At 59.6% G+C, this 139,871-nt stretch overlaps 2 protein-coding genes and 1 long non-coding RNA gene across 6 annotated transcripts; all 3 read right to left on the bottom strand.

Moving 5' to 3' along the window:
* Positions 1-6,394: 6,394 nt before the first annotated feature.
* Positions 6,395-23,290, bottom strand: GPR4 (G protein-coupled receptor 4). Its single transcript, XM_050928262.1, has 2 exons — positions 23,137-23,290; positions 6,395-8,194 (listed from the first exon to the last, which is right to left on the bottom strand). The coding sequence occupies exon 2, from the start codon at positions 7,888-7,890 to the stop codon at positions 6,787-6,789; it is 1,104 nt and encodes a 367-aa protein (XP_050784219.1). The 5' UTR covers positions 7,891-8,194; positions 23,137-23,290; the 3' UTR covers positions 6,395-6,786.
* Positions 23,291-40,530: 17,240 nt separating this feature from the next.
* Positions 40,531-85,566, bottom strand: EML2 (EMAP like 2). 4 transcript variants are annotated; one of them, XM_050928098.1, is made up of 22 exons: positions 85,487-85,566; positions 75,009-75,191; positions 73,956-74,088; positions 71,869-71,982; positions 64,043-64,071; positions 63,657-63,786; positions 62,803-62,952; positions 62,305-62,374; positions 61,889-61,999; positions 61,067-61,162; positions 60,845-60,979; positions 53,210-53,309; positions 52,104-52,258; positions 51,582-51,707; positions 45,469-45,600; positions 45,291-45,358; positions 44,666-44,754; positions 44,170-44,267; positions 43,750-43,837; positions 42,627-42,722; positions 41,863-41,993; positions 40,531-41,177 (listed from the first exon to the last, which is right to left on the bottom strand). In XM_050928098.1, exons 1-22 carry the CDS (start codon positions 85,551-85,553, stop codon positions 41,052-41,054), a joined length of 2,427 nt encoding a protein of 808 aa, XP_050784055.1. In that variant the 5' UTR covers positions 85,554-85,566; the 3' UTR covers positions 40,531-41,051. The 4 variants fall into 4 exon arrangements, with proteins under 4 accessions (XP_050784055.1, XP_050784050.1, XP_050784051.1 ...); XM_050928093.1 differs by lacking the exons at positions 71,869-71,982; positions 73,956-74,088; positions 75,009-75,191; positions 85,487-85,566 and adding an exon at positions 67,131-67,231; XM_050928094.1 differs by lacking the exons at positions 71,869-71,982; positions 73,956-74,088; positions 75,009-75,191; positions 85,487-85,566 and adding an exon at positions 64,302-64,492.
* Positions 64,742-65,595, bottom strand: LOC127036845 (uncharacterized). Its single transcript, XR_007770245.1, has 3 exons — positions 65,327-65,595; positions 64,989-65,035; positions 64,742-64,796 (listed from the first exon to the last, which is right to left on the bottom strand). It is a non-coding gene; the product is annotated as an uncharacterized LOC127036845 (long non-coding RNA).
* Positions 85,567-139,871: the final 54,305 nt, after the last annotated feature.

The raw sequence follows: 139,871 nt of genomic DNA on the forward strand, positions 1-139,871 counted from the left end.
CTATGGCTGGGGTCTCTTCCCCGGTGAGCTGCAACAGACCCCCCGGTGCTTCCCTGATCTGGGGCCCCAGGGCGACAAAAGGAAAAGGAGGGTCCCTGGTGAATTCTTCCTCTTAAGCCCCTGCCCAAAACTGACTACTCTCCCCTTTGCCAAGTCCTGACTCCTCCTCACACCCCCACTTGTGGGCCCCCTCCTGGCCCAAGTTGTGCCCCAGCCTCCCTGGGGTATGTTACTCCCATCACTCACCCCCATCGCAGGGTCCTCTGCTGCCCCTGCCTGCTGGGGCTGATCAGAACTGAGCTGGCCCCTCCCCCACACTGAACCCCCAGCACAGGACGGGGGGGCTTGGCTAGCCATGGGGCTGAGCTGTGTTTGGCTCCGCACAGTCTCACCCCAGGATCCCCGCCAGAGGGGGCTGGCGAGCCCCCTCAGCTGCTCACCCCCTGCCTGGGGTCACGAGTTCGTGTGAGGACAAGGGCTCAGCCAGTCCAGGTGGCTTCTAGCCGGGGGCTGCTCAGAGCCCCATGCAGGCGATTCTCTGCCCGCCCCATGTCACCAGGGCCGTGTGAACAGCTGGTGAGAGCTGCAGGGCTGGGCGGAAGCAGGGTTGGAGTGAAGGACAACAGGGCTCCCCGCCCCCAGCCATCGGCCCAGCTCCAGGCTTCCCCCCCGGGGATCTCCAAGCACTGAATGAACTCCCCAGCCCCAGTGCATGAAGGGAAACAGGCAGGGTAAGTGGGAATAGAACCCAGGTGTCGTGGCTCCCAGCCCTGTCTCCCTCCTTGCTCTAACTACTAGACCCCCCATCACCTCACCTCGCTGGGGTAGAACCCAGGTGTCCTGCCTCCCAGTCCTGTTTCCCCTCCTTGTTCTAACCACTAGACCTCCCCTCTGTGAGCCAGGTGTAGAACCCAGGAATCCTGGCTCCCAGCCCCCGCTCTGACCACTAGACCCTACTCCCCTCCTAGAGCCAGGGATAGAACCCAGGTATCCTAGCTCCCAGGCCCATCCCCCACCCTCCTGCTCTAACCACTAGACCCCCGTCCCCTTGCTGGGGTAGAACCCAGGAATCCTGGCTCCGAGCTCCCCGCTCTTACCACTAGACCACCCCCCCGGTCCCAGAGCTGGGACTAGAATCCTTGGAGCGGTTGGGGAGCTCAGGCTCTATGGCCCGTTGGCTGCTTGGGCTCTTTGCTGTGGCTGCAGGAAGTGGTCAGGGCCTGTGTGGGGTCCCCTGCCCTCCTGCGTGGGGTGCAGAGCTCTGAGGGGAGCAGCTGGGGGAGGGGGACGATGGGGTCACCATTGCCCCGAACCGGATCTGGGCAGCACCAACAGAAGCGAGAGAGCCGGCAGTGTGTCTGCCATACAAGGCAGTCCGACTGGGGGGGGGCGGCTGGGAGCCAGGACTCCTGGGTTCTCTGGGGGCGGGAGAGGGCCCTGCCCTTGGGGAAGCTGGGTGGGTGGCGGGATCAAGTGGAATTAGGCAAGAGAGAAAACTAAACAAACAGGCGATGGGAAAATCTCTCCCTTTAGTTTGGCAGCCCAGAGCCCTGGGCCACGCTAAGACGCCGAGATCAGCGACGTCCCAGCCACGCTCCCCCCAACCCAGGATCCTACAGGGAGAAACCTCTGCTGCGAAAGGGTCATGGGGGGCAGGCAGGGGGGTGGGAGAACTCCCCTCACCAGGCAGCAGGGGGCGCCTCACCCGGCCTGGGGAGCGTGGGAGATTCCTGGGCCTGGGCGCTTCCTGTTTATTCCCGGGAATGTTCCCATTGCGGCGCCCCCTGCCTGGTGACGTGGGGAGCAGCGCCGGCGTCGGGCAGCCGCTGCTCGTGCAGTCACTGACCAGCACCCTCCCGCCCCGGAGAGTCAGCAGGGGGGAATGGGGGACACGTTTAACAGTCAGCTTAACGACAAGGAGGATTTATTAAGATTAGACAAAAGAACGGCTTGTTACGCAGTGATGAGATGCAGCCACCTCTGGGGTGGGGCGTGGGGGCTGTTTATACAGGGGCCCCTTGCCCAGCACTGAGATGCAGCCACCTCTGGGGAGGAGCAGTGGGGCTGTTTATACAGGGGCTCCGTGCCTGGTGCTGAGATGCAGCTGCCAGTCTAGTGCTGGCACCAGGGTCGCACCTTTGTGGGCAGCGTAGGATTCCCAGCACAGGGCAAGGAAACATTTGGGACACGCTTGGGACCAAAGCCCTGGCCCAACCCAGCCATTGCCCCCCACTTCTGTGCAGGATCCTGGTTCTTCTGCCCCCCCTCCTCCCCACCGCCCTGACAAAGAGGGGCCTGGCCTGGCCCCTGTGCATAGCTGGGGCTGGGTGGCTCATGTGGGGTGAACAGCCCATGACAATGGCTGGGTCACTCTGTATCTGAGCCTCCATCCACTGGTAGGGTAGGGAGCAGCGTCATGTGGGGCCCATCACTGCGCCTCCTGCACCAGCCGGCTCTGCTGGCACCTGGAGCCAGGCACTGGAGCTGGGTGTGGGCAGGGATGACTCTGCCCTTCCCTGCTGGGACTCCAGGATCCCTCTGCCCCCACCAGGGCAGCCCTGTGCTCCTGAGAGACCCTACAATAACAAACCAATGTCCAGCCTAGCACTCCTGAAAGACCCTACAATAACAACCCAGCAGAGAGCTCTCTCAGGGGAGGGCTGAGCAGGTGTGCTGAGGTAGTGGCCAACACTGGGGCCTGTGGCACGCTCCACTCTGGGGGACATGTGTGGGCACAGCTGCCTCCCCCCACCTAGCCCTTCCCACTCCCAAACCCCTTCCCACCCCAATGCCGGGGATGCTGCCAACTGTGGTGCATTCTGGGAGCTCAGGCCCAGCTCTGCTAAGCTCTTTACGCTCCCAGTTCCCACTGGGCCTCGCCAGGCGGACGCCCCCGGCTGGCATCCGGAGAGCAGAGTGTGGGACCCACACAACCAGCCCCACGCCCATTCGCCAGACTGCCTCTGAAATCAAAAGTGTCACAAACGGTTCTGTGGGGGGAAGGGGGTTCTTTATTCTCCCTGCGGGGCCTAGGCCCCCCAACCTTTCCCAGCTTTTCTCCCCAGCCGGGAGAGCTGGAAACAGCTTGGTGCCTCGCTGGGCCTTGACGAAAGCGCCCGCCCGGTGCCAGCGCGAGGTTCCCACGTCTGCTGCCCACGCAGGCTTGGCGCTGGCGGGGCCATGGGGAGACGCCAGCGTCAGGCACTGAGAGACTCCTGTGGCAGACCATGGGCTGCATTCTCCCATGTGGGTAGAGAACGGGGTGGGGGGAACTAAAGACCCCTCCTCAGCTTTGTCTGTGATTGCCCCCAGGCCATGGGGACTGCAGTAGCACCAACCCCAAATGGGGCCCGATGGGCCGAGGGAGACAGCTTGGTTCAGGAGAGCTCCCAGGCTGGATGGACATGGGGCAGACTCACAGAAGGGAAGGGTCTTGCCAAAGGTCAGCCAGCACATTGGGCAGAGCCAGGCATGGAACCCAGGTGTCCTGGATCCCCAGTGCAGCTAGGAGCCCGGTTCAGGTAGGTTGGAGAAGTGCCTGGGTCTGTCCTGCCTCTGCCCAGGGAGATTCTGTGCCCAGTGAATGCCAAGGGATGTAGGGCAGCAAGGGCAGCTGTTCCTGGCCACATGCTGACCATTAGCTGTGCGGGTTTAGTGCCAGAAGTGGGATCCCTGGGACAGACTGGGGAACCTTAATGACCCACCTTCGCTCCCAGCTCGCCAAACCTGCAGGGGATTCTGGGAGGTTTGGGGCTTGTGCCCTTTGCTTTGGTTTCTTTATGTGGGAGGAAGAGTCTGAAAGAGTTTCATTAAAACACTGCTTTGTTCATCCCGCCCCCCATCGGCCAGCACTGCCTGCCCCTGGCACGGCCAGATCTAGCAGCACAATTTCTCCCTTTGGGGCAGGGACTATTGGCTCCAGAAACATACAGCACCTGGCACATCTGGGCCCTGATCCCCCCACGGAGGCCCCCTATCCTTCAGTGGTGCCTCTCCAGCCTCCTCCCAGGAAATAAATAACCCTCATTAACCATCAGGTCGGCAGGATTGCCTGGCACAGGACAGCCCCATCGGCATGGATGGGCAACCTCTGCTACCCATGCTGCAGCCTGCGGCTTTGTCCTGCCATCAGTGGCACCTGGCCTGCACGCCTGCTCAGGATGGGGCTCCCTGCTAAGCCACGGCCTGCCACTAGGCGCACCTTCAGCCGGTTGCAGTAGTAGGCTCTTTTCTTCTGTGGACCAACCACAGCATTGGGTCTCATACCCTGCCCCTCACTGAAGAGCCCCCTTGGCAGCAGGGAAGCAGGACCCAGTTCCTGTAACTGAGGACAACGTCCAGCCACGCCAGGGTAGTCTCTGGGCTCGTCAGCAGCCCTGCCCTACAGCCTGGCCCTGGGGGGGAGTCAGTGCATCGCTGGGCTCTTCACGGTACTCTTGGCGGGTTCCCTGCTGTGCGTGTTTGGGAGCTCGTCCTGCCGCGCAGCAGCGCCCTCACCTGGCTGGGGCAAAGGTGCACTGTGGGGATTTGCAGCAGTGTGGGTGACTGGCCACAGAGGGCGCTGCCTGTACCAGCCGGGCGGGCAGCCCCAAGGCCCACCTCCATAGCTGGGGTAGGAGATATCGGCTCAGGGTGGGACGCAGCTGGGCAGGAACACTAGGAAAAGCCACAGCAGAGCCAGGCACTGCCCAGATGCTTCTGCTCTGCACTGCCCCATCCCATCCCAGCCTGGCACGGGGGCAGGGGAGGGGCTGAACATGCGGTTATTAATGGGCAGGGGCCAGGAGCTTTGCCCTGATATATGGAGGGACGGTGCCTCTCTATCCCTCCCCATCCCCAGTCACACCCTCCACCCAATCACAACCTCCATCCCCAGTCACACCCTCCATCCATCCATCCCGTCACACCCTCCATCCATCCATCCCGTCACAACCTCCATCCCCAGTCACACCCTCCATCCATCCATCTCGTCACACCCTCCATATCCAGTCACACCCTCCATCCATCCATCCTGTCACACCCTCCATCCCCAGTCACACCCTCCATCCATCCATCCCGTCATACCCTCCATCCATCCATCCCGTCACAACCTCCATCCCCAGTCACACCGTCCATCCATCCATCCCGTCACACCCTCCATCCATCCATCCTATCACAACCTCCATCCCCAGTCACACCCTCCATCCATCCATCCTGTCACACCCTCCATCCCCAGTCACACCCTCCATCCATCCATCCCCAGTCACACCCTCCATCCATCCATCCTGTCACACCCTCCATCCCCAGTCACACCCTCCATCCATCCATCCCCAGTCACACCCTCCATCCATCCATCCTGTCACAACCTCCATCCCCAGTCACACCCTCCATCCATCCATCCTGTCACACCCTCCATCCATCCATCCCGTCACAACCTCCATTCCCAGTCACTGCCTCCATCCATCCATCCTGTCACAACCTCCATCCATCTATCCCCAGTCACACCCTCCATCAGTCCATCCTGTCACACCCTCCATCCATCCATCCATCCTGTCACAACCTCCATCCATCCCATCACACCCTCCATCCCCAGTCACACTCTCCATCCATCCATCCTGTCACAACCTCCATCCATCCATCCCATCACACCCTCCATCCCCAGTCACACCCTCCATCCATCCATCCCGTCACAACCTCCATCCATCCATCCCGTCACACCCTCCATCCCCAGTCACACCCTCCATCCATCCATCCTGTCACACCCTCCATCCATCCATCCCCAGTCACACCCTCCATCCCCAGTCACACCCTCCATCCATCCATCCTGTCACACCCTCCATCCCCAGTCACACCCTCCATCCATCCATCCCCAGTCACACCCTCCATCCATCCATCCCCAGTCACACCCTCCATCCATCCATCCCGTCACAACCTCCATCCCCAGTCACACCCTCCATCCATCCATCCTGTCACAACCTCCATCCCCAGTCACACCCTCCCTCCATCCATCCATCCTGTCACAACCTCCATCCATCCATCCATCTCCAGTCACACCCTCCATCCGTTATACCCTCCCTCCATCCCCAGTCACCCCCTCCATCCATCCATCCGTCCTGTCACAACCTCCATCCATCCATCCCCAGTCACACCCTCCATCTATCCATCTCCAGTTACACCCTCCCTCCATCCCCTTCCCCAGGCACACCCTCCTTCCCTCCATCCCGTCACAACCTCCATCCATCCATGCCATCACACCTTCCATCCATCCATCCATCCATCCTATCACACCCTCCATCCATTCAGTGGCTCTGTCCACCCATCCTTCATAGCCTCTGGGTAAATCCAGCCCTATACATACCCCTCCATCCATTGCTCCAGCCCCATCCATATCCCTCCAGCCCCCGCCACCCCTCCATCCATTGCCATATACATCCATCATCATCCATCCCTATATACACCCCTCTATCAATCTGTCTGTCCCCATAGCCATCCATCTCCAAACATCTGTATCATCCCTCCACCCCCCACCCGTCTGTCTGTCTGTCTACCCTGACACTCCGCTAGCCAGCCCTGCCCAGGACCTAGCTGTATTTCAGCCATTTCCCCTTTCTTACATGGCTGCAGAACCCAGGTGTCCGGCAGTCCTGGCACAGCCCCCGTCTGGCCAGGCAGTCCCCTCCCACGCTGCCCCCCAGGGGCCTCACTGGGCATGGCTGTACCACGCTGGGCCCCTGCATTATCATCATTAAGAACAATAATGTATTTACATCTCGTTTGCATCTGGGCCATGGTGCTGACAGGGAGAGCTCATGGGTTGAAAGTCAAGATCTTCATCTGCAGCTCCTCATCGGGTGGGCCTAGGGGGGGCAGGGGCGGGGGCGGGGGCTGGGGGGGCGCAGGAAGCCGGCAGAAGCTGCTCTTCTTGGAGGAGAGCGGGGTGTCCAGGGTGAGCGAGGCGGTGGCCATCTCCTGGGGCTTGGAGCTGGTGAGGAAGCGCAGCAGGGTGGACAGGGCCTTGGCCACGTCGCCGCGGGCCCCCTCGTTGACGAAGCAGTACAGGATGGGGTCAGCCACGCAGTTGAGGCTGGTGAAAGCCAGCGAGCTGTGGTAGGCCACGAAGACCTTCTCCTCGAAGCTGCAGTCGCAAGGCTTGCTGAGGTAGACGGCGCTGCGGGACAGCAGGATGACGTGGTAGGGGGCGAAGCAGAAGAGGAGGATGGCGATGAGGCTGAGGGCCAGCCGCTTGATCTTGGCTTTCTCCTGCTGCTCGGTGGAGACGTTGCCACGCACGGCCCGCAGGATGCCCTGGTAGGAGAAGAGCATGAGCACCCAGGGGAAGAGGAAGCCAATAAAGACCCGGTAGAGGTTCATCCAGGCCACCCACTCCTCCATGGGGTACTTCTCGAAGCAGAAGGTGTGGTTGTAGCGGTCGTGGAAGAGCTCGTTGTGGAAGAGCGGGGCCGAGTTGGCCCCGATCTCGATGGCCCAGACCACGACGCTCACGGCCACGGCCGTCTTGATCCGGCGCACCTTGACGAAGCGCAGCGGGTGGGCCACGGCCAGGTAGCGGTCCACGGAGATGCAGCACAGGAAGGCAATGCTGATGTAGATATTGGTGTAGAAGATGAAGCCGAAGATCTTGCAGGACTCCTGCCCGTGGATCCAGTTGTCGTAGTGCAGGAAGTAGTCGATCCACAGGGGCAGGGTGGCGATGTAAAGCAGGTCGGCCACAGACAGGTTGAGCAGGTAGACGCCCAGCTCGTTGTGCTGCCGGACCTGCAGGTAGGCGGCCCACAGGGCCATGCAATTGGTGGGCAGCCCCAGGGTGATGACCATGATGTACAGCGTTGGGGGGAAGAGGTGGTCAATCTTGGACTCCACGTTGCAGCTGACCAGGGTGGTGTTGCACATTCTCAGCGCCAGCGGGTCCCCGGCGTGGAGGGTCCAACGGGGGTGGGGTGGGGTGGGGGGGCTCCACTCAGAGCAGGGCGTGCAATTCCCACAGGACCAAGCGGATCGTCCTGCAAGGGCGGCACCGGGGCAGGGGCTCCATAGCCCCAGGCTGGGCCCTGCCGTGGGGCCCCCTCACCCCAGCCCCATCCGCCCTCCCCAGAGAAGCAGCCCTGGGTGCTCACAGGAGGTCTGGCCAGCAGAGATGATCAAGGGGGTCAGAGGAGCCACCTGCCACACAGGGGGGGAGCCTGGGACACGGCTCCTGGGAAAGGAGAGGAGAAAGTTAGGGGGGTGCCCCAGCCTCCTGAGCCAGCTCCCCATGGCCCCTCACCCAGCACTCCCTTCCAAGTCCCCCAGGGAATCTGTCTGCAGCCCCCCACATCTTCCCCTTGCAGCCCCCCACACGGCCCCCCAGTCAGCTTCCTGGCCCCCCACGACTCCCTGCCCCCAGCCAGCCCCCCCAGGACCCCCTGTCCATCACCAGCTGCCCACATCTTCCCCTCACAGGGTCTTACTCCAGCCCCCCATCCCCTGCCAGTGACCCCCGATAGCCCCCTGACCAGCTGTCCCCAGCAGGATCCAGACCCTGACCAGCCACAGGAGAGAATGAAGGTCAGGCTGCACCATGCTCCATGCCTTAGGGTCCCCACCCCTACCAGCCCCCCACGCATGGGAGAGCTCACCCTGCCCCTGCTCTGGGAAATGCCTCACCCACACCCTGGCAACCCTGAGCCCCCTACGTGACTCTGTGTGGTAATGGGTATGTGCCCTGCACTAGTCACTGCCTGCCCACACACGCCATCCACCCCCCAATCTCCCTGGGAGCCTCTGAGCAGGCCCCTACCCCCATCCCACAGGAAGCCCCCAGCGTCGACCCCTGTACTGCACCGGCACAGCTACTCCACAGCCACACACGAAACTGAGAGCTCAGCCTCTCCTGGCAAGAAATGGTCAGAGCCTCTTTAAGACCCTGCAATAACAGACCAGCACCGCGACCAGCACTCCTGAGAGACCCTATAATAATAGACCTGTGCAGAGCCCAGCAGTCCCAAGAGACCCTACAATAACAGACCAGTGCAGAGCCCAGTGCTCCCGAGAGACCCTACAATAACAGACCAGCAGGGAGCTCAGCGCTCCCAAGAGACCCTACAATAACAGACCAGCAGGGAGCTCAGTGCTCCCAAGAGACCCTACAATAACAGACCAGCAGGGAGCTCAGCACTCCCGAGAGACCCTACAATAACAGACCAGTGCAGAGCCCAGTGCTCCTGAGAGACCCTACAATAACAAAGCCAAGCCCTGCCTAGCGCTGCGGTGCCCCAGCCTCGGAGCCGCTCTCCATTCGGAAGCAGATCCGTGGCGCAAGGCCTGCCGGGTTTATTCACACAAACAGGCCGGGGCAGGAATGCAGCGACGTCCCGGGCTCAGGCTGCAACTGGCCCCCTTGGCCCACGGCCCAGTCAGTCACACACAGCCCCTCCCCTCCCCAGCCTGGTTCCATGGGTCAGCGTGACCTGGCTTCCAGGGCGGGAGGCCATCCTGCCGCCAGCCCCATGGCTGCACTGGGAGCACCCACCCACAGGCCGAGCATGGTACCAGCTCACCAGGCCCGCAGGACGTGCTGCTGCCACATGGCACTATTGTCCCAGCTGTGGTCGGGGCCAGGCCAGAGGCCGGTCACTGTCAGGGGGCTGGTGGAGTCCCGTGAGCCATGAAGGGGAAACTGAGGCACAGAAGAGGACGAGGGCACTGCGAAGTGGGGCAGAGCTGGGAGCACTGGGGCAAGTGACGGCAAGTCCACGCTGGGGTGGGATGGAGAGGCAGGGTTGGGAACAACACAAACGTCTGCTCCCGCTGGCTGTGGCACCTTCCCACTCCGCCTTTCTCCTTGGTGGCCTGGCGGCTAATGACCTGATCACTGCACTGGATCCCAGAGCATGGCTGGCACCAGGGATCCGAGCCAGACCCTCACTCACCAGCCAACCTCCTCTGCCCCCCAGCCAGCCCCCCCCTCTGCCCCGCCAGCCCCCCTAAACCCCCAGCCAGCCCTCCTCTGCCCCACCAGCCTCCCCCAAACTCCCAGCCAGGTCCCCTGCCCCTCCAGCCAGGCCCCCTGCCAGACCCCCTAAACCCCCAGCTAGATCCCCTGACCCCCCCAGCCATCCCCCCTCTGCCCCACGAGCCCCCCCAAACTCCCAGCCATATCCCCTGCCCTGCCAGCCAGGCCCCGCTGCCAGACCCTCTAACCTCCCAGGCAGATACCCTGACCCCCCCAGCCAGCCCCCTCTCTGCCCTGTGAGCCCCCCAAAACTCCCAGCTAGATCCTCTGCCCCCCAGCCAGCCCGCCTGCCCTACAAGACCTCCTAACGCCCCAGCCAGATCCCCTGACCTCCCCCAGCCAGGCCCCCCAGCCAGCCCCTTCCACACTACCAGACCCCTAAACCCCCAGCCATCCCCCCTCTGCCATGCCAGCCCCCCTAAACCCCCAGACAGATCCACTGACCCCCACAGGCAGCCCCCCTAAACTCCCAGCAAGCCCCCCTCTGCCCCACCAACCACCCTAAACCCCTAGCCAGGCCCCTCTGCCCCCTTAAACCCTGAGCCAGCTGCCCCTGCCCCCCACCAGGCCCCCCTAAACCCCCAGCCAGATCCCCTGTACCTCCAGCCAGCCTCCCTGCTCTGTCAGGCCCCAGCCAGCCCCTTCCTAAATCCCCAGTCTGATCCCCTGCCTCCCCAGCCAGCCCCCTCTCTGGCCCTGCCATACCCCCTAAACCCAAGACCCCCTGACCCACACAAGACCCCTCTAAATCCTCAGCCTGATGCTCCTGCCCCCATCAGCCTGATCCCCCCACCTCCATAGTTTGCCTCCAGCCAGCCCCTCTCTGCCCTCAGATCCCCCTCTGCCCCACCAAACCCCCCAGACAGCCCCCTGCCACTCACCAGAACCCCTTGCCCCTGTCAACCCCCCATCCCACCCCCCCAAACTCTTAGCCAGCCTCCCACCCCCCAGCCTGCCTACAGCCAGAGCCCCCTAGCCACCTTCCAGACAGACCCCCAGGGTGACTCCCCCCCTGCCAGATCCCCCTGCCCCCAAGCCAGCACCACCTCTCACCTGACAACTCAGCTTCCCCCCCAGCCAGCCCTCCCCCTCTAGCAGCCAGCTTCTCCCCCCCACCCAGCCTGGCTCTCCCTGCCCCCAGGGGGAAGTCACGGAGGCGATCAGGTGCAGTTTGTGTGGCTGCTGGAGGAAAACAGGAACCACGGGCCATGGGCACGAGTGACTTTAGCAGGGATTAGCCGGGCGCAGCGCAGGGCTGCCCTCTGCACGGCTTCCTGCCTCTCCGGGGCCCTGTCATGCCCTGGGCACCCTGACACCCCCCACCCTGCCTCAGCACCCCCGACTGCTCCTTGGGTGGAGGCACCCTGCGAGGCAGCAGCGCCAGCCAGAAACCAGGAGCCATGTCACTACAGGGCATCCGACTGATGGGCCAGTGCTGGGGCAGAGTCGGGGAGGGGGGCGTGAAGGGGCAGAGTCAAGGGGTGAGAGGGAGGGGAGTGAAGGGGACAGCATTAAGGGTGGGATGGAGAGGGTCAGTTGAGGAAGGTGCCCACTGCCAGGGGGCAGAGTTAAGGGTGGAGTGGGACGGGCAAAGTTAAGGTCAGCTGGGGATGGTGCCCAGGACAGAGTTAAGGCTGCAAGAGCTCGGCTGAGAGGCTTCGGTCGCACCTCCCTGCCCCTGATCTGTTCAGAAGCAAGGCAGGAGGAGTTAATGGAAGAGAAGTGACTCTCACCCAGGGGTGGGGCCAGGGGCAATGGCTGGGAGCTGAGCTGGGCAATGTATGGAAGCCAGCGGGGGAGGAGGGGAGGCTGGAGGCCAGGCATCAGGAGGGGCAAGTGATGGGAGCTGGCAGGGGGAGGGGCTTCAGGCTGAGGACTGGGCCAGGGAGGTGGGGGGTGATGGCTGCAGGCAAGGGGTGTTGATGGGGGCCAGGAGGCCAGGGCCAGAGTTGGCTGGAAGTGGGGGGTGGGGGCTGGGAGTGGTGGGTGGAGGCTGGGAGCCAGGGGGCCAGGGTGGGGGGCTGGCTGGAGGCTGGGGGTGATGGCTGGGGACTGGCTGGAGGCTGGAGGGAGGTGGCTGGAGGCCAAGAGTCTGGGGGCTGGGGGGTGATGGCCAGGGGCCAGGAGGCCGGGGCTGGCTGGAGGCTGGGGGCAGGCTGGAGGGTGATGGCTGGGGGTGGTGGCCAGGGGCCAGGAGGCCAGGGCTGGCAGAGGCCAAGCACCAGGGGTCCAATGGCGCTGGCTGGACTGGCAGCCACAGGCAGGTGAGTGCAGCCTTTCCAGGCCCCTAATCCCCTAATCCTCCTGGCCCGGCCCTGGAACTCCCCTGCCGGGCACCAAAGGACAAAGGCAACAGAGCCAGCAGCTGAGAGACAAGATGCCAGGGCCCAGCGCAGCCCCAACAGGCCCCCTGGCCGCAGAGCGCCAGTGCCGGGCCCGATCCTGCCAGAGCCCCACACCCCCAACCCCATCTCAACAACAGCCCTGACAGGTTCTGCCCTTGCTTCTCTCCAAGGGCCCGGCAGCCCTGGGCCAGCTCCACTGGCTGAGGACAGCTCCCTAGGATGGGTAACAGCCCACTACTGCTGCCGGCTGGCGGCTCCTCGGTGCTAGGTTGTAGCCCCCCCCCCCCGGTTTGGTAGAATTAAAATTAGTGGCATGACCTGGCTCCTCTGACTGGGGCTAAGGACAGAGAGTTCATGTCCTGGGGCATCTGTGCTGGATGGGGCACAAGCCAATGGAGCTGGCTTGGCTGGGAGTGAGAAATTCCCCTCCCCATAGCACGGAGTGACCGGGGGGCAAAGACTGGGGAGGAGTCAGGGGTCAGCAGCACCAGGGTGAGGGGAGAGGGTGGCTCCATCTGTCCCTGCCCCCCTCTCTGTGCCAACGAAGGCTGGGCCCCATTCCCTGGCAATGGGCAATTTATTTGCATCGCAATTCATACCCGATTAGATAGTGCCATCCTCACACACCCTGTGCCTTTGATCCTGGTTAATGGCTGTGGGGCTGAGCTGCGGGGCTGGGTTGCGGGGCCTTTGCTCCCATGGTTTGGGGCCCTGCAGGAGGGTGGGCTGGGGTCTTGGCCAGGCTGGGTCCCTCCAGCGGGTATCTTAGAGCACCCAAATTCAGATAGCGGGGGCAGCATCCTTCTCCCCACATCACAGACAGGGAAACTGAGGCACTGATTGGCAGGAAGGGATCCGCATAAAGTGAGTGGGTGACAGAGCTGGGATAGAACCCAGGAGTCGTGGCTCCCAAACTCCCGCAGCGTAAAGCAAGCAAGGGGTTTAAAGTGAGTGGTTAGAGCAAGGGGGTCTGGGAGTCTGGACTTCTGGGGTCTATTCCCAGCTCTGGGAGGAGAGGGGGGCCCCACTGGGTTGGGGGGATCTCTAAAGATACCTGCTGATTGGCCCCAGCAAAGCTGCTGGTTGGATCCCAATAAAAACACTGGATTTTTACCGAAACAAAGGAAAATACTTCAACTCTCAACCACTGGCCGGAGTGGCGCCCCAACCCACGGTCCCTGTCCTCTGCCACGGCTGGGACTGGGACCCGCTCCCAGTCCCGCTCGGGCTGGGGCCGAGGCGCGTATGGAAATCAGGTGCTTTGCATGGGACCAGGCTGCCATGGGCGGGAATAGCTAGAGCCCAGCGTGAATGTGGCTACGTTTGTATCCACATCCGATCCCCAGGCAGGGTCTGGGGATAGAAAGTGGATCTCCAGATCTGGAAGGCTCCAGGAATGGCCCCTTGGGAGGCCTGGGGGCAATGAAGGGAATATCCCACAATGCACCTGGCCTGCCCCCACATAAGGGGATGAGGGAATGGCCCACAATGCACCTGGCCTGCCCCAGGCAGACAGCTCCCGAGGGATGAATTGTCCGTAGGGCCAGTGAGGCCCATGGCTTGGCTCTGGGTTGACTGGAGGAGATGGGGAGCCCTGACCCATTTCTGAGGAGGGGCCCCATCTTCGGGCTAGGATGCCTGGGTCCTGATGCCCCCACCTGGGCATGGTGGCAGGGCAGGGATAGCCCAGTGGTATTGGCCTGCTAAACCCAGGGTTGTGGGCTCAGTCCTGGAGGGGGCCATTGGGGGATTTAGTTGGGGTTAGGGTTGGTCCTGCTTTGAGCAGGGGGTTGAACTAGTTGGTTTCCTGAGATCCCTGGCAACATAGCCTGGGGCAAGGGCAGGGGGTGCCCTTGGGTTGAGCTAGGTGCCAACATGTACCTTCGGCCTGGCCAGTGGGGCAGGTACAGGGCTGGGGGCTCTGGGCTGGCTGTGCCCTTATCCAGAGCTTGGGGGAGGGAGTAATTTAGCTGCTACTGCCAGAATTCTGGTTCTCCCCCCACTGCCATGTTTCTTGGAGATTTTGAGACTTTCCAGCATTGGGAGGAAACTGGCCACTTTTCTGCTTCCTCCCTAGACAGACCCGTCCCTCCACCCCACTATACAACACCCCACACACACTCCTGATGCTCCCCACCCCCAACATCCCCCCACCCCCCAGCTGCCTGATCCCCCCCTTCACTGCTGATGGTAACAGGCGGGTGGCTGAGCCCTGGAGGGCACTGAGGGGAGCCCTGGCTGGCTCTGCCTATTCCCAGTTCACCCAGAGGAAGCCGGGAACTGGCAGCCCTGGGCTGGGCTAGCCAGGAAGCTGCCCGAGTGTGGACTCTGGGCTCCCAGGACGAGCCAGCACCTGCCCCACCACCCCCAGGCCTGCTCTCCAGTTGGGGACCACGTGCCCCATTGCTCTCGCAAAAGCACTAGCCCAGGCCCGTCCCACACAGAGAAGCCCAGGAATTTGTCCCTCCAGTGGCTCGGTTGGATGGACTCTGCCCAGCCCAGCGGGGCTGGAGCACAGAGCGTGGAAGGGACTTAACCAAACTCGATGGGGAGTCGTTCGGAGCCACTGGAATGGAACCCAGGAGTCCTGGCTCCCAGCCCTGAGCAATACCCACTACACCCCACTCTCTTCTCAGAACTGGGGGCAGCACTGAAAAGTCCTGGCTCCCAGCCCCCCTGCTCTGACCACTACATCCCACTGCCCACTCAGAGCTCAGGCTAGAACCCAGGAGTCCCGGCTCCCAGCAAGTCCTGAGCCGTGCCAGGTGAGGCTGGAGCTGTGATGTGTTAGGGATGCTGTGGCAGAGCCTTGTTACTGTGTAACCAGCCAGCGGCTGGGCAAGGGGGACTGGGCCCACCCAACACCTGGGGCCATATCATGGTGACCGCGGGCCCCTCCCCATCACACGGCATGTTGGGCCCCGTCACCCCACCCTTCCATGAGATCCAGCAGGCAGCACACTGGCATGGCAAGAGAGGGCCTGGTGCCAGGCCCCGGAGCCGGGCCCAGGGACCTGCCCCACAACTTTCGGGGGCCCTTTCCTTTGGATGAACCCAGGAGCAGGTCACTGGGGCACAACGGCTCAGCCGGGAGCTGTGGCTGGGCCAGTGCGACTCTACGACGCCCCTCACTCCCAACCCACAGCCCCCTGCGGGCCCAGCCCTGGGCTCCCCACAACTCAGCCAGTGCCCCTCACTCCCAACCCGCAGCCCCCGGCCCAGCCCTGGGCTCCCCACAACTCAGCCAGTGCCCCTCACTCCCAACCCACAGCCCCCTGCGGGCCCAGCCCTGGGCTCCCCCCAACACAGCTGGTGCCCCTCAGTCCCGAACTGCAGTCCCACCGGTATTTGTGCCAGAACCATTGAGCAGAGCGAATATTACCCTGTCCCGAGTGCAGCGTCCCAGAGCCCAAAGTGTGTGTTTGGGGGGTAGAACGGGGGGCCCCTGCCCCATGGGCTCACCCAGAGGGTCCTGCCATCTGGCCTGTCAGTGGGGCCACAAGGTCCCGAGGGAGGCAGGGTAATGAGAGGACGAGGGACGCTGCTTGTCACACACACAGAGAGCCTGGATGAGATCCTGGGGGGCATCACCAGGGTCGGGGGCTCCTGTCCCCACCCCCCACCCAGCCCCGCCCAGCGGGGCCCCAATGCCATCCCCGGTAGGTCTCAGTGCCCTGAGGGTGGGGGCCCAGAGGGAGGCAGCGTGTCCAGCCCCAGCCCCCCTTCCTCTCCCTGTCTGCCCATTACCAGCTGCAATGACATTAGCCCAGTCCAGCCCTCGCTGCCCACCTGCTGCCCACGCAGATGGGCCCGAGGGAGAGACGCTCCCTGCCCGGGAAGCGCCCGCCACCTCCCTCCCCAGCCCCTTCATCTCCCCACAACAGCCCCCCCTCCCCATGCCAACCCACCTTCCCAGCCCCCTTCCCAGCCTCATGCCCCCACAACCACCCCCTCCCCATGCTAATCCACCTTTCCAACCTCCTGCCCAGCCCCAATCACCCCCCAGCCCCTCACCTCCCCAGCTACCTCCTCCTCATGCCAACTCACCCTCCCAGCCCCATCCCCAGCCCCTCATGCCCCCAACAGCCACCCCTCCCCATGCCAACCCATCTTACCAGTCCCCTCCCCAGCCCCTCTTCCCCCCCACAGCCCCTCATGCCCCCTGACAGCCACCTCCTCATGCCAACCCACCTTCTCAGCCCCATATCTCCCCCCAGCCACCTCCTCCCCATGCCAACTCACCCTCCCAGCTCCCTCCCCAGCCCCATATCCCTCCCACCGCCATCCCCTCCCTAGCCCCCTCATCTCCACCACAGCCACCCGCAATCTTACCCCCCAGCCAATCAGACCCACCCTGTCACCCACCACAGGCCTGAACTAGGCCTCCGCTGGCATCCCCAGCACCTGAGCCCCCCTCCTGTCCTCTGGCGGTGAGGACTGGGGTCCCGTGCCCCTCTCCTCTTGGCATGCAAGCAGCCCCAGGTGTGAAAGGGTTAAAGTGTCCCCCTAGCCAGGACCAGCCCCCCAGCTGGTGCACTTCTGGCAGCCTGTGCTCACAGCCCAATTCGATTACCCCGGTGCGGGGCTATTTATAACCTGCTCGCCCGTCTGTGCGGCCGGATGTGCCAGGGCCTCGCGCTGCAGCCCAGCTGGGCCCCGGCAGGCACGCACCAGGACAGAGCCGCACCAGCCTGTCCTTGGAGTCTGGGCAGGAGAGCTAACAGCTATGCCAGGCCTGGCCTCTCCCAGCAGGGGGCGCTGTGGGGAGCGGGGCAGGAGCCGGCTGTGTGGGGAGCTCCTGGCTACTCCAGTCCCAGCCTCTCCCAGCAGGGGGCGCTGTGGGGAGTGGGGCAGGACCTGGCTGCGAGGAAGCTCCCGGCTACTCCAGCCCCTGCCTCTCCCAGCAGGGGGCGCTGTGGGGAGTGGGGCAGGACCTGGCTGCGAGGAAGCTCCCGGCTACTCCAGTCCCAGCCTCTCCCAGCAGGGGGCGCTGTGGGGAGTGGGGCAGGATCTGGCTGCGGGGGCACTCCTGGCTATGCCATCCCCAGCCTCTCCCAACAGGGGGTGCTGTGGGGAGCAGGGCAGGACCTGGCTGCGGGGGCACTCCTGGCTATGCCAGCCCCAGCCTCTCCCAACAGGGGGCACTGTGGGGAGCAGGGCAGGAGCTGGCTTGGGGGAGCCCCAGTACCCCAGTCCCTGCATGAGGCCATCACAGGGGACACTCAGGAATCACTTTCTGGAAGCTGAGAGGCAAGAGACAGGGGTAGGCAGATCAGCCCCAACTGCTGTGACTCCTCCCCCCATGGGTGCCCCTCAATCCCGACCCGCAGTCCCCTGCCATCCCAGCTGACCCACCCAGCTCTGCTCCAGGCAGAGGGCAGCAGGGCTGGGTGCTGCCCGCACGATAGGCCTCATTGCCACGGGCCAACCACTGCCCTGCTGTAACCATGCAAGGGTCTCGGCGCGCCAGTCCGAGCCCAATGGGCAGCCCACAGTGCTAGCCTCGGCTCTCAGCCCTGCCCCAGCTCCGCCGGGTGTGTGTGTGTGTGGGGGGGGAGCCAGGGAGACTGGCATTGGGGGTGCTTTAGGACTGACTCTAGTGGTCCTTCCACAGCTATCCCACAATGCTGGGGGGCCAAGGCTGCTCCCCACTGCTATCCCACAATGCCCTGTGGCCCATGCCGCTCCCCACTGCTCTCCCACAGTGTCCTGGGGCCTGTGCCACACCCCACAATGCTCTGGGGCCCTTGCCACATCCTACAGCTATCCCACAATGCCCTGGGGCCTGTGCCGCTCCCCACTAGTATCCTACAATGCTCTGGGGCCCGTGCCGCTCCCCACAGCTATCCCACAATGCCCTGGGACCTGTACCGCTCCCCACTAGTATCCTACAATGCTCTGGGGCCCGTGCCGCTCCCCACAGCTATCCCACAATGCCCTGGGGCCTGTACCGCTCCCCACTAGTATCCTACAATGCTCTGGGGCCCGTGCCGCTCCCCACAGCTATCCCACAATGCCCTGGGGCCTGTGCCGCTCCCCACTAGTATCCTACAATGCTCTGGGGTCCGTGCCGCTCCCCACAGCTATCCCACAATGCCCTGGGGCCTGTGCCGCTCCCCACTAGTATCCTACAATGCTCTGGGGCCCGTGCCGCTCCCCACAGCTATCCCACAATGCCCTGGGGCCTATGCCGCTCCCTACAGCTATCCCATAATGCCCTGGGGCCTGTGCGAAATCACCTGCACCCCACTGCTGTTGAGAGCGAAGCTGGGAATTGTGGGCTAGCTTCCCAGAGTCATTGCCGCCAACCTGGCCCTGTGCCCCAGGAGCGCCCTGGCCCCTCCCCTGCCCACCGGGAGGGGGAGCCGTGGGGCTGGCAGCAGGGCCCTGGCCAGGGATAGGACAGCCCCCTTGGGGGGATTCCAGCCCCCGCCCAGGGCGCTGGCAGAGCCTGGGCTCCGAGCCCTGGCCGCTCAGCTGCGGCTGGCACGATAGGGGTTAATAGTCCCCAGGGGGCAGCTGGCTCAGGGCAGCCGGTTCAGAGCTATTGGGAACAAGCTGGCAAATGAGTGTGTCTCCGGCGACGTCACCGCGGGCAGTTGTGCTGTGGGGGGGAGGGGGAGACACAGCCCCCCCCGTGGGGCAGCACTGACCATGCCCCGCAATGGGGATAAAGGGCCGAGACCAGCCAGGCTCCCGACAGACCCCAACAACCCAGGTCCTGCGCCTAGCTGTCATCCCAGCCCCTTGGGCGACCAACCGCTGCTCTGACTGCCCCTGGCATCGGGATTATGGGGAGAAGTGGGGGCTACGGGTGCTGTCTCTGAACAGCCACCAGACAGGCAGCGCCCAGGGGCTGGGTCTTGGGCAGGCTGGCAGAGCTCCCTGTACGGGGGGGTGAGGAGTCAGAGACCAGGGCCTGAAGCTGTGGGGAGGGGCTGGCAGAGCTCCCTCCAGGGGCTGGGGGTCAGAGCCCAGAGGCTGGGTGGGAGGGGGGCTGACATCTCCCTGCAGCAGCTGGGGGTCAGAGCCCAGAGGTTGGGTAGGAGGGGGGCTGGCAGATCTCCCTGAAGGGGCTGGGGGTCAGAGACCAGAGGCTGAGGGGATGGGGGCTGCCAGATCTCCCTGAAGGGGCTGGGGGTCAGAGCCCAGAGGCTGGGTGGGAGGGGGGCTGGCAGATCTCCCTGAAGGGGCTGGGGGTCAGAGCCCAGAGGCTCGGTGGGAAGGGGGGCGGAGACTGGCAGAGATCCCTGCAGAGGCTGGGGATCAGGGCTGGCTCCAGGGGTTTTGCTGCCCCAAGCAGCCAATAAAAATAAATAAATAAAAGCCGTGATCGCGATTCCGAGCGGGAGTGAGGGACCCTCCGCCGAATTGCCACCGAACACCTGAAAGTGCTGCCCCACTCCGGAGTTGACGACCCAAGCACCTGCTTGATAAGCTGGTGCCTGGAGCCGACCCTGCTTGGGGTCAGAGCCTAGAGGCTGGGTGGGAAGAGGGGGGGACTGGCAGAGCTCCCTGCAGGGGCTGGGGGTCAGAGCCTGAGGTGGGGGTTGGGGGCAGCTAGCTTCTCCCAATCCCCCCAGGTGATGGGTCACTGCCCCCTGGCACCAGTGTTGGTGGAGACAAGCCTTGGGGTCTGCGCTGTAGGGGAGGGGAGCCCTGGCAGTGGGGCCTTAGCCCAGGGTCCCTCCTGGGTCCTGTTCCCAGCCGTGTCCCTGGCTCTGTGTGCTGGGGCCAGCCCCTGCCCCGTGGCTTGGTGCCTCAGTTTCCCTCAATGATCCTGCTACTCCTCCCTGCTGGGAACATGCTGAAAGAGCGGCTGGATGGGTGGGATCTGGCGCCAGGATTCCTGTGGGCTGCAGAGCTGGCCTGGGGCCTGGGAAATAGGGCAGGGCCCCTCCCCAGGGGGCCAGGGGCCTAAAGCGAGGGGTCATGCCCTGCCAGCCTCTATGCCCTTCGCCCCTCCACAGGGCTGGATACAGCCATCACAGCTCCTGCCATCCTGAGGGCCGAGTTTGGGCTACTCTCATCCCCTGCCAGGCAGGGCCCATCTCTGCTGAGGCCCCTGGTGCACAGAGAACTAGCAGCTCAAGCCCAGGCACCCCCCTCGACTGCCCCTCCAAAGTCTCCTCTCTGGCCTGTCACACAGACATGGCACCCGCCCGTCCCACCTGCAGCCCTGGACGACATCCCCCGACCCTCAGCGGGACCCCCCACCCCAAACCTGGCCAGGCCCCCCCCCCAATGCTAAATCAGCTGTGGGGCTGAGCCAAGAGCAGCCCGGGAATGGCCACGTTTTCTCTCACTTTGCACCCATATTTGGGGGCAGATTTCTTCAGCATCCGCCATGCCCTCATGCCCCTCAAACCCCTTGGGAAAATTCAGCCCCAGGTGAAAGCAGCCTAGCTCCGATTTACCCCAGTCATTGGTCCGGCACCATCTGCGCCCAGCTCTGGGGTGAGCTCCCAAATTCACTGTTTATTTCCAGTGTCCAAGGCGACCCGGCTTTGGCCACATGCTGGAAGCCCCAGCCCAGGTCTCCGTGTGGGGGGTGCTGGGCTCCTGCACTGCTTCGTGCTGTGACACCGTCCGCCAGCATCACTGCCCACAGGCTACGCTGCCCTTGGGGCCTGGCACATGTACCAGAGGCTGTCGGTGCCTCCTTGGTTCCTGCCCCGGGCACCCCTCCGGGCCCCTTGTCTCCCCTGCGGAGCTGAATCAAGTTACAACCCACGTCCCCAGGCTCCTGCCCTGTCCGCACCCGACCCCCCTCGCTCCAGGCTAGTACCCGGCGGGGGCCAGGCCAGTGCCAGAGGGAGCCCAGCCACTGACGCCTGCTCTGAGTGCCAGCGTTACAGTGTGGCATGGCCACCGGCATTGGGTGAGCTCCAGAGAACCCCACAGGGAGAACTCCGGGCCCCACACATCAGGGCTTCGGCGCCAGGACTCCGGTGCCAGGCCCTGGCAGAGCTGGTCATTTGTCATGGCATGCGGGCCAGATCCAGCGTTGTTCCCTGTCTGGGGCTCAACACAAAACCCAGTCTCGTTTCCCTGCGGCGCCTCAGGCCAGCGCCCGCTGGCGAGATCTGGGGTGTGGGATCCTGGACACCCAGCGCTGGGCGCTCCCTCTGCAGGGGGCAACACTCTCACTCGGTGCCATTGGTCCTCCCCGCCCGGCCTTACAGCCTGTAACCTCCCCCAGTGAGACCCCAACTCCACCTGCTGGCTGCCCCCCAACCCCTCCCCTCCCACTGTTCTGAACGGCTCCCCCCGAACTCAGATCAGCTACATGGGATGAGACAGTTCCCACCCCATCACTGCCAGTGCCCCTCACTTCCAACCCACAGCCCCTGCTCCCCCAGCCCTTGGCTCCCCCTCATCACTGCCAGTGCCCCTCACTTCTGACCCACAGCCCCTGCTCCCCCAGCCCTCGACTCCCCCTCATCACTGCCAGTGCCCCTCACTTCCGACCCACAGCCCCTGCTCCCCCAGCCCTTGGCTCCCCCTCATCACTGCCAGTGCCCCTCACTTCCGACCCACAGCACCTACTCCCCCAGCCCTCGGCTCCCCCTCATCACTGCCAGTGCCCCTCACTTCCGACCCACAGCCCCTACTCCCCCAGCCCTCAACTCCCCCTCATCACTGCCAGAGCCCCTCACTTCCGACCCACAGCCCCTGCTACCCCAGCCCTCGACTCCCCCTCATCACTGCCAGAGCCCCTCACTTCTGACCCACAGCCCCTGCTCCCTCAGCCCTTGGCTCCCCCTCATCACTGCCAGAGCCCCTCACTTCCGACCCACAGCCCCTGCTCCCCCAGCCCTCAACTCCCCCTCATCACTGCCAGAGCCCCTCACTTCTGACCCACAGCCCCTGCACCCCCAGCCCTCGGCTCCCCCTCATCACTGCCAGTGCCCCTCACTTCTGACCCACTGCCCCTGCTCCCCCAGCCCTCGGCTCCCCCTCATCACTGCCAGTGCCCCTCACTCCTGACCCACAGCCCCTGCTCCCCCAGCCCTCGACTCCCCCTCATCACTGCCAGTGCCCCTCACTTCCGACCCACAGCCCCTGCTCCCCCAGCCCTTGGCTCCCCCTCATCACTGCCAGTGCCCCTCACTTCCGATCCACAGCCCCTGCTCCCCGAGCCCTGGGCTCCCCCTCATCACTGCCAGTGCCCCGCACTGCCAACCCGCAGCCCCCTGCCAGCCCAGCCCTGGGCTCCCCCATCACTGCCAGTGCCCCTCACTTCCAGGGAGAAGTGGCCCAGGCATCGGGGTCACCTGACCAGCAGGGGGTGATGCTGCCCCAAACCTGACTCCTAGACTTTAGCCCGACAGGTCCTGGGAGGGGTTAACCTGGCAGAGGACTGAGCCATGGGGCAACCCCCAGAGCCCAGAAGGGGACACCTGGACCAGCCTCACCCCCACCCTGTCCTGTTCTGGAGCCCAGAAGGACAGTGGCTCCAGGGGAGATGGACTGATGGGGTGGGGGGAGGCATGAGAGAGCAGATGAGAGCATGGGGGTATCATGAGGGGCAGGGGGTACCCTGAGGAGGAGTGCCCCACCCACCAGCACCCCACACCTGGGCACCCCCAGTCTCACATGCCAGCACCCCACCCTGTGTCCCATGCCTGGGCAGCCCCAGCCCCACACACCAGCACCCCACTCTGTGACCCACGCCTGAGCACCCCATCCTGTGCCCCATGCCTGGGCACCCCCAGCCCCACACACCAGCACCCCACCCTGTGCCCCACACCTGGGCACCCCCAGCCCCACATGTGAGCGCCCCCATCGTGATCTCACCGTGCAGTGCTCCCGGGACAGAGGGTCACCGGGGGGCGGGGGGCAGCATACAGGGTCCGTAGCCCGCCTCCGGGCCGTGTCTGCCGGGTGCCATGAGGCCCCTGGTGCCAGCCCAGCCCCTCGCCCTCCGCGGGTCAATCCTGGGGCAGCAGCGGGTCCGGGCGGTGTCCAGAGGCGCCGGCTCCGAGCGACTGAACAACTCAGGGAAGGAGCCGCAGCCACAGAGCGGCCCCGCCGGCGGGTTAACCCCTGCGCTGCCGGATACCCCCCGCCGCCGGCGGGTTAACCCCCGCGCTGCCGGATACCCCCCCGCCGCCGGCGGGTTAACCCCCGCGCTGCCGGATACCCCCCCGCCGCCGGCGGGTTAACCCCTGCGCTGCCGGATACCCCCCCGCCGCCGGCGGGTTAACCCCTGCGCTGCCGCAACCCGCCCCGCCCTCCCGCCGCCGGCGAGTTAACCCCCGCGCTGCCGGATACCCCCCCGCCGCCGGCGGGTTAACCCCTGCGCTGCCGGATACCCCCCCGCCGCAGGCGGGTTAACCCCTGCGCTGCCGCAACCCGCCCCGCCCCCCCCCCGACACCGGCGAGTTAACCCCGAGTTAACCCCTGCGCTGCCGGATCCCGCTGTCAGGTTAACCACATAGCTACCAGATTTCCCCACCCCGGGCCGGCGAGTTAACCCCTGCGCTGCCTCAACCCGCCCCGCCCCCCCGACGCCGGCGAGTTAACCCCTGCGCTGCCGCAACTCGCCCCGCCCCCCCGACGCCGGCGAGTTAATCCCTCCGCTGCCGGAACCACCCCCGCCGCCGGCGGGTTAACCCCTGCGCTGCCTCAACCCGCTCCGCCCCCCACCGCCGGCGGGTTAACCCCTGCGCTGCCTCAACCCGCTCCGCCCCCCACCGCCGGCGGGTTAACCCCTGCGCTGCCGCAACCCGCCCCGCCCCGCCCCCCCGACGCCGGCGAGTTAACCCCCGCGCTGCCGGATACCCTCCCGCCGCCGGCGGGTTAACCCCTGCGCCGCCAGGTCCCCTCTCGACGGCGGGTTAATCCCCGCGCTACTGGCCTGACAAACAGGTTAACCCTTGGATTGCCGACCCCTCGCCAGCTGGTTAACCCTTTAACTGCCAGGAAGCCTCCTTCGAGCGGGTTAGACCCTTCGCTGCTGCCCCCAGCACGTGGGTTAACCCCTTCAGGGCCAGGTCCTGCCAGCGGGTTAATCACTTCGGCGCCAAGCCCCCATGAGCAGATTAACCCCTTCAGTACCAGGCCCCACCGGCAGCGAGTTAACCTCTTCAGCGCTGGGCTCCCTGCTAGAAGGTTAACCCCTTCACTGCTGGACTCCCCGTGAGAAGGGTTAACCCCTGGGTTGCCGGGCTCCCAAACAAGTAGATTAACTCCTTCAGCGTCAGCCCTCAGTGAGCAGTGTTTAACCCTTTCAGCCCAAGCATGGCTGGGAACCGTGGTTAACCCCTTCAGCACCAGACTCCCAACAAGCTGGGTTAACCATTTCACTGCCAGCCTCCCCGAGTAAGCAAGTGGGTTTAACTCCTGGAATGCCAGCCTGCCCGGCGAGCCAGCTTAACCACTTCCATGCCGCTTCCCTGCTCTGGATCAGGGTTACCCCTTTCTGTGCCAGCCTTCCCAATTTGAAGTGACCTAACCCATGCGGGGCCAACTTCCTGTGCCAATGTGTAATTTAAATAGCAGTTACTAAAGTTAGAAATTTTTACATCAGCAAGTCTGGAAAACATCCCAGGGTTTTAGAAGAGCTGGCTGAGGAGCCCGCTGGACCCTTAATGTGGATTTTCAATAAGTCTTGGAGCACTGGGGAAGTTCCAGAAGATTGAAAGAAAGTGACTCTTGTGCCAATATTTAAAAAGGGCAAATAGGATGACCTGGGTAATTATGGGTTTGTCAGCCTGACACTGATCTAAGGCAAGATAATGGAGCAGCTGATCAGGGGCGGCTCCAGGCCCCAGCACGCCAAGCGTGTGCTTGGGGCGGCATGCCGCGGGGGGCGCTCTGGTGGTCACCGGGAGGGCGACAGGTGGCTCCAGTGGATCTCCTGCAGGCATGGCTGTGGATGTTCCACCGGAGCCGCGGGACCAGCGGACCCTCCGCAGGCATGTCTGCAGGAGGTCCACTGGAGCCACGGGACCGGCGACCGCCAGAGCGCCCCCCCGTGGCATGCCACCGTGTTTGGGGTGGCAAAATGGCTAGAGCCGCCCTTGCAGCTGATCCAGGACCTTATTAAATAATAAAAGGAGGGAAAATACCAATTAACATGGAAAATGAATCCTGTCAAGCTAACTTGCTATCTTTTCTTACAACAAGATCACAACTTTGACTGACAAAGGCAACAGTGTTGATGTCATATCCTTAGACGTCAGCAGGGCATTTGGCAGCTTGATTAAAAAAAACTAGAACAATATAAAATGAACATGGGAACCATTAAATGGCTTAAACCCAGGCAAACCGACAGGTCTCAAAATGTAACTGTAGATGGGGAATTGTCACTTAGCAGGTGAGTATCTAGTGGGGGTCCTGTTCTTGGCCCTACGCTGTTTAGCATTTTTAGCAGAGCCCTTGAAAAAAAACATAAAGTCATCACTGATCAGGTTGGCCGATGGCGCAAGGATCGGGGAAATAGGGTTGGTCTGTCAGCCACTGATAAGGAGCGGTCTGGATCGCTTGGTAAATGGGGCACAAGCAATGAATATGGCTAAATATAAATGGGTACATCCAGGGACAGCAGAGTTAGGCCATGCTGTGGGATTCTAGCCTGGGAAGTGGCGACTGACAAAGATTTGGGAATCGTGGTGGACAATCAGCTGAGCCAGGAGCTCCCAGTGTGATGCTGGGGCCACAAGCGTTAACAGGCTCCTGGGATGCATATGGAGCAGAGAGGTGAATTTGGGGCTGCCGGGATCCTGTGCCCACAGTTCAAGAAGGACTTTGATAAAGAGAGAGAAGCGAAGCGCCCCGGGAATGATCAAAGGCTTAGAAAACCTGCCTTGCAGGGAGAGACACCAGGAGCCCCAGCTGTTCAGGCTAACAGCGAGAAGATGAAGGAGCAACTTGTTCGCAGTGTCTAAGTACCCACAGGGAGGGACAAATATTTAGCCGTGGCCTCTTCAGTCTAACCACGCCAGGCGGAACACGAGCTGATGCCTGGAAGCTGCAGCTGGACCACATGCCAACTGGAAAGACGGGGTATGTCGGTCTCAAGGAGGGGAAGGGGAATTACCATGGGATGGGGGAGCTTGGCCCTGGTTCATACAGGGATGAACTCAGGGCCTCTGTCCTGCGGGAGCTCAGAGTAGCCCATCCTAGGCAGCAGTTCAGCAGAAAAGGACCCAGAGGTTACAGCGAATGAGAAGTTGGATACGAGTCAGCAGTGTGCCCTTGTTGCCAAGAAAGCTAACGACATTTTGGGCTGTATAAGTAGGGCACTGGCAGCAGATTGAGGGACTTGATCATTCCCCTCTATTCGGCACTGGTGAGGCCTCATCTGGAGAACTGTGTCCAGTTTTGGGCCCCATTCTACAAGAAGGATGTGGAAGAATTGGAAAGAGTCCAGCAGAGGGCAACAAAAAAGATTAGGGGGCTGGAGCACATGACTTCTGAGGAGAGGCTGAGGGAACTGGGATTGTTCAGTCTGGAGAAGAGAAAAATGAAGGGCGATTTGATAGCAGCCTTCAACTACCTGAAGGAGGGTTCCAAAGAAGATGGTGCTCGGCTGTTCCCAGTGGTGGCAGATGACAGAACAAGGAGCAATGGTCTCAAGTGGCAGTGGGGGAGGTCTAGGTTGGAAATTAGGAAAATTTTTTCACTAGGAGGGTGGTGAGGCACTGGAATGGGTTCCCTGAGGGTGGGTGGAATCTCCTTCCTTAGAGGTTTTTAAGGTCAGGCTTGACAAAGCCCTGGCTGCAGGGCCGGCGCTTCCATTTAGGTGGCCTAGGCAATCGCCCTAGGGCGCCAGGATTATTGGTGGGTGGCATTTTGCCGGAGGGGGCGGCAGGCGGCTCTGGTGGAGCTGCCGCAGTCGTGGCTGTGGAAGGTTGCCTGCTTGCGCGGCTGTGGTGGCCCTCCAGCAGGCACGACTGCAGCAGCTCCACCAGAGGCGCGGAGCAGCTGACCGTCCGCAGCCTCGACTGTGGTGGCTCCACTGGAGCCGCGGGACCAGCGCGTGGGGCAGCGAAATTGACGTGTGCCTAGGGTGCTAAAACCCCTAGCACTGGTCCTGCCTGGCTGGGATGATTTAGTTGGAGATTGGTCCTGCTTGGAATCATAAAATATTTGGGTTGGAAGGGACCTCAGGAGATCATCTAGTCCAGGGGGCCCCACTGTGGTGCCCGCAGGTGCCATGGCACACACTGAGGCATCTAAGTGTGCCTGCGTACCGGCTGGCAGCCAAGCATCCACTGAAAAGCTGCTGACAAGCTGCCTCGTTGCTGAAATGCCATCGATTTTCAGCAGCATTGCTGCTTGTCAGCGGAATTTCAGCAGGTGCTCGTCCACCACCCACAGTCCTCCGTGGCACCAGACAAAAGCAGGACCAATCCCCAGACAGAGTTTTGCCCCAGATCCCTAAGTGGTCCCCTCAAGGATTGAACTCACAACCTAGGCTTTATTAAGGGAATGCTTAAACGGCTGAGCTATCCCTCCCCCTTGCTGAGTGGTGGGTTGGACTAGATGACCTCATGAGATCCCTTCCAAACCTGAGTGTCTATGATCCTTGGGGAGTTAACCTTCCTGCACCAGGGCAGGGTTAACCCCTTCAGCACCAGGCATGGGGTTTGAACTTTGAGGAGAAGGGATTAAACTCCTATCTGCCAAACACCGCTGTCCTGGGATGAACCCTCCCCCTGCAGGGCTCCAGGAATTAACCCTCTCCATGCCGGGCTGTTCCTCCAAACCCTGCACTAACCCATCTCAGCCTCTGGGGACAGCCTTGGCCTCGTGCTGCCGCCAGAGCCCTGTGGGGAGGGAACCGAGTCGTTTGCCCCAGCCCTAGAGGAGGTGGGGCCTCGCCCCCGCCACTCAACTGATGGATTTACCTGCCCTGGCCCCGCCCACTGATTGAAGGGGCGGGGCTATGTAATTTAGGGGACTGAGTCAGTCTGCGACAGGCAGGCGTTCTATCGCCTTAGTAACCCCGAGCCCACCCCCATGGGAGGTAGTGTCTGGGAAAAGCAGCTGCCACGGGGGCGGGGGGGGGAATATGTTCCGCTTCTCAGAGAAGTATCCCCAGAGCTGTGGGGACATGAAGGAAACCAGCTTCACCCCCTCCCCCCGTACTAGGCTCAGCCCCTGCACAGGAAAGGGTCCCGAGGGAGTCAGTGACAGCCCGGGAAAGAACCCAGGAGTCCTGGCTCCCAGCCCCCCTCGTCCAACCACTACAGTACACTTCCGTCCGGAGTCAGGCATAGAACCCAGGTGTCCTGGCCCGCTTCTCTGGCCCCTAGACCGCATTCTTCTCTCAGAGCTGGAGATAGAACCCAGGCGTCCTGGTGCCCAGCCCCCCTCGTCCAACCACTACAGTACACTTCCGTCCAGAGTCAGGTATAGAACCCAAGTGTCCTGACCCGCTTCTCTGGTCCCTGGACCGCATTCTTCTCTCAGAGCTGGAGATAGAACCCAGGCGTCCTGGTGCCCAGCCCCCCTCGTCCAACCACTACAGTACACTTCCGTCCAGAGTCAGGTATAAAACCCAGGCATCCTGGTGCCCAGACCCCCCTTCTCTAACCCCTGGACCCCATTCTTCTCTGAGAGCTGGAGATAGAACCCAGGTGTCCTTGTGCCCAGACCCCCTTCTCTAGCCCCTAGACCCCATTCTTCTCTCAGAGCTGAAGATAGAACCCAGGCATCCTGGTGCCCAGACCCCCCTTCTCTAACCCCTGGACCCCATTCTTCTCTGAGAGCTGGAGACAGAACTCAGGTGTCCTGGAGCCCAGACCCCCCTTCTCTAGCCCCTAGACCCCATTCTTCTCTCAGAGCTGGAGATAGAACCCAAGTGTCCTGGTGTCCAGACCCCCTTCTCTAGCCCCTAGACCCCATTCTTCTCTCAGAGCTGAAGATAGAACCCAGGCGTCCTGGCGCCCAGACCCCCTCCTCTTGCCACTAGACCCCCTACCCACTGCCAGGAGTCATGGTTAACCGCACATACATCATTTCCCAATGATCAGCAAGACAAAAATGTACCCGCCTGCAGCCGCCTTCCCTCTCCACCATCCCCCCGTGCCATGGGCCGGGCAGTGCTCAGCTGCACAGCGGGAACCTTGATGGTGGGTGAGAGGGGCTTGGGCCAGAGGCTGGGAATGAGCCTTCGGGTCATGGAGGATTCATTTCCTCCAGCTCATAAAGGATCTATAAACAAAATTTCTGCAACAATGAGTAGATTGTTCCCGGCCTGGAAGTGACAAGGGGGCAAAGGACGCACCTTCCTGGAAACCACAGAGTGCTGCAGAGCTGGGCAAGTGACGTAGCCAGGGGTGCGCAGCCCACATAGTCACTGCTGACTCAGTGACCCAGTGCAGTGCAGGGGCCTGTGCTGCAGGGAGTGGGGTGGAGGCTCAGTAGGGGGTGCTGGGCTGCAGGGAGCGGGGCGGGGGCTCAGCAGGGTGCTGGGTTGCAGGGAGCTAGGGAGGCTCAGCAGGGGGCGCTGGGCTGCAGGGAGCCGGGTGGGGGCTCATGGTCTGCAGGGAGCGGGGCGGGGGATCATCAGGGGGCACTGGGCTGCATGGAGCTAGGTGGGGTCAGTAGGGGTGCTGTGCTGCAGGGAGGGGGTGGGGGCTCAGCTGGGGGCACTGTGCTGCAGGGAGGGGGCGGAGGCCTCAGCAGGAGGCGCTGGGCTGCAGGGAGCCGTGTGGAGTCAGTAGGGGGTGCTGTGCTGCAGAGAGCAGGGCGGGGGCTCAGCAGGGGGTGCTGGGCTGCAGGGAGCCGGGTGGGGTCAGTAGGGGGTGCTGTGCTGCAGAGAGCAGGGCGGGGGCTCAGCAGGGGGTGCTGGGCTGCAGGGAGCCGGCTGGAGTCAGTAGGGGGCGCTGTGCTGCAGGGAGCTGGGTAGGGTCAGTAGGGGGCGCTGTGCTGCAGGGAGTCGGGTGGGGTCAGTAGGGGGCACTGTGCTGCAGGGAGCCAGGTAGGGTCAGCAGGGGGTGCTGGGCTGCAGAGAGCTGGGTGGGGTCAATAGGGGGCGCTGTGCTGCAGGGAGTCGGGTGGGGTCAGTAGGGGGTGCTGTGCTGCAGGGAGCCAGGTAGGGTCAGCAGGGGGTGCTGGGCTGCAGAGAGCTGGGCAGGGCCCTTCCCAGTCCCCAGGGGCTGTGCTGAGCCCGTCTCTGCTCCATGCGTGGGCTGCAGGCTGCGCAGTAGCTGGAGCGACGCGGGCCCAGTAAGGACACAGTGCGTCGGTGTGACTGCCACTCGGCCCTGCTCGCTGTGTGCACCGGTGCAGGGTGTTGGCACTGGGCTGGCTCCAGCAGCATGGCTGGACCCTGTGCAGACCAGGCTGGGGGGACTGACCCATCCTCCCCTTACGCTGCTGGTGGGACTGTGCCTGGCTGGGAGAAGCACCTGCTCCAGGTCTGCTCCATTCCCCAGCCGCTCCGGGGGCTGGAATCCCAGCCCCTGCCTGTCCAGCCCATCCAGAGAGAGGGGTTCCCCGGGGCTGGGTCAGGGGAACCCGTCTCCTTCCTCCCCCTCTCTCATTCACATGCCCAGCCAGTGACCACAGCATGTGTTTCCTGCCCATTGACAAAGCTGTAAAATTCCCCTTGCAGACTTCCTTCTAGCCCGACAATATCCCTCCGGGTGGGAGTGTGAATGTGCTATTCTGCCACGGTATGTGTGTGTGGATAGGTGTGTGTGTGCTATTCTGCCAGGGTGTGTGTGTGTGTGTGTGTGTGTGGACAGCTATGAGTGTGTTATCTTGCCAGTATGTGTGTGTGTGTGTGTGTGTGGACAGGTGTGAGTGTGTTATCTTGCCAGCATGTGTGTGTGGGGGGGGGGGTGGATAGGTGTGAGTGTGTTATCCTGTCAGGGTTTGTGTGTGTGTGTGTGTGTGTGTGTAGTGGATAGGTATATATATATGTGTTATTCTGCCAGAGTGTGTGTGTGTGTGTGTAGGGGGGTGAATAGGTGTGAGTGTATTATCCTGCCAGGGTGTGTATGTGGATAGATGTGTGTGTATTATCTTGCCTGTGTGTATGTGTGGATAGGTATGTGTGGGGAGTGAGTGTGTTATCCCACCAAGTGTGTGGGTGTGTATGTCTGTGTTTGTGTAGGTATATTAGCCCACCGTGGTGTGTATGTGTGTGGGGTGGATAGGGGTGTGTGAGTATTATCCTGCTAGGTGTGTGTGGGGGAGTGTGGAGGTGTGTGTGGGGGGGCATGGATAGGGGGATGTGTGTGTTATCCTGCCAGGTGTGTGTGTGGGGGGGGAGTGTGGAGGGGTGTATGTGTGTTGTCCCACCAGGGTGTGTGTGTGTGTGTCAGGGTGTGTGTGTCAGGGGATGTGTGTGGTATGGTTACCACCTGGCTGATATTTGACCAACCTGGCTGTTTTTTTAATGGATTCGCCAGTTGCCAGAAAAATAATTGAATATGCCGGGTTTTTTACGTGGGTCTAAGATTTACATAATTCTCCTCAGACCTGGGGCCAGCTCACATCAAACGTGTCTGTGTCCAGCTACAGGTGCCGCCACTTCCGCAGGCTACGCGCTCACAGAGCAAACCTGCTGAAAACACAGCAGCCCTCTGCCCCCAGTGCCACACGCGGGTGTGAGAGAGTGTGAGTCACGCGCGCAAGCGAGATGTGCACTTTATCACTCTTGTCTCTACGTGTGCTCTCTAGATATGATTAGTGGCTGTTGGGGTGTGTGTGTGTGGATTGGCCCCTTCACCTGCCCGCCAGCCTCAGCCACGCAGCAGCCAGAGATCGCAGCCCAATCGGAGTAGAACCCGGGACTCCTGGCCTGCCCCCCACCCTCTCAGGCACACAACGAGTCGGGGGGCCTGGCTGGTTCAAGGAGTGTGGAGTGGGACGTGGGGCCTTTCCCCTCTAGGGGGCGCCTGCTCCGATCCAGCCCCAGGGCAGGGGGCTGGCTGGCTCAGGTGGGCAGGAAATGGGGCCTGGGGCCTTTCCCCTCTAGGGGCGCCTGCTCTGGTACAGCCCCAGGGCAGGGGGCTGGCTGGCTCAGGTGGGCAGGGAATGGGCCTGGGGCCTTTCCCCTCTAGGGGGCGCCTGCTCCGATCCAGCCCCAGGGCAGGGGTCTGGCTGCCTCCTCTGGGTTGCAGAATCCACCTGGTGGAAAGTGGGGGAACTGCACCCTGGGGCCCTAGCGAAGCGTGATCTTGGGTTGCACCAAGGATTGGCCCCTCCGTGCCCCATGGAGTGGGTGGCAGGGGGCAGTTCAGCGTAACCTGCCCCCCTACACACACACTGGGGCAGGGGACCAGCTTCCATGTGCTGCAAACAGCAGGGATGGAGGTAAGGAGGGGCTGGATCAGGACCCTTTGCCTCCCAACACACAAGCCTTAGGCATGCGAGCTCCGGACACTGGCCAGAGTGGGAGGCATGGGTGGCAGCAGGATCCTTATTGGCTCTGCAGTCCCAGCCACTAGGGGGTGACATTGCACATGACCACGTGTCAAACTCAGCCCCAGTCCCCTGAGCCATGCGTCCCCCAGCCCCAGCCTGGGAGGGCTCCTCTAACCCCTCCCGCAGGAGCCTGGGGATTTTTTGCTGAGCACCAGAAAAATGCCCAGTGGGTGTACGTGTGAAGGGGGCAGAAAGTGCGGAAAGGGTTTGCCAAAGACTCCACTGCACAGAGGGGAAACTGAGGCATGGCCTAGGGAAAGGACTCACCCAAAGTTGCCCATGCTCGGGGAACAGGACCCAGGAGTTCTGACTCCCTGCTCAGAGCCCCATCCCCCGGTCAGGCTGGGGCTCATTACTAGTCACTGTCATTATTAGCGTGCAGATCCTGACCGGCAGCGCCTGGGGGCCCTGGGTGAGATTGGGCCCCCAAGCTGGGTGTGGTGCAGACAAAGCAGGTGGCCCAAGACTTTTCCACCCCCCAGGTGCCAGCCCCAGGCCCCCTACCATATCCCACCCCTCTGTCCACCCCAGCCATGTCCCAGTCCCCCCATTTCCCACAGTCAGCACCATATCTCAGTCTCAGCCCATATGCCCCAACTCTCACGCCCCATCTGTGTTACCTGCTCCAGCCCCTCAAGTGACTCCGAGGCTCGGCTGAGGCTCATGGGACTGGGGGATGCAGGGCAATGGCAGCTTGTGGTGCTGACCCCGGGGGCTGGGGGGAGCAATGGGAATGCAGAGCCAAGGGGCTCAGCGTGAGGGCGGCGGTGTCAGGGGCCTAGTGGGGAGCCCCCTCCTGACCCCCCCTCCCCACATCTGGGGGGGGTAAAGACAGAGCTGCCCCCTCCCCTCCCATGGAACCGTGCCAGGACCCTGCCACCCAGCCAACACCCACAGGCCTGGCAGTGGAGGCTGGGGCCAGGCCCCGGGTGTGGGGCAGGGTCTGCCTCAGAGCCAAGCTGCACTGTGGAGCCTGGACTCGGGTGCCAGCCACGTCCAACCCGGCGCTCCCTCTGGCCTGGGGCTAGCCCAGGTTCCACTGGGGGGTCAGCATCCAGGGCTGTGCCTGCCCCCGGGGGCCTGGCAAGGGACCAGCTGGGGCAGAGCCTGGGGCAGGGGGACCCTGTGGGGGTGGAGCCTGGGGCAGGGGGGACCTTGTGGGGGTGGACCCTGCGGTGGGGGGACCCTAGGGGCAGTGCCTGGGGCAGTCGGGTGTTGCAGGAGGCAGAGCATGGGACAGGGGGACCCTGCAGGGCAAAGCCTGGGACAAGGGGGGCCATGTGGGGGTGGAGCCTGGGGCAGGTGGACCCTGCAGGGGCAGAGCCTGGGGCAGGGGACCCTGCAGGGGCAGAGCCTGGGGTAGGAGGAACCCTGGGAGGGTGGAGCCTGGGGCAGGGGGCACCCTGGGGGCGGTGCCTGGGGCAGCCGGGTGTTGCAGGAGGCAGAGCATGGGACAGGGAGGAGCCAGGAGGCAGCCAAAAGCCAGGTCAGCTTCCTGCTCCAGGCCGCGCCCAGCCCCTCTGAGCCAGAACCCGCCTGAAGCATGGAAGCTGTCCGGAGTCACATCCTGGTGGGAACAATGGGCCATGAATCACTGGTATCCCTGGGAGGATGCTCTGCCGGGAACCTCCTGCTGCCTCGTGGGACCCACTGCGGGTGAATACGGGCTCGTCCTTTCCGGTTCTGCTGCATCTTGGTGCTGGACGAGGGTCCCTGTATAAACAGCCCACATGCCCCACCCCAGAGGTGGCTGCATCGGGGCGCAGAGTCCCTACATAAACAGCACCACCCCAGATGGCGGCATCTCAGCACCATGCCAGTGGCTGTATATCAGATATCAAAGCCCTTTGATGGAACGGGGACATCCTGAGAGGAAATGTCTGAGACCTTCTGCCATGGCCCTTCCAGGGGGGTGGAAGAGGCCAGGGAACAGGCCTCACCCCAAGGACTCCCCTTCCCAATGTGGCCAGGCCTAGAGAAATGCTGTTTAATAATTAGCAGTGAAGCTGACGGTGGTGGGAGAGACCCTGACAAGGCCTTGGCACCTGCTGGTCTAGAGCCAAATTTGTGGTGCCCAGACCTTGCCGTGGTCTCTGGCTCAGAGGTCACCATCAGGGGGCTGCCCTGGCTGCTTGGCACCGGGATCAGCATGCGGCAGCATGGCCTGGCCCCGGCCTGGCGTTCCCTCAGCCAGCTGTGCCTGCGTGGGCATGGGGAGCAGGTGGGCGAGAGCTGGGCGCAGGTGCCACTGATTGGCTCCAGTGGGTCTAACAGCCCTTAAAGCCATGTGGCACTGGGAAAGTGGGTGCGGGCTGAGGGCGGGTGGGAATCGTCAAAGCTCCGGGTGGCTGCTCCTGCTCTGGGATCCACTTGGGCTTTCCTGGGTAGTTTTCATGCAGGGAGCTGGGCCGCGGCTGGGGGTGATGGTGGGGTGGTGCTGGCTGGGATTGTGTTCAGTGAAAGGGGTCTGGGGTTGGTTTGTTCGCTCAGCAAATGACGTGACACTTTTCACACGCACGCAAGCTGCACTTTGGGTCAAATTTGTCAGGTTCGGAACCAGTTTCTACATGAGAATTTCTGGGGGACTTTTTTTCTAACTTTTGTTTCAAAATAGTAAGGCAATTTCCACACTCGCTTGCTCCTTTTTGCTTCCTGGCTGAGATGGAAGGGGCAGGCCTGGTTTTTACTGTCCAAAGGGGAAAAGGGATGGGGGGGTGGATTTTTGTTTGGGGGGAGAGAGCCACAAGTTTGAAATGAGTGTTTTATGCAGCACTTCTTTGGCCTGCGTCCTTGTTTGCGTGGGATGACCAGTTTCACCAGGACTCACGCACTTTGGAGGGTCTGTGCCGCAAACAGAGCTGAAGAACTGGTCGCTACGGGCACTGGGCTGGGAGCCAGGACCCAGCTCTGGGAGGCACGTCCTGGTGCAAGTAACCGGCCCGTAGCCCTTGCACACAAATGCCATCCCGGGGCTGCGAGTTCGGGTTCCGCCCTGCGCCGGTGACTGTCAGCAGTGGCTGGGTGATGAGGGGCTGAGCGCAGAGGGGGTCTGTGGCAGTGACAATCTCCGAACGTTGCTCTAAACGCCACACACAGTTGTGACAATGGGTGGGTCTTGTCAGGGCAGGGGGGTGGGGGATGGATTTGGTGAGAAGCTTCCTCACGCACAGACTGTCCTGGCCACTTCAACCTATGGCGCACTCAGAAATTGCCATGCTGCGGGGGATTGGCTTGGAAACTGGTTTGTGGCCCCAAGGCCAGGGCGCGACTCCGTGGAGCAGACGTCGTGGCATTTACTCAAGAAGCTCCTGAGAACCAGCCCCCTCCGATGAGCGGTCCCCGTGCTCTCAAAGCCAGTTGCCTAGTAGCCGGGCTTGCAAAGGGGCAGGTTGCTCCCCGCAGCTGGTGCCATAGAGGTCACTTGGGGCCAGGCTTCCCCAGACACAGCCCAGCCCCATGTCCTGTGCAAAGTGCTTGAAACAGCCACATGCTTCGGGAGATGGACCAGGAAACCCGGGGCCGGGGGGTCAGAGCACAGGCTGGGCGAGTGTTCGGGGTGCACATTTGACACTCTTTGGTCAAGGCGCTGCTGAAAGGCCCCCCCCCCCCACTGATTTGAAAATATTCAGTCTTTTGATGCAGAAGGAGGAGAAAACGCAGCCCCCCACCCCCAATTGCTATCCCCGAGCTCGTCACTAGCCCAACGGGGCATGTTAGAAATATTGCCTAAGTCACGGCCCCTCTGCCAGCCACAGCCCACCTCTGCCAGCTGTCCGTCCGGGGCACAGCCCAGCCCAGGGTTATGTGGTGACTGAGGGGGGACTAGAGCTGCCCTCTCCCACAGGGGCCGTCGAGAGGAAGCTGCCCGAGTCCCAGCCGTGGGCCGTGCTGCCCCGCGGTATCCTGCTGGGGGTTACCCCACCCGAGCCTTGGGGCAAGCGGTGATTCATGCCATGGCGCTGCCAGCGGGTGGGAACAGGGAGCCCAGAATGGCTGGGAAGGACGGACTGCAGCCAAGCGCCGATGTTCCCTTCGTGAATCCCTGGCGGGGACTGGATGTGGCTACACGGCGCCCCTTGCACCCTTCCGCATGCCCAATGCCCATGGCACTGCCAAGGGTGGGGGCAGCTGGTGCAGATGTTCCCTGGGGGGCAGAGGGGTACACGGCACCTGATCTGTGCTCTGAACAGCCCTGGCAGGGCGGGCTGGAAGCCGGCCGGCAGCGCAGACAGTAAATCGCCACCGTCCTGAGATCTTCTGCCTCAAAACCATTTGGCTCGTTTCATCTGCAGTGCTCGGAGCCGGGCTGTTCTGTGGGTCCCTGGGGTTCATACCAGGGCCCATCAATAGGGTTTCTGGGCAGCACCGGCCAGGAGCTGTTTGCCACCACCCTGCCGGTTTGTGTCTCACAGGCCTGGCAGGCCCGGGGGCTGCGATACCGTAACCCCCTGCAGGGGGGGTGGCACCACTCAGCTGCCCTTGCCCCCCAGAATCACCATACAGCCCTGGTCACGCTCCAGAGGGGCCCGGTCCCTGCTCTTGGATGGGACCCAGCCCCCTCTTGGTTTTGGCTGTGTGGGGTGGTACGGCAGGAGTGCCAAGCACCCAGGTGGCTGGGCTGCGGGTACCACCTTGTGCCCCCCCCAGCACTGAGCCCCAGAGGGGCTGGCCCTGTAGGTCTGGGCCATGGGGGTGCCGGAGGCTTTGTCCCCCTCTAGGGACTGCAGGCTCAGCTCCTGCTGGTTATTTGGCCCCAGCCTGGTGTCCAGCCCCAGGAGACTCGAGCCCATCGGGGAGCCCCAGGGCCTCCAGTTGGCTCCATCCACCTCCTGCAGATCATGATCCTGGCCCCTTCCTTTCCCAGCCCTCTGCCCCCCGCGTCGTCTCTGGGCCCAGCAGTAGGGTTGCCGGGTGGCCGGTTTCCGAGCGGGACGCCCAGTGGAAAGGGACCCTGGTGGCTCTGGTCAGCCGTTAAAAGTCCGGTGGGCAGTGCAGCAGGGCTAAGGCAGGCTCCCTGACCGGCTCCGTGCAGCTCCCAGAAGTGGGGGCCTGTCCAGATCCTAGCGGGAGGGGCAGCCACAGGGGCTCCGTGCACTGCCCCTGCCCCAAGCGCCAGCTCCGCAGCTCCCATTGGCCGGGAACTGCAGCCAATGAAAGCTGCGGGGAAGGTGCCTCCAGATGGGGGCAACACGCAGAGCCACCCGGCCACCAAGAGACCTGCTGGACGCTTCCCAGGAGCCACCTGAGGTAAGCGCCACCCGAAGCCACACCCAGAAATGTATCTGGGGTACGGCAAATTGGGGCGACCGTCCCGGGCCCCAACCCCCTGCCCCAGCCCTGAGCCCCCACCCGTGCCCCAACCCCCTGCCCCAGCCCAGAGCCCCCTCCCGCAGCCCAATGCCCTGCCCCAGCCCAGAGCCCCCTCCCGCAGCCTAACCCCCTGCCCCAGCCCTGAGCCCCCTCCCGTGCCCCAACCCCCTGTCCCAACCCTGAGCACTCCCGTGCCCCAACCCCCTGCCCCAGCCCAGAGCCCCCTCCCGCAGCCCAACCCCCTGCCCCAGCCCAGAGCCCCCTCCCGCAGCCCAATGCCCTGCCCCAGCCCTGAGCCCCCTCCCACGCCCCAACTCCCGCCCCCTCCCACGCCCCAACCCCCTGCCCCAGCCCTGAGCCCCCTCCCGTGCCCCAACCCCGTCCCAACCCTGAGCACTCCCGTGCCCCAACCCCCTGCCCCAGCCCAGAGCCCCCTCCTGCAGCCCAACCCCCTGCCCCAGTCCTGAGCCCCCTCCCATGCCCCACCCCCCGCCGAGCCCCCTCCCGCGCTCCAGCCCAGTGAAAATGAGTGTGAGTGGGGTGGGGGAGAGCAAGCCATGGAGGGGAGAGGGGGGATGGAGCAAGCAGGGGCAGGGCAGGGGTGTTCGCTTTTCTGCAATCAGGAAGTTGGCAGCCCTACCCACCAGGACAGATGCTCCCCACCCGAGTTGCCCCGCTGGGTTCTCAGGGTCTCCCTGGTAACAAGGGGCCTGGATTCAAGTACAGGATGTGTGCGGGGGGGGGGGGGAATCACCCCTCTCCCCCCAGGCCTGGAGGCCTCCACGGGTGCAGGCCCTGGGCCCCTGCCAGCGAGGGCATCACCCACTGCCACTCCAGCTCTGTTCCCCCAATCTCGCTGCTGTGGGGCCTCACCCCATTTCCTCTCACCAGGGCACCCCCTATGTGAGGGGCCGGCAGCCCCCAGGGGCTTGTGAGCGGGGGAGGGGCGACTGACCCCCCCCCCAGCGTGGGGACTGTGGGCAGAGCCCCCATGGCAGCCCCCTGGCTGACAGGTCGTGTCCCTTCCCAAGGGGGTGCAGGCCAGTGCTCTGCTGCCAGCCCTGCCCAGCCCCTCACCCCATAGCCGGGGGGGGCGGGGGGGTGAAACCTGCCCCGGGGTTTTCTCTTTTCTCGGAGGGGAGTCGTGCAGCTCAATGGCACCACCTGGGGGCTGCGCTGGGACGTCGCTGCTCGGCTCCGGCTACAATGGGAGATGTACCAGCAATTCCACCTCCCCTGCCCTCCCGCGGTGCATGGACCCGAGTGTGTCCCCCCAACACACACGCGCACACACACACACAGCTGGCCCCTGAGTGCATCCCCCCCAACACACACACACACACACAGCCAGCTCCTGAGTGCGTCCCCCCAACACACACACAGAGCCGGCCCCTGAGTGCGTCCCCCCCAACACACACACACACACAGCCAGCTCCTGAGTGCGTCCCACCCAACACGCGCGCACACACACACACACACACACAGCTGACCCCTGAGTGCATCCCCCCCAACACACACACACACAGCCAGCTCCTGAGTGCGTCCCCCCCAACACACGCGCACACACACACACACACAGAGCTGGCCCCTGAGTGCATCCCCCCCAACACACACACACACAGCCAGGTCCTGAGTGCGTCCCCCCAACACACACGCAGAGCCGGCCCCTAAGTGCGTCCCCCCCAACACAAACATACACACACACACAGCTGGCCCCTGAGTGCGTCCCCCCTAACACACGCACGTGCGCACACACACAGAGCCGGCGCCTGAGTGCATCTCCCCCAACACACATATCCGGCCCGAGTGCATCCCCCACAACACACACACACATACAGCCAGCTCCTGAGTGCATCCCCCCAACACACACGCGCGCACACACACACACAGCTGGCCCCTGAGTGCGTCCCCCAACACACACACACAGCCGGTACCAGAGTGCATCCCCCCCAACACACACACACAGAGCCAGCCCGAGAGTGTCCCCCACAACACACATACACACACACAGCCGGCCCCTGAGTGCGTCCCCCCCAACACACACACACACACACACACACACAGAGCCGGCCCCTGAGTGCATCCCCCCCAACACACACACACACACACAGAGCTGGCCCCTGAGTGCGTCCCCCCAACACACACACAGCCGGTACCAGAGTGCATCCCCCCCCAACACACACACACAGAGCCAGCCCCTGAGAGTGTCCCCCACAACACACATACACACACACAGCCGGCCCCTGAGTGCGTCCCCCCCAACACACACACACACACACAGAGCCGGCCCCTGAGTGCGTCCCCCTCCCCCCCACACACACACACAGCTGGCCCCTGAGTGCGTCCCCCCAACACACACGCAGCCGGTACCAGAGTGCATCCCCCCCAACACACACACACAGAGCCAGCCCCTGAGAGTGTCCCTCACAACACACACACACACACACAGCCGGCCCCTGAGTGCGTCCTCCCCAACACACACACACCCGGTTCAATCACTTGACCTTTATTGGCTGGGCCGGGGTAGAGGAGCCTGCAGCCCCACCCCTGCTCTTTGGAAATACAGGTTCATGCTTTGGCCCCTGCCCTTCTCCCTGTGCCAGGGACACCAGGACCATCCCCAGGTCCATCCCCACCTCCGCTGGCTGGGGAGGGGGGTGCGACCCACATGCCCAGCAGCCTGGTGTGGGTGGGGAAGGGCAGAGCCAGCCCCAAGCCTGGTTGGGGAGTAGATTCTGTGTCCCTCTCCCATCCCCCGCAAGAAGGGGCATGTGTGACCCTTGATCCCCACCCCATTCCCCAGGCAGCCTCCTCCCCAGTCCTTGGGGGCCAGAGGAGCCTGGGCCCCCTAAGAAAGGGCAGCGCCAGGCACCCTCCCCCACAAAGTGCTCCCCTAGGCCCTGTCCTGCCCCAGCCTTTCAATATAGCTCTGGATATAGACTCAATACATATATAGATCTCTGGAAAATACAGCCCCTGCCCCTCTCCCCCCGCCACCCCCCGCCGGCCCCCTAGACGAGGCGCCACTGCAGGACACTGGTGTCGGTGCCGCCGGTGGAGAGCAGCCGGCTGTCGTCAGGCAGGAAGGCAACGTTGGTCACATGGCTGCTGTGCCCGCCGGCCGCGTGGCTCGGGGCCTGCCAAGGAGATGGGTGGGGTCAGGGCTGGGAACCTGCGGCAGCCGGGGCCATGGCTGGGGGGGCCCATGGGTGCCGGAGGGGCTGGGTTGTGGGGGAGGGCAGGGAATGACCCAGAGGAGCCTCAGCCTGGAGAAGGGGCCCCCCACAGCTGGGGCAGTGAGAGATGGGGGGGGCACTGCTGCGGCACAGGGGACAGGGCTGGCACTGGGGGGCCAAGGGCACTAGGGATGTGGATGCCACCCACCACAGCTGGCATGGGGCACCAGGGGGTGGGGCACAGGCTGACATTCACCCACAGCTGGCATGGGGCACCAGGGGGTGGGGCATGGGCTGGCACGGGGCACTGGGGGTGGGGCACGGGCTGGCACATACACCCAGCTGGCGTGGGGAACCAGGGAGTGGGGCACAGGGCTGGCACTTACCCATAGCTGGTGTGGGGCACCAGGGAGTGGGGCACAGGGTTGGCATTTATTCACAGCTGGTGTGGGGCACCAGGGAATGGGGCACAGGGCTGGCACACTCCCCCAGCTGGCACGGAGCACAAGGGGGTGGACATGGGGCAGGCACTCACCCAGAGCTGGTGTGGGGCACCAGGGGGTGGGACACCGGGGGGTGGGCACAGGGCTGGCACACATCTCCAGCTGGCACGGGGCACTGGGGTGGACACGGGGCTGGCACTCACCCGCGGCTGGCAGCAGGGGTAGGAGAACAAGTGCACTTTGCCGAAGTCGTCGGCGGAGGCCAGCAGTTTGCCGTCGTGGGAGCGGCACACGGCGTTGATGTCTGTCCCGTCCGCGCCCTCCGGCCAGATCCCTGTCAGGGCAGGTCAGGCCAGGCCTGAGCATGGGGCTACCCCAGAGCCCCCACTTCCGCTCCGCCTGAGCCCCATCCATCCCCAGCCCTACTCCCCACCCAATCCTGCTCCCTGACCAGGCTCCCCAGCCTCACGCACACCCCAGCCCCACTCCCCGAGCAGCCCCCTGAGCCCCACTCCCCAACCTTCTGCCCCACATCCCCAGCCCTCTGCACTGCTCTCTAACCTGCCCCCCGAGCCCCACTCCCCGAACTCCCCCAGCACAATCCACCCCAACCCCAATCCCCAACCAGCCCCCTAAGCCCTGCTCCCCAACCTTCCGCCCCACACCCCGAGCCCCCTGCACGGCTCCCCAACCTGCCCCCTAAGCCCCGCTCCCCAACCAGTGACTCCAGCCCCATCCCCAGCCCCCTCCCTGACCAGCACCCCCAGCCCCACCCCCTGCCTCCTGACCAGACCTCCAATCTGCTCCCCAACCTTTTACTCACCTGCCACCCCCAGCCCCTACAGCCACCCCCAGCCCTGTTCCCCAAACAGCCCCCCAGCACAGCAGGACCAGCCACGCCCCACAGGCAGGGTGTGTGTCCCCTGAGTGGGACTGGACCCCAGCTCCCTGCTGCCCCGGCACTCACCAAAGACCCCAAAGCCCAGCACACAGCTGGCCGTGGCCCACTCCAGGTTGCGCACGGCCCCAGTGTTGGGGATCTGACGGCAGGTGGTGGGGTCCCCTGGAGACAAGGAGGCTGGATGAGCAGGGGACCCTGCCCCTCAGAGCAGCCCCAGAGCCCTCAACCCCAACAGCCCAGGATACTCTCCTGGCCGCGGGGGTCTCCCTGTGACGCCCCGGGGGACAGTCCCATAATCCCCCCATTATGAGGGGGACACCAGGGTGCAGCCCTGTCACCAGCCAGTGCCAAGAATGGAACCCAGGAGTCCTGGCTTCCTGCCCCCTCCAGGTCAGCCCTGAGCTGGCTGCACCTTGGGCCCCCCCAAGTACCTTCCTGTATGAACTGTTTACTCCCCAGGCTGAGGATGTGGGTTTCTCTGGGCCCCGCAGGGAAATGGGGGGCCCTGGGCTACCCACTGGAGAGATGCCCCACTGGGGACATGGGACTATTTTTCTCTTCCCAGGGGGGAAGAACACGCCTGCCCCTGGTTTGATTGGTCACTGCCACCTTGGGGCCAAAGCATCCCAGCCTTGAAAAGGGTGGTGCCCAGCAGGACCCAGCTCCTGGCATGGTGCCCAGTTGGGCCAGGCTCCTGGTACAGCCCCCAGCGGGCCTGGCTCCCTGGCCCGATGCCCAGAGCCCGGCCCGGTGCCCAGCGGGGCCAGGCTCCCCGGCCCGATGCCCAGAGCCTGTCCCCTCAGCCCAATGCCCAGAGCCCGGCGCGGTGCCCAGCGGGGCCCGGCTCCCCGGCCCGATGCCCAGAGCCCGTCCCCCCAGCCCAATGCCCAGAGCCCGGCGCGGTGCCCAGCCGGGCCCGGCTCCCCAGCCCAATGCCCAGAGCCCGGCACGGTGCCCAGTGGGGCCTGGCTCCCCGGCCCGATGCCCAGAGCCCATCCCCCCAGCCCAATGCCCAGAGCCCAGCGTGATGCCCAGTGGAGCCTGGCTCCCCGGCCCGATGCCCAGAGCCCGTCCCCCCAGCCCAATGCCCAGAGCCCGACGCGGTGCCCGGCTCCCCGGCCCGATGCCCAGAGCTCGTCCCAGCGCCCAGCGGGGCCCATCTCCCTGGCACACCCCAGGCCACACTCACAGTACAGGATCTCGTAGTCCCCAGAGTTGGTGACGAAACAGCTGCTGTCGGCTGCCCAGTCTAGGTGAGTGATGAAACTGGAATGACCCTGTTGGGGGGGGGGGGGGCGCAGAGGGGGTTAACGGGGGGAGGGTGACTGACCCTGGGGGGCAGGGCAGGGGGCTAGCGCAGGGTGTGACCGACCCCAGTGGGAGATCGACCTGGGGCTCTGGCGGTGCCCGTGCTACAGAGAGGCCCCCGGCTCGCTCCCCGCCCCCGGCCTATGGTGAGCCTCGTGGGGCACACGCTCAGCAGTGCCCCCCGCTGGCCGCCCCCTGCGTTGCAGGGTGAGTGGCTCTGCCAGCCCCATGGGCGCCCCTCCAGCACAGCCCCGGCGAGGGTCCCTCCTTCTCGGCCCAGCCCCGCCCGGCCCCCACCTACCGAGCACTTGCCAATGCGGCTGTACTTCCTGCCGCCCTCGGAGACGCTGTACACGTAGACGAAGTTATCGTGGGAGCCCACGGCCAGAAAGCTGCCATCTGGGGGCACAGAGAGGGGGAGCTGGGCAGAGCCACATGGGCTGCGGAGCAGGGCCCGGGCCAGAGACGGACGGCGGGACATCCCTCACGGGAGCCGAGGGGCTACCAGAATCGGGGACGGGAAGGGCTGAGGATGTGGGGTTAAGGCAGGCACGACAGGGTCACCTCCCCTCCCCCAGCTCTGCTGGTGCCCCCGCTCCCGACCCGCAGCCCTTGCTAGCCCAGCCCTGGACTCCCCAGCCCCAGCTCTGCCGGTGCCCCTCACTCCCGACCCTCAGCCCCTGCTGGCCCAGCCCTGGATTCCCCAGCCCCAGCTCTGCCAGTGCCCCTCACTCCCGACCGGCAGCCCCTGCTAGCCCAGCTGTAGCTGCCCCCTCAGCATGCCGGGGGTCCGCTACCTGGCGAGAAGCTGACGACGGAGATGGGCTCGCTGCCGTCTGTGTGAATTGTGACCAGGTCCCGTGTCTCCGTGTCCAGCACCAGCCACCTGGCGGGGAGAACGTGACTGTGGCCCAGGGACCCTGCACCTGCCCAGCATCTATCCAATGGGTCATAGATACTCGGGGGTGGGGGGAACGGCCTGGCACCCCCTCCACCAATAATCCTTCATCTTGGGGTCTGGCCCTCTGTGGGGCTGGGATCTCGGGAGGGTGGGCGCTCTAGGGTGCAGGTCCCCAAGTTGGAGCAGCGGCAGCGTGTCCTGCCCACAGGCAGCACGGCCAGAGCCGGCTGGCGAACCCCACCCTGGGGGTGCCCAGGGACGGGGGGGTCACTAGAACGTCGGCTCCCAGGCCAGGCCTGAGCCCCGCCATCCACACCCAGCTCTGCCAGGCACTGGGGCTATGCGGGGCGCTGCCACCACCAAGAGGCTGCCAGCTCGGAGGCAGCGGCACAGACCCTGTGCCCTCCCGCACCCCACAGGAACAAGGCTCTGTGCCCCACTCCCCACCTTAGCCTGGGCTCCCCGTAGGGCTGCAGTGCCCCCGCCCCCGAGTCAGCCCCTTCCACGCCCCATCCCCATACCTTCCCGTCACCGTCCCCACGGCCAGCACGGAGCCGCTGGGATGGAAGCCAGCTGAGCGGGCCGCGTCCTGGGGGGCAGAGAGAGACAGGTTTACTCCAGGCCTAGGACAGCTGTAGCCAATGCCCACCTCCACCCTGTGGGACCCTCCCAGCCCGTGGGGCCCCCCAATCCGCTCACCTCGATGGCTTTGCTCCACAGCGGCCGGTGGGTGGCCACGCTCCACAGATGAACCTGCCTGTCCTGGCCGCAGGTCAGGAACTGGTCCAGGCTGGGGTGGGTGGCCAGGCCCCAGAGCTCCTCCGTGTGACCCTGGGGAGAGACAGGCCTGCTGAATGCCCAGCCCTTCCCACCCAGGGCCTCCCGTGCCTCAGCAAGGTGGGCATGATCCCCGCAGAGATGGGGAGAGAACCCAGGAGTCCTGGCTGCCTCCCCTCCCAGAGTTGGAGAGAACCCAGGAGTCCTGACTCCTGACCCACCAACCAGGTTGCAACTGTTTTCTATCTGTCCTGTGTATGTCATTATGGCTAAGACCCCCACTTTGCCCTGCTCCCAAGCACTCACCCCCACACCCAAGGCCCTCACGAGCCCTCCCCTCCCCCCAGGTGACCACAGAATCACAGAAGGGTAGGACAGGAAGGGACCTCGAGAGGGCACCTAGTTCAGCCCCCTGCACTCCCGGCATGACAAAGTAATAACTTGCCCGCCCCTGCCAGTTGCTCATCCAACCTGCTCTTAAAAACCTCCAGGGACAGAGATTCCAGCCCTCCCTGGGCAATCTGTTCCAGGGCTTAGCTACCCGGACAGGAACCTGTTCCTAATGTCTGACCTAAACTGCCCTGGCTGCAATTTAAGCCCATTGCTTCTTGTCCTGTCCTGAGAGGTTAACGAGAACAATTTTCACCCTCCTCCTTGTAACCACCTGTTATGTACCTGAAACTGTTATCATGTCCCTGCTCAGTCTTCTCTTCTCCAGACTTAACAAACTCAATTCATCCAGTCATCCCTCAAGCTCATGTTTTCTAGCCCTTTCATCGGGTTTGTGGCTCTCCTCTGGACTCTCCAATTTGTCCACATCTTTCCTGAAATGTGGTGCCCAGAACTGGCCACAATCCTCAGGCTGAGGCCTAATCAGCGCGGAGCAGAGTGGAAGAATGACTTCTCGTGTCTGCCTTACAACACTCCTGCTAATACAGCCCAGAAGGATGTTTGATTTTTTTTTGCAACTGCTTTTGTTGACTCATATTTAGCTTGTGATCCACTGTGACCCCCAGATCCCTTTACACAGTCTCCTACCTAGGCAGCTATTTCCCGTTTTGTACGTGTGCAACTGACTGTTCCATCCCAAGTGGAGCACTTTGCATTTGTCCTTATTGAATTTCACCCTATTTCCTTCAGACCATTTCTCCAGTTTGTCCAGATCATTTTGAATTGTAATCCTCTCCTCCAAAGCCCTTGCAACCCCTCCCAGCTTGGTATCATCCGCAAACTTTAGAAGTGGACTCTCTATGCCGTTATCTAAATCATTGATGAAGATATTGAACAGAACCGGACCTAGAACCGATCTCTGCGGGACCCCACTCGTTGTGCCCTTCCAGCCTAACTGTGAACCACTGATAACTACTCTCTGGGAACAATTTCCCAATCAGTTATGCATCCACCTTATAGTAGCTCCACCTAGGTTGTATCAAAAGCCTCACTAAAGTCAAGATATACCATAGTTACCGCTCTCCCCACCTCATCCACAAGGCTTGTTACCCCGTCAAAGAAAGCTGTTAGGTTGGTTTGACATGATTTGTTCTTGACAAATCCATGCTGTTACTTTCTTGTCTTCTAGGTGTTTGCAAATTGATGGATTATTTGCTCCAGTCTCTTTTTGGGTACAGAAGTTGAACTGACTGGTCTGTAATCCTCTGGGTTGTCTTCATTCCCCTTTCTATCGATGGACACCATATTTGCCCTTTTCCAGTTCTCTGGAATCTCTCCTGTTTTCCATGAGGCTTTGATGATAATTGCTAATCTCCTCAGTCAGATCATGGAGTATTCTAGGCACCCCCTGCCTGTGCTCACTCCTCACAGCCTGATACCCCCAAGAACCAGGCTCAGGATGTGGCATGTGATTCCCCAGGATCCAGACCCCAAAGCGCAGAAAGCCTCAACCAGGAAGGCAAAAGGATGGGCTGAGCCAGCACAGAGCTCTTCTATTGGCTGTCAGGGAAGTCTCAGCACCATTTGTCCTGCCCCAGACTCCTACTCCAGGCCATGGCAGGGCATCCTGCATAGAGGGTGGATATGGATACCTGTGGGGTGGTGGATACCTGCTTGGGTGGGGATGAGTACCTGCAGGGAGGGTGGGGTGGGGATGGGTACCTGCAAGGACGAGAGAGGGAGAGGGGATGGATACTCATGGGGATGCAGGGTAGGGATGGGTACCTGGGGAACGGGGGGGGAGAGGCAGAGATGGGTACCTGCAAGGGGGAGATGGGGAAGGAATAGGTGTGTTGAAGTGGGAATTTTCTGTAAAGATTTAAGTATGAGTATTGTGTGTGCCTCGGTTTCCCCCTATGCTGCATTGTCACCAAGGGGTCGGGAACGGGCTGATTTCTCTCAGTGGCAGCCTAGAGATGCAGGTGTGAATGGCGCCGGGCTGTCTTGGGTTTGGGGGCCCAGGTCAATGGAGAGTCCCCGAAGACAACGGTCAATCCAATCAGCGGGACACTTGGTACCTAGCAACTAACGACCATGGAGGGCTCCCCTATGCAGAAAGTCGGCCAGGTTTGAGCAGCTGGGAACGGGAGGGGCCAGGTGGCACGGGCCTGGTAACCTGAACAAAGCTGACACGGAGGGACAGGCTAGGAGCGAAGGGGGTCGCAGCGCTCAGCTGGGCTCTGGGCTGATGACAATGGGCCAGGCTGTAACTTTTTTCTTCCGGCTGACCAGACACTTTCTATGCTGGGGTCTAGTTGACTAACACAGCCGACTGTTTAGACAGCGCCGGCTGAGCATCCCTGCAGATGCTGAGTGAGGTGCATTGCTCCCTAGGACTGTACAACTATCCCTCAGAGTCTGCCTCAGTGGGTCTCGCTGAGTGGAGCTCACAGTGGAAATACAGGGGCTGGTGGCCCAGGGTCCAGCAGGGAGGTGATGACGCTGTGGAGCCTGCTCTGGAGGAAGAGTGAGACCCCCAGGGGCTCTGGTGCACTGACGGGGGCCTCTCCAAAGCTGGGGCCAGAGCACCAACCCTATTGATCCATGACTGGTGGGGGCAGAAGTGGGATGCTGAATACACAAGAACCCACTTGCAGTAAATGATGTGCAGCAGTAAACAAGGGCAGTCAAAGGAAATAGTGTAGAACCATCTCCCTAAGGACATCGCAACCCGGGCAGGGAGACAGGGTTAAGGCGCTGGGATGCTCAACAAGGATCAGCTGACTGCATGGCTGGAGAAGGACGATGGGCCCACGAAGCAGGTTCTAGACCCCAAGTGGGTCCGAGAGTGGCCGAGGCAGCAGCCAGGCAGTGACACACACAGCGGCTGAGGCAGCAGCAGGACGTCCTCAAGACCCAGTTCCCTGTCCAGATCTTCATGACCTGGCTTCCCACTGACAGATGTGAAGTGGTGGGAGCTGGAGCTGAGAGGGAAGGAGCTGTAGGACCCGGAAGAGCAGGGACTGGAGATGGAGGAGCAAGGGGCGAGGGGACCCTCTGAGGGGCAAGTGGGAAAGGCCCTGGGATGCCAACTCCACAAGGAGCCTAGACACCACGGTTTAGTGGTGGGGGGAACGCGATGTAGATGCCGACCTCCCTGCCTTTGCCTGGGCCTGTGATCTGAACCTGGCTGGCCCTGCAGCTCGGCTGTCTCACCCCTCCCTCAGCCCTGGAGTCATATGGGGGGGTGGGGTGGAGACTGGGGACTGTTCATACAGGCTCCACTGAAATGGACCCTGCAGCCTGGAGGAGGTGGTTTTGGGACATGCAAAGACACCTACAGAGAAGCTGGGAGAATCTCTCCGCAGCTCGGGTCAGGGTGCAGGGGCCCCCCGGGCTGGAGGAGCCGGATAACCTGGCTGGGTTGGAGCTATGCAGTAAGATCTGTCCCCATGAGCTTAAATCCGTGGCTCGCAGACAGGGAGGCGAAGGATCTGCCCAGTGCTGGCTGGCAGAGAGCGAGGTGAGCAGCAGGGCTAGGTATGGAAAGAGACCCCAAGGGGACTGGCCTCAGCATGGGTCTGGGGAAGGGGAACCAATGGCAGCATTCCAGGAGGGGGACTCAGGGAAGCCACAGTTGAGGGAGTGTCGGGCGGGGGCTCAGACCTCCTCCAAGGGACCTCACTGACCTGAGGGTAATACCTGCAGGCGGACAGGGTGTAAATAGTTTGGCCAGGACAGAGGCTGGGTCACACTCCGGCAGCCCAGGCAGGCAGCCTGCAGCTCAGGTCCCCAGAGTGACGACCTGTGACTGAGCAGGGGAGGAAGCAGTGACCCAGCCAGCCCCTGGGGGCACAGACAGGCTCCCACTCCACGTGTCTGGTTGTACTCCCCGCGGGCTCACACACACCGGGGTGGGCGCGGTGGTCAGGGGAAAGACATTCACGGGATGGAGAGATGCTGGGACAGAGAGAACCCTGCTCAAGCCCTGCGTGGTGCAACCCCACCCGATGCTGAAGGGCTGAGACCTAGGGCAAAGGATCCAAACGGGACCCCATTCGCCCTGCCGATGGCTCAGATCCCTGCAGCTCAGGAAGGGAGGAGGGGGGGCTGGTCCTTGGGGCTCTCCAGGATATCAGGTTTGAGGCCCTCGAGCGAATGACTGTGTTGCTTTAAGACAGGATCCAGGCCCAGCTTCTGTAACCGCCAGAGCTCTGAGTCATGCCAGCCAGGTGAGATGCAGCTATTCGAGAACAGCAAACAGCTGGGCTGGCAGGGAGGGTGGGGTTTCCCCCTGGCTCAGGACACCTGCTGGTCTGTAACCAGATACCTGGATCCAGTCCCCGCCCAGCTCCACACAGGCTCTGAGGCCAGTTCCCAGCAGACCCCAGCTGAGCCTGGGCGCACACACAGGCAGGGCAGGGGGCAGCCAAACCAGTTTGCCTTGTCCAGGGGTGAGAGAAGTCCCAGGGAAGGGCGAAGCAGCTGGAAGGCTCTGGCTGTGGCTGTGGTTGTGAAATCCCAGCCCTCCAGAAGCGAGGGACGGGGGGGGGGGGCGGGGTGATGAGAGGACTCTGCCCTGGGGGCAATGGCAGCAGGTTACCCCAAGAGGGGAGATGGGCATCTTGCATATGAGCAGCCCTGGGGTTGGGACCCAGCTCCAAAGGGGGAGCCCCCTGAAATCTGGCCTCACCAGCCCCTGGGACACCAGAGCCCCTGAGATATGGCTGGGGCAAGGAGTCCCATCCCAGCTGCCCCGGACACGGCTGGCACATGGTGGAACAGGGGTCACTGCCCTCCTTGCTCGCTGGCAGATGAGGGGGGCAGGGAGCGGCAGGACCCCAGGCCAGTTTCAAACCCGAAAGGTCCTGGCAGGACAGCTGCCCGGGGCGGAGAAGGTGGGGCTGAACTTCCCCAGGTCACTGGCTGAAGCGATCCTGATCAGTTCGGTCTCGAAGCGGGAAGAGATGCGACCAAGTGGGAATTTTCTGCAAACATTTGGTATGAATACTATGCCTGCCTCAGTTTCCCCCCTACGCTGCACTGTCACCGAGGGGGTGGGAACAGGCTGGTTACTCTCAGTGGAGGCCTAGAGACGCAGGTGTGAATGGTGCCGAGCTGTCTGGGGGCCCTGGTCAATGGAGAGTCCCCGAAGACAACGGCCAATCCAATCAGCGGGACATTTGCTACCTAGCACCTAACGACCATGGAGGCCCCGCTCTGCAAGACCCCAGCCTGCTTTGAGCAGCTGGGAACAAAGGACTGAGGAGAGGCTGGCTGGGATGTCTGGAAACGTGAACAAAGATGACACACAAAGCGGGTCGCACGGCTGGGGCTGTAACTTGCTCCTCTGCTGACCAAGGACTTTCTACGCTGGGGCTGGTTGCCTAATAACCCTGCCTGTGCCCGCGCTGTACGAGTCTCACCAAGGGTCTGCCTCAGCGGGTCTCGCTGAACGGAGCTCACAGTGGGGCTGGCAGCCCAGGGGTCCAGCCTAGAGAGGCGGTGAAGCTGCAGGGCTTACCCCAGAGGAACAGTGAGACTCCCAGGGGTCCGGCGCACTCATGGGGCCTCCCAGAGACTCTTCCAAAGCTGGGGCCTTGCACTGGGGGGTGGAACCTGCACAGGAGAGGTGGGAGGGGTACCTGCACCAGGGAGGAGAAGCCGGTGGCCAGAGAGCCCTGCAGCACGGAGTTGCGGGTTGTCCCCACGAAGAGGGTGTCGTCTTTGCCTTCTGCGATGGTGCGTACAGGCCCAAAGCTCTCTGGGACCTGGGGAAGTGAGAGCACTGAGCCATGGGCATAGCTGGGGATAGAACCCAGGTGTCCGGCTCCCAGCCCCCACCTGCTCTAACCCACTAGCCCCCCACTCCCCTCTCAGAGCTGGGGAGAGAACCCAGGTGTCCTGGCTCCCAGTCCTGCCCCCCCTCAATGCTCTAACCCACTAGCCCCTCACCCCAGTCCCAAAGCTGGGGAGAGAACCCAGGAGTCCTGGCTCAAAGCCTCCCCCTGTCCAAGCTGGGAAGAGAATCCAGGAGTCCTGGCTCCTGGGATTCTGCCCATCCTCCCTCCTGCCCCATGGTGCCTGCGTGGCGGCAGGAACACTGCACCCTAATGGGGACCCTTGGGGGAGAGGCAGTAGCTGCTCCCCCCACTGACCGCCCTCACCTCGTTCTCCTGCAGCTTCTGGTAGTCGCGCCCCCAGAGCACGACCCGGCGGTCCTTGCCGCCACCCGAGACGATGGTGCCGTTGCGCAGCACACACAGCCCGAAGACGCCACCCTCGTGGGCCCCCAGCACCGCCTGGGTGATCCGGTTCCCCCCTGCCGGCAAGGGCAGAGTCAGCAGGGAGACCCCCCGCTGGGACCCCCCAAGCCCCACAGAAACACCTCCCCCCACTAAGACCCACCACGCTCCTGCCCCTGCAGACCCTCTCTCCCCCCCACTGGAACACACCAAGCCCCCGCCCCTTCAGAACCCACCCAAGCTGGGACCCACGCCCCTCCCCCAACAGTGACCCAACGCCCTTCCTCCCCTACCCTTGCAGGGGAAGAGGCAGCTGTAATTTAGGGTCCCCAGGGGGTGGTTACAGGGTCACTTGTGCTACTATGACTCCAGCCCCCTGTGATGAAGTGGGAATGTTCTTAATGTTTTCTCTGAGTGCTGTGTGTGTGCCTCAGTTTCCCCTATGCATTTCTCCAGTGTCCAGGGGTGTGTGATTGTTGCAGAGCCCAGTGTGATGCTGTCTGCACAGAGAATGGCCGACACCCTGTCTCCTGGCAACTGATGGCCTGGGCCCCTCCTCTGCAAAGGTGCCAACTGAAGGTGTTGGAGAACAAAGAGATCAGGTGACCTCCTGGCCTAGGGAAAGAGACAAAGGCGGGAGGAGGGGCTGGAGTTTTCTCAGTTTGGGGAGAGATGGGAAAATGGAGGGGGGGCCAGGCAGGGCTCTGTCCTCCCTACCCCCCCCCCGCCTCCCCCAAGATGGACCTAACTGAGGGGGTCCTGTTGTCTGTACCTGAAAGACCTGTTTTGGACTCTGTTCCTGTCATCTAAATAAGCCACCTGTTTTACTGGCTGGCTGAGAGTCAAGGTGAATCGCAGAAAGCTGGGGGTGCAGGGCCTTGTCTCCCCCACACTCTGTGACACCCCAAACCCCCCATCCAAATCCAGATGCTCTTTCTGGTAGCTCCTCCCACCTGGAATTCTCCCTCCTCCAGCCAGTCCTCTCCCCTGGACAGCTCCCACTGCCCCCCACCCCTCCAGGCGCTGACCTTTGCCCCAGATGTAGAGGTTGCCCCCGGAGTCCCCGGTGACCACGTCCCCATTCTCGGTGAAGGCCACGCACAGCACGTACTTGGGCTTCTCGTGTTTCTGGGGGAGGAGGAAAACGCAGGTGACCCACCTGTTACCGACCTCTGCGGGCTCGGGACCGAGTCGGAACTGACCAGGAATTGGGTGGGGCCCTCTGCCAAACCCAGCCCTGACGCACAACGTCTTGTTTAGTGGGAACTGTACCCCACGGAGCAGCCTGGCTAAGCTCAATAAAGGGCCTGTGCTGCCGGTGTAGCTATCCCTTTAACCAGCGAGCTCGGAGAGGAGCGGGAGCGGAGAGCCAAGCTGCCCAAGAACACTCATAGACTCATAGACCTTAAGGTCAGAAGAGACCACTATGATCATCTAGTCTGACCTGCTGCACAATGCAGGACACAGAATCTCATCCACCCACTCCTGTAACAAACCCCTTACCTATGTCTGAGTTATTTGAAGCCTCAAATTGTGGTTTGAAGAGCTCAAGCTGCAGAGAATCCTCCAGCAAGTGACCTGTGCCCAAGCTGCAGAGGAAGGCAGGGTCTCTACCAAACTGCCCTGGAGGAAAATTCCTTCCCGACCCCAAATATGGCGATGAGTTAAACCCTGAGCATGTGGGCAAGACTCACCAGCCAGCACCCAGGAAAGAATTCTCTGCAGTAACTCAGATCCCACCCCATCTAACATCCCATCACAGACCACTGGGCATACTTACCTGCTGATAATCAAAGATCGATTGCCAAATTAATTGCTAAAAGTAGGCTATCCCATCACACCAAAGCCCAACCCTTCTAGCTAGGAAACAGCCTGACCCTTCAAAGCACCTGTCATAAACATACAGCTAAGGGTAGCATAAAATACCTTCCTTTACCTGTAAAGGGTTAAGAAGCTCAAGTAACCTGGTTGGCACCTGACCAAAAGGACCAACGAGGGGAGAAGATACTTTCAAATCTGTGGGGGAAGGTTTTTGTTTTGTGCTCTCTGTGTGTGTTCTCGAGGAACCAGGGCAGGGAAAATACATCTCCCAAAGCCGTACCTGAACTAAAGGCCTCTAAGATTACAAATTGTAAGTAATAGGAAGGAAATGCGTTAGATTATCTTCGGTTTTAGCTTGTGCATTTCCCCTGTGCTAAGAGGGAGGTCTATCCCTGTTTTTGTAACTTTAAAGTTTTGCCTAGAGGGGAAATCCTCTGTGTTTCGAATCTTTTTGTTATCCTGTAAAGTTATCTTCCATCCTGATTTTAGAAGTGATTCTTTTATCTTTTTTTAAATAAACTTCTTTTAAGAACCTGATTGTTTTTTAGTGTCCTAAAGGCCCAGGGGGGGTTGATCTGTGCTCACTTTGTAACCAATTGGTTAGGATATTATTCTCAAGCCTCCCCAGGAAAGGGGGTGTAGGGGCTTGGGGGGATATTTTGGGGGAGGTAGGGCTCTAAGTGGCCCTCCCTGAATCTTTGTTTAAATCACTTGGTGGTTGCAGCCGCACTCATCCAAGGACAAGGAAGGATTTGTGCCTTGGGGAAGTTTTTAACCTAAGCTGGTAGAAATAAGCTTAGAGGGTCTTTCATGCAGGTCCCCACATCTGTACCCCAGAGTTCAGAGTGGGGAGGGAACCCTGACAGCACCCATATATGAAATGACCTGAATTCTACCTAGAGAATATGAAGAGCGCTCTTTCCGCATCCACAGAGCGTGATCTAAAATCCCCTTCACTGGTACGAGGTCTAGGAGAAAACCCAGGTAAGGTTACACTTTGATTAACCCAGAAATCCGAAGCTGCCTTCAGAAGGGATGTAGGATGTGGCCTAAGAACTTCTTTGTCTGGGGAGTGCACCATCAATGCATGCAAAACAAGGAGCAATGGTCTCAAGTTGCAGTGGGGGAGGTTTAGGTTGGATATTAGGAAAAATTTTTCACCAGGAGGGTGGTGAAGCACTGGAATGGGTTCCCTAGGAAGGTGGTGGAATCTCCATCTTTAGAGGTTTTTAAGGCCCAGCTTGACAAAGCCCTGGCTGGGATGATTTAGTTGGTGTTGGTCCTGATTTGAGGAGGAGGTTGGACTAGATGATCTCCTGAGGTCTCTTCCTACCCTAATCTTCTATGATTCTGTGCAGCTCACTGATTCTCCTGGTGGAAGCGATTGCTCGTATAAAGGCTGTCTTGGCAGAAAGACGAAACAGGGAACAACCGTAACAGCTCACATGGGGGAGACGTGAGCCGAGTTAATACCCAATTCAGCTTCCACGTAGGGACAGGAGGATAAAGATTCAATAAACCTTCTATAACGCCCCTCACCAGCTTGTGTGAGAACATGGATTTACCCTGAAGAGGAATATGGACTGATGCAAAAACTGCTAGATGTACTTTCACAGGAGAAAGATAAAAGAGGGAGTCTAAGCGCCACAGGTATTCTAAGATCAACTGAACATGGATTGAAACTGGGTCCGCACTTCTATTAGCTGCTTGTATAACGAATCTTTCCCATTTAAAGTCATAACTTCTCCCAGTAGCGGGTTTTCCACCACTAATGAGAATTCACTGGCCGTCAATGGAACGTAACTTTTCTAGGTCCCTCAAATTCCTATCGCCCTGGCCGTTAGATGTCCGATTTGAGATCTAGAGATAGGACTCTCCTCTCCTGCTGTCGGAGCAGGTCTGCTGAGAACTGCAGCGTTGTGTATTTGCTGTTGGCTAAGTGGAGTAGCTCGGAGTACCACTGTTGTCCCCATCACGCTGCAGCAATCAAGATCATTCAGGCAGAATCCTGCGTCCTTCTCTCTAGAACTTTGGGAACTGGGGGGGAGATGCAGACATAAGACCTTTCTCCCAATCTAAGAGGAACTGATTTGCCAATGACTATCTGTCCAGACCCGCTCTTGAGCAAAAACAGGGTCATTTCTTATTGAGTCTGGTGGCAAACACAGCAATGTCCAGAAATCTCCAATCATTGAAGATACACCAAAATACTGAATCCTTTAGAGATTAGAGTACTTAGAGAGGTGATACTCTTGTGGGAAGGATCTGGAAAAGGCACGGGATGCAAGAGGAAGGCTGCAGGGAGGAAGAGATTTGAACGCGATGGTATAGCCTTCCCTCACTGTATCTAATGCCATCTGTCCGAGGTGACAGCTGTCCATGTGTTGTCAAATTTGGACTGATGGCCTCCAAAACCATAGGTGGGACCTTCCGACTTTGCTTCGAAGCTCTCGACTAACACGTCGAACCTGTGTCCTGTTGTTCAATAGGGAAGATGTGACTGAGGAAATCTTTGCTGGGTTTCTTTCTGTCTTGGTTCTGAAAAGACATTTGCTGTTGACAGTAAGACTGTCTACTCTGATTTAGGCAAGAGCAAGATGGTGAGATATGTTGCCTGAGATACATGCAATTGAGTGTAGACATTCTCCTTCTATAAGGAGGTAGAAGTTCTTATCTTCCTGTGCATCAAGGCTCTCTCAGTCTTGCCACTGTCTCATCTGTTTTTGCACCAAATATGCCATCCCCTGCAAAGGGAAAGTCCTCTATTTTATATCAAATGGAACAGAATATGAACATAACCAAGGATGTCTTCATAGAGCTACTGCAGACGCCACCAAAGTGGAAGTGGTATCGGAGACATGAAATGATCATGCCCTAAGAGCATCTTTGGCCTCGTTTTGGCCCTCCTTAATAGGGGCTGATGTTAATTTCCTCTGCCATTCTGGTAAATGTTCAATAGACATCTGCTCCCATAACTGAAACTGACGCTGAGCCATCACGGCTTGGTAGCTAACTATGCGCATGTTTAAGGATGCAGGAAGAAAATGATTTTTCGCCCAGCGTCTCCAATTTCCCCTCGTCTTTATCCATGGAGGTGGAAAGTTGAAAACTTCAATCTAGATGTTCAAGAGCTGCTGCTATAACCAAAGAGTCGGGCTGAGGGTGCCCATGCAAACAAGAAAATCCCTCATGGGGGATAGAACATAATTTGTCGGCCTTTCCAGAAACTGGTTGGCACGAAGATGGTCTGGGCCAAAGGGAGTTTGCCAGTTGCCAGAGCCCTTCTACTATATGCAAGGAGGCTGTAGCCTTGGCAGTAGGTGTGGGACTCAGTTTCCCTGAGTGTTACTGGTTTAGCGAGGTGAGAGTTTAGAGAGGGAGTTTGTTATTACAGAGGGCCGACAAATGGCCTGGAGAATGGATACCCCAGCGACTGGTGACCTGCTGACCAGGAGGCCCAGCTCCAGCCGGTTCTGGTCAATGGGAGGACAATGAGCCACGAAGAGAGGACCCCAGTTACCTGACAAGCTGGTTCCAGCCAGAGGGGAAACAAAGGATGGATGAGAGAAGAGGCTGGGAGGAGCAGAGGCCCAGGCAGTCTGTTTACCTGGGATTGAAGACAGGACAGACGTGGGACATGGGGGACAGTGATATTGGCTGCCCAGCTGGAAGGAGGGGGTCCTGGGCTGGGAGGAGGGAGCAGCCAGAGCCCACCCAGAGGCTGGACAGACCTAGATGATCTGTGCTGAGGGAGGCCAGGCCTGAGGCCTGGAGAGTTTCCTATGCTGGTTTCAGATGCTCAATAAACCCTCCTGTGTTACGCTGGCTGAGAGTAGCTCCAGGCTAGAGAATGAGGTGGCATTATTCCCTCTGGGAGTGGAGGCCCTGGGGGTCCAGAGTGAATGGACTCCCTGAGGGGACTCACGACGAGAGACAGGCGCGCTAAGGCTCAGAGAGGTGTGGTTCCAGGAGGCGGAGAGGCTTAACCCCCGAGAGAGAGTGGACCCCTGAGAAGGGCTGTCACACTGAAGGGGGTTCTTCCCAGGGACTGTACGGAGCCAAGAAAGAGCACGAATCCTGTGAGTCCGTGACAATAGGACCCAGAATATTAAACTCAATGGGAGGTCTCCTCGAATGCTACTGATGCCATCCTACCAACCAAAACTGAATTGCATCCTCAGAGGGAGACAATGCTGTCGCTACTCCAACGTTGTCATCAGCTGAGCCCCTCTGAGTCTGCAGTATGATGTCACGGTCAAAGGTCACCCCATGGAGATCCCTCCCGGAAACCCTCTTCCGAGAATACCTCCTGGTCTGGGGTGGGGGATTTTCTCAAGTGTTTTGCATGAATACTGTGTGTGCTGTGTGTTTAACGAGGTGGTGGGAGAGGGTTTGTTGTTGCAAGGGACCAGGTGTGACCTTACCTAGCATTCGAGACCTCGGAAAATGGCCTGGAGATTGAGGACCCCAGCAACTGGTGACTGGGAAGCCCACCCCAGCTTGGGAGTCAGCTGGTTCTGACCAGTGGGACGACGATGGGCTGAGGAGAGAGGACCCCGGTGGCCAGTTTCAGCCAATGGGGGAACAAAAAATGGAAGAGGAGGCTCAGACGGCCTGTTTACCTGGGACCGAAGACAAAGGCTGTTGCAGGAGGTGATATAGGATGCTCGGCTGGAAGAAGGGGGCTTCTGGACTGGGAACAGAGAGAGCAGCTGGAGCCCACGGGGATGGAGACAGACCCAGTTGGACTGGGCTGGGCTGCTAGGCCCCAGGGCCCTGAGAATTTCTTGTGCTGGTTCAGTCATTCAATAAATCCTTCTGTTTTACACTGGCTGAGAGTCACTGCAGGCAGAGAACAGGGTGGCGTGGAGGCCCTGGGGGTCCAGAGTGCGTGGACTCCCAGAGGGGCCCACGGAAGAGACAGGAATGCTGAGGGCTGTTCCAGGAGGCAGTGGAACCCAGGGCTTAACCCCTGAGATTGGGCCTCCAAGAAGTGCTGTCACACTGAAGGGGGTTCCTCTCATACGGAGCTGAGAGAGCCCAGGCCTGCGAGTCCGTGACAAATGTTCTGTGACTCTGATTCAAATGGCCTAGATCCACAGACTGCTTTCCGGCACCGGAAAGTCTGACCTTCTAGTCTGGTAAGGGGAGAGAGGAGTTGGCCAGTGTGGTCAGGCCATCCAAGGAGGCACAGGCCAGTCCTGCCAACTTGCCCAGTATGACATACTGGCAATCCAGTATTACCTCATGCATGAAAACTTTGCTTGGGGAAAGACCGTCTCTTCGGCATAGGCACGCAACCTCATTCCCCATCTGACAGCTGATCCAATCCTGAAGCCGATAGTGTTGGCGAGTGCTGCGATGTAGGGATCCTACAGAACAGTGGAGGAAAGGTCTCTCCTGGCAGCCCAGGAAGGATTCAAGGCAGTGGCGGCAATAACCCTGGAGACATCTCTCTTGACACCTCTCCTCTCGGTCTTTTGCCCGGCAGGAAATACAATCCGATTGGATCTGAAGAGGGGTGAGGAGCCAGATGAATTTAAGCCATAACCTTTATCGTTGGCTTTGTCCAACCAGATCTGAAAATCTCTCCTGAGTCTTCAGACTTCGGATCTATGAAATGTGAGTGATCCAAGGAGCTGCTGGAGACAGGCTGCAGACTGGCCTCTCTCCTCTGGGGAACGGAGGGAGAAGTTCCGAGGATCCATCAGTCGCTTGTCCAGACCCGGGTCAGTGGGGAATGTACCGAGGTTAAAGCCAGATTTGAGGATGTGAAAGTAGAATGAATTAGATTTTAAAAGTAGAATGGATTAAAGAAATGCTCTATGTTCCTTTAAGCAGGAATGAGGAATGCTGAGATAAATTTGTCAGGAAGAGAAACATTAAGGTATGGAACAATGAGTCCACTTAAGCCAATGGTGGGACATTAACAGGAGAGCCATAAGAGTTAATAAGGTATGTGTGTCTAGCCCCAGGTAAACTTATCGCTTCTGTTCCCTCTGTTATCTTGTTAAGTTCGGCCTTTTTTATCTGTATAAATAAAGCAGTTTAAGCCTTGCATGGCACTCACACACTATCTGGGTGTATTAGCAGAGCGCTTTGCTAATAAAACAGAGTGGTCTGACAAATTGTGAGTCCTGAGTCTAACTTTGACAAGGATGAGCTGGGACAACAGCCTGGCACCGGAGCCAAGCTCCTGTTTCTGATCCGGAGGGTTTCTTTAAAAAGCAGCAAAGAATCCTGTGGCACCTTATAGACTAACAGACGTAGGGTTTCTTGGGGCCGGACATGGTCAGAGCCAATTCCAGTCTCCTATTCTTAGCCTCAGATCCCTCAGAGCTATCGAGTCCCAACGTGTTAGTGCCCAGGCCTCTTGTAAACGCAAGGGCCTGCCGTGTGTTCTGCCTCCTGCTCCTGGCATGAGGCGTGAACGTGCTGCACACCTGACAGGCTGCCGGGAAATGATTTTCACGTCAGAATTCCAGGTGCCAGGCATTAGAAGACGGGAAGACCAAAGGGGCATGATAAATGTTTCTTAAACATTGTTTCTTCGCAGGGTCCCACCTTGCCCGGCTCGGGGCAAACACCCCCCGACCTGAGACCTGCCCCCCAGGCCAGGTCCCCCCAAGTCCCCATTATCAGGAAGTTGAAGCCCATCCCGGCTCAAAAAAATACCCATTACTAGGACACAGGCCTCAGTACCCGCAACCTCCAACCTTGAGGGCACAGAAACTGAACCCCCCCACCCCTCACCAGGGCAAAGGCCTCGCAACTCCCTCTGGGGCAGCCCCAGTGGTCCCCCCAACTCCCAGCCCCGGCTCAGCTCCCCCAGACCCCTTCACCTCGAAGATGCCCTGCCGTTTGCTCAGGCTGCCCCTGTCCAGGCTCCAGAAGTAGATGTGCGACTTCCCGCAGGTGATGAGCAGCGTCGGCTCCGTGGGGTGGAAGGTGGCAGCCAAGACCGACTCGTTTGAGCACTGGAGGGGAGAGAGAGCTTGAGGGGGGGCAGGTGCAGGGGGAGAGGGGGAACGTGGGAGGAGATCTCAGAGCGGGTGTGTGGTTACCTTGACGTCAGCGATTTTCTGGTCCTTCTGCCAATCCCACACTGACAGCACGTGCTCGTTGGACTCATCGACGGCACACAGCAGCCCCCCGCCGTTCTGCGGAGAGGTGGGGGGCTCAGATGGGGGTCAGCCCCCACTGTACAGATGCCCCCTGCCTGCTGACCCCTTCCACTGTGCACATAGCCCCCCCATGCCCTCTCCTCCCCCACCCTGAGCCCTCTGACCCCTTCAACGCTGCCCCCACCCCGCTCATCTGCTCTCCTCCCATTCTCCTGTCCCAGCCACCCCCAGCCTTCAGACTCAGACCCAGCCCCCTTCCCTGCTGGGGGTGGGGGGGAGTGCAGTTGGATCATTGGCTCCCTTTTCAAGAGGGGAAGGGTTGGCTCAGTGGGGCGGGGGAATCCCCCCCTCTAGTGCAAGGCAGTTGCCCCTTGTGTCCCCCCAGGATGCTGCAACCAGGAGAGACACCCAGCTGAGCGCCAGCTCCCCCCCACCAGGACTGAGAGACAGAAGGGAGCCCCCAATTCCTTGCACCCCAGAACCCCCAACCCAACAGACTCCTCCTGCACCCCTAGAACCCCTAGCCTCATGCATCCCCTGCAGCGCAATGCAGTCCCTTGCACCCCCAGACAGGGGGCAGAGGGAAAGGGACGGCCCGATGGGGCAGGCCATGGGGAGGGGTCTGCAAGGGAGAGGGGAGTGGTGAAGGGGCCAAAGGGAAGGGTCAGGAGAGGCCGAGGGGGAGGTGAGAGGGCACAGCTGAGGTGATGGGGCAGTGTAGGGCCAGGTCACCGACAAAGGGGGCAGGGCCAGGTCACTTACAGACTTTGAGAATCCCACACAGCTCACGGCTCGGTCGAAGGCCCCCAGGCCCAGCACGTGCAGCGTGTTCAGGCTGACCGAGTCCCAGACCCGCACATGGGGTGGCAGCGGCTGCAGGGGAAGCCAGGGTGGGGGAGACCATCAGCCTGGCCCAGCCCCTGCACTGCTCATTGGAGGTGGGATTAAATCCCCCCAGCAGCTGCTGGGCCTGGGGAGACACCCCTGGGAGACCCCTCCCCACATCCAGCCCCCTCCCCAACAGCCCAGACAGCCTGGGGTCTCCCCCTTTGCTATTGCCACCTCCATGACCCCACACCCAGGGACTGGCATTTTCCTAGCACGTAACCTCCCCTACTCCCCCAATAGGCATCTGCCCTGTCCCCATTGCAGACCCACAGTGCCCCCCATCTCCTCACCTTGCCATCCTTGGATGTCCCAGCCACCTGCCCGGTTGCTATGGTTACCATGTCGGGGTGCACAGCCAGGCTAGGAGAGAGAGGAGGAAATCCAGGCCCCACAAGTGACACGAACTGCAGGGTCTCAGCTCTCCATGGGTGCTGAGGCAGCTCTCCCTCCCCCGCCATCCAACTCACTTTGGGGCAAGACAAACGGGGGTAGGGGACAGGGATTGAAGTTCTGTCCTCCCCTTCCCCTTCATTCGCTATCCTCAATGCCCTGGGGGGCTGCTTGGGGGTGGGGGTGGGACACGGGGTCTTTCCCCTCTAGGGGGCGCTGGCTCCCATCCAGCTGCTGGGCAGAGGACAGGTTGAGGAGGGGACACGGGGCCTTTCCCCTCTAGGGGGTGCTGGCTCTGATCTAGGACGGAGCTGCCTGTGACTCCCCCCCACCCCGCACATCCACCCACCGGGGTGCTGGGGCTCTCCAAGCACTGCCTCGCCGGGGGGCCCCCTCACCACTTGATGTCGTCGTTGTGGCCCAGGTAGTGGCGCTGGCGCTGCTCCTCCACGCTGTACAGCACGGCCACGGCTGCCACGAAATAGACAATCTCCCCCGTAGGCAACAAGAAGAGGTTGGCCCGGCAGTCGCGGCCCCGGTACCCGTAGCTGGGGCTACGGGTCAAGGAAAAGTAGGCAAAGCGGCTCCCCATCCCCTCTGCCCACCCAGCACCTTCAGGATCTTCAGTCTGCAGCCAATAACCCTGCAGTCCCCTCAACTCCATGAGAGGCAGAAACTGAGGCACCAAGTGATGCCCCTTCCCAGTTACCCAGGAACCTGACTCCCATCCCCCCAGCTCTAACCACCAGCCCCCACTCCCCTCCCAGAGCCAGGGATAGAACCAGGAGTGCTGGCTCCCATCCCCCCCAGCTCTAACCACTAGCCCCCACTCCCCTCCCAGAGCCAGGGATAGAACCAGGAGTGCTGGCTCCCATCCCCCCAGCTCTAACCACTAGCCCCCACTCCCCTCCCAGAGCCAGGGAAAGAACCCAGGAGTCCTGGCTCCCAGTCCAGTGCCAGTTGCTACGCTGTGTTTGCCACCCGGGGCTATCCCGCAAGCATCACAAAGCACATGGCCCCAGTTCTACTGGTGTAACCAGTCAGACGTTTCTGTGCAAACAAGGCTCTAGGGATCAAAAAAGTTTTGTTTCCAAAAATTTCATTTCAAACTTGTGGTTGTTTCTCCCTTCCACCCTTGTGGGGCCAGCCATGGGGCCCAATCCACCCATCCGTAGCAAGGTGGGGGGCACCGCCAGAGGCACTGGCTGCCAGCCCCCCAAGTCGCGGGCCAGGGCTTGCAAGCGGTGGATACACCCAGTCCAGCTTCAGCTTCTTGGGCGGCAGCTCCAGCTTGGTGTCCAGGCTGTAGGTGGTGACGAGGGCATCGGGGACGTACATGGGGATGGGACGACCCCGCAGGAACATCTTCACGTAGCCATCCTCTGTGGAAGGACAGGGCTCGTTGGGGGGCAGGGAGAGAGCCACTGCCCCTGCCTCCCCCCCCCCCCCGAGCTCAGCTCTACCCGTCCCCTACGCCCTGCAGCCAGACCTTGCACACCGCTCCCCCCAGCCCACACAATCCAGGGCACAATCTCCTCCCCACACCTGTTCATCAGGGGCCTCCCCATCCTGCCCTCTCCCAGCTGCCCCATAACTCTCCCCCGCCTCCCCCTGCCCAGCCACGGGGCACCCACTCACCAGGGCTGAAGGTGGCCTCCTTGGGTTTGCTGCAGGTGAGAACCGGAGATATTACATCCAGGGACCCCGACTGGCGCCCCATCACACCACCCCCTCCCCCCACCAGCAGGGCACGGCGTCCCCATCCCCACCCCAGCTTGGGCCATGTCCCCTGCACTTGGAGCCAGCAGAGCTGGGGATCAGGACCCCCCAAAACACCCACGGCCGTCTCCCTCAGGCCTCTGGTGGCCAATGCAAGAGTGTGTGGGCCCCCCCTTACTATGGGGCTCAGCTAGCCTGTCCCAGAGATCCCCATCCATGTCAAAGACCCCCCATCCCCCCTGTGGCCAGGATGGAAACTCCCAGCAGAGAAGGGGTTAAGGCTCCCAGCACAGGGCGGCTCCGGCTCCCTGCCCATCTGCCGCAGCTTTTATCTCCACTACAACACAGGGCACAACACTTGGCGCTGCCAGCAGGCCCCACTGCGCCAGCCTGCCCCTCCCCCAGCCAGTCCCACAACTGTTCCCCCACTGCGCCAGCCTGCCCCTCCCCCAGCCAGTCCCACAACTGTTCCCCCACTGCGCCAGCCTGCCCTTCCCCCAGCCAGTCCCACAACTGTTCCCCCACTGCGCCAGCCTGCCCCCCCTCCCCCAGCCTGTCCCACAAGTGTTCCCCACTGCACCAGCCTGCCCCCCCTCCCCCAGCCTGTCCCACAACTGTTCCCCCACTGCGCCAGCCTGCCCCTCCCCCAGCCTGTCCCACAACTGTTCCCCCACTGCGCCAGCCTGCCCCTCCCCCAGCCAGTCCCACAACTGTTCCCCCACTGCGCCAGCCTGCCCCTCCCCAGCCAGTCCCACAACTGTTCCCCCACTGCGCCAGCCTGCCCCTCCCCCAGCCAGTCCCACAACTGTTCCCCCACTGCGCCAGCCTGCCCCTCCCCCAGCCAGTCCCACAACTGTTCCCCCACTGCGCCAGCCTGCCCCTCCCCCAGCCTGTCCCACAACTGTTCCCCCACTGCGCCAGCCTGCCCCTCCCCCAGCCAGTCCCACAACTGTTCCCCCACTGCGCCAGCCTGCCCCTCCCCAGCCAGTCCCACAACTGTTCCCCCACTGCGCCAGCCTGCCCTCCCCCAGCCTGTCCCACAACTGATCCCCCACTGCGCCAGCCTGCCCCTCCCCCAGCCAGTCCCACAACTGTTCCCCCACTGCGCCAGCCTGCCCCCCCTCCCCCAGCCTGTCCCACAAGTGTTCCCCACTGCACCAGCCTGCCCCCCCTCCCCCAGCCTGTCCCACAAGTGTTCCCCACTGCGCCAGCCTGCCCCTCCCCCAGCCTGTCCCACAACTGTTCCCCCACTGCGCCAGCCTGCCCCTCCCCCAGCCAGTCCCACAACTGTTCCCCCACTGCGCCAGCCTGCCCCTCCCCCAGCCAGTCCCACAACTGTTCCCCCACTGCGCCAGCCTGCCCCTCCCCCAGCCAGTCCCACAACTGTTCCCCCACTGCGCCAGCCTGCCCCTCCCCCAGCCTGTCCCACAACTGTTCCCCCACTGCGCCAGCCTGCCCCTCCCCCAGCCAGTCCCACAACTGTTCCCCCACTGCGCCAGCCTGCCCCTCCCCAGCCAGTCCCACAACTGTTCCCCCACTGCGCCAGCCTGCCCCTCCCCCAGCCAGTCCCACAACTGTTCCCCCACTGCGCCAGCCTGCCCCTCCCCCAGCCAGTCCCACAACTGTTCCCCCACTGCGCCAGCCTGCCCCTCCCCCAGCCTGTCCCACAACTGTTCCCCCACTGCGCCAGCCTGCCCCTCCCCCAGCCAGTCCCACAACTGTTCCCCCACTGCGCCAGCCTGCCCCTCCCCAGCCAGTCCCACAACTGTTCCCCCACTGCGCCAGCCTGCCCTCCCCCAGCCTGTCCCACAACTGATCCCCCACTGCGCCAGCCTGCCCCTCCCCCAGCCAGTCCCACAACTGTTCCCCCACTGCGCCAGCCTGCCCCCCCTCCCCCAGCCTGTCCCACAAGTGTTCCCCACTGCACCAGCCTGCCCCCCCTCCCCCAGCCTGTCCCACAAGTGTTCCCCACTGCGCCAGCCTGCCCCTCCCCCAGCCTGTCCCACAACTGTTCCCCCACTGCGCCAGCCTGCCCCTCCCCCAGCCAGTCCCACAACTGTTCCCCCACTGCGCCAGCCTGCCCCTCCCCCAGCCAGTCCCACAACTGTTCCCCCACTGCGCCAGCCTGCCCCTCCCCCAGCCAGTCCCACAACTGTTCCCCCACTGCACCAGCCTGCCCCTCCCCCAGCCTGTCCCACAACTGTTCCCCCACTGCACCAGCCTGCCCCTCCCCCAGCCTGTCCCACAACTGTTCCCCCACTGCACCAGCCTGCCCCTCCTACCTTCTCCAGCCAGCCCCACAACCCTTCCCCCACTGCACCAGCCTGCCCCTCCCCCCTTCTCCAGCCAGCCCCACAACTCTTCCTTCACTGCACCAGCCTGCCCCTCCCTTCTTCCCCTCTTTCCCAGCCAGCCCCACAACCCTTCCCCCACTGCGCCAGCCCCTCCCCTCCTCTCCCCTCCCCCGGCACCTTCCAGCCCCACTGCCCCTCCACAGCCCTAGGCCCATTACACTAGCCTGTGTCATTACCCCTCTTCTGCCCCACCATCCTGCCTCCAAGACCCTGACTGTCCCAGCCAGCCAGCCCCATAGCCCTCCCCCGCTGCACATCAACTCCCCCCCTACCAGCCTGCCCCATGACCCCTCCCCCACCCACCAGTCTATCCCATCAGCCTGTCCCCCCACTGATCCCCAGTGCACCAACCTGCCCCACAGCCCCCACCTGCCCTTCTCTGCTGCCCCAGCTTGGCCTGCTCTCTCAGCCAGGACCCCCCTCCCCACCTGCACCACTCCCGACCCTAGCAGTCTCTGGAAAGGCGCGTTGGGGCCAGACCCCGCTGCACCCCGATGGGGGCAGGAGCCTGAGCTCCAACGATGGGGGGATGTGGCTCCCTACAGGCTGCAGGGGCACCCCGGGGGGGGGGCCGTGACCCCGCCCGGGGCAGGGAAAGGGAGGGCCCAGGGGCCCACCAAGGAAGAGCGGGCAGGTTGCGGGGGCAGCGTTACCTGGGGCTGGCCCCGGTCCTGGCCCCTGCCGCTGCCCTTCGCATGCTGCCGGCTGCGCTGCTCTGGGGGCCCGGGCTGCGGGGCGGAGCAGCGGGCTCGGCGCTTCCCGGACGGGCCGAGTCCGGCTCCACCCCCGGGAGGCTGGAAGGGAGCCCCAGTGCGCTCCCTCCTCCGGGCCCGGCTGCAGGGCGGAACGGGACCCCCCGCCCCAGCGCCGGGACCCCGAGTCCCCCCAGCACCCGGGTCCCCCCCGGGCCGAGACCCCAAGTCCCCCCAACGCCCGGGTCCCCGCTACAGCGCCGGGACCCGGAGTCCCCCCAGCACCTGGGTTCCCCCCGGGCTGAGACCCCAAGTCTCCCCAACACTCGAGTCCCCCCCAGGCCAGGACTTCGGCTCCCCCTAGCACCGGGACCCCAAGTCTCCCAACGCCTGGGTCCCCCCCAGTGCCGGGACCCCGAGTCCCTCCAGCACCCGGGTCCCCCCACAGCGCCGGGACCCCAAGTCCCCCCAACGCCCAGGTCCCCCCCAGCACCCGAGTCCCCCCAGCGCCCGGGTCCCCGCCACAGCACCAGGACCCTGAGACCTCCCCGGGCCGGGACCTCAACTCCCCCCAGTACCTGACCCCCCCAGCGCTAGGACCCCGAGTCCCCCCAGCACCCGGGTCCCCCCACAGCGCCGGGATCCCAAGTCCCCCCAACACCAAGGCCGAGACCCCAAGTCCCCCCAACGCCCGGGTCCCCGCTACAGCGCCGGGACCCCGAGTCCCCCCCAGCACCTGGGTTCCCCCCGGGCTGAGACCCCAAGTCCCCCCAACGCTTGAGTCCCCCCCGGGCCGGGACTTCGACTCCCCCTAGCACCGGAACGCCAAGTTCCCCAACGCCTGCGTCCCCCCCAATGCCGGGACCCCGAGTCCCCCCAGCACCCGGGTCCCCCCACAGCACCGGGACCCCAAGTCCCCCAACACCCAGACCGAGACCCCAAGTCCCCCCAACGCCCAGGTCCCCCCCCAGCACCCGAGTCCCCCCAGCGCCTGGGTCCCCGCCACAGCACCAGGACCCTGAGACCTCCCCGGGCCGGGACCTCAACTCCCCCCAGTACCTGACTCCCCCCAGCGCTGGGACCCCGAGTCCCCCTAATGCCTGGGTCCCCCCCAGCACCGGGACCCCGAGTCCTGCCGGGTTACCCCCCCGGATCCTCCCCAATACCCAGATCCTGAGTCACCACCAGCACCTAACCCTCCCCCCTCACTTCCAGCGCTCAGATCCAGAATCAGCCCCAGCCCCTCACAACCCCAGTACTCCAGTGCCTGGACCCTGAGTCCCCTCAGTTCCAGGCCTCCCATTCCCCCCCCCACCCCCTTGGTCCCCCCAGCACCCATCATCCCATTCCCCTCTACCCCCTGGGTCCCTCCCCCAGTGCCTGGACCCCTGCACCCCAAGTCCACCACCCCCACCCCCAGGAGTCCCCCAGTCACCCCAGCACCTGGACTCTGAGTTCCTCCCCAGAATCTGGATCCTGCACCACCCCTAGCGCCTGGCCTCCCAGCCCCCAAGTCCACCCCCGCAGGCACCCGGACCCTGCATGCCCCCTGTAGCGCCCAGCCTCCCAGTCCCCCCTCCCTGCCTCTGGTTCACTCCCAGTGCCCAGACCCCAAATCCTCCCCAGCACCTGAACCCTGAGTCACTGCCAGCGCCCAGATCCATTATTACCCCCAGTCCCTGACAATCCCAGCCCCTCAGCACCCTGAACCCAAGTTCCTCCGCCAGCACACGGGGCCCTCCAGCATCCGGCCTCCCAGTCCCCCTGCCAGCACACGGGTCCCTCCAGCATCTGGCCTCCCAGGCCCCCCGCCAGCACATGGGTCCCTCCAGCATTCGGCCTTCCAGTCGCCCCGCCAGCACACGAGGCCCTCCAGCATTCGGCCTTACAGTCCACCCACCAGCACACGTGTCCCTCCAGTGTCCGGCTTTCCAGTCCCCCCGCCAGCACACATGTCCCTCCAGCGTCCGGCCTTCCAGTCCTCCCACCAGCACTTGTGCCTCCAGCATCCGGCCTTCCAGTCACCCCGCCAGCACACGTGTGCCTCCAGCATCCGGCCTTCCAGTCACACCGCCAGCACACGTGTGCCTCCAGCATCCGGCCTTCCAGTCCCCCCGCCAGCACACGTGTGCCTCCAGCATCCGGCCTTCCAGTCCCCCTGCCAGCACATGTGTGCCTCCAGCATCCGGCCTTCCAATCCCCCCGCCAGCACACGTGTGCCTCCAGCATCCGGCCTTCCAATCCCCCCGCCAGCACACGTGTGCCTCCAGCATCCGGCCTTCCAATCCCCCCGCCAGCACACGTGTGCCTCCAACATCCGGCCTTCCAATCCCCCCCGCCAACACACGTGTGCCTCCAACATCCGGCCTTCCAATCCCCCCCGCCAACACACGTGTGCCTCCAGCATCCGGCCTTCCAGTCACCCCGCCAGCACACGTGTGCCTCCAGCATCCGGCCTTCCAATCCCCCTGCCAGCACACGTGTGCCTCCAGCATCCGGCCTTCCAATCCCCCTGCCAGCACACGTGTGCCTCCAGCATCCGGCCTTCCAGTCCCCCCACCAGCACACGGGGCTCTCCAGCACCCGGCCTCTCAGTCCCCGCACCAGTACATGGGTCGCTCCAGCATCCAGCCTTCCAGTCTCCCTGTCAGCACATGGATCCGTCCAGCATGCGGCCTTCCAGTCACCCTGCCAGCACACATGTCCCTCCAGCATCTGGCCTCCCAGTCCCCCCGCCAGCACATGGGTCCCTCCAGCATCCAGCCTCCCATTCCTCCCTACCCCCTGGTTCCTCCCACTGCCCAGACCCCTGCACCCCCAGCACCTGGACCCCTGGACTCCAAGTCACCCCCAGCCCCCCAGTGCCTGGCCCCTCACAACCCTAGTGCCCTAGAACCTGGCACCTGAGTCACCGCCAGTGCCCAGACCCTGACTCACCACCAGTCCTGGATCCCCACACCTGGACTCTTAGTCACCCCCAGTGCAAGGCCCCCCCCCCACATCAAGTCACCCCCAGCCTCCAGTGCCAGCCCTCCAGTGCTGGACCCCCACATCCTGAATCACCCCCAGTGTTCAGACCCCCTGCTTCCTATGTCACCCCAGCCCCCCCAGAGCCTGATCCCCACACTCCAGGTCACCCCCAATTCCAGCCCCCCAATGCTGGCCTTAGTCACCCCCAGTGCTAATCCTCTAGTGCCAGGGATTCTGCTCCCCAAGGAATCCCGACCCCCTCCCAAACATGCACCCTGTCCCTCCCATAGTGCTGGCCTGCCCACACTGCCAGTCATCCCCAGAGCACCCCTACGTCTCTGGACACTCCTAGCAGCAACCCCCCAGTGCTGGGCCCCACCTCCCTGTCCCTCCTGTAGTGCCAGGTCCCCAGGCCCCCAGCCACCCAGTGTCAGGCCCCCCACACCCGTGAGTCACCCCCAAGCCCTCGGACATCCCTAGGGCCAACCCCTCAGTGTCAAGTCTTCCTGGCTCACCCTCAGCCCCCCATCCCTGAATCATCCCTCCCAGAAACCCACCAATGCCAGGTCCCCAGCACCTTCAGATATCCCTTCTAGACACCTCCAGTGCTGGACCATCCCCATCCCCAGGGCCCCCAGCTCCCCTCAGCCTTACGTCACCCAAGGACTGGGCCCTCAACACACTGAGCACCCTTAGGCCCCTGCCAACCCCCGCAGAGGGCCCCTGGCACCACACCTCCCACTCCCCCAGAGTCACACTGGGGCCCGAGCCCCAATGCATCCCAGCATCTTGACCCTCCCCAGAGCCACCTCACTCCTGAGCTCCCCCAGCCTGGTGCTGGGGCCAGTACCCCACCTGCACAGTATGCCCTGAACCTGCCCCCCAACGCGAACACTAGAGCCAACCTGGCACTGGGTCCCAGCCTCCCCCCGGACTGCCCCAGCTCTGGGGGCTACACAGAGTCCCAGGAGTGGTTTCTCTCAACCCGTCTGGCTGGGTTGCCCCAGTGCCCATCTCTCTGAACCTGGTCCACCCCAGTATCCCCAAGCTAAGGCGGGGCCTGGCTCCCAACCCCAATTCCACCCTGCAGCCTGGCTCCGAGCCACGGGCCTGGCCTAGGGCTCTCCCTCTCTGACCGCTCACAGCCCTGCTGGCCGGCCTGGGTGCCACTGGGTGACTGGCTGGCTGCCCGCCCTGTGCTGGAGCCTGCCCCAGTGCAGCCTGGCCTGCCCAACGCCCCATCCCAGCCCCACCGGGGGGCTCTGGGAGACAGGTCCCAGGGGTGCTGCTGGCCCGACTGAACCACCCCCTTGCCGCTGAACCCCTTCCAGGGCCAGGCTAGTGCCTCTGGGGGCCTGCAGCAGAAGGGGGGGGGGCCTGTCCCCAAAGGGTCTCCCTGGGCATCAGGGCTAGTGCAGCACAGCTTGGCGTCCTCTAGCGGCTGCAATCCATGTCTGGCCACTCTGGGGCCCGATCCTGTAGCTCCGGCGCAGGGCCTCGAGCCGTCAGATCCTGAGGTCACAGGTTTGGTCCCCGCCGCATGGTCCAGCAGCGCTGGCGGTTCTTTGGGCGCAGCGCCATGGCACAGCCTAGGTCCTAGCGCGGCGAGGAGGCAGCCCAGCTGGCACTGCCGCTGATAGCAAGGAGGACGCAGGGTTCAGAGCCTGGCAGAGAGGGGTGCAGCCGGGGGCAGGGGTGCAGGAGGAAGGGTGGGGTCTGAGACACGTACCCTTCGCGCTGCCCACTGCAGGAGCTGCTGGACGAGGTGGTGCGGCTCCTCTGCTCTCTGAAACAGTCGCGTCTGAGCGCGGCCGGCCACTCCAGGGAGGGGCACCTGTGCCCGCTGCAGGAGAGAGAGCATCAGCCAGCCGGAAGGGGGCCAGCCCGGGGATGGGGGGCAGCCAGCCAGACAGCAGGGGGCACAGGACATGAGTGTGCAAGAGGCATGGTCTAGGGAGTGAATGGAAGAGGAGGTGTGAGGGGTGGGCTGAGTACTGGGATGGGGCCAGAGCCCCGTGCCATTGCTGGGGGGCTGCACAGAGGGTCAAGCTGGGCATTTAATTTCCCAGTGCAGCACTCCCCCATTACATCTGTGAAGGCGTCGCCCCGTCTGTGTGTGACCAGGCAGCAGAGTCTATGGTGAGACCCACCTAGGGTGACCAGATGTCCCAATTTTATAGGGACAGTACTGATTTTTGGATCTTTTTCTTATATAGGCTCCTATTACCCCCCACCCATGTCCCGATTTTTCACATATGCTGTCTGGTCACTCTAGACCCTCCCCCACCCCCAGGAGCGACCGGCCGCGGTGGAGGAGCAGTGGGTGCAGCGGGAGAGCAGGCGGCACAAGGCAGGACGTTAGCCCAAGGCTGCTGGCCCCGGAGGGGTGCGACAGAAGCCATGCCACAGTGATGGGGGGCCTGGGCACGTCAGCACTGACAGACGGAGACACCCCGCCTTCCCAACTACACACCACCCCGGAGCCCACATAACAACCTGCCCCCCTCAACATGGGCCGGACACACAGATGTCCCCAGACACACACTGCAGAGATACAGACCCTCCAAAGCTGCTACAGCCCCCCATGCACTGTACATACACAGACAACCCCCCACCCTAGTGCCCCCTGTGCCCGCCTAGGTCCCAGCTACACCCCAGCGTCCGACACGTGCACCCCTGCTCGGCAACCCCCAAACGCTGCCCTTTGTGAGTGGAGAGCCCCCAAGCAGCCAGCTGGTGCCAGGCGGCATTAACCCCCGGAGTACCGGGCGCTGGGTAGCAGGGATGGGGAAGCTGGTGAAACCTAATTTCCCTCCCTCCTGGGGCTGGGGCTGCGGCTGAGAGCATGTGAAGGGGCAGCCTGGCTGAAAACGCAGGCCCAGCCAGGATCACACAAGTTCTGCCCCCCATCCCCAGGAACTCACATGCTGGCTGTGCTGGGAGAGAGCAGCAGGAGCAGGCAAAGCCAGGAACAGCTGTTGTGTGGACGATTTGGGGCCCAATCCTGCCCCCACCAACTTGGGGGGGATGGCGCTGCTCACCCCCATGGGAGCAGGACAGGATGCCAGCCGGGGGTTGTCACCCCCTGCTTGCTGCAGCACCGCCTGGGTGTCTGGAGCTGCTCAGTCGGTTCTAGGCCCATTAGCGGTTGGCCCAGCCCTGCTGCTGCCGCTCCCAGGGGAGCAATGCAGGATGGGTCTGGAGAGACGGGGAGACCTTCCCCCCACAACCGTTGGCTGCTCCCAGTGTCTGGGCCCTCATCTGCCCAGCCAACCCCCCAGTACCTATACTGCAACCCCTAGCCCGCCCACTGGGCCACCCTGCAGCCCCCAACCCCTCCCGCTGGACCACGCTGCAGCTCCCAGCCCCGCCCACTGAGCCATGCTGCAGCCCCCTACCCTTGACCACTGGGCCACGCTGCAGCCCCACCCAGCCCCATCCACTGGGCCATGCTGCAGCCCCCTACCCTTGACCACTGGGCCATGCTGCAGCTCCTAGCCCCACCCACTGGACCATGCTGCAGCCCCATTGCCCCACCCACTGGGTCACAGCCTCTAAACCCTACCCCATGTTGTACCACAGCCCTGTAGCACTGCAGCCCCTAGCCCTGCCCCCCAGGCTGTACTGCTGCCCCTAGCCCCCATCTCTGGGGCTGTACTACAGCTCACCCTTCCCCAGCGCCCTGATGCAGAAGGTTCCTTGCCGCCCAGTGTCCCTAGGAGCTTTCCAGTCCAGGAGGGGAGCGTGGCCTCCGCCCCAGCAGCCATCTCAACCCCCCCACCCTCCAGCACAGGGTGGGCTGGGCCCAGCGCCTACCTCCTCGCGGCACCGTGGGCCGGCTCTCTCTTGGGGGACGATGGGGAGGTGGAGTAACCCCCGGATCTCTTCTGCGGCAGGATCCCGTTGCTGAGGATGGGCTTGGAGGGCAGCCCCTTGAGCAGCTGGCACACTGCGGGGGTGGGGAGACAGAGCGGGGAGGGGAGTGTCACTGCTCAGAGCCTCAGCCCCCACCAGCCCCCCGACTGCTGGGGAGCTCTTCCTGCAGCCTCTTTTGTTCCCAAGGGTGGGGTGGGAAGGGACCCCCAGGGCTTCCGCCCCGGGCTCCCTGGGGGGCTGGCCCCTCCCTGCTGGCTCAGCCTCACAGGCTGTGATAGGAAACACTTGGCTGGGCTCGCCTGACAGCCCTGCCCTGCGCCCGGCATGGCCTCAGCCCCAGGGTGCTGGGTGTGGGGAGCAAGGGCAGACGAGGAGCCCTTACCTCCTTCTACAGCAGGAGGGGTCCAGGCTGGGCCCTCGGGAGCAGGGGCTACCCCCAGCTGTGGGGCTGTCAGAGCCGCCCTCCTGGTCTGGCTGTGGATCTCAGAGGTGTGAGGGAGGGCATGCACCTTTGTCCAGGCCCCAGGGGGCTCCCATGGGGTTCAGCCCTTCCCCTCACTCCTCAAGGCGGGGGTCGGCCCCTTCCTCTGGGGGCCGGGGTAAACACCCAACCCTCCTGGCTCTGCCCTAGCTTCAAGGACGGCTCCCTTCAGAGCTGCTGATGGGGAAGGGGGCTGCTGCATAAGTGGCAGGGTGGGCCCTGGGGCTGCAGTGCTGTGTGGGCAGGCAGCTCGCCTGACCTGGCCTGACCCAGCCCCCTCAGGGCTCTAAGTCTGAGCTGAGCATGTGGGGCAGCTGAGCCAGTGCAGGGGCTGCCGGATGTTCCCCACGGCAGGGATAGCTTCAAATGGGGACGAGGGTGCTGATCGTGCTTGGATCAGGCTCAGTGAAGCAAGTGACTGGATCCAAGGGAAGCGAGAGGGGCTCTCTGGAAAGAGAGCACCCAGGGTGTGGGTTGAGCAGCCTGGAGGGAGGAGCTCTGCAGCCCGGTACCTTTAGTGGGCCCCTTCCTCTGCAGGCTGAGTCCGTTCTCTTCACAGGCGCTCAGGCGCCGCAGCACGTCAGCCAGCGCCGCCTTCAGCACCTGGATCTCATCTTCCTGCAGCTGCAGCCGCTGCTCCAGGTACGAGATGCGGTCGTCCACCTCCATCCCGCTGGTGCCTGACAGGTTATCATCTGGGGGGGCAAGCGGAGGGACCGATGAGGTGCTGTCCTGGGATCTGGGCCCCTGCTCCCCCCAACAGAAATGCCCCCCTGGGATCCCCACCCACAGCATAATGTCATCATCAATGCCCTGGAAGCGGGGGTGGGGGGAGGAGCTCAGACTCTCAGCTGATGTGAGAGTGCGAGGAGTTGCTGGCTCAGAGGTGGGAACATTCGTATCTGTACCCCAGCCTGTGGCACGGGCCCGGTAAAACATGATGCAGGCTGGACACAAGGGAGCCCTGTGGCCCGGGGAGGGGCACTGAGCTGCCAGCTGGCAGCCTGGGGTCTCTGATGCCAACTCCTCATATTCGGTAATTGTCATGTGCACCCCACACTTGGCAGCTCTGGGGACCTGTTGGAAAGGAGCGTGTAGGGGGTGCAGCCCCCCAATCCGGCCCCGGGGAGACCCCAGCTGAGATGGGGGAATCTGTTTTGATCAGCAAACGCAGCCTGCCTGTGAAGGAGGTGAACCCCATTGGGGGAGGGGGAGGCATGGAAGGGGGGACTGGAGGGCAGAGGTTGGGAGGGGAAATCGAGGCTGAATGAGATGGATTCAGTGGGGGAATTGTCCCCTAGCCCTGAGAAGGGAAGAGCTAGAGCTGGGGAAACTGACAACCAGAGAGGGCAGAGTCCTGGGGATCGGGCTGGAGGGGCTGATCCTGTCCCCCGGGATGGAGGGGGCAATTCTGCCCCAGAGGGATGGAGGGGCTGCTTTTGCCCCAGGGGATGGAGGGGGCAATCCTGCCTGGCCCCATGGGGATGGGGGGGCGATCCTGCCCTGGGTGGTGATGGAGGGGGCAATTCTGCTCCAGGGGGAGAGGAGGGAATGTTTGTGCCCTGGGTAATGCAGGGGATGATCCTGCTCCAAGGGGGGGGAGGGGGTGCTCCTGCCCTGGAGGATGCAGGGGATGATCCTGCCCTGGGGGACGCAGGGGATGATCCTGCCCCAGGGGCAGTGGAGGGGGCACTCCTGCCCGGGCCTGTGAGGCGACGGTGGTGAAAGGGGTGAACCGGTCTGAGGTGAACAAGATGAAATTCAATACAGACAAGTGCCAAGCACTTTGCTTAGGAAGAAAAAATCCAACACCCAAGTACAAAGTGGGGCCTGGCGGCTAGATGGCAGAGCTGCTGGACAGGATTCGGGTTCTAGTGGATCGCAAAGTAAATATGAGCCAACAATGGGATGCAGCTGCAGAAAGGGCCAATCTCATTCTGGGATTGCAGGAGTGCAGGTAAGACCCGGGAGGTACAGGCAGTCCTCGACTCTACGACATTCAAGTTATGATGAACGGTACTTATGATGCTTCTACATTGATACCCTGATTCAACTTACGACTACACGTTTCGAGTTTACGACACTCGGTCCCGCAATGGAGTAGATTGCAGTTCCGAGTTCCAACGTTCTAACTTATAGAATCATAGAATATCAGGGTTGGAAGAGACCTCAGGAGGTGTCTAGTCCAACCCCCTGCTCAAAGCAGGACCAGCAGCAGGTAAATCATCCCAGCCAGGGCTTTGTCAAGACAGGCCTTAAAAACCTCTAAGGAAGGAGATTCCACCACCTCCCTAGGGAACCCATTCCAGTGCTTCTCCACCCTCCTAGTGAAATAGTGTTTCCTAATATCCAACCTAGACCTCCCCCACTGCAACTTGAGACCATTGCTCCTTGTTCTGTCATCTGCCACCACTGAGAACAGCTGAGCTCCATCCTCTTTGGAACCCCCCTTCAGGTAGTTGAAGGCTGCTATCAAATCACTCTTCTTCTACAGACTAAATAACCCCACTTCCCTCAGCCTCTCCTTGTAAGTCATGTGCCCCAGCCCCCTAATCATTTTCTTTGCCCTCCTCTGGACTCTCTTCAATTTGTCCACATCCATTCTGTAGTGGGGGGACCAAAACTGGACGCAATACTCCAGGTGTGGCCTCACCAGTGCCGAATAGAGGGGAATAATCACTTCCCTCGATCTGCTACCAATGCTCTTACTAATGCAGCCCAAAATGCCGTTGGCCTTCATGGCAACAAGGGCACACTGCTGACTCATATCCAGCTTCTCGTCCACTGTAATCCCCAGGTCCTTTTCTGCAGAACTGCTGCTTAGCCGGTCAGTCCCCAGCCTGTAACAGTGCATGGGATTCTTCCTTCCTAAGTGCAGGACTCGGCACTTGTCCTTGTTGAACCTCATCAGATTTCTTTTGGCCCAATCCTCCAATTTGTCTAGGTCACTCTGGACCCTATCCCTACCCTCCAGTGTATCAACCTCTTCCCCCACCTTAGTGTCATCTGAGAACTCGCTGAGGGTGCAATCCATCCCATCATCCAAATCATTGATAAAGATGTTGAACAAAAGCGGTCTCAAGACCGACCCCTGGGACACTCCGCTTGATACTGGCTGCCAACTAGACATGGAGCCATTGATCAATGCCCGTTGAGCCCCACGATCTAGCCAGCTTTCTATCCACCTTATAGTCCATTCATCCAGCCCATACTTCTTTAACTTGCTGGCAAGAATACTGTGGGAGACCGTATCAAAAGCTTTGCTAAAGTCAAGATATATCACATCCGCCGCTTTCCCCATATCCATAGAGTCAGTTATCTCATCATAGAAGGCAATCAGGTTGGTCAGGCACGACTTGCCCCGGTGAATCCATGACTTACAATGCAATTGTAAGGAACTGCCCATAATTGTCCCGGGGAGTGGGAGGGGGGCTCAGCTGGAGGGCTGGGCCCAGCTGTGTTTAGGGCTGTTACAGAGCGGACGAGGATCGATTGTTTGCCATGCACATCAATGGGCACAAACTCTAACGCTTGGGGGAGTCCAGCTCTGGGACGGATTCCGAGGGAGGTGGGGTGGATCCCTGTCACTGGAGGTTTTTAAGACCAGATCGCACTGACCTCTGCCAGGGCTGGACTAAGGTGACTTGCTCCAGCCTCAGTGCAGGGGGCTGGAGCTGGTGATCTCTGGAGGGCCCTTCCAGCCCCACATTTCTATGGTTCTGTCCTGCCCCATGGCCTGGGGCAGGGGAGCTAATGGCTAGTCCGGGCACAGACCCACACCAGCTGCTCCCCGTCCTGAGAGCCCAGCACTGAGCTATGAGCCCATCAGCGGGCGAGACCAGGCCCTGGCTGTTCCCCGTGGGTGGAGCAGCAGCAGTGCTCCCTGGTGGCACGAAGTGAGTGTGTGACAGGCTCACCCAGAAAGGGAGATGGGGGCAGGTACTGAGGAAGGTGGGAGAACTCGTAGGGACGGATGGATGCTGCAGAGGGATGGACGGACAGACAGAGGCAGCAGTTGTTTGGACAAGACCCGCCCCCCAGCTGTCACCTATCCTGCTGCCCCCCAGAGGGGGCTGCACTGTAGGGCTGTGTAGCATATGAAGCGCTCTGAGATCCCATTGGATAGCGGCTGCCAGATGTGCGGCACAACATGGTGCCCATCATGGAGGGAGGCGCCTTGGCCCTTCGTTCATAAACTCAGTTCTCAGTGGGGATTTCGGATCCCCGCTACCCGTTCTAGGGAAACACCTGGTCTCTCCGTGGCTGCAAAGGGGACATGAACCCCGCAGCAGCCTCTGCCCAGCCTGGAACGACAGCTCTGAGCAGGCGAGCTGTCCCCCTTCAGTTCCGTTGGGTGTTAACTCTGAAACCTGCTGATGACACGTGAATGGTCGTTGGTAGCGATTTCACTGCAGACGCACCAGTCTAGAGGGTTAGTTTGTCAGTGCAAGATGCACTGTCAGATGGACGGGAGGCAATAGCTGGCTACAGACAGATCTTGCTGGGGGTCGGATGTTTTAAGTCCCCTCCACCTGGCCCAAAATGGGAAGAGGGAGACCCCCCAACTATAACCCCCTGCTGCCCCATGGATCCCAACCCTGCCCTGGGAACGAAAAGCTCCGATTGTACCCTCCCTGGCGGGCCTGGCACCTTCTAAGGGGGCAATTCCAGGCCAGATCCATCCCATCAGGGAGCGACCGGGCCCCTGTCCTGTCCCCAGAGCGATTTCGCTTTGACCTGATATTCAGCCTTGGTTTCCCATTCTAAACAGCACCCCCATGGGCTTTACACCTTGCACCCCAGCTGAGCCGCGCCAGGGTGATCCACTGACTCCCCTCACCCCGCGTGTACCAGGACGCTGCCTTTTGCAGCCAGGCTGCCCCCTCCTCTTAAAGGGAAAGCAGCTGTAGTCACCCCTGCTCGTGGGGCGTCTCCGTGGCCCTAGGGGAGGGGTTTGGTCTTGTAGGGGAGACGCCATCTGTCCCGCTCCCCACCGGGCATGGGACAAGAAATAATCCCGATCCCTGCCCTTCCCCTGCCAGAATCCTGCTGCTCAGAGGGAAATGCCAGCCCCTCCCTGCTGAGGTTGCTCTGGCTCCACACTCATCGCTCACCCTGCAAGGGGACCCCAGCCGTAGGGTCCACAGGCTGGGCAGAGAGCGGCCTCCCTGCACCTGGGACCTCTATGCCAGGAGGGGCCAGACGCTGCGGGGGGCACAAAGCTGAAACTGTCCTGCAAGATCTGCCATCCTGAGACAGACACAGAAACCCCCTGGCTGACCCCTAGACACTCAGCTGGGGAGCACCCATGGGCCATGCCCAGCCTAGATGGGAGCACCCATCTGAGCCAGCCTTGCCTGTCCCTGACACCCCCAACCTGTCCCTGAGCAACTACCCCCAACCCACCATGCCTGTCCTCCCCCCGCGACCAGCCATGCCTATCCCCGTGCGACCCCCCCGACCAGCCATGCCTGTCCCTGAGCGAACCCCCCCAACCAGCCATGCCTATCCCCGAGCAAACCCCCCAACCAGCCATGCCTGTCCTCCCCCCGCAATCAGCCATGCCTGTCCCTGAGTGAACCCCCCAACAAGCCATGCCTGTCCCTGAGCGAACCCCCCAACCAGCCATGCCTGTCCCTGAGCGAACCCCCCAACCAGCCATGCCTGTCCTCCCCCCGCAATCAGCCATGGCTATCCCTAAGTGACCCCCTCGACCAGCCATGCCTGTCCCTGAGTGACCCCCCCGAGCAGCCATGGCTGTCCCTGAGCGAACCCCCCAGCCCACCATGCCTCTCCTCCCCCCACGATCAGCCATGCCTATCCCCGAGCGACCCCCCCGACCAGCCATGCCTGTCCCTGAGTGAACCCCCCGACCAGCCATGCCTGTCCTCACCCCGCGATCAGCCATGTCTATCCCCAAGTGTCCCCCCTGACCAGCCATGCCTGTCCCTGAGCGACCCCCCCAAGCAGCCATGCCTGTCCTCCCCCCGCAATCAGCCATGTCTATCCCTAAGTGACCCCCCCGACCAGCCATGCCTGTCCCTGAGTGACCCCCCCGAGCAGCCATGGCTGTCCCTGAGCGAACCCCCCAGCCCACCATGCCTCTCCTCCCCCCACGATCAGCCATGCCTATCCCCGAGCGACCCCCCCGACCAGCCATGCCTGTCCCTGAGTGAACCCCCCGACCAGCCATGCCTGTCCTCCCCCCGCGATCAGCCATGTCTATCCCCAAGTGACCCCCCCGACCAGCCATGCCTGTCCCTGAGCGACCCCCCCAAGCAGCCATGCCTGTCCCTGAGCAGCTCCCCCCAGCCCACCATGCCTGTCCCCGACATCCCCTTGACCAGCCATACCTGTCCCTGAGCAGCTTCCCCCAACCCACCATGCCTGTCCTCCCCCCCAACTGGCCAGGCCTGTCCTCAACAGCCCCCCCAACACAGGCCATTCCCACTCCCAAGTGTCCCCTCTCCTGGACTAGCTATGCCCAAGCCCAAGTGCCCCCCAACCAGCCATACCCCCTCCTGGACTGGCTGTGCCCCCCGACCCACCGGGTCCATCCTCAAGCCGCTGCCCCATGGCCTGCTGTGCTCATTTCACCTGAGGGGATGATGATTCCAGCTCATCCTGCCTCAGGGGCGGGAATCTGTCTCTTGCAGGGGCCGGTGCCCTGGCTGAAATCAGCGAAATCAGATGCTGACGCCTCCCCAGAACGGGACAGCCGGGTCCTTGTGACGCCTCCCGGCAGTGACTTTGGCCCCCAAGCAGTGACACCCACAGAGCATGCGAGGGGAGCAGATGGGTGACAAGCGGGGTCAGACCAATGGGCCCAGCTAGCCCAGTCCTGCCCCCCGCCGCCACCCCAGCAGCGGTGGATGGTTGTGGGGGTGGGGGACATTCCCTTCCTGCCTGAGTGGGGGTAGGTCTGGGCCATGGTACCCAGTGGGCGATTGGGCAGGGTGGGGGTTTCTGGTACCTCCCAGCCTAGCTGGAGACCAGCTCATCTCTCTGCAAGGTCAGGCTCTGCAGAACTTTACTGGTCCCCATCAGCGCTGGAACCAACCCCGCCCCTTCCCTCTCCCCACTGCAGTTCCCCCTCCCCACTGCCAACCGGTGGGCAGAGCCCGCTACAGCCTGGCATCCCCCATCTGCTAGAGATGCTGCCTCCCCAGGGCCCCCATCCCTGGGAGCCCCCCTTGACATGCTACAGCTCTTTGCAGACTCAGCCGCAACCTGGGCACTGGGATGGATGGGCATAGAGGCTGACACCCACCTGTTGTGCTGGGAGCCACCCAGGGGCCCCATGGGGGTAGTCGCTGCCCGCCTCCAGTCCTGCTCCTGGCTTCTGCAGTGGCGGTTCCTCCGTCCCTGCCTGCTCTCTCCTCTGCAATCGTATTTCACTCCTCGGCCCGCCCTCCCTGCAGCATCCCGGCAGCCGGCCCAATGGCAGCCGCCCGTTCCTCTCCGGCTGGCACCGCTCCCGTGAGAACAACTGGGGCTGGGCTGGGGGCAGCACCGCCCGCCCGCTGCAGCAGCCAGAGTGCCTGAGCTGGGCACCGCTGGGCTCCACCTTGGCCCTGCCCTGGGGGGAATCAACTGCAGGGGGGCCAAGGAGGGGGCCTGGCACTGGGGGCTGGGATGCCAGGCAGCCCAGGGCATAGGAAGGGGCTGGTATGAGAGAGGATGGGGAATGGGCTGTCACTGGAGGGGCAGGCAGGGGAACTAGTGGCCCTGGCACCGGGGAGGGGAGTGCCAGGCACTCCAGGTGCCAGGAAGGAGTGGCTGGTTCCTGGCAGTGGGAAAGGGCAGAGATGGACTAATAGCTGGGTGCTGGAGCCAATCGAGGGCTCACTTGCACTGCTGCCTAGGGGTGGGGGGCCCATGTGTGCCAGGCACGGGGTGGCAGCCCTAGAACCATCTCCTCTGGGGGAAGGTGCCCCCACACCCGGCCAGTTTGCTCTGTAGTTCAGGAGGCTGAGGCCAAGCTCCCAGAGACTGGCACTGGTGAGGGGCACTCCCTCCCCTCAGCTGGGCACAGCAATGCCCTAGGCCTGGGCACAGAGCCATCAGCCTCCCAGCTAGTCGAGAATGTGGCAGCGTCTCCTCAGTGACCCGGGCTGCCATGAGCCCATCACCCTGCCCTGCCTCCCTACACTGGCTGCCCGCAGGCAGGAGACGAGGCCGAGGGCTCGGTCCTGATCCGTGGGGCCTGTGCCTGGGGATTTACAAGAGCCCAAAAGCTCCCACCCCTCTGATCCAGAGGGACCCGCCCCCACCTGTGCAGGAGCAGAGCGGCCTTGAAGGCCTGTCCCCCAGGAGCTAAGGACCACCCCAGTCCTCCCAACTCCCAATCCCAGGGACCCTTCGCTGAGCGTCCGGCACAGAGCAGATGCTGTGGGGACAAGCACGGTAAAGGAACGTATAAAGGATAGAGCAGCTCTGAGGTGCCCCCTTGGCCAGCCCCATAGCCCCCCTCCCTCCCCTGCTCTCCCCACTGCTGGGGCTGGCAGTGCCCCAAGGAGACGGGCAGCACCAGAGTCCAATGAAGCAGGACCTGGCAAAGCCCTTCCCCCATCGATCCTGGCTCCAGGCCTGGAGCCCCAGCCCTGGGGAGCCCTGTGCTGGGCACCCCTACGGGCTGCATCACTGCCAGGGAGGTGGGGTAGCATGCCAGTGCCAGGCAAATGGCTTCCCCTAGACAAGCACTGGGGGGGGCACTGGCATTCTGAGGCCTGGCCACCCTGCAAGCCAGGAGTGGGGGTGCGGGTATTCCCTGTAGGGACCAGGACTGGCCCTATAGACACTGGGATCAGGGAGGGGGGCATCATATCATGCCCAGGCCTGTCCCCTACTCCAGGGCCTGCTCCGTAGACCCTACTTTGGGTTTGTTGCCATGGGAATCAAGCCAAGGTGCCGGCCCCACCAGGGAGTGGACAAAGCCCCAGAGCCAGCACAGGGGAAATACCCCTGCCTCACACACCACTACACGCCTCCCCTTTTCTCTTGCCCCTGGAGCATCACTGCAGGGTGGCACCAGGGGGCGCTGTGTTACAGGAGACACTGCCTTCTGCAGAACAAGTCCAGAGGAGGGTCTGCATGCTAGAGGTGTCTGAAGATGCCAGGACAGGTCACTAAGGATTTAGCCCCAGGATCCTCAGCAAATCCCAGCCTCCTGTGCCCCCCTGCAGTTTCAGCTGGATATGGGGCCCTTCTAGACTTCCTGCCCTGTCCTGTTGTGCAGCAGGGCAGGGTGCCCATTAAATGGCTTGTGCGCCCCACCCCAGAAACAGCCACCATCCAGCAGCAGGTGAGGAATCCCTGTGTACAAGGTCGCTGTGCCCCTCCCCTCCACACAGGCAGCTGCATCTCAGTGTCCGGCAAAGGATCCCTTTCTAAACAGCCCCCACGCCACACCCCAGAGGTGATTGCATCTCAGTGCCGGGGGAAGGATCCCTGTACAGACACTGCAGCCTGTAAAGGGCTTAGAAATGGTGTAAGCCAGGGGTAGGCAACCTATGGCACGTGTGCCAAAGGCAGCACGCGAGCTGATTTTCAGTGGCACTCACACTGCCTGGGTCCTGGCCACCGGTCCGGGGGGCTCTGCATTTTAATTCAATTTTAAATGAAGCTTCTTAAACATTTTAAAAACCGTATTTGCCTGACATACAACAACAGTTTAGCTATATGTTATAGACTTATAGAAAGAGACCTTCTAAAAAACGTTCAAATGTATGACTGGCGCGCAAACCCTTAAATCGGAGTGAATAAATGAAGACTCAGTACAGCACTTCTGAAAGGTTGCCAACCCCTGGTGCAAGCTGAGAAAAGCCATCGAACAGGGCTGAATTGCAATATTCTAATCACAGTGGAGTTTGGGGCAGTGCCAGGCAGCACTAGCTGCACCTTCTGCTCTGCCACTTGGGACCCCAGCAAAGGGATCTAGGGGAACCTGGTTACACTGTCCTCAGCAGGATGCAAAAGAACCTAGTGGCTGGCTGGCCCTGCCCAGCATCTTTTCTCCCAGGCTGGCAGCGAATGAGCCCCCACTGTACCCAACAGGGAGGCGCTGACGGTCACGCGCCATCGTGCCAGGGCCAGATGGAATATCCAGGCTGCCTGGACATGGGCCCTGAGTCCGGCTGGGGAAAGGGGGCACTGCAATCCGCAGAGTTCTGGGGAAAGGCTGGCGAAGGGCACATGTGCTGCGACTTTGGTGGGTCTCAGACGAGCCCCCACAGGACGTTTATTCTGGCCATTAAACAAAAGCCATCCAGCGTCCAGATGGGATCGGCAATGTGAGATCAGTGCAGGAGAGGGCCCGGGCTGCAACAGCAGTGGAGCTGTGGGTCGGGAGTGAGGGGCACCAGCACAGCTGTGTGCGGGAACGTTGGGGGGAGCCCAGGGCTGGGATAGCAGGGGGCTGGGGCTCAAGATTGAGGGGCACCCACTGGCAGAGAAGCCCCTTTCTCTACAGCTGTCTGTCCAATGCTGCAGTCAGCTCTGGTGCTGCCCGAGAGCGAATCCTGCCCAAATGCCGTTCTGCCACATTGTCCCCATAAACCTGCCTCCTCTGCGACCCAGCACGTCCGCTACATGCAGGGCGTGCCAGCCCTGGGCACAGCTGGGGGGGTGCTTGGTGCCAGCCCTGGGCACAGCTGGGTGTGACTGCTGAGTGCCAGCCCAGAGGCTGGGGGCTGCTGGGTGCCAGCCCCGGCATGGCTGGGGGCTGCAGGGAGCCAGCACCGGGCATGGCTGGGGGGGGAGGCTGGGTGCCAGCCCCAGCATGGCTGAAGGGGGTGCTGGGTGCCAGCCCCGGGGACGGCTCCGGGGGGGGTGCTGGGTGCCAGCCCCGGGCACGGCTGGGGGGGGGTGCTGGGTGCCAGCCCCGGGCACGGCTCGGGGGGGGTGCTGGGTGCCAGCCCCGGCACGGCTCGGGGGGTGCTGGGGTGCCAGCCCCAGCGAGGGGCAAGCTGGACGCAGGGCTCTAACTCACCGTTGCAGAACTGGAGCAGCGTGGCCGTGTCGTAGGGGCCAGCGCAGCCCGGAGCCCGCTCGGCCATGTCCGCCCCCGGCCCGGCCCCGCCGGCCGCTGCCCCGCGCCTCCCTCCCGGTCCCTCCCTGCCTCCCGTTCCCATGGCAACCGCCTTCCTCCTGCATCATCTCTGCCTGGCAGGGGAGACACCGCGGAGCGCCCCGCCCTTCTCTCGCCCCGCCCCCCTGAAATGCGCCCCACTCCCTCAGCCCCCCCGTTCTGCCCCCGCCCCCTCACTCCCCTGCCCCCACTCCCTCAGCCCCATGCAGTCCGTCCCGCCCCCGCCCCTCTCAACTCCCATTCGGCTCCAGCCCCGCCCCCTTCAGGCCCCCGTGGCCCCTCCCCACCCTTAGCCCCCCACAGCCACTACACCCCCGCCTCCCCCTCAGTCCCCCAGCTGAGCTCCCCCACCCCCTGTCAGCCCCCCAGAGTCCCCAGGGCGGCTCCCCACTCAGCCCCCCCCGAGGTCCCCCCCGCGCCCCCATTCCCGGGCTGCCCCGGGGGGGGGGACGGCCAGAACTGAGAGCGGGGGGCGAGTGGGTGCCGGACCAGATGCTGATTGGCGGATTCCCGCCCTCCAGCCTCACTGAGACCCAAGGGGCAGGAGCCAGAGGGGCGCCGGGGGGGGCTGGTTCGAGATGCCGCGGGGACCCGCCACACTGATTGGAGAGTCACTGGAGAGGCTCCGCCCACCCACCGGTAGCAAATGGGAGGAGCAGCTGGGGGTGGGGAAGGTCTGAGGGGGCGGAGTCAAAGGCAAAGGGGCGGAGTCAGCAGGGGCGTGTCAGGTGTCGCCCAGTTTTTGACGCCTTTTCTCTGGCTGATTCCCTTGCTGGGATTGGTCCCCGTTCCCCCTCAGCCCCTCCCCTCTAGCCCCCCCCAGCATCCTTAAGCCCCCCTTTCCCCTGCATTCCCTCCCCCTTCAGCCCCCCATGCCCCCCTCAGCCCCCTGCATTCCCCTCAGCTCCCAGCTTCAGCTCGCCCTGCATCCCCTCCCCCTTCAGCCCCCTGCATCCCCCTCAGCTCCCAGCTTCAGCTCGCCCTGCATCCCCTCCCCCTTCAGCCCCCCCATGCGCCCCTCAGCCCCCTGCATTCCTCCCAGCTTCAGCTCGCCCTGCATCCCCTCCCCCTTCAGCCCCCCATACCCCCCTCAGCCCCCTGCATCCCCCTCAGCTCCCAGCTTCAGCTCGCCCTGCATCCCCTCCTCCTTCAGCCCCCCATACCCCCCTCAGCCCCCTGCATCCCCCTCAGCTCCCAGCTTCAGCTCGCCCTGCATCCCCTCCCCCTTCAGCCCCCCATGCCCCCCTCAGCCCCCTGCATCCCCATCAGCTCCCAGCTTCAGCTCACCCTGCATCCCCTCCCCCTCAGCCCCCCATGCGCCCCTCAGCCCCTGCATTCCCCTCAGCTCCCAGCTTCAGCTCGCCCTGCATCCCCTCCCCCTTCAGCCCCCCATGCCCCCCTCAGCCCCCTGCATCCCCCTCAGCTCCCAGCTTCAGCTCGCCCTGCATCCCCTCCCCCTTCAGCCCCCCATGCGTCCCTCAGCCCCCTGCATTCCCCTCAGCTCCCAGCTTCAGCTCGCCCTGCATCCCCTCCCCTTCAGCCCCCTATGCCCCCCTCAGCCCCCTGCATCCCCATCAGCTCCCAGCTTCAGCTCGCCCTGCATCCCCTCCCCCTTCAGCCCCCCATGCCCCCCTCAGCCCTTGCATCCCCATCAGCTCCCAGCTTCAGCTCGCCCTGCATCCCCTCCCCCTTCAGCCCCCCATGTCCCTCTCAGCCCCTTCATCCCCATCAGCACGCCCACATTCCCCTTGGACCCCCTCAGAATCCCCATGCCCCCTTCATCCCTTTCCCCCCAGCCCCCTGCACACCCCTCAGCCTCGAACCCCTCTGTCCCCTGTACCCCCTGCATCCCCTCCCCCCAGCCCCCTGCACACCCCTCAGCCTCAAACCCCTCTGTCCCCTGTACACCCTGCATCCCCTCCCCCCAGCCCCCTGCACACCCCTCAGCCTTGAACCCCTCAGCCCCCTGTACCCCCTGCATCCTCTCCCCCTCAGCCCCTGCCTCCCCCTCAGCCTCTCCCCTCTAAGCATCCCCATGCCCCCTTCAGCCCCTCCCCCTCAGCCACCCTGTGACCCCTCAGTCCCCATCACTCCTCAGCACCCCTCAGCTTTTTCCCTGTCAGCCCCCCAAGTGCTTCTCAGCCTCTCCCTTCAGCACTCTGCACCCCTGTCAGCCCCCCCAGAGGGGAGGGGGGACTGAGCGGGTTGGAGTGGATCAGGATGCCCCCTCTCAGTACAGAGTTTGAGCTGCTTCTGTTGTGCTCCCACGGCCCCCACCAAAGGTCACCTTGTCACCCTGGGGGGCCCCCACGGGGTCAGGAGGCTTAGATCCATTACACGCCCCAGCCTGGTGGGGGGCACAGAGTCCATGGCAGGCAGGCAGGGAGTGCCAGGCCACAGGCGGAGAGGCTGCAGCGCGGGTGTCAGCCGGAGACAGGCGGGGCTGCCACAGCCACTGCATTCCCTGGGAGCAGGGACGGGGTGGGGGCACGGGGAGGGAGTTGTTGCACCAGGAGGAGATTCCCTCGTCTCCATGGGCAGCATCCATCCCTCTGTCCACAGCGTCTAACTGTCCTTCCCTGCACAGTATCTATCCCCCCCACTCTCTTACTCTCTTGCTATCCCCATAGACTGACTGTCTATCTATCCATCCCCATACACCCCATCTATCTATCTATCTATCTATCTATCTATCTATCTATCTCAGGGCATCCATGCCACTCCCCATGGAAACCCTGGCCCTGCCTGACACATCTTGTGGTGACACCCAGTGCGAGGGCTTATTTAGGGAATGCAGGGGTGGAGGAGGCACCTGCCCCCCGAGTTTTGTGCCACATTTGGGAGAAGTTTGCAGCAGGAGGGAAGATGGGACAGCCCCCAACTCTCACTGCCAGCTCCACTGTGTCTGCAGGCTCCCCGGTGCCCCTTGCCCCCCATCGCCATGGAGCCGCCGCTGGCAGCACTGCTCAGGACCAGAGCCCGTGGGGGCTGATGAGGTGTCCCCCTCTGCCCTGCCCCTCGTGCACCCAGTCAGGCGGAGCCCACCCCTTACCCCATCCCTGCCCCATGGAACTATCTCCACTGTACCAACTAGGCACTGAGCATACAGCTGGCTTTTCAGCAGCAGCTACTCTCCTGACGACACCCCGAGCTACCCCCGACCTGCACCCTGAGCTATCCCCTGCCTGCACCCTCACCTATCCCCTCCTTACACCCTGAGTTACCCCCGGCCTGCACCCTGAGCTATCCCCTGTGTGCACTCTGAGCTACCCCTTGCCTGCACCCTCACCTACCCCCTGCCTGTATCCTGAGCTACACCCTGCTTGTATCCCGAGCTAACCCCGGCCTGCACCCTGAGCTACCTCCTGACTGCACCCTGAGCTATCCCCCCCTTACACCCTGAGCTACCCCCTGCCTGCACCCTGAGCTACCCCCTGCCTGCACCCTGACCACCCAGGCAGTCAGGTCGCTGACCCCCAATGACAGGAACAGCAGGGGCCAAGGAGCTCAGGAGAACTGCGTGATCCCAGCCCAGGTGGGGGTAAAGGCCCAAAGCTTGACATTGGAGGGATGGGTAAAGGGTGGCTGGCCCTTTAAGGACCAGTGGCCTGGGCCCAGCAATGCTGCTCATTAATCAGACAGGGCTGAGAAGGGGGCAGGTGTAAAGAGCCTGTAAGGAGCAGGGTGTCACAGAGGAGCAGGAGCAGGAACGGTGCTGGGAGAGGCTGCCAGAGGTGCTGGTGAGGCAAAGCGAGACAAAGAGAGAATTGTAATATTTTTAAGATGCCGACTTGTGCCTCAGTTTCCCCCTGGGCTTTGCACTGCTCTGCACAGCGTGAAAAGGGTTAAACAGCTGCGGTTGGGGCAGAGCAGGGGACAGGAGGGATGTGCGTCACCTCGCTGTCTGGGTCCTTAAAGGACTGGCTCGATTCATCATTGCAGCTTCTGAAGCAGCTCAATGCAACGTTCATGAAGTTTGGGGCAATTAAATACACACACTGCCAGACACCCGGGAATATCAATTCCCAGACAAGAACTGCCCCCATTGCTAGGGGATTGCAATCAGCCCAGAGCCACAACCACAATCTTGACAGTTAAGGTGAAATTTAAAAAGTCCTGAGACATCAAGATCTGGGAATGCACATGCCGGACACCCAACAACCTTAACTCTGCCCTGCCGCAAAACCTGCTTGCCCAAACTGCCTGACATCTTGTGTGCAGGTTGTACGTAAATATTTCGGCCTTAAGGGTTAATGATCAGTTTCCCTTTATGCATAACAGAAAGCGTCTCCTTTGGCAAGAACCTTGACTCACCCCAGCTGATGCAACGCAAAACCCGCTGATTACGGCATTTCAGTGTCTTTGGGACCACGTTAGCTAAAGCACATCAGGTATTTCAGTCCCTCTCCCCCAGCAGTATCACTCCAGCTGTGCATTTCTAGACGTCAACATGTTGGGATTTCTTTTGCATTGGATGGAGGCTCAGAAAGTTTGGGATTTTGAACGCATGGTTCTGGGATAATTAGCGCATCCCCATCAGAGCTCACCCTAAATGGCTGATACGAACACTCACCGAGCAATTCAGAGAGACGGTCACCTCGGACTATTGACGTCATGAAGTACCAACCTTCAGTCATTTGTCACGTTTGAACATTCGTGGAGTGGGGATGTGACAGAGTCCCAGGGCTGATGCTCTGGCACTGCTCTGTATGAAGCCAGCCAGGACTCTGGGGAGCGTGACTCCCCTCGGGACACGTTGTCCTGGGCAAGGAGCATCCTGGGCTATAGCCTTTCTGCTCTGAGCTCAGAGCATTCAGCACCCCTGTTCTCACCCTGCTCTTCCCATGGCAGGTTCACCTGGAGGGGACCCCTGGGGGCCCTGCACCCCCACTCAGCAGGCAGCCGTGACTCTCAGCCAGCATGTAAAACAGAAGATTTATTCGTCGAAGGAACACGGCATAGAACAGGGCTTGGTAGCACAGAAATCGGTGACTTTCAGCAAAGTCCATCTTGGTAGAACGCTCGGCCATATGCCCTGGACTCCCCTGCCCTCTCTGAGTCTCCCAACAGCCGAGTTCCCAGCTTCCCACTGCCCCTCCTCCGGTCTTTATCTCACTTCCCAGGCAAAGTGTCACCTGGTCACGCACCCCTCCTGGGTCTCAGCTGAGGAAGGGCACAATCCATCGGCCATCACTTACATGCAGGCAGCTGGGCAGCCTCACCTGCCCTCGAGGGCTTCAGCAAAAGCCACACACCCATATTCCCACCACCTAAGCATTGGTACAGTACACAGGGAAACTGAGGCACACACAGTATTAATGCAAAACAGTAAGACTCACATACAACATAACAAGGGGGAAAACCCCACTTCGTCCCACGGGGTAGTACACAGGTGAAAGAGCAGACTGGCCCGTTAAACCATATCTGTAACAGGTGTGTTTGGTGTCTGGCCTGCAAAGTCCCCTGAACCTCGTGCACCTGTTGTGGGGAGACGTCTGGAGTCCAGGTGGAGTTGAGTTTTGCACTGACAACAGGGAGTTGAGGTCCACTCCATGGGGAGAATAAACCCTGGTCCCTGACCTCCCTAGGATGGCTCCTTGAGACTGGACTCTGCCTTTTGAGCGTCAACAAGTAAATCCGCAAACTGGTTTATGAGTTCAAATGGGTCCTTTTGGAAAAGGAGCTTCTGGAACCAGTCTGGAGTGGGCCTGGGGTGATGGGGTTAATGGAGTTAGGTGCAATGGTCTTTATTAGCATGGCTCTTCATTGTCAGAAGTTCCTTCCTCACCGAAGGCTGGCGAGTAACGTTCTCCTTAAGAGACATTCATGAAGAACTGGCCTCCTTTGACATGGCTGCCGTTCCCTGTGGTTTTGAATAGGACTGAGGCCACAGGCTGGGCCAAAGTGGAGACCCCCTCCCGGCTCCCTTGTGCGGGGGGAGCTGAACTCCAGGGCTGGATGGCTGCAGAGAGCCCCTGCCCCTCTGGTACCTGCCTCCGTCCAGGCGATTCAGAGCAATGACAGGGATTCTGGATCCTCTCCAGTGCTTTGCGCAGCTGGGACGTGGGCTGGAAAAGGAACCGGCTCGGTGACAGCAGTGGAGCTCCAGGGGATGGACCAGACCCCGCTTCTTAAGAGACACGGGTGTCTCCGTGAAGCTGGGGAGCCCATGAGGGGTACCCCAGTGTGGTGACTGGACTCTGCCGGGGGTACCCACCGTGCCGACCTGTGAGTGACCCATCCAGAGGAGTGGCCGGGGGTCTACCCCAGGGCATCTGTGAGTGGGTGCTAGCGGTGGGGGTGGGAAGCGGAGCCCTACTGGAATGGCCTGTCACAGTGGGACGCCAGGAGCTCACCCTCTTCAGCATAACAGAGAGAAAGTTGAGAGGTGACTTGGTCCCAGCCTAAACGTTCCTACAGAGGGAACAGATATTTGCTAATGGGCTCTCCAGTTTAGCAGAGGAAGATATAACACAGTAATCCTCCAACTTTTCACAGTCGCACCCCCCTTACTCCTGTCCATCCCCCCCCCCCGAGCTGGGGGCTGGGGTATGGCTCAGGGGAGTGGGGGACAGGGGTAAGGGGGCTGAGGCTGGGACCACAGCTGCAGGTGTGTCTGAAGCCCGGGCCAGCAACAGAGCTGAGGCCAGGGGCCAAGGTTGGAGACAGGAGCGGAGGTTTTTTGCTGTTACTGTTTGAGTCTTTGGCTAGTTGGCTAGTTCAAATTCTTTTTTGGCCTTCTTAATTATACTTTTACACGTGACTTGCTAGAGTTTATGCTTCTTTCTGTCTTCCGCAATAGGATTTAACTTTTAAAGGATGCCTTTTTGCCTCTAACCACTTCTTCTACTTTGTTGTTTAGCCACAGTGGCACTTCTTTGGTCCTTTAACTATGTTTTTTCATTGGGGGTATGCATTTAATCGGAGTCTCAATTATGGCATTTTTTAAAAGTTTCCATGCAGCTTGCAGGCGTTTCACTTTGGGGACTGTATCTTTTAATTTTCATTTTCCTCATATTTGTGTCATTCCCCTTTCTGAAATTTGTTGATGGCTCACAGGCATCTTTGCGCTATAGACAATTACGGAGGGGGTTGAAACTACAGGATCTGCTAACCAGGCCATATGTTGCCCATTTTCCAATCTTCTCTCAGATCAGGAGGGTTTTGCCTCGAACATCCCCTGGAGTTCTGGAAGTGGCATTCGGAAGTGATTGCGTTACAGACACATGCTGTTGAGTTGCATGCAGGACCTTTCTGTGCTTGGCCAATGAGCAACCAAACACCCTGATCCACAGCCCAGGAGTGGGATCAGCCACTCCAGCTTAATAGTGAATGTCCGGCTGCCAGAAGGCCAGAAAACCTACCTTACCACGAGGCTATGTCCATGGGGCATCAATCTCCAGCAGTCTCCACTGCTCTGCCCCTGTCTGGAGAGACCCACCCCACCAAATCTCTCCCCCACAAGCAACCTGGTCGAGTTCAGCTCTGTGCCCACAGGCTGGCTGGACTGGTGCGTGGTGCAATCGGTCACCGCTGCACTGATGTAGTCAGCTCTGCTCTGCTGTTGCCCCGACCTGGACATTCCTGCTGGAATCCTTTGCACAGAGACCAGACTCTTCAGAGAACCCAGCGTGACCCAGGCCTTCAGCCAGGGCTTCGGCTGGACCAGACCCCTCACTGCCAGGACAAAGCTGTGTCCCCTTAATTGCATCAGTACCGGAGCTGGGCAAATACCAGATTTTCTGGTTCTTTGGAAATTTCCAAAAGTGTTTTAAAAATTGGGTGCATTTGGATTTAAACCAAACCTTGCTGGTATTTCTGGGCAATGGAAAAGTCAAATCTCTGTTTTGAGTTGGACAAAATGTTTACTTTTGATTTCTACATTTTTTAAACAGTTCTGAATTTTTCAAAACTAAAATGAGAGGAAATTTTGCATCAAACCAAAACATTTTTATCTCAAAAACATACACAAGTTTTTTTGGGGGGGAGCCCTTCATTTTCCAATATTTGTTACTAGCCCAAGTCTGATGCTTGTACAGTCAGGGTGAGCTTCACTCTGGCCATATCCAGCACAAATCCATCTCTCCTAGCATGAGCACAGCACAAATAATCCTCAGTTATCACAGTCACACACCAAAATGGAAACAAAACTCAGCCAAAACCACAACGCCAAGTCAGTGGAATTATGGGTAAATCCTATTTGAATTCATGTAAACGAGCTGGCAAGGCTGTCTTTCTCCATTTCTCCAGTAGAGGGAACAGAAGGCACTGTCCCTCGATGTCTTCTAGCTCCTCCCAGGCCAGCCATGGTATTGGCAGCAGGATACAGTTCGGTCAGTAACAGCTGTCTCCCCTGGGAGTGTCTGAGAGAGCAGATGCAGCCCCCCAGAGACATTGGCCCCCAGCGTGGATGGTAGGAATACCCTCTTGGTAAGAAGACAGTTCATAAGTGATTACTTTGCAGTGCTATTCATGATGATTCCCACACCTCTCTCATGTTGGGTTCCACCTAATTATAACACTGTTTTTTCTTCAGATGTTACCATGCCTTGATCTTTCCATCTAACTTCACGAAGCCCTCGGATGACAATTTTATATCAATCCATTTCTTGAGTTACCTATGCTAATGCACTATTCAGAGTTTGTACGCTCCAGGTAGCAATGGATGTACTCTTTTTGGCCCTCCGAATTTGGACCATCGAGCAGGTGACTTCCCGCTGGATTTGACCATCTGCTGTCATATGCCATCAGGATGCTTCCCAACCTCCTCAGGCCATGAGCTTTGGTTTATGTGAGTAGTTTCTGTAGCTAGAATTTTTTTTTTTTATGGTGACAGGAAGCTGCCCCATTGACCAACTCTCTCCTTTTTGATCCAGGCTTGGAGTGAGCAATTCAGCATCAAGACAGGTGTAATCCCTGTCTCCTTTTCTGTTTATGCTAGTCATTGACTATGGATTAAGCCAACACAGCAGTGATACATATGACCTACAATGGAACAATCCAAAGCTATTTGAGCTAGACTTCGCTGACGACATCGCTCTTATTAGTGAAGATGTCAACGGGCCACAAAAATGCACAAACCAAGTAAAAGATGTAATGGAGAAGATAGGTTTGAGATACGATGCAAAGAAATGTAAAGTCCTGTTAATGGGGACTCAGGGACAGAAATCAAAATTGAAAACAAGAAACTAGAGAAGGTGAACAATTTTACGTGTCTTGGAAGTACCATCAGCCAAGATGGTACCAGTTCTGAGCAAATAATAAGAAGAAGAATTGGGAAGGCAAACGCTGGATTTGGAAGACTCAAAAATATCTGGCAACTCAAAAAACAGCTCCCTCGAGACAAAACTGAACGTGTACAAAGCAATTGTTATCACCATCACAACATATAGCAGTGAGACATGGCAACTTACCAAGAAAGAGATGCAAAAACTGGATGCATTTCATCACAAATGTCCAAGAAGAATATTGGGAATAACATCTAGAGATAGGAAGATGAATGAAGGCTCCCTCTCACAGATCGTCTGCAGAAGAAGACCTCAGTGGCTGGGACATGGGCTGAGAATGGAAAAACACGCCTACCAAATATCACCCTTGAATGGAAGCCAGAAAACGCAAGAAGAAAGAGAAGGAAGAGTGAGAATAACGTGGAAACGAACAGTTCTGAACGACATCAGGCGCCTCCACATGAAATGGGAAGATTTGGAGAGAAGGGCAGTTGACAGGCAAGGATGGCAAATGTGGGTAGCCCACTGTGCAGCAAAGCACGGGATGGACCCTTGGTCTAAGCCAGGGGTGGGCAAACTTTTTGGCCTGAGGGCGACATTGGGGTTCCAAAACTGTATGGAGGGCCAGGTAGGGAAGGTTGTGCCTCCTCAAACAGCCTGGCTCCGCCCCCATCAACCCCCTCCCACTTTCCGCCCCCTGACTGCCCCCCCACAGAACCCCTGACTCATCCAACCCCCCCTTCTCCTTGTCCCCTGACTGCCCCCAGGAACCCCACCCCCTATCCACTTCCCCGCTCCCTATCCCTTGACTGCCCTGACCCTTATCCAAACCCCCGCCCCCTGATAGCCCCCCCGGGACTCCCACACCTATCCAACCACTCCCTGTTCCCTGACCACCACCCCCAAGAACCTCCTCCCCATCCAACCACCCCACGCTCCCTGTCCCCTGACTGCCCCCCGGGAACCTCTGTTCCTTATCCAACCCTCCTGCTCCCCACCCCCTTACCATGCCGCTCAGAGCACCAGGACTGGCAGCCGCGCTGCCCATCCAGGGCCAGCCACGCAGCCGCACTGCCCAGCAGGAATTCGCAGCCCTGCCACCCAGAGCACTGGCAGCAGAGTGAGCTGATGCTGCGGGGAAGGGGGTAGAGCAGGGGAGGGGCTGGGGACTAGCCTCCCCAGCCGGGAGCTCAAGGGCCGGACAGGACTGTCCCGCAGGCCGGATGGGGCCCATGGGCCATAGTTTGCCCATCTCTGGTCTAACGTCAGAAGACAGTATGGTGGGAGTGGACTAACACCTTCTCTTATCAGATCTGCTGTCACCACCAGGCATCTGCCTCTCTCCATGCTGTGTCATTTATAGCTCGTATTATTATTAATTGTGCCTCACAGGTGCCAGCCGGGATCAGGGCGCCCTTGCGCAAGGTGCTGTACAAAGAGAGATCACAAGCTGGTGCCTGACCCCAAGAGTTGACCCAACACACACAGTGTGGGGGAAGGGAAGTAGCCCTGGACTGAGCTTGCTGACCTTTTGGGTGGATGTGGGAAGAGCACCTTACTGGTTAGGTAAGGACAGATGCTGCCCTCTGATGGTCCCCAAGGAATGGCATTTTGTTAGTACCAATTGTAGAGTAGGGCTTGAACAGAGAAATCTTATTTTCACCTGGCAAGGGCTGCAAAGGAGCGAATCTGTATCCATTTCAAAGTGATCCAACTTGACGATATTTTGGGGATTTTTTTCCACAAACATTTAGACCCAACTCGACTTTGAAATTTTAACCAAACCCATTATCAGAATAGTCCTATGCGTTGAAAGTGGGTGGTTTTGATGAAAGTTTAGAACAAACAAACAACAACCCTTCAAGAGGCACTGAACTTTTTGAACCAAACCCCTAAAAAAACCCACAACCCCCCTGAACTTTCCCCCAAAGGCCATTCTTCTACCAAAACCAAAATGTTTCATCTGAGAAAAATGTGGCCAGCTCACAGGAAACCTAACACAAGGTCCGCGCTTCCCCGGGGTTAATTGATATTAATCAAGGCGTTATTCCCAGAGACTCCCCTGGTGCTCAGGGACCGTCTTTTTGTACAGCACCTTGCGCAGTGGGGCCCTGACCCTTGCCAACGCTCAGGCATGATTGTAATAACCAGCGGTTGTCAACCTGTGGCCCAATCCGCATACAGCTGTGGCCCATGTGACATCCTCAGGGCCATACAGGTAGTATATATAGCGTGTGGCACCCACGGAGCGGCATATGTGGCTCACGCCGGTACATAGGTAGAGAACCACTGTAATACACTCGGTTATTAATACAAGGTAAGCCAGGTGCTATTCCCATTGCCGCCCCAGGAGGGCAGCATCTACCCATATGCTCAGCCGTCAAAGTGCTGTTCCTCCTGGCCCCACCAAAGGCCAATGCCTACCCCGGGGGATCCCTGTTCACAAGGGGCTATTCCCAGTGGGATCCCCCTGGTGCCCTGGGGTTGTTCACTTGCTGGATCGATGCATCGCAGGGGGAGAGGCAGGTGCCTGCAGTCTCCGGCTTTGCAGGGCAGGATGGCAGGTGCTGCCTGCGGCATGGCAGCGGGAATCAGTGTTACCCAAGCCGCCCTGCAGGCCTGTCCCACCCTCGGACTCTGGTGTAAATCAGCCGGGACTGCGCCCTGGCCCCCGGGGTCCTGCCGGTGTCAGGGAAAGGGGAGTTCGGAGCAGAGACCCCTGTGCTCCGCACATGGGAGGAGGCTCCGAGCAGGGAACGCTCAGGGACTCGGCACCACAGAGACAGCATCTGCCTGCACAGGGAGGGTTTGGGGGGCCAGAGGGGCTTTGCCCACTCGAGGGGGGGCAGAGTTAATGAATTTTAAAACATCTGGGGCATGATCCAGCCATAGATCCGGCAAGATCTGGGCTGTTCTGGGGGTGGTTGCTCTCTGTGTTGGGCGCAATGTTAGGGAGATTCATGGCATCGCACTAGAGCAGAGCCCTCAGGGAGCAGCCCTGCGCTGGGGGGTGAGGCAGGAATAGCTCAGTGATTTGAGCATTGGCCTGCTAAACCCAGCATTGTGAGTTCAATCCTTGAAGGGTCCATTTAGGGAACTGGGGTAAAAATCTGTCTGGGGATTGGTCCTGCTTTGAGCAGGGGGTTGGGTTAGATACCTTCTGAGGTCCCTTCCAACCCTGATATTCTATAGCGCAAGGCCCCTGTGCCAGGTGCACTTGCCTTCTAGGATGTGACTCTGATTTCCTGTCTATCTCTAATAGTGACACAAGAGCACCACCAGGTAGGCACACTGCGCCAGTGCCCACCCACAGAGGGGACACCTGGCATTAGTGCAGGGCATTTGCACCAGTGCAATGCTGTGTAGAGAAAGGGGCATCTCAGTGCCACTGCACATGGCTCTGGTATCCAGTGTTCCCCTTTGGATCTCCTGTCCTGGAGCGAGAGGAGTTCCCACCAGCGCAGGGAACTGGGGAGCCAAGAGGGGATAGAAAGAGCTGGGCTCGGTTAAACTCGACCACAGGCTACGGGGAGGGGGTCTGATTGCTCTGTGGAAATACATGTGGGGAAGGGGGGCTGGGAGAGTCACTGAAGCTAGAGGAGGATGTTGGTCCAGCCATTGAGGGGGGAGATTAGACGGTTTCCAGCTGTCAGAGACGGGAGGGTCTGGAAGGGCCCCCCAAGAGGAGTGGGGGGGTGGGGGCAAACAACTGAACTAGTTTGAAGCTGAAGTTTTTGATCAGGCTGATCTTACGGGATTGCCACAACAGCAGGGCCTGGACTCCCTGAGCCAGTGGGGCCCATCCAGCTCCAGGTCCTTGTATCAGTGGCTCTGGGTGGAGTGGGGGGGGGGTGTCCATCATTTTAAAACATTTTGTTTCAATTTCCTCCTTTCCAAAGAAAACTTTCGGTTCAGCATCAACCCCAATTTCCCAGCGCGCTGTCGTCTCCAGCCAGGCCCGTGAAACTCATCGCTTGGCGGCTGGCCACAGGGCAGGCTTGGCCCTTTTCAAGCATCCTGCCCCTTGCGCCTGGAGGCGGGAGGTCTGTTGGCTCCGCCCCTCTCCCCCACGACCTGTTTCACCTGCATCAAAGGCCCCAGTGTAGACCCCGAGGCTGGGAGCTGCTGGGGCCGGACGCCGGTGATAAGTGTCTGTGAAGCACCCAGCATGCCAGGGCCCTGATCCCATCCTTGCTGCCAGACACCCAGCGATCATAGCTGCCAGGACACTTCTGATATCAACACCCCAAGCCTGGCTCATGTATCCTGTCCCTTTACTGCTGGTTCCACCCCTTCCCCTGCAACATCCCACCTCCCTCCTCTTCGGCAGATGTTTGCAACCTCTTCCCAGCTCCCCAGAGCCCATCACTCAGTCTCCAGCACCCGGATCATTCTGCTGCTCTGGGCTGTCTTGGTGCTTGGAGCCAGAGGCATTGTCCTGGGGGTCTCCACTGGGAGTGAGAGGCAGGGTCAGGGCAGAGGTGATGGCACAGTTGGGTGGGGACCCCAAGGCCCGAGACGTCTCCCCGCTCTGGAAAAGGGCAGAATGGGTGAGGCGTCAGCGCGGGATACTGCAGACACCCAAGTTTCCCACCCTGTCTGGGGCATCTGCGGTGGCAGCGCCAGCCCCAGGCCTCCCATTCGTGAGGTGTCCCCCAAACTGAGTGGTGTTGCAACCTGGCACACTGGGTCACGATGCCACTCACTGACACTTGGCCCGGTGGCCCCTCCAGCCTGACTGAGGGGCCGCCGGCCCAAAGCTGAGTGGGATTGTGCTAAGTGAAAGTGAGATTGGCCCGGCTGTGGGTACCACATGCAAAATTCCTGGGAGTGCCCCTGCCCATTCCCCTCCCCCAGAGCAGCCAGCAGCAAGACCCGCTTTGCAGAGATCGCCTGCCCCGTGCAATCTCAGGGAGCGCCCCCACCCCCGGCCTCTGGCTCAGGGGAACATGGGCTCCTCTGAAGCTAGTCTCATGAGCAAAGACCACCTGACTGTCCCTAACTGTGGGCTCTCCCCTACTGCCGGCCATCGACTTTAGCAGCAGATGCCAGGGACAGGAGAATGTCACCTCTGGCCCAGCCTTGCTCTCTGAACAGGCACTGGTCTATTCTGGGTGGATCTCACTGGTGCCTGAGCCCCTGAGTCTAGGCAATGACCAATCGGTGCCCCTAGCTCAGGCGCTCCCGGGGCAGACACCCTCCTCGAGCAGGAGAGCCCCGAAGTCTGACCACCTGGGCCCCAGAACCAATGTCCCAGCCCTCCTGAGCCCCCAGCTGCTTAGACATGTCCCTCCGGTGCCCCTCTGGCTGGGGAACCCCTTTGGGGCGAGGTGGCACCAAAACAAGGGACATCCAGCGAAGGGATTTTGGAGCCTCAGACACTTGACTCTCAAAAAAGCACCAGAGAGTTATGGCTGTAGGAAAAGCAGCAGACTTTGGAATGCAGCCCCCTGTGTCCTCACTCCAGGTTGCTGGGGTTGGACGAAGTCCTTAGGGGAACCAAGATGGGCAGGGACCCGACCCCAAGCTCCGGGTGTCCCTAAGCCTCTGCCTGCCAGAACCTGGGACTGGATGAGTCCATAATTGCCCTGTTATGTTCATTTCCTCTGAAGCATCTGGCCCTGGCCAGCGTGAGAGACAGAACACTGGACTGGACGGTTCGTTGTTCTGACCCAGTTTGGCCACTTTTATGTTCCAAGCTAACTCCTTTCTACCTCTGCTCTCTCCGGCGGGGGCACCTGTATCTGGCAATAGCGTGGCCCCCTCCTTTCCAGCCCCTGCACATCACTGGGGAATTCCCAGGCACCAAATCCCCCATTGGCTCCTGGGCAAAGAGTCATTCATATCAGAGCCCATTGTCGGACGAGGGTAGACCATTCAGTTCTCCTCTGAAGTCATCGTTTCTTGAAACCCAGGGCCCTGCCCAGCATTTACGCAGAGGAGCACATCAACATTGCTCAGAATGGGGCATAAGGATCTGGGGGCCACATCACCAACAGCAGGCCGTGCAGGGCCGCCTTCAAGGAGCATGACGGAGATCAGGCACTAGAGGAAGTCCCAACCAGAGGGGCCAGAGCAAGAGTACCCGCTGCCTCTGATTGGCCTGTGCTCACTATTTAACCCCGGGGGCTGCTCCGGGAAGTTTTCTGGGCAGCTGTCTGGACATCTGGCCGAGTGTGACTCCAGACCTCTCCTCGCTCTCTGGTCTCTGACCCCGGCCTGACTCTGACCCTGCAGCTTGCCTGGTGTCACACTATCTGGAGAGGCTCACGGCTGTGGGTGCCGACCTCAGGGCTGACCACTAAAACCAGAGCAAACACCCCAAACTGGGGGTGTGCTCTGTAATTAGATGAAGGGCCTCCCAGAGGATTCAGGGGGACTGGGGTCTTCAGCGGCAGGGGGCCCCTGCCGCCCAATTGCCACTGAAGACCTGGCACTTCGGCGGCGGGTCCCGGGGTGGAAGGGCCCTCCGCAGCTGAATTGCCACGAAAGATGCTCCGGGGGCCTGGGCCTCACGTGAGTTTTCAGAGGCCACTGGAGCGAGTAAAGGACCCTGCTCCAGGGGCCCCGAAAAACTCTCGTGGGGGCCCCTGCGGGGCCCGGGGCAAATTTTCCCACTTCCCCTCCCCCCCACCCCGGGCGGCCCTGAATAGATGTCACCAAACCAGTAACAAATTGAACCCCTGGATCACTGTAAGAGTCATACCATGAAGTCCCAGACAGTCCCCTGAGGGTCTCCAGCTTATCTCACCACCCAGAGAAACTGGACTTAGTGATAAATGGTCACTTACACCAAAAAAATCACACCACAGTCAGGTTGTTTCCACTCCCAAGGGACCAGTCACTTACCCTGGATCTCACACCAAAGACAACGCCTGTAGCTAAAGCTGTAATAAATTATCTACAGGTTTATTATGTAGAAATGAGGGAGTTATTTACAGGTTAAAACAAGTAGCCACCCACAAACGGGTTATCACCTAAGCACTATGAGCGAGTGAGTTGTAGAGATCTGTCTATTCAAAGTGTCTCTAAGGGCAGACCCAGGAGATAACCCCAGGGAATCTCTGGCTTCAGTCTGGTTTCTCTGACCCCAGGGGAGTTCAGCCAGCAAAGAGATGAAAAATCTTCACGTCAACTCTTTTTATGTCCCTCTTCCAGCATTCAGAGCCATGGGACCAGGCCTTCTGCACGCACTGCTCCATGGGTGGATGGGACAATTAACACTTCTGTCTTATAATAACCCACTTTGAATTTGATAGTCCTCCTGGAGGGGCTGGGGGTTCGGGGGGAGGGTGGGGATGATTCTTGTGCCTGGGTTCACAAGGTCAGAGCAAAGGGATTAAGCAAACCTTACGTCTGTCCTTATAGCCTGGCCTACAGATGCTGCAGGTGAGATTAATGCCAGCAGCAGCTCACAAGCATTTCATAGAGTCTAAACACTCGATACATCATTATTAGACTAATGCCTGTTTTGAGCAAACCCAACATACAGGTGACCTGGTCTGGTCCCCAGCTATGAGTCTGTCAGTTCTTAGCTAACGCCTGCAGTCTTGCCGAGAGCTGGCACCTGACCTGTCAGGGTCCCACCTGGCTCTAGGAATTTGCTCCCTGCCCACTGCATCCTTGACTTGTGGACCCCAGCCATGACCACTAGGCCAGACTGCCTATGGCCCATTCCCTGACGCTTTGTCCCAACCACTTCCAGCTCCCTCCACAGAAGTGCCTTAGCCGGGATATGGAAGGGGGAGGTCCATCACCACCCGCTGGCTCCAGGAGGTACCAGATCTGCAGAAACAGGCCCCTCAACTCCAAACAGAACCATCTGCTGTGGGTCTAAGTGCTGCAGCTCGTAGCAGAAAGTCGGACGCTGCACGAGCCACTAGGTCGGTCCCAGGAAGAGATGTCCATGCCCCAGGCTCAGGGTGGGTCACTGCCCTCTGACCAGGGTCCCGCGGTACCACTACCCAAAGGTTTGGATGGGAACCATCGGAAGTGCGGAGGCTCCTGAATCAATCTTCTTCTTCAGCACTTACCAAATGGTCGACTGTAGCGGTGGCTCACCATTTGCCCCATTCCTGTGCACCTGCAAGGGCTTAACAGGCCAAAAGTCCATTGTTGGAACAGACTCGACGGACCCGTGTACCGGGGGATCTGCCTCTGGGCTGCCCCCGCCCCTTAGGTGGTGGAATTTTATCCCGGATGTTACAAGCCATCCAGAGAACAACATTTGCCAGAACATCCTGAAGCAATTCTGGTGACTTGGCCGAAAAGCGTAAGACACTGCATTATGCGTGAAGTTGTCCCACTTTATGCCCAATATACGACGTTGGTATTTTGTGCGGAAAGCCTCCAGCTTTGCCCAGTCTGAGTGGCGGCGTATCCGTGTTTCGCAGCTGTACAACAGTATGGAGAAGATACATTTCCAACAGATCCTGAACTTGGTTGTTGTGCCGAGATGACGCTGTCTCCATATGCATCATAAACGACCCATGGCAGATGCTGTGCTGCCAATCCGGGGGAGACCCTCCGCATGAGAGCAGGAAAGATTGGTGAATACAGAACCCAAATAGCAAAAGCTGGAAACTGCTTCATCAGTTCCAGTATTCAGAGATTGAAGTCGTGGATGGACCTGATCCTAGGGTTTGCAGCTTTGTCTTTGACCATGAAACATGGAGGCCGACCTTGGCCGACTCCTCCTCCATTTGCTGGAGAACCTCGCAAAACTTGTCGGGGCCCTGTACTGAAAGAACAACGTCATCGGCAGAGGCAAGGTCTGAGAGCGAGATCCCTGTTCTGAATGCCCAGGGATCAGATGGAGAGCTGCATTATGAGATCCATTGCCTGACAAAAGTAGACTCAGCCCTGCCTGACACCAGATACTGATTTAAAAGGCACATACATCCGGTTCCCCGGACGTCCACGGGCAGTGGGTCCATTATGCAGCTCGCTAATCAAGTCCAGCAGAGTGGTAGGGATACCTACGCTCTTTAAGGCTTTTCATAACACGACTCAGTCAACTGAATCAAACGCAGCCTTAAGATGGACATAGGCCATGTGCAGGGGCTTCCTGAACTCACGGTGTATCTCCGACAACAAGCAGAGGGACCAAATCTCCTCTAATATGGACCTGTTCCTCGGAAAGCCTGCCAGTTGGGGGTGACATGTCCAATGCAGCAGAGGCTCCAAACGTGCCAGCAGAACGTGCGCAAACACCATCCCTGCCATGGACAAGGTGACTGGCCTGTCGCTCTGACATTCCTTGTGCGGTCCCTCGCCCTTACAAAGTGAGATCACAACCCCATCCTGCCAGGCAGTTGGCGAGGTCCCAGTTCTCCACACCAGGAGAAAGGTGGCCAGAAATGATTCCGCTCCAGGGTCAATAGCAGCCTTTAGCAGTTCGGGGGGGATGCCATCAGCACTGGCTGCATGTCTGGTTCTCAGTTTGCAGTGTCGATGCAGCAGTGCAAGTGTCTGGATTCGAAAACACAGGGGCTGCCAGATCGTCCGGCTCTGGGCAAGCGGCAGCTGGCGGCTGGTTCAGGTGCTCTGATGACGTTCCACCCAGTGGGAGAGGATGTTGCCAGCTGATTTACATGGGTTGTCGTTCTAGATACCGTTCGTAGTGACGACCTCGTGACCGCTGAGCTTGCGGATCGCACGGCGTGCCGGCTTTCAGGCTCCCCAGCTAAGCCGAGTCCAACTGTAATATGGAGCAACCCCGTCTCCTTTTCCTGCTCCACCTGCCTGCGAGTGCTTTCCCCAGTTTTCGATGACCCTTGTGTTTGCTCAGTGGAAGCCGTGCTCCGAACGCTCCAGCCAGGGCAAGGGCTGGCTGCCTCGTACGCGGCCCAGTCCTGGCGACTCACAGAATGAGGTGATCCACCAGCACCAATTTTAGTGTGGACGTAGTGAGGTGGTAGATAACGAGCTCATACGCATCCAAGGCCACCCAGACGGGGTGCAAGAGGGGCAATTTGCCCCAGGCCACAGGTCCCGCAGGGGCCCCCATGAGAGTTTTTCGGGGCCCCTGGAGCGGGGTCCTTCATTCGCTCCAGGAGCCCTGGAAAACTCTCGCAGGGCCCGAGCCCCCAGAGCTTCTTCTGCTCCGGGTAGTCGTTGGCAATTTGCCGAAGACTCCAGACCCCCTGAATCCTCTGGGCTGCCCTGCCCGCATCAAGACCCTTGTGACGAAGTGGGGTTGTTCTTAATGTTTCCTCTGAATATTGTGTGGGTGCCTCAGTTTCTGGCCGACACTCTGTTTCCTGGCAACTAATGGCCCAGGCCCTTCCCCCCTGAAAGGGGATGCTAAAGGTGTGGGAGAACAAATAAGTCAGGTGACCTCCTGGCCCAGGAAAGGAACTCAGCAGAGATGAAGGGGCTGGAGGGGGTTTCAGTTGGGAGCTGGCTGGGGACGGGAAGTGAGGGCAGATGGGATTGTCTGGCTCGCTGGGACCCAGAATGGCCCCGGCTGAGGGGTCCCGTTCTCTGTACCTACAAGCTCTGTTTTAGACCCTGTTCCTGTCATCTAATAAACCTCTGTGTTACTGGCTGGCTAAGAGTCACATCTGACTGCGAAGTGGGAGTGCGGGACCCTCTGGCTTCCCCAGGATCCTGCCGGAGCAGGCTTGCTGTGGGAAACGCATAGAGGAGTATATGCTGAATGCTCCAAGGTGAAAGTGGAAAGCCGTGTGAGCTTCTTGCCCTGGAGACAGTCTGCTCCCAGGAAGAGGAGGCTCCCCAAAGTCCTGACTGGCTTTGTGAGGAGCAGTTCCAGAGCATCGCCCGGGGACTCCGTGACAACCCTGACCAGCTTGGATGCTTTCATTGACCTCTCCCTCCGCATCAACAACCTGCTGTGTGAGCAGAAAGAGGTGAGGAAGCCCCTAGCCTCCACCTCCCCCACACCCCATGCTGGAAACCCCGGAGCCCAACTATGAACGGATCTAGGCTGATCTGGGGGCCAGGCTGGGTACCACTGACCCTGGCAGAGAAGGACCAGTGACCACACAATAAGTGATGGTTGTGTTGTGAAGCACTAGGACATGCCCTGGCTAATTGCCCATTATGCCCAGCAAGGAACAGAGAAATGAGCAAGCCCAGGGTGTCTGGGAGGCCAGGCTGGGTACCACTGGAGCTCCCTTGGCCTTCCCCCAGCCCTGCTCCACCTCAGGTACCTTGGTACGCTCCCAGCAGCCAGGTCCCTCCGTCTCAACAGGCCAGAGCAAGAGTGCTCCTGCTGCTGGCTTCCCTGGCTTTCATAGGGCCAGCTGGGTCTGTTTGGGGCATGGCCACAGCTGAGACTGCCTCCCAATCAGCCCAGCTTTTCCCCTGCCCCAGCCCTCTCCAAGGGCTGTTGTAAGCCCTTCCAGGCAGGAGCGGGGTGAGCACCCCGCTACACCCACACTTCTCCCTGATTCTCAGCAGCACCTGGCTGGAGCAGTACAGCCCTGGCATCACTTGGTGAGAGAAGAGGATCAGTTTCCCCTCCGAGTGTTGACTGTATGCTGCCAACCCCAATCCTCCGGTGCTGGGCTCCTGCTGCTGACTAGAAGTGACAGCACCTGCAGGTGAACCCCAGATGGTAGCAGCTGGCGGGAAGGAAGCACCGCCAAGCCCGAGGCCCTTGCTTCCTGACAAGCATTGGGATTATATGGGTGTTTTTGAAAAGAAAAATATGGATGTGCTACCTCTGCCCTGGGCCTACGAACGCCCCACAGACCTGCAGCCCAGGGCAAGGGGCCCTTACAGATGAAGTTAGGCCATGTCGGAGCCAGACCTGGCAGCCCGTCCTGCATACTTCTAGGAAACCTGGCCAGAGGCTTTAGCCGATGTTCTGCCTCCCTGCAGGGGCTCTGGTCCTTTCTGTTCAGAAAAAGGCTGGGCTGCTAAGCCTCCGTATAGACTATGGGTACGTCTACACTACAGGATAAATTCGAATTAGATTAAACCGATTTTATAAAACAGATATTATAAAGTCGATTGTGCACGTCCACAGTAGGCACATTAATTCGGTGGTGTGCGTCGATTTCTGGAGCGGTGCACTGTGGGTAGCTACTGTAAAAGAATGAGGCCAATAACGTCGATTTGCATCCACACTAACCCTAAATCGATATAGTAATATCGATTTTAGCGTTACTCCTCTCGTTTTGTAGGAGTACAGAAATCGATTTAAAGAGCCCTTTAAATCAATATAAAGAGCAATGTAGTGTGGACGGGTGCAGCGTTAAATCGATGTAATGCTGTTAAAATCGGTTTAACAGTGTAGTGTGGACCAGGCCTATGAGGCCCCAAACCAGGTGAAGCCGAAACCAGTATTCCCTGTCCCAAACCCAGGAGTTACTAGAGCATGTGTGGGCTGCCAGAAATTTCACCAGACTGGACCTCGGGGGGGCTTTCAACCTCGTGCGCATTCAGGAGGAGGGGACTGGAAGACCAGTCCGCCTTTGGACCCCACTTTGAATCGGGACTAATGCCATGTGGGCTGGCCAACGCTACTGCAACCTTACAGTGCTTCACAAACAACGTATTTTGGGCCATCCTGGACCAGTGTGCAGTCATGGAGCTCAGTGGCGTGCAGGTGTTTTCAGAAAACCCCGAGTGGCGTTGTTACGACGTTCGTTCCCACCCAGAAAGGCGACAGAGCCTGGCCCGTACGGGAAATGGGAAAAATGTACCTTTGACCAGCCTGTCACCATTTCTGGTTATGTCCTTTCCCTGGAGGGCGTTAAGATGGAGCTCCAGAAAGTGGAAGCCATCCACAGGTGGGCAGTGCCCAGGAGGCCCCAGGAGCTGCAGTGTTTTCTGGGCTTTGTGAATTTACCAACGTGCTCTGCCGGGCTGTGAGGTTTGTTTGGACGCCTGCCACATGCCATGCCGCTTTCCCCCACCGCTCCCTTTCCAGCACCTCAGGACCCTGCCCAGGCATTCAGAGAGGAAGTTGATGCATCCAATGTAGCCATGGGGGTCCTGCTCTCTCAGGGGTGCTGGCCACCACCAGGGCTGCACCCCTGCACATAGTATTCCTAAGAGCTTGCCCCCTGCAGAATGGGGTTATGGGATCTTCCATGAAGAACTGCTCTCCCATTTCTTCTGGTGGCCCCCTATGAAAGCCAAAGTCCAGGCCTTGTGGCCTGTGTGCGCACACCAAGACCCCCATGCTAAGTCCCTTGGCACCCTAGTACCCCTGAAGACCCCACCTAGACCCTGGGCCTTGATCCTGGATTTCATAGTGGAAATCCCTGTCTCTGATGGCCACATGGTGGTCTTGACCACTGGAGCCCAGCTGACCAAAATAGCTCCCATCATCCCCTGTGTGGGAAACAACAGCTCAGCTCCTGCTGGGGCATGTTCTGGGGCTTGCAGACTGTATTACCTTGGATCGAGACCTGCAGTTTGTCTTATGCTTGTGGTGTGAAACACTCCAGTTACCTGACATCTCCTCTGAGGGCCACCCCCAGATGGATGGACAGACAGAGAGAGTGAACCAAGTACCAGAGCAATATCTAAGGTGCTTCAGCATCTACCATCAGGATAACTGGGTTTCCCTCTTGCCTCATGCCGAGTTCTCATACAACAACGCCGACCAAACCTCCATGGGGTAGAGTCCCTCCTTTGCAAATTACGGATTCCACCCTCAGTTCCACCTGGCCTTGCTGGCAACCTCTACAAACCCAGCAGCTGCCGACTGGATCCAATGAATTCATCGTATCCAGGAGGAGCTCAAGGACTACTTTGAAGATGCCAAAAGGGACGACAAGCGGTAGGCGGCCCGTTGACATCAGGAAGGCCCAGCCCTCAGAGTGGACCAAAGGGTTCGGCTTGCAGCAAAACACTGCTGTAGGAACAGGCCGTCCCACAAGCTAGACTACCAGTTCCTCGGACCTTTCAGGATTGGTCAGAAAATCAACCCCACCACCTTGCAGCTCCCTTGAACCCATTTTCCATGTTTCCCACCTGACACCTTACCCGGGGGACCCCTTTCCTGTTTGGTCTCAACTGTCACCCCCACCAGTCTAGGTCCAAGGGCACGAGGAATCTATAGTGCCGGCGATCCTCGACTCTAAACGCGAGGGGGTGGCTGTGCTGTCTCATCCGCTGGGAGATGGTCCTGAAAAGGCTTCTGGGAACCCGCTGCCACATTCATTCCCCTGACCCGGTCAAAGAGTTTCATCCAGGCCCCGCACCGACTTGGAGGACGGGCACCCCAGACGGGGCAGTAATGAAAGGGAAGGGAACTGGGTTTGCAATGCCTGGGCCAGCTGATGTTCCCAGATTGCCCCTGGGAACCCATGCAGAGTCACCGCCAAGGAGCCTGGGGGAGATTGGGTGCTGCAGGAAGCACCGCCCAAGAGATCCAAGGTGACAGCCCTCTGCAGCCCTCTGATTGGCCCATGCTCGCTATTTAACCCTGGAGGGTGCTCCAGGAAGTTGTTTGGGAAGCCACAGAGACGTCTGGCCCCAGACCTTACCTGTCTCCGACCCCAGCCTGACTCTGACTCTCGCCTATTGATCCTGGCTCCAGTGATTTCCTCCGATCCCTGCTCACTGACCACCACCTCCCGGCGTCCTTGACTTGTGGATACCAGCCCAGCTGTGACTGCTAGGCAAGATTGCCTGTGCCCCGGTCCCTGACACAGGGCAGCCAGCTAGCATTTCCAGACCCAGATTGATGCTTTGCAAGCGCAGAAAGCATTACACTGAAACTGGAACCTGTTCATTCTAGTAAAGTACATAGAAACGTTCAAAGAACCCTTGTGAGTAAGCCTGGTCATTTAGATAGCCTGACTTTTAGGAATACTCTTGTAGAGTAAACAAGGAATGTCAACATTGGAAAGGGCAGCACTTTGCTTTCCAGTCTGAGAGCCTAAATCAAATCATTCACCCGCTGGGCTGGGATTGGGGGATAGGAAGTGTTCACGGCATGCACCCAGAGGGGTTAGAGACAAACATCAAATCCTGCTGCTGGAAGGTTGCAATGTGACAGGACTTTACTGCTTTGACTCCAGAACCCTAACACACAAGATCCAAAAACAGAGAGAGAGAAAGCAGGCTGCTCCCTAGGGCAGCAAGGCCAAAGTCACCCACCTTGCCCTAGGCTGGCTCTTTGCAGACTCACTCAGATGACATACTGCCCTACAATAGCCCTCTAGCCCGCCAGCAGGACCAGGTGTGATGTTATTGACACAAACTGGGACCGCATGGATCATTGTTGCAACCAAGATCCTGTAGTGGCACCAAATCTTGTATAAAGGGGGTCAAATAAGGTGACTAAGACAAGGTTATGATTTGCTGGTTATGATTAAGCTGTGTGTATCTTCTTTTGTAGTTGAAGTTATGAATATTGGCTATGTCCTTGTGTCTCAACGTGTTTTGATTGTAAGTAGCCTCAGCAACTTGAGAAAAGACTATTCTCAGTAAGTACCCAATCAAGAAACACTTAATGGACAATGAACTTTGGGAGACGCCAATCCACATCTGAGCTTTCCTGTTCAAACTAACATGTAAACAATGGTGTTGATCTGCAAACTGAGTCATGCATGGACATGTGACTTGCTCATGTGATTCCAAACACCATCTTACTGCTGTGATTTTCCACACTAAGAACAAAGATGGGTCCTTCAGTGGGAAGAGAATATAAAAAGCCCTGAAAACCCCTCCATCTTGTCTTCAATCCTGCTTCTAACCTCTGGAGGAACCTTGCTACAAACAGAAGCTCTACACGAAGGACTGAATGATCCATGCCAGCTGTGGATTTACTCCAGAGACTTGATTTGAACCTGCAGTTTATTCCAACCATGCTACAAGCCTGAACCAAGAACTTTGCCATTACTGTATGTAATTGATCCCATTTAACCAATTCTAGCTCTCATCTATATCTTTTTCCTTTTATGAATAAACCTTTAGATTTTGGATTCTAAAGGATTGGCAACAGCGTGATTTGTGGGTAAGAACTGATTTGTATATTGACCTGGGTCTGGGGTTTGATTCTTTGGGATCGAGAGAACCTTTTTCCTTGTACTGGGGTGTTGGTTTTCATAACCAGTCATCCCCATAACGAGTGGCACTGGGGGTGATACTGGGCAACTGGAGTGTCTAAGGGAATTGCTTGTGTGACTTGTGGTTAGTCAGTGAGGTGAGACCAAAGGCCTCTCTGTCTGGCTGGTTTGGTTTGCCTTAGAAGTGGAGGAACCTCAGCTTTGGGCTATGACTGCCCTGCTCTAAGCAATTTGTCCTGAATCGATGCTCTCAGAAGTGTCCCACCAAGGCCAGCATCGTTACACCAGGTAACCCTAGAGAATTTAAAGTGACAGCTTGTAATTTTAACACTTTTTCACTGTTGCTTGCTCTGGGATTGAACTGGCTGGAAGGGCTGGGCAGCCGCCACCACCCACCGCCACTCCTGGTTGGGTTTGGTTTAGCTTGTCCTGGGCTTGGTCCTTTGAGAAATGCTTGGGAGATGCTCTTTGAACTTTGCCAGGCCATTTCTGGGAAGAGCAGCCTAATTCCCCTGCCACAGTCGGATGCCTTCCCGCGCCCCTCTGCCATCTTTGGAGAAAAGCCCAGCAGCCTACGGCCCTGGAGACCTTTAGCACCTTTGCACAGCTGCCTCCCTGGGCCAGGGGCACCCTAGGGGCCATGTGTCAGCCTGAATCACCACTGCCTGCCCCCTGCTGCCGGGCTCACGGAGTAACAGCCCCCTGCACCAGAGCATCGGGACAGGCAAGCTTGTCGTCGGAGGCTCCATGGCTGGGCCGTGCCCTTGTTCTCCCAGCTCGTCTCTTTCTGTCCCCTAGCCCCTTCCTCTCTGCACCCCCAGGCTGAGTTCACATGCCCGGCCTGCTTGGCTTCCTGACCATTGAGTGTGGAGGCCCTAGTGGCTGGGGTCTCCACATGGCTTGGATCCCCCGAAGCCCCTGCCCCATAGCCTCACCGTGTCGGGACCCTGGCAGGATATTGGTGCTTAGTCATATATTTTAATGAGGCTCTCTATGGGCTTGAGCAGAAGGGAGCAGAAGCCGGGGGGGACGTGTTCTCCGAGCTTCCCCCGAGCTGTGAGGCCAGCTCACGAGAAGCAGGACTGGGAGGGCTGAGAACACAGCTCCAGAGGCAACGCGCCCAGTGCAGACCCCACCCCGCAGCAGCCACTGCAATGCACAGGGAATTGTAGCTACCCGGTTCCCGGTCGTACGCCCCCTGCACATACTGCCAAGGTGCCAGCAGAGCCTGCCCCCATGACCCTTTCGCTCAGCCCCCCGTGGGCACCCAGGACAACGGCTCGGCTCTAGGCGCCCGGCCCTGCGAGGAGGCAGCTGGGCCCCCCAGCACTTTGCTCCGCAACGCAGAAAGGGGTTTGGAGATGCTCTCTCCTTGTGTCTGGCTGCGCAGCGAAGCGAGAGTTGGGATTTATTTGCTGTGTCTTACAAAGCGGGCAGGGGACACGCCCAGATCCATGCCCCCCTCCCACCAGACTAACCTGGGTCACATCCTAGACAAGCCAAGCACACGACGGGACCCCAATTAGCAGCACCCTGCCCCCGGCATGGCTTATTCTGCCTGCCCCGGCCGGACAGTGCCTGAGCGTCCTGGATACGGCGCTGCTGTGCAGCTGCTCAAAAGGCCTTTGCTTGCCCAGCGTCATGGAGACCTCAGGCTCGCCGAGATCCAGCCGAGTCAGGAGGCCTCTCCGGCGCCCTTCTCCTGTGCTAAAGGTGTGTGCCATGCTCAGCCCGCGCCGGCTCGGAGAACAATCACTTCTTGCCGGGCTGCTGTCCAGAGCCAGCTGCATGAGCCGGGGAGGGGCGCCTCAGCTGGGTGCCCCAGAATCACAGGGGCTGACTTTGGTTTTTCATGGGGGGTGCTCTGTCCCCGTGCTCCTTGGGGGCAACAGTTTTAGGAAGAAATCACCAGGGACACAGAGAGCTCGAAGCAGCCATTTATCACCACCCACAGAACTACCCAAACAGCTAGCCCAAACTGGCAGGGCTATCCCCTAATAATCTAACCCGGCTCCTATCACAACACAAGATTCTCTTACCACGACAACCAAATACACGACACGCCTGCTCTGGCGGACCCCGTGCGGCATTCGGATCCATGAGCATGGGGAGACCCCAGCACGAGCCGGCGATTCTCCCGAGGCCACCGGCAGCTCTTGGGCGCCGAGCGCAGGGGGACGGGGCGAGGGAGGGCGGGGAGGGTACATACAGCAGGGCTGTGGAGCCAAGGGCTGGCTGCAGTGACACGGACAGAGCTCTGCAAGCACCTGCTAATAACAACACTGGGCGTTTAGCAGGACTTGGAGCCTGGGAGCCTCCGTGCCCCTCTCAGAACAACTGCTCCCCAGGAAAATGTGCCCAACGCGCTGGAGAGATCCTGAGACTCCCCGGCAGCTGAGCCACCCCCAAATTGGTGGCCGCTTTGCAAAGCCGGGCTGTGTGTAAAGTGAGTTCGGCTGCCAGGGACAGGGCCAAGCACGCCGGGGGAGAAAGGGCGGATCCAGCTCGCTCGGCCCCTGTCCCCAGCAGGCAGCCGAGCCTCAGCAGTGAACTAGCCGCCGTGGCCTCCTAGCCAGACAGAAGCGGTTCCCTGTCGCTCCCCGACTGGCTGCCGGGGAAAGCAGTCGAACATGCAGGAGAGGGGAGGCCCAGGGACAGTGGCGGATTAGCCATGGGGCCAACAGGGCCCATGCCCAGGGGCCCCAGCTATTTGGGGGGGGCCCAGAAAAATAGGCTCCTCCTTTCCCCACTTCGCTGGTCCCACCTGCCGGGGACTGGGGGACGCTCCTGTGCCCTGACTCCACTCCCCGGCAGGAGTGTGTGTGTGTGTGGGGGATTGCAGGCTGAAAGGGTGGGAAGGGGCCCCCCACTTGCTCTGGCCCAGGGCCCCACAACAAACCCCTAATCCGCCTCTGCCCAGGGAAAGAAGTATGGGGAGCCACCAGCCGTCTATGCCCGGGACTGCGTGTGACGCCAGAGGCCGATGCGGAGCTTAACAGCCACCCACCGGCTGGGTCCAGCTGCCTTCCGGCACCGTGAGCCCCAGGAGTTTGGGTGGGGGGCTCAGACGGAGCGGGAGCCCCCCTCTCGGCTCCGAGTTTTGGAAGCATCTTTGTAATGACAGTTCCCCTCCCAGAGCCCAGAATAGAACCGAGAGCATTGCCAATTTTGTCATTTTCTTTAAACGCCCCCCGCTCGCTTGGAGCCATTTCACTAATGTGTTTACTCGCCTGTTCCCTGCCATCAGCAGCTCCCTATGAGTGCCGTGCTCCCGGCCCACCTCGCAAATGGAGCGTGTCGCTTTGTGACTCGCGCCGGTGCCTGCCACAGCCTCCCCGCCCGCTCCCGGGCAGCGAACCCCGGCTCTCCGTGGAGCCTCCAAGGAGCTGCTTTCTGCGGGGCCTGTGCATTCAGCCGTGCCCATGGCACCCCGCTGTGTGCCACGGTCGAAGCCGCGTGGCCACATGGCATCCCAGGCTTCCTCGTCCTGCGCCCAGCCCTCTGGGCGGTGGGTTGTGGGATATCGCCCGTTGCAGGTCACAGACCCTCACCCAGCCACTTCTACAACAGATCCCAGCCTCCCGCCGAGTTCCTGAATCCTCAAATCTCGATTTAAAGACTTCAGGTTACAGAGAATCCACCACTGATGCTAGTTTAAACCTGCAAATGACCCCGTGCCCCATGCTGCAGAGGAAGGCGAACCCCCCCTCCCCGAGGGTCTCTACCGATCTGACCCAGGGGAAGATTCCTTCCTGACCCTAACTATGGTGATCAGTTAGACCCTGAGCACGTGGGCAAGACCCCGGAGCCAGGCAGCTGGGAAAGAATTCTCTGTAGTATCTCAGAGCCCTCCCAATCAGGCTCCCCGTCCCTCTGGCTGCACCCTAGAAGTCGCTGCGAAAGCATCTCTTGCCCAAAGAGCTGGAGCAGGCTGGCAGAGCTCGGAATCGCCGGCCTCAAGAGAGAAAAAAATCGTGCATTGGCCCCCTAAAGATCTTGAGGGTTTTTGGTGGGTTCTGGGCTGCCTCAGCTGCTGATCTCCCCCTGCCCACCCCTGGATGTGGGTAACACTCAGTGGGACCAACGCTCTCACCCCACAACTGCCTGTCTCCTGTCCAGCAATTCATTCTGTCCCCATCAGTTCCCTCTCCCAGCCTTACCTCTGCTTCTCCTGGGTCTCTTCATCCCCCCTCTCCCAAGCCTGTGGGGGCTCCAAAGGGGTCCCCTCTCCCCTTCCAGGCTGTGGGAGGGGACTTTTCATCCTCCTCTGGGTGCTACAGGGGAGGGGAGAGAAGCAGTGTAACTGTCCCATCCCCATTGCTCACAGGATGGCCGGGGGGAGCTGCCCTGCGCCGCTGGCCTCCTTCTGCTCCCCCCTCCCACGCGAAAGGCTGCAGGTTGTTGGGGGGGGGAGGGAGGCGGGCAAGTGGGGCAGGCAGTGGGGAAGGCTCAGATTTGCCAGCGGGTCGGAGCATCTTACGTCATTGCCAGACGGCTCCCATCCCCAAAGGCAGCTCCAGGCTCAGAGCACCTGCAGCAGGCAGGGAACGTCCAGGGGGTCAGACCCTGGTCTCCGGCCCAGCACCAGAGCTGAGTGAGGGAACAGGGAAGGCTGGGGCAGGGGCCTGGCTGTTCCCAGAGCCAAGGCATCGGAATCACAGCGCTGAAACTATTGGACTATGGGAAAACACCAGGCTCCAGCGTCTGAGTGCTAACGGGTGTCTCGGCGCCAAAGAGCTGGTGCCTCCAATTTCTCAGGTGACAGCAGGGATGAAATAGGGGCATTGCTGTGTCTTTTGCTCATTGCACAACAGAAACAAGGTGACGGGCGCGGTCCTGGAGCAGCCTTAATGAGACACTGCAGAGAGAATCTGTGCAAAGCAGGGGTAACCATACCACCGGGGATTTAAAGGGAGACTGCGCTGTTCCTATGCACTACAGCGACGAACTGGTATCTCGGTAGGAGCGTGTGCATGTGCAAATGTGCCCCTCAACTGGATGGAATCAGAACCCTCCACCACATGTGTCATAGGCCCTATATTGCCAGATGCAAACAGGGATTCTCCTTTAGCTTAAGAGGCTGGGCTGATGGAGCAGGCAGTTCAGATTTCCAATTCTGCTGGGATGTCCTAAAAGTGATTAGTAGCAGCTGTGAATGAGAAGGATCCGGTCGCTTTTCTTGCTTCTCATCCTCAAATACTCCACAGTGGCTTTGAGGTGCCAAGTTCTGTCCAACTCACCCCTTGTTAACCTAGCAGTATGGTCCCAAAGTCAGGAAATGCCAGTGGGAGAGTTCCCCTTAACTCTGTCCCTTATGCACAGCAATGAGGTGCTGACAGCTGAATGAAGGCTGAGGATATTTAATAGCGACGTTGGTGCACTGAACAAAACCCAACATTAGAAAAGCCGGATGTGGTGGGGTGTCCGCCCTGCTGCAGGGCAGAGCAGGTTCAGTTGGACCGATGAACCTTGTACGTTGCATCTGGAGGAGAGCCAGGGCCGAATAAAGCCCAATGGAAGACAAAGGTTGGCTGGGAAGGATCAGACTGGGCCTGTATAAAGGAGGAAGCTGCGAGCAGAAGGGGGCTGCCAGGAAGCAGCCTGCAGTGATTTCCTGGGGAAAGGGAGGTTTGTTTGGGGAGCTAGTCTGCAGTCCCTGCCTGGGATGAGGGAGCTTGGCCAGGAAACACGGGAGTGGGGGTGGATGATAGAGAAAGGAGTCCTGGGAAATAGCAGCAGGCTCTGGGAGCAAGCAGAGTGTGGTGGCTGGACACAGGGCCCCTGGGCTGGGACCTGGAGCAGCGGGCAGGCCCAGGTTCCTCCATCAGCCACTGGGGAAGTGGTGCAGGCCCTGGCCTTGGAGAGGAAGCCGAACAGCATGGGGACAGCAGATCCAGTGGGACGTTCCAGTGCCCTGGCCCGGGGGCGGAGTCAAGGAGAGGTAGCACCTGGAGAGTGAGGGGGGCCGTGGTGCCAGCCGCTGTCGGAAGGCGGCATCTGACCGGCTGCATGGAGGCTCCCCGGCGGTGAATGACGCCGAGGGAAGGTTCTGGGTAGGAAACCCTACAGATGTTTGAAAGTCTAGCAATGCGGTGCTAAGGATGCCCAGAGACACCAGTAGCCCCAGGGCCCGCGGGCACTGGTGTGCCAAGAGCACGCTAGACCTTTGCCCATTCCAGGGCTGGGGGGATGGCTGAGAAGACCCCTCCTGATGCAAGCTGGAAGGACAGAAGCGGACATGGGCGGTTGGATGAGTGTCCTCAGGCGGGGACCTATGGCTCAGGACATTTAGGCCGTGTGGCTGCGCTGTGGCAGGGTTGAGTATACCCTGTGTGGGGATCCCCCAGACCAGTAAGGGGCTATCATCACCTGCCCTGTAACCTTGGGGGCCTTGCTGCTCTGCAGCTGGGGTTCGATCCCCAGACACCAAAAGCTCAAGGTCTCCCCCTGGCTCCTGCCAGCCTAGTTACTCATTGCAGGGTCCAGTCCCAAGTCTCCCCAAATCCCCCTCCCCAAGTTCTGAACTACCAGGCACTCGGGCTGTTCCCCTCTAGTTCATCCCTCCGAAGCTGTGAAACCAGCCCACCCTAGCTCACTTTGGGGTAAAACCAAACAGAGCCACAGATACAACAAAGGGAAACACAGAGCAGCTACACTGAAAATAAACCCACCCATGCGGTTCCTCCAGGTGTGGCACCTCTGGAAAACCTCCCTTCCCTTTTCTGATGCAAGCTGCTCGTTCCCCGAGATCCACCCTTCTGGCCAGAGACTCTCCCGCAGTTTCTGGCTAACAAACCCCTCAGTCCCAAGGCTGGTTTGAAAAGGTTCTTTCCTTTCCTCTCCAGGCATGGTGACTCATGATGATTTAGAGTGAGGAAACCTGGAGATGTCTCACTGTCTTCCCATTAACCTAATGGTCCATCATTGTCTTTTCCTGGGTGGGTGGGGGGGGGGGGAGATGATGGATGGTTGCTCGGAGCCAGCTTGGGAGGAGCCCTTCCCTCCGGTGAAGTTGTCGTACAAGTTCTGAGCAGTTTTCCATGGACATGAATTCCTACCACCCTAGTCTGGACGCACGTCTCCCAGTGCCCAGCGGGTTCAGAACGTGACACGCTTGCATCGAAGACCTCACTGTGTAGCTCAATGCTACTGTCTGCAGTCGGTTGGTTCAAACGCTCATGTTGTGGGGGTCAGACCTTCTGTTCTCCCCTTCGCGTGTCTGGACCCTGATTGTAACAGACTGTCTCACCTGTTCTTAAAAAAACCATTGATGGGGCTACCCAGCCTCCCCGGTGACCTGGTCTGGTGGTTACCTATCCTTAGAGCTAGAAAGTTCTCCTAATATTCCACCTGAAATTCCCTCGCTGCAAATTAAGTCGACTCCTTCTGGTTCTACCTCCATGGACATGGAGAATAATGGATCATTGGTCTCTTGATACCAACCTCTTCTGCATGTGTCAGGGCCCCCCTCAGCCTTCTCTAGCCTAAACAGGCCCCTCTTTCCTCATGGGTCCAGTTTTCTAAATCTCTCATCAGTTTGGTTGCTCTCCTCTGGACACTCTCCAATTTGTCCCCATCTGTCTGAGAGTGCATTGCCCAGAACGAGTTGTTTCCCTGCCTTATCATAATGCTGCTACAGCCCTAGTCTTCCACGGAGAGATCTCTTCACCCAGCACTGAACTGCAGCTGCATTTGGGGTGGGACGTGACAGCTGTTTTACACAGCAGTGGGCACAAGACTTTAGGACAGGAGGTGAAGCAGGATAGGTCATCTGGGTGAGACTGCAGGAGGCGATGAGGCCAGCGGACTAGCTAGCTCCTTAGCGTGTGTGCTCCTGAATCTAATATCTGGTTCTGTGCAAGGCTGCGCTCCAGAGACCAGGAAGATGCCAATACCAGCAGGCTGCATAGCATGACTCAGTCCTCCTGACGTCAGTCCCAGGGGGCGTAAGCCTCCGCCCTGGCACAGGTGATGTACTTGGCACATGCTTCTCTGCACAACCTTGACCCACGAGGGTCTGCGGTGGGGGGAAGGGAGAACATCGACTCACCCTGGAGGGTGGGAGGGCGTCTCCCGTGGTGGGTGCAGGGAACCCGGCCGGCCCTGTTACTTATTAAAAGTTCCTGCAGCTGCGACGGTCACTGGCGGATCGCCAAAGCCAGGGACGCTCAATACCTGAATGGAGCCCGGCGCATTGGCTCCCTCCCCGGCCCCTCAGCTCGCCGCCTTTGGCGAGAGAATCGATGCAGCCGCAGCTCAGGGCGGGAAGGTCTCCGGATGCTATAAGGTAGCAGAGGGGATGGAGACATAGATTCCAAGGCAGGAGGGGACCATCTAGTCTGACCTCTCCAGGATGACATGGGGCGGCTCTGAATTCCTGGTTAAAACGGTGCTGATCTTTAAAAAATAAAAAATCCCCTCTTGATTTTAAACTTGCCACTGACGGAGAATCCATAGAAACACAGAATCATAGAATATCAGGGCTGGAAGAGCCCTCAGAAGATCATCTAGTCCAAACCCCTGCTCAAAACAGGACCAATTCCCAACTAAATCATCCCAGCCAGGGCTTTGTCAAGCCTGACCTTAAAAACCTGTAAGGAAGGAGATTCCTCCACCTCCCTAGGGAACCCATTCCAGTGCGTCACCACCCTCCTAGTGACATAGTGTCACCACAGCCCTTGGGAAGTTGTTAAATTTGAACAGTGAGGTGGGTAATTTACACCTTATTTTCACTCTGAATTTGTCCAGCCACTGGATTTGTTTCAGCCATTCAATCGTGTTAGACCTTTCTCAGCTAGACTGAAGAACCCATTATTAAATATTTGTACCCCATGTCGATACGTATAGCCAGGGATCAAATCACCCCTTAACCGTCTCTTTGGTAAGCTAAATAGATTGATTCATGCCTCAGTGCTGGGGGTGGGGGGTTTCAGGGCTAGGATATAGCAGGGGGGAGGCAGTCGTGTCTCTGGGTCAGGGGTCCCTGCGGGCCGGGGTGCAGCAGAGGGGATGAAATATTTTAGGCTGTGCCTTCTCGAACGTAAATGCACAGCAGTGAACGGCACAACGAAACGCAGTAACCCCTCCCCAGCTCCCCCAAAGCCAGACACCCCCGGCACACACCTCTCCCTCTGAGGAGAGAACAAACAACGTGTCACTGACGTTCCCTGCCTCGCTTAATGCATGACTGGAAGGGGCTGGTACTGGATCATAAGACCTCCACGGAAAACCGAATGATGGTGGAACGCCGGGGCTGCTAGAGTTAGGGTGAAGAATTCTTTCCTCCTTCGGGGTCGACTCTGAACCCTGCCTGGTTACTCATATGGCTTTGGGTGGGCTGCCGGGGGCTACACCCCTGAGCCCCCATATCTAGTCACCCGAGAGGCTGAGCTGCCCGGAGTCCTAGCCCTTTGGGAAGCCAAAGATTAAGGAGAAATGTGCCAGCCCGTCTCTTTTCCGAGAGGGCTCTGATGGCCAAGGCCCGTAAGCTGCGTCCAGGGCTGAGCCGCAGTCCTGCCCCTTCAGAGTGCCCCACTAGCGGGAGGCATGGTAGGGTTAGCAATCCAGATCTGGAGTCATTTAACTAAGGGGTTCCCAAGATATAGCTTCCCCTCCCCACCCCCAGTATTTCTTAACACTGACAGATTTAGGCTGACTACACAACAAGTGTGAAAAATTGGGACAGGGAGTGAGGGGTAATAGGAGCCTATAGAAGAAAAGGCCCAAAATATCGGTTCATCTGGTCAACCTAGACAGATTCCACCAATGGTTTTTGTGCAGACCTAGTGATCAAAATACGTTCTGACCATGCCCCAAATGGCCTCAAATGTGCGACATTTACCCCAGCTAGCCTGTACCAAAGCAAAGCCTCACCAGAGCGGCGCCTCCTGCTGGTCGTCTTGGGAATTAGCTCAACTCCAGCTCTGGAGCACCCTCTGCTGGCTAGTGTATCACCTGCCTCAAACCCGTGTCCCTCCCAGACCCTGATGCCCTTTAACTCGGTGCCCCCAGCAGTACCCCCTTACTCTGGGTCTCCGCTCCCAGAGGAGCCCCCAACTCTCTATACCCACCAAGGCCGGCTTTAGGCCTATTCCACCAATACCTCCGAATCAGGCCCCACGCCTAAGAGGGCCCCACGCCCAGTGAGAATCCCTTCCCCGGCTAGAGGCGCCTTTTTAATTTTTACTCACCTGGCAGCACTTTGGGTCTTCAGCGGCGGGTCCTTCACTCTCTCCGGATCTTCAACGGCACTTCAGTGGCGGGTCCTTCGCTTACTCTGGGTCTTTGGCGACACTTCGGCAGTGGGTCCTTCAGTGCCGCTGAAGACCTGGAGCGAGTGAAGGACCCACCGCCGAAGTGCCGCCAAGGACTCAGAGCACCGCCCGGTGAATACAAGCCTCACGTGTTTTTTTACATGTTTTTTTTTAAGTCATCCCTGCCAGGGCCCCCTCAAAACTGTTTGAATTGGGCCCTGCACTTCCTAAAGCCGGCCCTGATATCCACCTTGCCTCAGTGGCTACTGCCAGTTGTCATCTAGCCCCCGCTCCCTGGGACAGGCTGCAGTCCGTCATGGCCACTCATCATTGGCAAGCGGGTTGGGCAGCTGCCTCTGCCTCTTCCCAGGCCTCACCTCTGTAGCCCCAGTGCCTTTGTAGGCCTTCAACGAGGCCTGTAGCTTGGGGGGTTACCAGGCTGGAGCTCCTCAGCTCCTCCTGCCCTTCCCCAACAGGGCTCTACCTCAGGTACCTTCCCCAGGCAGCCAGGCCCTTCCCACTCCAGGGCTAGAATGAGACTCCCTGAGCTCCTGGCCCAAGCCCTCTTATCAGGGCCAGCTGTGGCTGCTTCCCCAATCAGCCTGGCTTGGCTGCTTTTAACCCCTGTTCTGCAGGAGTGGGGCAGCCGTCCCATTACATAGGCCCATGGCACGCACTAGCCCACTGGGGGAGCAAACCTGAGACCGGTGCACAGGAAAGGTGCAGGCCTGCCCCTCCCGTGCCAAACAGCTTGCCCAGTGCATGTGTCAGCAGAGCATCCCAGAGGGGTCTAGCCAGGAACGACTCGCAGCACCCACTGGCTCAATGCACCGCGGCTAAGAGTTCAAATCCACCCGCTGTGGCAGGTCACTATGATGGGTGGTTGGGGTTCGACTTTAGCGGGATGGAATCTGGGGGTGCTCAAACTGGGTTTGGAAGTAGCGTAAGTCACACACGCCCATTTGTGCTGGAAGGGGAGGAGGTCTTAGGGGCTGCAGTGAAGGGAAAGGCAATTATGGGGAGGGGGATCGGTGGGGGCGGAGGGAGGGGAACACCCACCGAGATGGATGGAGCAATCCACCCCTCTCAGAGCTAGTCGTCCAGGCTACATCCTCCCCATGGGGTGCTCTCATTGAGACGAATAGACCCCTTCACACCTCTCCAATCCTCCCGTATTTCCAGGATCTGGCTCCAGCAAAGCCGTCACAGTGGGTTAATGCACAGATGGCTCCAGGCCTGGCCCTGGTTATGTCTCACTCTGAAGCCAGCGGGCCTGTTGAGTCAGTTTTGTTTGCAGGGTTGGGGTAGCCATGTGTGTCCCAGGATATTAGAGAGACAAGCAGGGTGAGGTCAGATCTTTCACTGTCAAGGTGAAGCGATGGAGGCAGATACCAGTATGAGTGGCAGGTGAACCCCTCCTTCGAGGAGGCTAACCCGCCGGACCCCGCCACATACGCCCGAGGACCCCCCAACTGCCCATCAGAGCCCCAAGCCTCCCCTCGCCACACATGCAGCTGGAGTGCCCTGGCCCACCTGCTCCAGCCGCGCCGCCCACCACGCCACTGGCCACCCCAGCACCAGGTTGAGCCACTGGCCCCAGCGCTGGGCCCAGTTCAGTTGCAATCAGTTGAGTGAGCCCCCAACCTCTAGCCTGAGGGTAGGTGGGAGGAGGCCTCGGGGCAGATCATGGAAGGGGGAGCGGGGAGGGAGGCATAGCTTGCCCTGGCCTACAATACCTGCCGCCCATGGCTACGAGCGTGGCTGAGACACTGTCACCAGGGTCAGTCGTCGCTGGGGGTTGTGGCCTGTTGCTGTCCAATTTTTTACTTCTCGGCCATTTCAAGGTTATGAATTACACCCATGTGGTGCCCGGCGGCAGCAGGACCCATGTCAGTGCCGTGCAGCCTACCCCATCATGACAGCTGTCGGCTCGGCAGAACCTCCTCGTGATGTCGTGATGTCGACTGACCCTACCGAGGTTTATTTTTAAGCTTTTTTTTTTTCATAATTTTTATTGATTTAAACATTAATGGTTGGAGGAAATTGGGAGTAGGGGGAAGGGTGCAGACAATTATTTAATGACAGTGGACGCTGAGATTCAAAAAGTTAACGCTTTATAACCATTAAAATACAAGTTGTCAACATCGCACATCAGAATATACCAAGTAGACCTCATTAAATCAACAGCTGCTGGCTGGGTTTGCTTTTCAATCACTGAAAGAGATCGAGGGGGTGGATATCTGTTATTGGACTGACTTCTGCTAGCGAGAGAGACTTTTCTGCCCCCCAGAGCTCTTCTGGCGAAGGGGCAATATGAAAGCAGAGTGCATACGCTACATATAAATTGGGACTGATTGATTAACACAGTGGAGGTGCTCACTTGAAATGAAGTGAGCAACTGGAGTGAAGATCGGGGGTGCTGGAACAGGGAGGGGCAAAGAGGGGTCCATGCCCCCCCTTTTTTACTGGCAAGCGATGAGAGGAGGGGACGGAGAGGAGAAGAGTGAGTGGGGGCGGGGCCTAGAAGGGGCCGTGCAAGGGCGGGAGTTTGGGAAGAAGGGGCCGGGCCTCAGGGGAAGCGTTGGTGCTAGGGCGGGAAGTGGCGGGGTGATGGTGAGGGTTCTGGGGAAGGGGCAGCAGGAGGGTGGGGGCTCTGGCCAATGGGTAGTGCAGGGCTGGGGCCTCGGGGTGGGGGCAGCGCCCCTCACTTTTAGGGTGTTTCCGCCAACTTTGGTTAAGATGGTTACGCATAAAGGGTTTGAAGCAGGCAACCAAGGGTCGCCGGCAGGGTGGCGTGTGCTGCTTGTTGTACTGTGATGGACCATGCAACCAGCGTCCCTGGTAGGTCCACGGCTTTTCGCATCTCCCGGAGTTGTGAACATTAAGTTCCCCCACTTGCCTTTTGAAGGCATTGGACAGGTTCCCCTTGGGGACGAGTACCGAAATACCAGTTACGGAGCGATCGCTTCGTGCAAAGTGGTTGCCCCCGGGGATGCGATGTTTTCATCTTGCCGGTTCTTTCGAGAGCTCGTTCGTTCGCCAGCCCGTCTGCGAGAAGCCTAATTCAAACATCTAAATCGCTCGATTTTGACTCTAATACATTCTCAAGCAGCCTTTTGCTTCCGCTGCCTATCTGTAAATTTAGCCTGTTATCGATGGAAATATCTTTCCCTCGGTTCGCATGTGTACCGTGAACTAGATGTTTACAGACATTTACCGAAAAATAGCTAATCCTTGCAAGCCGAGATATCGTGTCGCTCCACCAATCACGAGCCTCGCTCGCTCGACAGCTAATTTGTATGCAACAGCTTCATTGGTTGTGTGAGGAAGGCTGAACAGATGGTGGATTACTTGGGCCCGTTGCCACTTACACAGACTTGTAGCTACCCACTTTCAGGCAATATTTTAGTGGCGAACTCACTCGGCTAGAGTTTATATTGAGAAGTCCTTTCTGTTTAAAGGTTGATTTTTTTTTCAATGTGCTCTGAAACACACATGCTTATGCGGCTTGGCTTGGCTTGTTATGCCTCCTAGAGGTCTGGGGTAGAATTAGCCATCAAAATTTGCGGTCATTTGAGAAAGAGGTTCCAGAAATACAGCCCCCACCAAATGACAGCTTTTCTTGAAGGTCACTGATTCTATCAATTTTTGTTGTGCTCACCTGGCTCCTACAGCTCTAATGGCTTAATGGGATGAGAAGGGGAGAGTGAGCTGCGAAATGCTCACCTAGGACAGGTCCCCTCCCTGCTCACTGCCTCAGTTTCCCTCGCTAGATGAAGATACTGACCAGCCTCGCAAAGGCTTTGCAATGCATGCTGCTCCCTTCCACCTCAAAGGGGATGAAGATACAGCAGACCAGCACTAAGTGTTGTCAGGTGGCCCCCTTTAATGAGACTAATTGCTGCACGTCCCCCAGGCTCTAGGCCTCTCCCCACCAGGCTGAGATCAGCTCCAGGGCAGGACCTGGAGCCTCGGGAGTTGTCACCACAGCAGAAGCCTCAAGTCGATCTACGCTGGGAGCTCACATCGGCATCACTACGTCTCTCGGGGGGGGGGGGGGGGGTGAAAACTCCCCACCCTTCAAAGATGGAGTTAAGCTGGCCTAACCCCTGGTGTAGACGGTGCTTCACTGATGGGAGAATTCTCCCACCAGCTGGGCTGCTGCGTCTCGGAGCACTGTAGCGTTTTAAGCATTGACACAGCGCAGTTCAGCTCCTAACACAGGCCACGCAGTGATGCCAACAGGGTGGGGTGGCCTGGTGGTTAAGGCTGGACTGGAATTAAGGAGACCTGGGTTCAAGACCTCACCCAGCCTGGGACTCTCTGGCTGACCCTCACTCAGGCCTATCTCTGAGGTCTCTTGTTGATTTGGGCCCTGGGTCTCGGGTCCTGCTCTGTAGTATGGGGCTCATGGCCCATCTGTGAGTGATGCCACCTCTTCCCCACCCCACCTAAGGGGTTCACAGTTTGGCCCAAAGTAACCTCACATTTGGGCAGGCTTTGAACAGGGCTCAGATCTCCAGAAAATCTGGCTGTGGATTACAAGTGCTGCTGAATCCTTCTCAAGTGTGAGCAGCCCACATTTTCACGCCCTTGGCTGGCTTCCTTCCCCTCCTTTCCTTCTGCCCTAAGAGTCAGCGGAGGTGTATGAAACCAAACCAGCCCCTCCATGCAGCACCCGCCTTTACTTCCAGAGACTGTGGCACTTTCAGAGAGTCTGAGACCACCAGGGAAGCCTGGACGGCCAGTGGTTCCTACAGCCTGTGGCGGTGGGTTGAGCCGGACGTGTCTCTTAGACAGACTCCAAGGGATGAAGACTCGTCTCTGGCCACGGAGCAGTTGTACCGATGCTTTGTTTCGATCGCCGCAATAAGCTTTCCCCTGTTACCAGTCTGAATCCGGCCAGCTTTGGCTCCAGCTGCTGAATCCCGCTCTGCCCTTGTCCGTCGGATTGAAGGGGCCTCCGTTCTCAGAAATCTCCCCCCATTTAGGGTCACCGGATAGCAACTGAAAAAACGGGACAGGGGGTGGAGAATAATAGAAGCCTATATAAGAAAAAGTCCCCAAAAATGGGACTGTCCTTTTAAAAACAGGAATATCAGGAGAGCATCTAGTCCAACTTCTTGCTCAAAGCAAAGCCAATCCCCAGACAGACTTTTGCCTAAATGGCCCCCTGAAGGATTGAGCTCACAACCTTAGATTTAGCAGGCTAGCGCTCAAACCCCTAAGTTATCTGGTCACCCTAGCCCCATAGCAGCCACTGGGTAGAGGCTGGCCCTGTAAAGAGTTTTCGTTCTCAGGCTTTTAGCTGATCCACCATCCTCAAGGCCTCGTGGCATTTTCCTCTGGGGCTTGGCAGCAGGGCCCCGGGGAGGCTGGGCTCTCTGTACTGGGGGAGTGAGGGAGAAGGGAAACACATACATAGCAGTCTCACCCCAGCCCACAGGGAGTTTCCGGCCAGTTTGCAGCTGATCCGGGGTAGCCCTCTCTGACAGTCTGGGCTGCCGCCTCATATCCCAGCTGCTGCTGCTGGTCAACCATTTATCTTTCCCCCCTTGGAGGCCGTGGCAGGATGGAGTCCCAGGACTTACAGACCCTGACCAAATCCCCTCGCAACCTCCCGCTGGCTCACCTGAACAACTCTAGGGCTTTGCTCTCTGTGGCGTACGAAGCATCCTTCTTGGAGCTCTTCTTGGAGCTCTTTTCAGTCGAGAGCATCCAGGCTGGGGTACGGAGCCATGACTGGGCAGGGCAGTCAGTAACAGTGCCCAGAGAGCCCAGGAGGACACGCACCGGGTTCAGCCATCCTATGGGCTGAAGGACCATTTCCTTTGCTGTATCCACGTGTCCAGTGAGGGGTGCTGTGATGTCTCCATCACTTGGGAGCTGGATGGTCCCTCACTGGAAAGCAGGCAACATGCAGAGAAGAATAAAACCTTTAGCGCCTGATCCTTGGTCCTCTTCCTTGCATCAGTGCAACTCCACAGCTGCCAGTGGTCGCACCCCATTCAATGGGACAGCCAGTGAGACTCCTGTGGAAATTACTGCTAACACCTGGTCTATGCTGAAAACGTATCCCAGTGTATATTGGTGAGGGGTGTGAAACCGCCCCAGCCCCTAGCGGGCATAGATCTGACACAGCTGTGTGGGTGGAAGAGGGCTTCTGCCAGCACAGCTAGCAGGGTTCAGGAAGGTGGTGTTCCCACACAGCAGAACTCTGTCTATCAGTGGACACTGCGTCTCTGCTAGGGGGCTCTGCCTGATCCCCAGCTGGGGTCAATGGGTCATAGCTCCATTGGAGTTAATGGCCAGATCCCAGCTAGGGTCAATGGGCCGTAGCTCCACTGGAGTCAATGGGACAGATCCCAGCTGGTGTCAATGGGCTGTAGCTCCATTGGAGTCAATGGGCCAGATCCCAGCTAGTGTCAATGGTCCGTAGCTCCATTGGAGTCAATGGGGCAGATCCCAGCTGGTGTCAATGGGCCGTAACTCCACTGGAGTCAATGGGCCAGATCCCAGCTAGTGTCAATGGGCCGTAGCTCCATTGGAGTCAATGAGGCAGATCCCAGCTGGTATCAATGGGCCGTAGCTCCACTGGAATCAATGGGCCGTAGCTCCATTGGAGTTAATGGGGCAGATCCCAGCTGGGGTCAATGGGTCGTAACTCCATTGGAGTCAATGGGGCAGATCCCAGCTGGTGTCAATGGGCCGTAGCTCCATTGCAGTCAATGGGGCAGATCCCAGCTGGTGTCAATGGGTCGTAGCTCCATTGCAGTCAATGGGCCAGATCCCAGCTGGTGTCAATGGGCCGTAGCTCCAGTCAATGGGGCAGATCCCAGCTGGTGTCAATGGGCCATAGTTCCATTGGAGTTAATGGGGCAGATCCCAGCTGGTGTCAATCGGCTGTCGCTCTGTTGGAGTCAATGGGCCAGATCCAGCTGGTGTCAATGGACGTAGCTCCACTGCAGTCAATGAGGCAGATCCCAGCTGGTGTCAATGGGCCGTAGCTCCACTGGAGTCAATGGCCAGATCCCAGCCAGTGTCAATGGGCCATAGCTCCATTGCAGTCAATGACCAGATCCCAGCTGGTGTCAATGGGCTGTAGCTCCATTGGAGTCAATGGGCCAGATCCCAGCTGGTGTAAACTCTCAAAGCTCCACTGACGTCACTGGAGCTCCACCGCTCTAGACCAGCTCAGGATCAGAGCGTAGGTGTGTAAAGTGACTGGTTAAAAATAACCTTCACCTGCAGGTAAATTAGTAACTTCTCGCTGAGCCGCCGCTCCCTCCTGCCTGCTGGAGAATGGGAAGAGGAGACCGGGGGAGTGTGACTGTATCGGATCCCTCTGCCACCAAAGCCAGGAACTGAAATCCACATTTAGGTACTGAACTGAGGTCTCGCTCCAAAGTCCCCTGGAGCCAGCCGGCCTCCTTCCACCAATGAGCTGTGCATCAGGTCCCCTATGTGCTCTGATAGCTGGGGGCTGAGCTCTCCTGGCTCCAATGAAGCCAATGGGCAAGGTGGATGCTCAGCATATGCAGGACACAGGAGACCCCTCTGTATGATCCTCTGAGTGCAGCATCCTGGCTCCAGCCCTGGGGCTAGGACAGGAGAAGGAAAGTGCAGCTCATGCCCCTGAATGGGTGATAATGGGGTAACCTGCCTCCAGGGGATGTGACCTTCTGACCCCTCCGGCACCTCGGAGCAGGAGAATTTAGAGCCCTTCCATACTAAAAAAATCCTGGCTGGCGTTCTCACCCTCTGCGTAAGTGTCAGGTCCTCTTGTGACTCCTGCTCCATTCCTGGCCCGGCTGCTGTCCTGTGGTGGGGAGTTCTGCAGGATCACTTGATGTGAGGGAGAAAAGTACGTAAAAGCCAGGATGGGGCCCTAAGTCTGGTGGCTCAGCTTGTTAAAAAAGCCCAGAGTCCAACGAGAGCAATGGAGCATCCCCACCCCCACCCATGGGGAGCAATGGAGCACCCCCCACTCCTGCCTGTGGGGAGCAATGGAGCATCCCCCACCCCCGCCTGTGGGGAGCAATGGAGCATCCCCCACCCCCTCCTGTGAGGAACAATAGAGCATCCCCCACCCCTGCCTGTGGGGAGCAATGGAGCATCCCCCTCCCCCGCCTGTGGCGAGCAATGGAACACCCCCTTTTCTCTCACCCATGGGGAGCAATGGAGCAATCCCTCCCCCCGTGGCTAGCAATAGAGCATCCCCCTTTTTACCTCCCCCCACCCCGTGGGAAGCAATGGAACATCCCTTCTCCCCATGGGAAGCAATGGGAGCTAAGCGCTCTCGAAACCCTGGCTTTTGGCATTGGCAGTTGGGTGCCCGGAGTAGGTGGCCATTGATTCTCCCCAAGGTTGCTCTGTCCCTTTGAAATGATGGACTCCAGCAGCTGCCCTCCCTGGTGAGCCTCCTGCACCGGGGCTGGAGCCAATCGCTAACTATCAGAGAGCAGGATGGGACCAGTGTGTGGGGAGATTAGGCCCATGGGCTATGGAAGGGTTCTCACACCTTCCTCTGAAGCAGCTGGGGCTAAGCCCTGTCTGAGACCGAACACTGGGCTGAACGGGCCTCGCGTCTGGTCCCGTCTGTGTTCCTAGCAGCCCCCAGTGGCTGACGGTGGACGGACCAATGGGCCAGAGACTCTTGAAATCAGAGGGTTAAAACCTACCTTCTGTCCTAGCCGGTCCTTCCCTCTCCTCTGGTCAGAGCAGGGCTGCTCCCTCCTTCTCCCAGTGCTGGGCCACCGCTTCCCCCGCACCACCACCACCACCCGCCAGCCTCTTCTTTTCTCATCCGTGCTGCTGATTTAATCTCCACCAATGGAAGCCAAGTGGTGGGAGCGAGCACAGGATGGGGCTTAGGAGCCTGGCTTCAGGGATTTCCTTACACACCACACCCAGAACTTTCTCATCAACCCCCTCCCGCTGTGGTCAAACCAACCGAGATGAAGAACATACCAAGAACCAAGAATACATCAACATGTCATCTGAAGGTTCAAGGGGTGTGTCAACATCTGACCAGCCCGAAGCACAAATCCAGCTACCTACTGAAGAAACAGCATCTCCCCAACCTTCCCGATGTTTGTCAGTCAAACATTGCCTATTTATCCAAGTCACAAAAGATGGCTGGCGGGTGCACCTCTTGCAAAAAAGCTGACGTGGAAGAAAAGATTCCCCATACTATCACTGGTAAAAGTGGAGGAGCTTGGTTTGCCAGACTGATCAGCAAAGCCAGTGCTGACAAGCTACGTGAACACATTTCAGCATGGTAGCCGTGTTAGTCTGTATCAGCAAAAAGAACAGGACTACTTGTGGCACCTTAGAGACTAACAGATTTATTTGGGCATAAGCTTTCGTGGGCTAAAACCCACTTCATCAGCTGCGACACAGCAAGCCTTTGGACTGCATGGATATGCAGAAAGCCTGATAAGCCAGTCACTGTCACAGCCAATTTTAGAAATACTTTATGAGGCCATTAAGAATGCTGGAAACACGACACCGTTTATGCGAACAAACAGGGCTGCTGCATCACACTTCCTATTTCAGCAAGAGATACCACACCCTACAAACTGGAGGCCAATGTTAAATGCATTGACACTTGTTAACCCTGGAGTTAGACACTGGTTCCAAACAAGACCCGCAAATGGCCACTATCTTTCTGCAAGAAACTTAACTGACTAGTTAGAAGCATGTGATGAGACAGTGAAAGGCTCAGCAGTTGAAAAAGCGAAGGACTCTCTCACCTCGTTCAGAAAATGTGCCTACATGGCTGATGAATGCACCGGTGCAAATGGGTATCAGGGCGGGTGCAAGGATGTTTCACGTCCTAGGCGAAACTTCCACCTTGCACCCCCCCCCAAGCCCTGTGGCAGCTCTCTGCCTTCCCGTGGCAGCTCCTCACCCCCCTTCCATCCAAAGGCACCCCCCCGCAGCAGCTCCCCCCGGCCCGGGGAGCCATGCGGCAGGTCCCCGCCCCAGCTCACCTCTGCTTCGCCTCCTCCCCGAGCACACCGTCACTGCTCCACTTCTCCCACCTCCAAGGCTTGCAGCGCCAATCAGCTGTTTGGTGCTGCAAGCATGGGAGGGAGAGAAGCAGAGCGAGGCGGCATGCTCAGGAGAGGAGGCAGAGCAGAGGTGAGCTGGGGAGGGGAGCGGTTCCCCTGTGTGCCCCCATCCTTACTTGCTGCAGGAGGCCTTCCCTGCGACCCCCTGCCCCAGATCCCTCTGCCTAAATGCCGACGAGGACCGGGAAGGCCAAAGATCTGGCCGCCACAGTCCCTGCCAAAGGACCCAAAATGCCACCCCTCAAATGCTAGCACCCTTGGCAACCGCCTAGGTCACCTAATGGGTTGCACCGGCCCTGATGGATATCAAGTATTAAGTCATTGCATATGTTATTTTGATATCAGTGGTAGGCCAATAGATGCATTTCTAGATGTTCAGCTTATAGAATCATAGAATCATAGAATATCAGGGTTGGAAGAGACCTCAGGAGGTATCTAGTCCAACCCCCTGCTCAAAGCAGGACCAATCCCCATCTAAATCATCCCAGCCAGGGCTTTGTCAAGCCTGACCTTAAAAACCCCTAAGGAAGGAGATTCCACCATCTCCCTAGGTAACCCATAGAAGACACACTGGCTGCATCTGTGACAACCCACATCTTAGAAGAGTTAAATGCTTGTCAGTGGGACCCCAAACAGAAGGCTGCTTGTGCATTTGATGGAGCTACAACCTTCTCTGGAAGACATGGGTTGGTAGAGTAGAAGCTTCACTCAGAGAAAAGTGTAACCCTCATCTCTGCTATACGCACTGCAGAGGCCAGCTTAACTTCAGTACCCAGAAAGAGAATGGAGCAAATACTAAAGTGATCAATTTGCAAACACCTAGAAGAAAATAAGGTGATAAGTAACAGTCAACATGGATTTGTCAAGAACAAAGCATATCAAAGCAATGTAATAGCTAGGGCCCTACCAAGTTCACGATCCGATCTGATCAATTTCATGCCCAAAGGGTTTTTTAATTGGTCAGTTTCACATTTTCAGACATTTACATCTGAAATGTCATAGTGCTGTAACTGTGCAGGTCCCGACCTGAAAGAGGGCCATGAGGGTCACAAAACTGTTGTAGGGGGGTCGTGGGATTGCCACCCTCACTTCTGCACTGCCTTCAGAATTTCCTGCAGTCAGGGGAGGTTCCCAGAGGTGCGTTTGATCTCCTCTATACTGCTGGGGCTCCTAGCTGCTAGTCCCAGCGAGGGTGGGGGGCGGGGACAGGACCTTCCTCTTCCCCTGCATGGCTCTCGGGGGAAGATCAGACCCAACTCCAGGTACTTCCCGTGCCTGCAGAAAGCTCCGTGTCTGTGCTGCCTTCAGAGCTGGATTCTGAAAAGCTGCGGAGCTTCCTGCAGCCAGAGGAGGTACCCAGAGAGGTGTCTGATCTGCCTCTGAGAGTGGCCATGCAGGGGAAGAGGAAGGTTCCATCCCTCCCCAGGCCAGCAGACTAGCAGCTGGAGCCCAGTAAATGGTGGGAGCCCCCAGCTGGGGCGCCCTCAGCTCTACCCATCCCTCTTCCCTCCAATAGCCAGATTTCATGGGGGTGGTCTGATTTCATGGTCAGTGAAGTGTTTTTCACATCCGGGAATTTGAGCCTGCTAATAGCTTTCTTTGACAGGATAACAAGTCTTGTGTATAGGGGGGAAGTGGTAGATGTGGTATATCTCGACTTTAGTAAGGCTCTTAATACTGTCTCGCATGACTGCTTCACAAAAAAACTAGGAAAATACAACCTAGATGGAGCTACTATAAGGTGGGTGCCTAACTGTTTGGAAAACCATTCCCAGAGAGTAGTTATCGGTGGTTCATAGTCATGATGGAAGGGCATAATGAGTGGGGCCCCACAGGGATCAGTTCTGGGTCCAGTTCTTTTCAGTATCTTCATCAATGATTTAGATAGTGGCATAGAGAATACACTGATAATGTTTGAGGACAACACCAAGCTGGGAGGAATTGCAAGTGCTTTGGAGGATAGGATCCACATTCAAAATGATCTGGACAAACTGGGGAAATGGTCTGACGTAAATAGGATAAAATCCAGTAAGGACAAATGCAAAGTCCTACACTTAGGAAGGAACAACCAATTGCACACATACAAAATGGGAAATGACTACCTAGAAAAGAGCACTGCGGAAGGGACCTGGGGTTCATAGTGGATCACACGCTAAATATGAGTCAACAGTGTAACGCTGTTGCAAAAATAGCAAATATCATTCTGGGATCATAGAATATCAGGGTTGGAAGGGACCTCAGGAGGTCATCTAGCCCAACCCCCTGCTCAGAGCAGGACCAATCCCCAATGAAATCAAATGCATTAGCAGGAGTGTTGTAAGCAAGACACGAGAAGTAATTCTGTTGCTCTACTTCACGCTGATATGGCTTCAACTGGAGTATTGTGTCCAGTTCTGGGCACCACATTTCAGGAAAGATGTGAACAAATTGGAGAGAGTCCAGAGGAGAGCAACAAAAATGATTAAAGGTCTAAAATACATGACATACACGGAAAAAATAAAATATTTGGGTTGGGTTGTTACAAGGAGAAGGGATAAAAATCGTTCTTAACCTCTGAGGACAGGACAAGAAGCAACGGGCTTAAATTGCAGCAAGGGCAGTTTAGGTTGGACATTAGGAAAAACTTCCTAACTGTTGGGGTGGGTAAGCACTGGAATAAATTGCTTAGGGAGGTTGTGGAATCTCCGTCACTGGAGGTTTTTAAGAGCAGGTTAGACAAGCACCTGTCAGGGATGGTCTGTATAATACTCAGTCCTGCCATGAGTGATGGGGACTGGACTAGATAACCTCTCAAGGTCCCTTCCAGTCCTATGATTCTTTGATCTACTCCACCAGCACTAGTATGAGCTACAGAATATTCAAAATACATTTAAAAAGCCATAAATTTAATGTCTTCATTAGCCTCTTTTTTTTCCCAACAGAAGTCCAAAAGGACTGGAAGAAAAAGAAGATGCTCTGGGTTTGAAGTTCCAATTAATCCAACCTGAGAAAACGCACTGGCTTTCTCATGCGTGATCCTTGGCTGTTGTCTTAAAATTATTGCCAACTGTTACTACCGGCTTTAGAAAGTATCTACCGAGATGGGACGGATCTCTGTAGTGAGGCTGGTGGATTCCTTTTGCTACTACATTCAGAGAAGACTATCGCCGTTCTCTCTCTTGTAAGTCTACTGTTAAAACCACTTGGATCATTAAACAATGTCATCCAGGAACCTGCTAAAACAGTAATCAGAGGCGGCTCCAGGCACCAGCACGCCAAGTGCATGCCTGGAGCGGCAAGCCACAGGGGGTGCTCTGCCGGTCACCATGAGGGAAGCAGGCAGGTTGCCTTCGGCGGCACTTCTGTGGAGGGTCCGCTGGTCCAGCGGCTTCAGCGGACCTCCCGCGGGACCAGGGACCTCCCACAGGCAAGCCACTGAAGGCAGCCTGCCTGCCGTGCTTCGGGCAGCAAAATACCCAGAGCCACCCCTGACAGTAATAGAACTTTGTAGATCAATAGAAGCTGCCCTTGGATCCAGGGCCGGCTTTAGGATGTGCAGGGCCCGATTCGGAAGAGCTGCCACTGAAATGCCAACAAAGACGGAGGGTGAAGGATGTGGGTCCCCTCTTCTGGACACTGTGGGGCCCTCTTAGGTGCAGGGCCCCATTCCCAGGAATCGGGGGAATGGCCCTAAAGCCGGCCCTGCTTGGATCAATCAGAGCATTATCCATTGAAAATATACTGGAAGAAGCAGACTTCAGTCCAGAAGTTGACTAATGAATGCACTTATAGTGGTTTTAGCATTGACTTGCTAAACCCAGGGTTGTGAGTTCAATCTTTGAGGGGGCCATTTAGGGAAGTGGGGACTGGTCCTGCTCTGAGCAGGGGGTTGGACTAGATGACCTCCTGAGGTCCCTTCCAACCCTAATAATCTGTGATTCTGTGACTTCTTAAGTGACGAGGACAAGAAGTGTTTGTTAAGCCAGCTGAAAAAGTACATAGACTCGATGTCACGGAGTGTGGGGAAGTCAGGGCCCTGCACCCCTCTTCCTGCGCTTCACCGTGACTCTAAGTCAGCCAGTAAAACAGGTTTATTAGATGACAGGAACCCAGTCCCAAGCGGAGAGTGTAGGTACAACCAGAACCCCTCAGCCAAGTCCTTCTGGAGGGGTTAGGGAGCTTCGACCCCACCTTGAAGTTCCCTGCATTGCACCCCCTCAGCCCAAGACTGAAAACAAAACCTCCCCCAGCCGCTCTCTTCCCCCTCCCCCCGGCTCCTCCTGTCCTTTGTTCAGTCTCGCAACCAGAAGGTGTCACTTCTCCCAACCCCCCTCCTGGGTCAGGTTACAGCGCACGGTAGCTTCCTTCAAGTGAAGTCCCTCATCTCCAATGTAACTCCCACGCCACATTCTCAAGCCAAATCCGCCCCGCTTCCTGCTCTGTCACACTTGATTCTTAGGGTATGTCTACATCTACAATTTTGCAGCGCTGGTTGTTACAGCTGTATAGGGCCAGCGCTGCAGAGTGGCCACACTTACAGCAACCAGCGCTGCAAGTGGTGTTAGATGTGGCCACACTGCAGCGCTGTTGGGCGGCTTCAAGGGGGGTTCGGGGAACGCGAGAGCAAACCGGGAAAGGAGACCAGCTTGCTCGGGTTCGGGGAACGTGAGAGCAAACCGGGGAAGGAGACCAGCTTCGCCACGGTTTGCTCTCGCGTTCCCCGAACCACCCTGCAAACCGCAGGGAAGGAGACCTGCTTGCTCGGGGGTTCGGGGAACGCGAGAGCAAACCGGGGAAGGAGACCAGCTTCGCCGCGGTTTGCTCTCGCGTTCCCAGAACCACCCAGCAAACCGCAGGGAAGGAGACCTGCTTGCTCGGGGTTCGGGGAACGCGAAAGCAAGCCGGGGAAGGAGACCAGCTTGATTACCAGAGGCTTCCTCAGGTATGCTGGGATACCTGCTTATTCCACGGAGGTCAAGAAAAGCGCTGGTAAGTGTCTACACTTGATTACCAGCGCTGGATCCTCTACACCCGAGACAAAACGGGAGTACGGCCAGCGCTGCAAACAGGGAGTTGCAGCGCTGGTGATGCCCTGCAGATGTGTACACCTCCTAAGTTGCAGCGCTGTAACCCCCTCACCAGCGCTGCAACTTTGTGATGTAGACAAGCCTGGATTCTACTTAGCCTCTAACTAGCTTTTACAGATCCCTGTCTTATGAAATATGGACAGTTGAGCGGAGTGAGGGGCTGCCAGCAATGGGGCTGCCATGTGATCAGGACAGAAGAGAGAATTGGAACACAGAGTGAAATATCATCTGCCGAATGAGGCCTGGTCCACACTACAGCGTTAAATCGATTTAACGCTGTACCCGTCCACACTACAAGGCACTTTAAATCGATTTTCAGGGCTCTTAAAATCGATTTCTGTACTCCTCCCCAACGAGAGGAGTAACCCTAAAATCGATATTACTATATCGATTTAGGGTTAGTGTGGACGGAAATCGAAGTTATTGGTCTCATTCTTTTACTGAGCTACCCAGAGTGCACCGCTCCGGAAATCGATGGTAGCCTAGGACCATGGACGCACACCACCGAATTAATGTGCCCTAGTGTGGACGCGTAAAATCGATTTTATAAAACCAGTTTTATAAAACCGGTTTTAATAATTTCGATTTTATGCTGTAGTGTAGACGTGGCCTGAATGAAGATTTGACTTCAACTTCTTCCTTATCATCACAGGTGCCTCGACCCAATCTTTGTGATACGTTTCCTTGGATGAAAGAAGCAGGAATTCATCTCTTGCTACTCCCAGTCATGACAGCTAGAGCTGAGAGCTCTTTTTCCTCGTTGAATAGAATTTTGTGTTCTGAAAGACTTCGCCTTCTGCGTACCGGGTACACAAGAAGCCACCAAAGAGGAACGCGCTGCTTTCCAGAAGTTCCTTAACAGAGTTGTGCAAAATTATAACGAGAAACCAAGAAGGATGTAGACGTCACGCTTCATAGAAAGCTTGAGTAGCCAACTTTCATTTGTGTGAGGATTTTAAAACATGAGTTAAATCTAATAAAATGGTCGTGAAACATTTTTTTCAGTTATTACTGTGGTGCCATTCAACCCACCTTCGCCCTCACGGTCTCACCCGCTGGCCCTCATCTGCCCTGTAAATTCGATCCCCCTCCCAATTCAGTTCCTGGGGAAAATACTGCCTGGCTTCAGCCGCTGATCTTGGCATAGGTCAGTTGCGCACTAAGGGCTTTGTGACCCAGCAGTAAAGGGCCCAGGGAACTGGCCACAGACTAAGAGTCACAACTCCTGGATGGCATTCCCAGCTCTGCCTCCCTGTGGGAGCCTGGACAAGTTACTCCTGAGCTGCGTGCCTCAGTTTCCCTATGCCAACCCCCCTTTGTGAAACTGCAAGGTACCTATTAAAAAGATGCAGCAACAGCGTCTATCTAGTACTGGCAATATCTTTTCTTTCTTTCTCAGACTCAAGCCCCCTCCGCCCTTGCAAGGGTTAATATAAATTGACTTAACCTCCGAGACTGGCACCTGCACTGCCCAATGAGAGCCCCTGCTGCACCCCCTCCCCCAGGCACCGGCTCTGCGCGACTGGTCCGCACCGTGCGCCCTGGGCGAGGTGCCTTGGGGAGGTGCCGGGCTCTGGCGGGAGGTGCTATTGAGCTGCCCCGGGGACGGAGGGAGCCGGATCCCGGCGAACTCCAGCGTTTCCCCCCAACACTCACACACACCCCAACTCTCTTGCATCAATCCACCCCCGCCCCTTCCCCAGTCACCCACGCGCTGCCAGCTCCAGCCGGGCGGGGGAGAGCGCCCCTTTAAACTTCGCTGCGCGCCCGGGGCTGCGGGACTCGGGGATGGAGGCTGCGGGCGCAAGGCGGCGCTTCGCCGGAGCGCACAGGTAAGGGGCTGCGTGCGCCGAGGGGCGCCGATGATCCGGGAGGCGCTGGGGAGTTCGGGGGCGCCGAGGAGCCGGGGGGCGCTGGGGAGTTCAGGGGGCGCTGGGGAGCCGGGGGGCGCCGATGATCCGGGAGGCGCTGGGGAGTTCGGGGGGCGCCGAGGATCCCGGGGGGCGCTGGGGAGTTCGGGGGGCGCCGAGGATCCCGGGGGGCGCTGGGGAGTTCGGGGGGTGCCGATGATTTGGGGGGCGTTGGGGAGTTCAGGGGGCGTTGGGGAGTTCAGGGGGCGCTGGGGAGCCGGGGGGCGCTGGGGAGTTCAGGGGGCGCTGGGGAGCCGGGGGGCGCCGAGCAGTTCGCGGGGCGCCGAGGATCCGGGAGGCACTAGGGAGTTCGGGGGGAGCTGGGGAGTTCGGGAGGCGCCGAGGAGTTCGGGGGGCGCCGAGGAGTTCGGGGGGCGCCGAGGAGTTCGCGGGGCGCCGAGCAGTTCGCGGGGCGCCGGGGAGTTCGGGGGGCGCCGAGGATCCCGGGGGGCGCTGGGGAGTTCGGGGGGTGCCGATGATCTGGGGGGCGCTGGGGAGTTCGGGGGGCGCTGGGGAGTTCAGGGGGCGCTGGGGAGCCGGGGGGCGCCGAGCAGTTCGCGGGGCGCCGAGGATCCGGGAGGCACTAGGGAGTTCGGGGGGAGCTGGGGAGTTCGGGAGGTGCTGGGGAGCCGGGGGGCGCTGGGGAGTTCGGGGGGCACCGAGGAGCCAGGGGCGCTGGGGAGGGGGGCCGGGCAGCGGGACCGCTTCTGCAGGGCTCTAGGAGGTTAGCAGGGCTCGGGCTGTCTGCGCTCCCACTCGCGTCTCTTTAGCGCAGCTAAATCCAGCCCAGGAACCTCCGAGACACTGGATACACTTCCCTTCTTGAGGTCCTGGTCTCTGTCCACAGGGGGCCATCCGGATTGGGATCCCCATTTCCAGCAGGGGGCATCAGAAATCTGGTCTGTGTACACAGGAATCAATCCAGATTGTGGTCTCTGTATGGGTCAGTTTGGATGCAGATCCCTGTTTACAGCTGGGGCTCTGTGGACCCTGGTCTCTGTACACAGGGGTCAATCTGGATTCTGGTCTGTGTCCACAGAGATCAATTCGGATTCTGGTCTCTGTACGCAGGGATAAATTCAGAACCTGGTCTGTGTACACAGGACTCAAACTGGATTCTGGTCTCTGTGTATGGGTCACTTTGGATCTGGATCCCCATTTCCAGCAGGGGGCATCAGAAATCTGGTCTGTGTACACAGGACTCAATCTGGATTCTGGTCTCTGTGTACGGGTCAGTTTAGATGTGGACCCCTGTTTACAGCTGGGGATCTCTGGACCCTGGTCTCTGTACACAGGGATCAATCCAGAATCTGGTCTGTGTATGCAGAGATCAATCTGGATTCTGGTCTGCGCACACAAGGAACAATCCGGATTCTGGTCTCTGTATGGGACAGTTTGGATCTGGATCCCTGTTTCCAGATGGGGCTTTCTGGACCCTCGTCTCTGTACACAGGGATCAGTCCAGTTTCTGGTCTCCGTCTATGGGTCAGTTTGGATCCAGATCCCCATTTCCACCAGGGGCCATCTGGACTCTGCTCTCTGTACACAGGAATCAGTCCAGATTCTGGGCTCTGTCCATGGTCAGTTTGAATCCAGATCCCCATTTCCAGCAGGGGCCACCTGGATTCTCTTCTCTGCGTACAGGGAGGTCAGTTCAGATTCTGATCTCATTTCACAAGAGGCTTAATCAAGTTTTGGATCATGGCTCTCCCCAGAATGGAGATAAACTCTTCTGTCAGCTTCCCCTGGCTCTGGTCCA

This window comes from Gopherus flavomarginatus, chromosome 18, assembly GCF_025201925.1.
Source record: "Gopherus flavomarginatus isolate rGopFla2 chromosome 18, rGopFla2.mat.asm, whole genome shotgun sequence".
In the NCBI taxonomy this organism is placed as follows: domain Eukaryota; kingdom Metazoa; phylum Chordata; order Testudines; family Testudinidae; genus Gopherus; species Gopherus flavomarginatus.

Coding starts and splice junctions, on each gene's coding strand:
- GPR4 (XM_050928262.1), bottom strand. CDS start 7,890: ATGTGCAACACCACCCTGGTCAGCTGCAACGTGGAGTCCAAGATTGAC.
- EML2 (XM_050928098.1), bottom strand. CDS start 85,553: ATGGCCGAGCGGGCTCCGGGCTGCGCTGGCCCCTACGACACGGCCACG. Junction 74,089..75,008: donor GAGGAAGGGGCCCACTAAAG/GTACCGGGCTGC, acceptor CCACCCCCGCAG/TGTGCCAGCTGCTCAAGGGG. Junction 45,601..51,581: donor GCTTCTCCTCCCTGGTGCAG/GTACCCCTCCCA, acceptor GTCTCTCCCCAG/GGTCACACGGAGGAGCTCTG.